Below are 112,589 nucleotides of genomic sequence, written 5' to 3'. Positions count from 1 at the left end.
ATAAAAATAAACTTTTTAGCATGTTTGTATTATGACTAACCAAATCAGTTATACAGAATTGGGAGACAGAGACATGAATATGGTGATTTGGGGTTTTAAAATTCAAGTAATCCGGTGTAAAATGACGTTATTTGCAATAATTAAGAAATAAATGAATCACCCTCTATTGAAATTTCTTTAGAAGTAATGATACAAATCTTAAGAAACTAAAGAACAAACAAACAGCTATTAAACCTAACTTTAATATAAAAAAAACTGTGTTTGTACGATCTATAGATGGCGACATGAGGGATTCACTACTAGGACTCTCCCTAGTTAATCTTTCTTTATAATCATGAGCAGTGTTTGTAACTGTGAATACGCCCTAAATATAATATTTACGACTTTGTAATGGCTTCGCAGTTGACTCCCTACGATACACGGAATTGTTGTCACGCGATTTTTCTGTTATTTATGTTTTTAAAACGATGAAAGATCAAGCCTTAAGTAGTGTAATTACATCAAACCCAGAATATTAAAAGAAATGCTAACACTGTAGTATATTCGGGTTATGAAAATATAAAATCAACGTATAACTTGTGTAGTTGTTTCCAGTACATGGATTATTATCAGTTACGCTAGAATTTCTAGAAAATTCAATTTAAAAGTTGGCAGGAAACTATAAAATGTTGTAAATGTTGCCGGCCACACCCACGCATAACTATGGTGATAAAAATAAACATTAATAGATTCTCTCAGTATTTTAATAAACAATTAAGAAATGGAGAAATCGGAGTCGGTGATGAAATATAAAGTATTACGATTTCATTGCGCAATAGAAAGTAAAAAGTACTCTGGAAATGTATTTAAAAATGATTTGTATAAAAAAATTGAAGAGCAAATGAGAATCTAACGTTTATAGGAAATTTGTTCATACAGAAGGATATGATTGATTGGATGTTTGCTACTACATTTCAGCTCTTGGCTTAACGTAAAGAAGAAAATGTAAAATATACGAATGTGCATGATGAACATTGTATTGTTATTTTCTTAAGCAATATTATCTAGGTGGCTACGAGGTATATCAAGTTACAGCTTAATTGTTATTGTTACTTTTTGAATTAAATGTATGTTAAAAATATTCCAGTTTTAAGAAAGTACCATCGTTTTTAGTTTTCATACAATAGCTTTTTAAGTGTCGGAAGAAAACCTAATTAGAGCAACAGTGTGCTTAGTTTGATATATATTTCATGCCCCTCAAAGTAAGAAATATAATAAAATACTTTGTTTCATTCACTTTGGATAAACCTTAGTTATTTTTCATAACATAAAACGCTACAGAAAAAGTGAATATCCATGTATTTATATCAGAGGTAGTATGTTACTTACTATTTACAATTTGTAAACGAGCAGAGTACATCTAATTTTCACTGCTGGCCAAAAGAAAAAATATGCATTTCGCGTTGTTAGACTCAACCGCTTATTTGAGTAGAGTTTCGAAAGATGAAAATAAGAAAAAAAACAAAAACTTTTAGCATGTTTGTATTATGACGAACCAAATCAGTTATACAGAATTGAGAGACAGGGTGAGTTAAAAATTCTTAATATTTATGAGAGAGAACATAGCTTATGCAGAGTACATTGGATGAACCAGCTGACGAATATTGAGCTTAGCACTGACAATATATCAGGTTCGATTCAAGTTTTCCTGTTTAAAGACGGGCAGTTTCAATCATTTTACTTTTAATACAATTTCTGTTTTTGTTGAAAAAGGACAGCAATGTGATATTTTTCTTACATTGATGATTGCTATGTCGACAAATCTCTTCACAAGCATGAACGAAGCGGCTTGATGTTCATATGCTATGTTATTCAGAGAAATGCTATTAAGTTTTTGTACTAATCTGCATAAGACAAGGTATAATCTGAATATTTAATACTTTAATTCTAAAGAGAATAATTTAGTGTTATGAAATAAAGTTAATTAATGTCTTCCCTCTCATTTCGTTGTCATAGAAATCAAACATATGATTTTCAAGCCTCTCATAGCAGCTTCGTGATGCAAATCGCCATTATATAGAAATATATACTTGTCTATACAGATAATCAGGGACTTAAGCTCGACCTAAAAGGAGCAATCATTGTGAGCACAAATTAATTACACGTTGATATGAAAATTCTCCGAAAAACATTTTTATAATGTTATTTCTCTGCTCTATAAACAACGTTTCTAATTTCTCTACATGTAATAATGTTTTCATAATTTTGTTCCTCTGATCTACAAACGTTTCTAATTTCTCTACATGTAATAATGTTTTCAAAATTTTGTTTCTCTGCTCTACAAACAACGTTTCTAATTTCTCTACATGTAATAATGATTTATAATTTTATTTCTCTGCTCTACAAACAACGTTTCTAATTACTCTACAGGTAATAATATTTTCATAATTTTGTTTCTCTGCTCTACTAACAACGTTTCTAATTTCTCTACGGGATATAATATTTTCATAATTTTGTTTCTCTGCTCTACAAACGTTTTTAATTTCTCTACATGTAATAATGTTTTCATAATTTTGTTTCTCTGCTCTACAAACAACGTTTCTAATTTCTCTACATGTAATAATGTTTTCATAATTTTGTTTCTCTGCTCTACAAATAAAGTTTCTAATTTTTCTACATGTAATAATATTTTCATAATTTTGTTTCTCTTCTCTACAAATAACGTTCTAATTTTTCAACATGTAATAATGTTTTAATAATTTTATTTCTTTGCTCTACAAACGTTTCTAATTTTTCTGCATGTAATAATGTTTCATAATTTTGTTTCTCTGCTCTACAAACGTTTCTAATTTCTCTACATGTAATAATGTTTTCATAATTTTGTTTCTCTGCTCTACAAACAAAGTTTCTAATTTTTCTACATGCTATGTTTTCATAATTTTGTTTCAATTCTCTACAAACGTTTCTAATTTCTCTGCATGTAATAATGTTTCATAATTTTGTTTCTCTGCTCTACAAACGTTTCTAATTTCTTTATATGTAATAATGTTTTCATAATTTTGTTTCTCTGCTCTACAAACGTTTCTAATTTTTTTACATGTAATATTTTCATAATTTTGTTTCTCTGCTCTACAAACGTTTCTAATTTCTCTACATGTAATATTTTCATAATTTTGTTTCTCTGCTCTATACACAACGTTTCTAATTTCTCTACATGTAATAATTATTATTTTGTTTCTCTGCTCTACAAACAACATTTATTATTTGGTTTCCTGTTTTCGTCTTTCTGTTTGTTTTTCTAATAATCCAATCCTTGTCTAACAGAAGCTTTTGCCCAAATATCAGTTTAGCGTGTAATAATTTCATCCACCAATAAACATTTGCTTCGTGTACAAGAAAATTATAAATCCCCTCAAATTGTGCAAAATAAAAAAAATAAAAAAACGTTAGGAAATTATTTCACTCTTAATTCATGTGTGTTTAGTTAAGGATTTTTTGATAAAAGGAGATAAAGACGATGCTTATGTTTGTCATGGCAGATTCATAAATCAAATATTAAACGATTTCATAAAAAGATATATATATAGAATTAGAGGTAGATTAAGTTTTTTAACAGGAGGAACGGTCCACAATGCATCCCAAGAATTTTTATGTTAAAATGGTGATATTTGATGCATTTAATACCTTTCTTTTGTATAACAGAATTTTATTAGAAAATTATAATCTATTTATTGTTGTATGTTCTATGTTTATTCGTGTTTAAAACATTTTTGGCACCTAAAAAAGTAAAAGGAATTAAACCTCATGGTCCTCAATCTTACCAATAACAACAATATTGAAGTTGTTATTGAAAACAATTGAGTGGACGATAAAACAGTCAAACACATTGTTTCTTGTATAAATATCCAATACTTTTAACTTTACTGATAATTTTGGTTTATCCGAGTTCAGTAAATTTAAATGTTTTTAAATTTTTTGATAAATGACTGATTCAGAGCGAAAATTTAATTATTTTTGGTGTTTTCGAAAATGTTTGAAACATCAATTTAAGAGATCGATTTCATTGTTTGTTGTGTAGTTTGATCGAAGGAACTCAGATCTGCGTTATGTGTTCCACATTAGCATTCAGGAATACTGCAACCCATCAATATTACAGAGAATCTATGTTTTTATTGGTAATAAGCTTTGTAAAATCCAGGCGGTCATGAAACAGTTGCTATGGCAACAACATATCGGTCTAGTTTACCTACAGCTCGAGACAGTCTCGTTATCAACACTCGGGATCTTGTTGCTATTGAAAATGGTTCGTGTTTGGATGTCTAGAGGAAGAGCAACTTCCCGTTGACGCAGTGAAGAGAAAGCAGCATCCATCTATCTATGTTTTGAATTAAATCACGAAACTAACTGTAATAAAACTTTACAAGGCAGCACTGGAAGGCGGTTATTGTAATTTCTGAAAAATACGGTTAAAAGTGTTAGTGGAAACTACAGCTTCTCGTAATGCTGGATCATACTTTATAAAAAAAGAAATTTGTTTGTTAAAAATGTTCGCTGAATGTTATTGGATCTGTACTTCCATTAAACTCGTACTGTTACCTTGATTGTGAACCCGAGGATCTTAGGTTCGCTATCTGTTACCATAAAAACGTGATCTGTACTGTGGGACCATAGTATGTTAGAAGAACGACAGTCAAGTCCCACTATTTAATAAGTTTAGATTCGTCCAAGGGCTGCGGTAGGTGCTATCATCTATTTGTAGCCTGTTGGCGAAATTTATGTATCTTTACAAGAAATTCTAAAATAAAGAAACAAACTCACTTTTACTAACAATAACACAATCATATTAGACGAAATGGACCTGGATTAACCAGTAGGAGTTAGTATATGTAGAATTAAACATTAGTTCTAAAGTACCTGATTGTGGTAGATGTATTTGAATGGTAAGCTATTACGACATAATTAAATTCTGTAATTATCAGACTTTAAAACATCTGACAAACAAAGAGGTATTTCGTATCCTATTTATTTTACATGCGGCATTAAAACCAGTTTGTAAGATAGATAAAATGTTTTAATTTATTTAATAAATGAATGAAGGAGTCAGAAAGATCTGTTTATTCTAATTGTACGTGGATTTAAAATACTTTGTAAATAATAAGTTTTAATGCAATTTGTAAATTATTAAATATTATAGATTAATTAGATAAGTGTTTCAGCAGATATGTTGCTGGAAAGATAAGGGATTCAACTTAATAATCCTAATAAGGATATGCCAGTACAACCAGTTGGATTTAACATTTAGAGATTCTCAATTCCTTCTATGCTTAGAACTGTAATAATTAAATCACTCCCCCCAATAGCTCAACGGTAAGTCAAGTGGACAAATAACGTAAAACATCGAGTTTCGATACCAGTGGTGGACAGAGCACAGATAGCCCATTCTTTTGCTTGACAACAAAAACATACACCTCAGCATAACATGATCACAAAAGAAAAGACAACACAACCCCCACAGCTGAAAGAGCGAGCATGTTTGGTGTGACAGAGATTTGAGATAGTAAATGAAAGAAACGACTCATTTATATCTATTATAAGTAACTTATATTCTACTCTTTGTTTAATGTTATATTTATTAGTATAATTATATCTATTATAAGTAACTTATATTCTACTCTTTGTTTATTGTTATATTCATTAGTATAATTGGTTAAACTTTGTAATGTTTGTGTAAATAAATGTATTATTTTTCATTTTTTTATGATATGTACTTTTATAATTAAGATTATATTTTATTTTAATTTTGTATGTGGATCTAGGAACAACCTAAATCTCCTAAAATGGACGAACGTTGTGCGATGCTTTTGAGACTGTGGTCAAAAACTTCGTTAATAGCGAGGATATTGGATTTTTAGTTTTTAGTTCTGATCTATGTAGGTAGATCTATGATCAGAAGTTAATAAAAATACCTTGACAATGAAAATTCACAGGCATGGCGTAGTAGTTAGGGCACTAGACTCGCAATCTGTAGTCGTGGGTTCAAACCCTGTCACCGAACATGCTCGGCCGTTATAAAGTTACAAACAATCCCACTATCCTTTGGTAAAGACTAGTTCAAGTCTTGGCGCTGGGTGGTGTTGACTAGACTAGCTGCCTTCTCTCCAATCTACGAGTCCGAAATTAAGAACGATTAACGCAGATAATCGGAGTATATTCTTGCGCGAAATTAAAGAAACAATAAAAAATGACTTTAATATCAAAAAGATTTCCATTTCAATAACACATACACTTTCCCCATCCCAATAGCAGAGCGATATCTTTAAAGACTTACAACTCTAAAAACCAGGTTTCGATACTCGTGGTGGGCAGAGCACAGATAACATATTATGTAGCTTGGTCCTTAACTTCAAACAACAGTAACGCATTAACAAAAATTGTATCTTGATACGATGGCGGGCTTTGTTTAATATTTTGTCCCATGGATTGTCACGTGATCCTCCCTGCAACAGCCTTCTATAAAGTTTTAAATACAATATTTCCACTGAGACCAACTTACTTCGTTCAAGTTCATCCTTTAATGGTTCTTTTCTTGTCTTTGTTTCCTGAAAATAACAAAAATCGTCGACGACTTAGTGTCTATTGTCAAGAACGCAAACCCGCGTTAGTTATCGATCAAACTGCGTCCTCCTGGAGAACGTAATTAAATAATCAAATATTGTTTTAAAGCTTAAAAAAATCTATAAGAAAGTTTAAATAATTAAAAAAATTATTTTGTTTTACGTATTGTAAAAAAAGAAAGAAAATTACTACCTGGGTTCTTCCATTAGTTAACCTAATAAAACACTTAAACAAGTTTACCTACACAGGCAATAAACGCACAATATAATGTTAATAAGTTTTAATTGACTTGAAGGGGGGAAGAAACGACCTCTACTCCCCAGATAATGATACAAAACTTTTTATTTCAGCCAACGTTTTACCTTTGTTGCTTAATCAGGGCAAATAAAACGCTACAAAATGGACTTTCTGCGCTGCACCCGCCACAGTTAACCACAACCAACTTCTCCTGATATAATTTCGCAGACATAACACTGTTCCACTGTGGTACAGGAAAGCAAGACAACTAGAAAGGACCTGTACAATTAGCCCTAATGAATCCGCAAGAGCAAAACGTTGACGAGTGAAACAAATATTTTTAACTGTTATCTAGACAGTAAAGGTCGTATTTTTCTTTAACTTTATTACCTAAATAAAGTACTAACAGTCCAATTGAAGCCGTAAGAACAAAACTTTAACTAAAACAAAAAGGAAATGTTTATCGTCTGAATAGTATTTTTTCTTTAACTTTGTTGCCAAAAGAAAGTACTCTTAGTCCTAATGAAGACGTAAGAGCAATGAGTTGGCTGAATAAAAAAAAACGTTTATTACTATCTGGTGGGTAAAGGTCCTTTTTTCCCTCTATAATGTTTTGGCTAAAATGAATCTGAATCTTTCCAGTAACAACTAAAAATTCTGAAAACCAAAAAAATACTTCTATATAGTTGGTTCACTTATAAACACTCACACGATTTTTCAAAAATAATTTGCGAATATACATATTTTACATATATACAACTACATATATATATAAGATACTTATATTAACTATTTCTGACCGCAAATGGGCCTGGCATGCACAGGTGGATAAGGCACCCGACTCGCAATCCGAGTGTCGCGGGTTCGAATTCCCGTCACATCAACCATACTCGCTTTTTTAGCCGTGGGTGCGTTATAATGTGACTGCTAAATTAGCAGTGAAAGACTAGAGGGAAGGCACCTACTCATCACCACTCATCGCCAACTCTTGGGCTACTTTTTTACCAACGAATAGTGGGATTGACCGTCACACTATAACACCCCCACAGCTGAAAGGGCGAGCATGTTTGGTACGACGGGGATTCGAACCCGCGACCCTCAGAATACGAGTCAAGTTTTAACCATCTGGCCGTGCCGGGCACTAGGATACAGGATGAAAATTAAAATGGTCGGAGATAAATTTTGAGAAAATCGTTATTTTGTAACAGGATGTTTTATTTTGAAAATTTTCAATTACAAGTTTACAAAGAAAGAAAACGATTAAGTAATAAATATGCTTTGATAACGACAAATAAAAGTATTCTAAACTTACTTCTCTCATTTCATTGGTATGGATTGTACGTATTACTATAATAACTAAAACTGAAGAATTAATTACCAGATAAAACCGTGAGTAAAACAATTGCGGTCCTTTGTTTTTATAACATACAAAACAACGACAGAAACACGGAAATTAAAAGAACAAAAAGTCGATTGTGACATAATACACTTTTACATAAGTTGTGCAAAATGAGACAGAACATTCTTATGTAGAGTTCAAGATACGCTGTTTTCGTCTTTTTAATCTCGTCGAATATTTTTCTATCAGTAAGATGCATGCTTTAACTTTGTTGGTAACTAAATCAAATTTGCCTTTTTTTAGAAAAACAAACAAACAAATTCTTTGACTAAACTTATACTCAGTCCCCTAGTAGCACAGTGGTATGTCTGCGGACTTCTACGGCTAGAACCCTGGTTTCGATAACCGTGATAGGCAGAGCACAGATTGCCCGTTGTGTAGCTTTGTACTTAATATCAAAACAAAGAAACAAAGACTGTACTCAACAAATAGAAGCTAAATACTTTCTTTCTTTTTTTGACGTAACTGAATATTACACACAAATTATTTGTTTCGAATTAAGCACAAAGCTTTACACTGGGCTATCTGTGCTATGCCCGGTTTCTAGCGGCGTGTTTCTGCAGACATACTGCTGTGTCACTGGGAGGCCACGGACAAGTAGAATATTGTATTTGAGCTTATCAGATATTCTACTGGTTGAATAGGGCAAATACAGCAAATTTAATTATACACATACCTATTTCTTTTTATGAGTCCTTCCACATTTTCATACTATAAATAATATCTCTCTTATGACAATTATTATAAAGTAATTTTATTCCTAGTCGTAGAATAAACATTGAATTTCAGTGTGGTTTTGATATTTAAAAAGTTTTATTTACGTATCTTTCTACACTATCATTGTAAAACCTTCACATAATGCGTGATTTATTAGCATAATCTTGCTTACAGGTGAGATTCTATGTTTGAAACATAATTATCTCGCTCACGCAGTTCATTGTACAATGTTGATTAAACATAATTGGAAAATATGATGTTTATGACACTTCAAAAATAAACAATGAACTACTGTTGTAGCGCATTTTGTTTCCGTTGTCTGAAATTGGGTTTTCTATAATCAGGAAACTAGAAAGGGCTGGTCCTCCAGTGGCACTGTGGTGTGTTTCGATATCTGTGGTGAACAGAGCACAGATATTCCTTTGTTTCGCTTTGCGCTTAACAACAAATAACAACAGAAACGAGCTGTATGTTTTCTTTCAATTTTCTTTCATAAAACACACTCGAAAACGTAGTGATCAGTCAGTTTGAAGTTTGAGTAAGTTTTTTTATCATTAGAAACTACAATATATTGATATATGTACAAAAGTTTCTCTAGGATAAGCCAGAGCAAACTGTGGACCATTTGAATAACATTTAACATGTCTGTATGTTCATCCTGTAATTAATCAGTCAAACATAGTTTACAATAAATCTGTAGGCAATACTTGAGTACCAAAGAGAAAAATTACACAATGGGTTAGATGCTATGCATCCATAGTGACGATCTAAACTCGAATTAAAGCTCTATAAATACATAAGTTTACCTCTGAGCTATTTTAGTTTTATGCATGGTAATGGGTACGTCTGTAACGGTTTTAGGTGGGGACATTTAACTCTTTAGAGGGAGCTAAGGAAGAGAATAGTTTAATTGCATGTTTACTCACTTTCCGTTATTAACATTCAATATGGTTAAGTTATAGTAAAATAATTAGTTCTTTTTCCTGAAACCAACACCAAACTTTACATACTCCAAGCACCATATCTATAAATATTTCCAATAGACAAAAACATAGAGTTTAATGGATTCTTACATAAACACATTCTTTCATTTTTTCACTCCATAGCACTTGCCAACATAAGTTTGATTTTGGCTGTAGATATGGATCGTTTCTATGTTGATGGATCTTATTCTCTAAATTGGGTCAAATCATTCAGATTGAAGGCTGTGAAAACTGTAGAAAAAAAGAGACAACTTGATGTTCATTTTCTGCCAAAGGTCTTTTCTATAAGAAGAATACTCAATTATTCTACAAGTATTCTATTTCAAGATTTTGAAAATATTATTTTATGTTTTCTATCACGTAAAGATTTTTGCAAATCGGGGAGAATAAAAACATGAAAATATTTTTACAAATCAAGAAACAATTCTTACTCAGATCAAATTATCATTTCATCTACCACAATGAACATTTTTTATTATTTTGTTTGTTAACAGAAATACAAAGAAACTGAAGAAAATGGAAGGTCATTGATGCCAAACAAATATGCATTCTTATTGATTCTGATTTTGTGTGTGAAGCCTGCATCGTTTAGTCACAAAACTACGTATTGTGCTCTTTCTTTTACGTATTGCGTCTGCAGCATCTCGTTTCAATGATCAGCAGTAGACAGTCATCATGCTGATGTTACACCTTCTTGGATACCTCTTCTCCATTTCCCCTTATTATTCGTTGACGGCATCGAGGATTTTAGGGAAATAGTTAACATGTTAAGAAATGAGCTTTTAAGCTGATACTGTAACCCAACACTTTGAATTTATCGATCATATTATCTACAATATTTTCGTAATTTTGGTCCTTGTTTCCTAAAAAAGCCGGCCCGGCATGACCAAGCGTGTTAAGGCGTGCGATTCGTAATCTGAGGGTCGCGGGTTCGCATCCCTATCGCGCCAAACATGCTCGCCCTTGTTTGTTTGTTTTATAACGCACCCAAAAAGCCGTGGGTGCGTTATAATGTTACTGTCAATCCCACTATTCGTTGGTAAAAGAGTAGCCCAAGAGTTGGCGGTGGGTGGTGATGACTAGCTGCCTTCCCTCTAGTCTTACACTGCTAAATTAGAGACGGCTAGCACAGATAGCCCTCGAGTAGCTTTGTGTGAAATTCAAAAAACAAACAAACAAATCTAAAAAGGTTGTTAATAACATCTTTAGAGGTAATCCACACCCTTTTTTCAATTTTTCTCATTATCCTTTCGAAATGTTCATCCGAAGTCAGTTTTCTACCTTGAGACCCAAAAGAAATCCATTTTTTATGTTTCGCGTCTGAAAGAGCTGGGAATTACTCATATTGATACTTGAAACAATCGCCATCTTTGTCTAAGGCCTTTAAACTGCTTCATCAAGCCCAAGTTTATGTGAAGTGGAGGTAATAGTAATTTATTTTTGTCAACCAAACTTTCCCTTCCAATGGTTTCCGATCTTGTTATAATGCTGACTCTGTCTGGTCATTGCTTCTTTATCCAGTGCTGATTTCGTGCTCTTCCGTCCCATTCACACATACACACAAAACAAACAAACATGGAAACTTTGTACAAGTGGAATGTTGTTTACCCAGCAACATACAAAGGAGTTTTAACTCTCCACAAGGTATTTGATCTTGTTAAAATGAAGTTCGAAACTTTCGCATATATTCCTGTAGAAAGTAAGTCCTTAACCTAAAGTCTAGATTTCAAAATCTCTAAAGAATCCCTTGGAAGGCCGGAATATCTGAATACATTATGAATTTCATCTTGTGTGAAAAGTTGTGGTTCACGAGGCATTTCAGGTTGAAAACAACCCCATCATCATTTCTGTTTCGATCAGTTGAAACTGTATCAAGAGTCTCCGGTGGAGCAGGTACAGGTACATCAAGCCTAAAATTGATTGAACGTAAGAATGAGGAATTCCTTTTTTATTTTGAGTGTTGTGGTCTTGCACGTTACATGAACAAAAATAGCAGTCATCTCTGTGGTTTATAGGTTAACGCCAGACCATTAGAATTCTAAAAAAAGAAAAACAAAGATTTTTTTCTTACGTTTAGTTCATTGTCTTGACTTTTCGACACAAACGATGCAAACATCGTGCAGAGCCTATTATTTGTCTTGGCCCTCAAATTTTATTCCAAAGTATGCGTAATACGCTTTTATAACGACTTCTGTGATGTTTTTCTTGGTTTCTTTACAACAAACTTACTGCAAATGTAACAAAATATGTTTGGGTTTTTTATACAACCTCTTGTTGCCATAGTGACGAATAAATGCTATTGAAAAGAAAAAATAATGATGTCAAAGTGCACGCACAAACAAACATTTTCCGGAAATGACACGTTATGTAGCCTGTTAACCGGTTATGTACTGACGCTGTGTATCTTGCGAGTTCTAGAACGATCGATAAGACTCTCACGTCGCAATTGGTCCAGAAACATCTATAGCCAATAGCTGCAAGTATTTTAAGCATAATAAAATGTGACCCGATATCAATGCAAATGATTCACTTAGGCAAAAGTAGATATGATGTTTTGTGAAAAAATCTGAACTTGATGGGAAAAAAATATTGGATATCATTTATGGATTCAGCGTACAGGAATTACTGTATAACATGTAAAAATTTCAAGACAATAAAACTATCGCAGGTCTATACTATCTCAAAAATTAGATTCGCACTTTGGGGACATTGACGCATACAATAATAGTTTTTGATGATTTAAAATTGTATTATAAACACAAAGTTTTCCGTTTTTGTAATATGGAAAAAAGCTGATGCAAACTCTGCTTCAATAGACTGTTTTTTGTGCAAACATGGTTCATATCCAATCAGGCATTAAAGCAGAAAAAAGCGACAGCAGAGGATGGTGCACTGGTTGATTCATATCTAAAAAAAACCTCAAAGGTTAGCAAAGGCCTCCAAGTTTCGAAAACAGCATTGCCTAACACGTACACTTCCACAGGTACCACAAGATGTTCGTTATCAGGGCTAAATACGTAACAATGGATCTATTTATCATTGCTGTACAACTATTGTAGCAGATGTGATCCTCAACAATTCAATGAATGCAGGATTGCCAATATTTTGCTATGAAATGGGAAAGGTTGTAACAGATTTCATCCTGGTTGACCACAAATCCAAGAGAGTCAGTGGGAAGAAATGACTGTAGCTGCTTTGTCTAGTTTGCGTTAGTGGAGCTAAAGTATAGTCTGGGGAAGATGAAGGATGTGTGAAAATGAAGATAAGTATCTGATAAGCAGCGAAGCAGCCAAGACTGAACTGAACCTTGTTGTGCATCTAGAATTCCAAATAAAAAACAACACTTTGGCTAATTAACACAAATATTTACTCTGGAAAACAGCGATAATCTAGATGTGCATCTTTGACTCTATCTTGGCATCAGTTCTTGCCAAACAGGCAAAACTGTCTTTGATCTTGGTTTAGATTTAGAGATGGATTTACAGCAGAAGTTTTTTGAGACAGTTTTGCTTGTGCAACAAGTGAACTGAATTTTATGGAAATATTATTCAGTGTCAACCAGATTGGGCATAACAATAGTGGAAAACACATAAGCATGTTGGAAAAGAAACCATTTATTTAGTGATAGAACCATCAAATTAAACACTTATTCCAATTCAAAATGGACAATTAAAGTAGAACTTAGATAGGTTTTAACACTTGGAAAAGACTGCAAACTTTACGCCTTACCATTTGCTTTGTTTGATATATTTACTACTATTAAGAAACTGACGGAAGTATTTTATAATTCCAGACTTCAAATATGCTATGGATTGGCAACAAATAGACATACCAGATTAGATGCATGTTGTTGTTGTTGTGATATTCATTATCATGAGAATGCAGTACACTGTGGATGATGTACGATCCCGTTTTGGACAATTGCTGCGATAAACAGACATTTGGTTAAAGTAGTAATACCTCTGGTAACAATATGTAATAACTATGGCATCTACATCCATATGATATCTTTAACACTACTGTGCAATTTCACTTTACCATACTATAAAGTTACTGAGATATGATGCGTTAACATGCATAACTTTCTTTATAATTACCATTTGCTTGTTAAATTTATGACCCTAAAAAAGCTAATTAGGACAAGCACTTACCATAGATCATTATAATTTAACATGCTACTGATCAACAAATGGTTCGTTGCTCACGAAATCTCTTGATGCTTCAATTAGATGTATAAATCCCAATGTATCTCATGTGTGATTTTTTAGGTGTACCATAGTTTCGTGGTTAGGCCTGAATCCAGATATGTATGTATATATCTAACATTATGAATATGGACTAATATTTTATATGTATTTATTTATGCGCATAAACGTGAAATACACAAGAATATAATGGTTTTAGGCAAATAAATAATTTTTTGAATATTAAGGTGTATATGTGTTTGGTAGAAACCACGGTGAATTTCTTAGAACACAAATAGAAAGGAAGGAACACAACACTTTTAATTGATATTACTGAAGGATATGTTAAGTTTAATTCTAAGTGAATTATGTGTAAACACGTACTATTTTTATTAAAGACCTGGTGCGATTTGGTGAGTAGTGCATTAGACTCCCAGTGTGTGAATTGCAGGTTCAAAAACCCATCATTGAACATATTCAACCTTTCACCTATGGGAGTGTTATAGCATGCAATCATTCCCCCTATTCGTTGGTAAACAGTAGCCCAAGAGGTGGTGGCAAATGGTGCCTTCTCTTTATTCTATCATTTCTAAATGAGGAATGCTAGCACAGAAAGCTTTTAAGTAGTTTTAAATGAAATTCAGCAACCAAATAGTTTTGAAAAGTTGTTGGACTATTTATGATTACAGACTTGTTTAGAAAAAAAACATTGTGCACCAAATATTTTCCAGCTGTTTTGGTTTAGAAACATGTTTCATTTCCATAATTGTATTACATGAGGTTTCGTCGTGTCAGAAACCACCAAATGTTGTGATGTAACCTCTCCCATTGTTACCTTGTTTTCTTACTTCTGGTTCTCCTGTTTCTACTTTCTAATTTTTGTATTTAATATTTTTACACTTGTGATATTTAAAGTGTGTTGTTTGAAGTTAAGCACAAAATCGTATAATCGACTATACGTGCTCTTCTCACCACGAGTATGGAATGCGGTTTCTAGCGTTGTACGTCTGCAAACATAACTGAACTTGTATTATTATGTGTTGTGAACAAACGAATTATGAATCTATCAAGGGCAGAAACACTAGTCACTGATCGTAATGAAGTTCTTTTCTTTTCTTCAACCAATATAAGGAATTAAGTTGAAGTTTTTGTTTTTCTTCCTAAACTGGGACCAGAGCTATACCTCAGCAATCAAATAATAATGGGAAACCCTCGTGTATGCGAGATGTCTACACTCACTAACTGGTAAGCTCCTTCTCAGGGGCAACAACTGTCAGGAATCTTCCTAATAACGTATATATTGTGTGTAATTAAAACTTGTCGAATCGAGCATTTACAAATGCCTAAGAAAATATAGTAAAGGAACGAGTGTATTCACCATTCCTATTGTTACGAGTACATATACACAATATCTATGTGAATGACTTTTCCTTAGAAAAAAAAAGTAATAAATTGATTGGTTGCGACATTTAAGCCTACATTGTTAATTGAGCTTTTGACTTATCAAATGTTTGGTTTTACTATAAAAGTTCATGATTCTTAGTCGATGGTTATTTTGATATTAAACACAGTGACCAGTAATGATCTAAGCCTGGGTGTTACTAACCAGGATACGGATGATTTCCTGCAAGAAGAATATGGAGACTCTGATGCTCCCAGTAGCTCTAAGAAACCCTCACCACTTCTAACGCAGAAATATTTCAAAGAGATCAAGTTCAACCATCGATGATTTTAGCAATCAAACTTCTGGGTTCCACTTCCTAAACAAACACAACACACCCAACGCCAATGAACCAGGATAATAATCATACGATGGCGAACCAACTTCTAGTTTAGTAGTCACTCACAGTTTTAGAGGGTGCCACTATCGTGGTATAGTATCACAAGTGGGTAACAGAATGGTGTAGTACCACCAAAATATATTGAGGCAACATTGTCGGGCATTTCAAGATTATTTACTTCAAGAAAGTTTACCCGCCTCTAAAGAAGTCAGGCAGGAGGATGAATTGAAAGACGAAATCAACAGTTAACAATTCACAGTCTATCCAGACATGCCACACTGACTGATTTAACCCCAACACGTTGGTACACCATCTATCAAATAATTTTATTAAGGAATGATGGACGCAGCACAGCCATCTCAAAAAGGCCTGGACATTGTGCCTGTGAAGACTGAACTATTTCGAGGAGATATCCAATCAAAAGACTACTAACTTACGAAATTAGTGCCTGGAAAAAGGCAGCTGAGGCAATAAATGTTCAGAAGACCAAAGAAGTCTTCCAGAAATTAAAAATCAAATGGAAAAGGTCCATACAGTATTTTGATAGTTTTCTACCATTTCGCAAAAAAAATGCATTGTAATTATATACACTGCTGGCTAAAATCTTAAGGCCAATAAACATAAAGAAAAAATATGCATTTTGCGTTGTTAGACTCAACCACTTATTTGAGTAGAGCTTATAAAGATGAAAATAAGAAAAGGGAAAATAAAAAACTTTTTTAGCATTTAATATGGAAAATGTGAACACTAAGAAATTAGCCTAGATACTAGCTCGTCAAAAATTTAAGACAATACTAAAACGAAGCGTTAATCAGTAAACACGTAACGAAATTTCGTCATTTTGTTTAAGCATGAACGTTATTAACATCTCTCACTGACATCTCTTGTGTTACATTGGGTAAAAACATGGCAAAGGCTAAAAAGTTGACAAACAGAAAGTTTGAACGTGGCAGAATTGCCGAGCTGCAAATGCAAGGTCTCTTTCAACGTGCCATCGCTGGTGAGATTGGGCGTAGTAAAACTGCTGTTGCAATTTCTTAAAAGACCCTGAGGGATACGGAACGAGAATTTCAAGTGGGCGGCCCAAGAAAATTTCGCAGGCGTTGAGCAGGAGGATTCGACGGGTTGTCCTGTAAGTCACCAGCCGATCGTCGAACCAGATTAAGGCTCTTACGGACGCAGAATGCAGCTCAAGAACAATAAGACGGCATCTACGAGAGAAAGGCTTTAAAAACCGTAAACGTCTTCAAAGGCTACGCCTCCTTCTACACCACGAAACAGCTCAGTTAAACTTTGCTGAGAAGCACCAAACATGAGACGTAGAAAAGTGGACGAAGGTTTTGTTCTCTGATGAGAAAAAAATTTAACCTAGATGGTCCAGGTAGCTTCCAACGTTACTGGCACGATAAGGATATCCCACCGGAGACATTTTGTACACGACACAGAAGCTTTCTCCTTCCATGGAACAATGGAGCTTCAGGTTATACAGCGGCGTCAAACAGTAGCTGGCTACATTGGAATGTTGGAGAGAGCATTCTTATTAACTGAAGGTCCTCGCTTGTGTAGAAATGACTGGATCTTTCAGCAGGACAACGCTGCAATCCACAATGCTCGCAGGACAAAGGACTTTTTCATGGCGAATAACGTGATTCTTTTGGACCATCTGGCGTGTTCGCCCGAACTGAACCCCATTGTAAATGTTTGGAGGTGGATGGCAAGGGAAGTCTATAGAAATGGACGTCAATTGTAAACAGTGCATGATCTTCGTGAAGCCGTCTTCATCATTTGTAATAACATTCCAGCCAGCCTTCTGCAAACGCTTATATCAACCATGCTAAAGCGAATGTTTGCAGTTATTCGCAATGATGGCCGTGCAACTTATTACTGAGACCTATTGTTGGGCATTTCCTACCCTGTTTAGGACTACTTTTTTGGTATGGTCTTAAACTTTTGGCCAGCTAGTATTTAGACTAATTTCATAGTGTTTACATTTTTCCTATTAAATGCTATTAAAATTTTTATTTTTATTTTCCCTTTTCTTATTTTCATCTTTCGAAGCTCTACTGACATAAGTGGTTGAGTCTAACAACGCAAAATGCATATTTTTTTCTTTATGCTCATTGGTCTTAAGATTTTGACCAGCAGTGTACATGGGTAAGCTGTTTGTTATCTATGATATTTTATAAATCAGTTATTTTCCTTTAATTTTATTATTTACTCTTTGATATGGATATATTATCTGAGTTTCCCACTATTTACTTATTTCATTTTTATACAGGTTTAATTTTAAATTTCGTAATCTGAGGGTTGCAGGTTTGCATCCTAATCGCAGCACACATGCTCGCCCTTTCAGCCGTGGGGGCGTTATAATGTTTTCGTCAATCCCACTATTCGTTGGTAAAAGAGTAGCCCAAGAGTTGGCAGTGGGTGGTGATGACTAGCTGCCTTCCCTCTAGTCTTACACTGCTAAATTAGGGACGGCTAGCGCAGATAGCCCTCGAGTAGCTTTGCGCGAAATTAAAACAAATAAACAAACAAGTTTTAAATTACCAGTACATCTATTTTGTTATCACTCTACGTCTGATTATGATTTCTCTGGTTATTCTTAGAATGTAAAATTAATACATTTACAAACGCATGCATTTATTATGTCTCATATGTATATTTTACCTTGTATTACATATTTGCTTAAATTATGCAAATTACGACTTTTACTACAAGATTAAAAAAAAAAGAAAATTAAAACCTTTGCTAATAGAGATCGTAACAAAAGTAAAGAAACAAGGACACTGTAGGCATTATTTACTCAAACCACAAGTCACTAATTTGGCTTCATACTCTTATCCAGAATTACATTTGTTGGAATCAAATGTGATGATATGGCTGCGGACTTACATTACTAGAAACCGGGTTTCGATACCCTTGATGGGCAGAGCACACGTAGTCCTTTGTGTAGCTTTGTGTTTAATAACAAACAACAAAAACAGGTATTTGGGGTTTGATTTCATTTTCTCATGTATTGCTTGATTTAATTACATCTTTCAAACGGAACGTACTGACTCACAATGTTACAATAACTTTCTGATGACTTATTTTTATATATACACCAATTATTACTTGTGTTAAACAGTACATTTTCTCCCCTTTTTTGTTTTTATTATTTTTTGTTATTTGATATTTTCCATTCTGTCTCTCTACAGTTTGATTCAATTTCCTCTTGCATAGTCCTTCCGTCTATTTTTAGACAAAATATATAAACTTTTAATTTAACTTAATTTCGCGGACATTATGATCGATTTTTGTGTAAAACATGACGCACGAGTCAGTTCACGCCTTTCCTAGCGCGCGCATATAATATAATCTTGTTCTCGTTAGATGATAAGAGCATTAACAGACAAGGACCTCGCATTCCTTGTTGACGATGATGAATAAACTGACATAACTTAATTGTCTTTCTTGTTTGGTTTAATGAAAAGATGCCAAGAGATTACGGTGATTGTATTAAATCATGTGTGTTAAAAGTGTGATAAACAAGAACCTCAAGTTGGCGAAGGCTCACACACACACCAAACTTTCACAAGCTTCTAGCCACATTTTGAAATCAATAGTTGTTTTAGTGAGAAACATGACTGTAAAAACTGGAATTACACCAATCATATTCGACTAGAAATTTGCCAAATGTCTTGTTACAGCTCTGATGTACTGTGATGTCTTTGGTCTATTTAAAACGTGATATTCGAAATGGGTATCCTCGTGCATGGTTATCTCTGTTGAAAGTTTGTCAAGATATTTGGTTTAAGACTGGCTTTGTAAAGTTTGTTAAGATGTGTGGTCTAAGACTGGGTCTGTAAAGTTGGTCAAGATATGTGATCTAAGATTGGCTTTGTAATTTTTGTTAAAATATGTGATCTAAAATCGGCTTTGTAAAGTTTGTCAAGATGTGTGGTCTAAGATTGGCTTTGTAAAATTTGTTAAAATATGTATTGTAAAATTGGCTTTGTAAAGTTTGTCACGATATGTGGTATAAGCTTGACATTGTAAAGTTTGTCAAGATATGTGGTATAAGCTTGGCTTTGCAAAGTTTGTCAAGACATGTGGTATAAGCTCGACATTGTAAAGTTTGTTTGTTTGTTTTGGAATTTCGCACAAAGATACTCGATGGTTATCTGTGCTAGCCGTCCCTAATTTAGCAGTGTAAGACTAGAGGGAAGGCAGCTAGTCATCACCACCCACCGCCAACTCTTGGGCTACTCTTTTACCAACGAATAGCGGGATTGACCGTCACATTATACACCCCCACGGCTGGGAGGGCGAGCATGTTTAGCGCGACGCGGGCGCGAACCCGCGACCCTCGGATTACGAGTCGCACGCCTTACGCGCTTGGCCATGCCAGGCCAGTTTGTCAAGACATGTGGTATAAGCTTGACATTGTAAAGTTTGTCAAGATATGTGGTATAAGCTTGACATCGTAAAGTTTGTCAAGATATGTGGTATAAGCTTGACATTGTAAAGTTTGTCAAGACATGTGGTATAAGCTTGACATTGTAAAGTTTGTCAAGATATGTGGTATAAGCTTGACATCGTAAAGTTTGTCAAGATATGTGGTATAAGCTTGACATTGTAAAGTTTGTCAAGATATGTGGTATAAGCTTGACATCGTAAAGTTTGTCAAGATATGTGGTATAAGCTTGATATTGTAAAGTTTGTCAAGACATGTGGTATAAAATAACATTACTGTTTTTCGTAGAAGCTTGTTACAGATGAAACTGCTGAGTCAAGCAATATTTTGCAGTAATGTGTATCAGATGATAGAGAAAGTAGTTCTCCGGACAGTAAGAAATATGGAACATCTTATTCTATAAGTTTAGATTAATTCCAAGTATAACTATTAAGTGAGTTTAACTCTAATTCATCGGTAGCAGTTCATTATATCCGAAGCCGACAGTGTTGATTCAGTTATTTTAAGAACAGAAATGAACAGGGACCTTGAACGAAAAATAATTGGATTATCAGAGAACATTCTGAATAGTGGTTTTCGACGTTTACTTTTGGAAAATATTTTCGTTTGTTTGTGATAAAAACAAAATACTTTATTTCAATAAAGTTGATTTTTTTCAAGTCAAAGGTCACGTTTCACCAACAGGCCATAACAATGTTATTTAAAATGGAAATTTATCGAGAAAGAGACCAAGTAACAAAACATTCGATATAAATTTATAATAAAAATTGTTCTCCTTCGTAAAATAAGTAACCACAGGCTCGTAAGTTATGCGCCACGATCCACTGGTAATAATAATGTCTGATTTTCATACGAGTTTGCGTATTAAGTTAACCAGTCACTGCGCTACTAGGTAAGGAAACTATTGAATAAAAGAGAAACTATTTCGGGCCAAGCTCTATATCTTCAGTAATCACCACAGGAAAGATACGTTGTGTATTTACGAAGGCGTGGCTTTTCTGCTCTCGCGATCGACGTTTCTCCAACAGTTGTAGTAGTAGTGGTTGTCGCATGCAAGCTGAAGCTCGTAAACCGTCGTTACAGTAGGAAAATCCAGCTACCAATGAATAGCAATCCTTCTTAAACCAGGCTGAGCAGTTATCTTCCACAATGGCACACAGAAACGCAAGTACCTTGTACAAGAGCGAAAGATCTCTTTCAAAATTCTCTTATGTTCGAATCATCCAGAAAGTAGTGTTCGTTTTAATCGCAGTTGGAGTCTCCTGTTTAGTACTTCGTCGGCCACCAGGTAATTCGTTCAGCTCTTGTTAATTTTTTTTAAAAAATATACACATAAGAACTGAGATCTGTCTATCCTTGTAAAACAGATTCACTTCCTTAATGTTTCTAAAAAAAAGAAAGAAATTTGAACTCTGAAAATGGAGTTACGGAAAGTAAAACCTTTTGTAGATTATAAAGATCTTTTTCTTGATGGTCTTGGAGCTTCTGGTCTGTTCATCAGAGGGCACTTTTTATTCTACTTTTATGTTGATTCTTTGTCAAATGAATACTTCTTGGGTCTATAGATGGAACCGACGTTTTGAATCGGACTAAACTATTTTAACAACATACATAAAAACAAACAAAAGCGATGCTGTTTCAGGGAATTTAACCCATGGTTTTCACGATCATCACACCCATGGACACTCGTTACTAAAATTTCATGAACTTACTTCGTTCTGAAGAGGTCAAGCATAAACTGTCAGTTTGCACTATAGTTTCTGTTAAATTTAACCTCCACTTTGAACATTAACCTGAAGTTTCAAAACGTAAGGGCCAGAATCGTTACGTTTCTTAATGAGAGCTAAGTGTGGTCTCGTAAAAAGGTTTTCGAAGATTATTTACTGTAGGTGATAGGCTTTCGTGAATGAAATTCATCGTGTAACTAAAACCCCGCCCAAACTGCTCTTATATACTGAAGTATGTATGAAAACATTATAGCACTCAATATGTCTGGTATAAAATGCGTACATAGTCTGAGTAGGTTAACATTTGTAGCACGTACATATTTAATGTTTTTATTTGGCATATAAATATTATCTCTACATTTTAGAATCAATCCATAAATTATTGATTTATACAGGGTGTATCAAAAGTTATAGGACCGTATGGAACAGGCGTAGAGTTATTGTATTTCTTAAAATAAATCGCTCTGCAGATAAGACACGTAAATGAAAACGGAATAGATCAGTTGGAGGAGTTTCATTTCTTTGTATGAATTGCTCTCGGTGTCACTACAATGATTTAAAATACAAAATATTCATGATTCGTCAGTGTCCTCATACTTTTGAGATACCCTATATATCTTTCTGCTACCTGCAATTAATTTGAATTGATTTGCTTTGAATTTCTCGCAAAGCTACACAAGGACTACCTACGCTAGCCGTCCATAATTTAGCAGTAAAAGACTAGAGGAAAGGCAGTTAGCCATTATTACTCATCGCCAATTCCTGGGCTACTCTTTTACCAACGAATAGTGGGATTGACTGTACGTTATAACGCTTCCACGGAAGAAAGAAGCAAGCATGTTTGGTGGGACAGGAATTAGAACTCGCGACCCTCAGATTGTGAGTCAAGTACCCCACATAATCACCTGACCATGCTAAGCCTACTAATTTGAATAATCCTATTGACTTTTTGGGCATACGTTTTCGTTTTCGTAAAAAGATAAATACCTCGTAAGCGCAGACTCAGAACAATGTCCTGAAAGAGTATTAAAAGGTTGATAATGAAACCAAAACATATTTATTACGCGGAATTCTACCTATCAAATAGAATATAAAATATGAAAGACGAGTCTCTTGATCAAGAAATAATGACAATTCAAGTTCGCTGTGATTTTACAAGTAGCTTAAGTCTTCAGTTAACACACATGGGAAGTGTTCTGAAGACTATTGAATAAATCGTCTGAAGTATAAAAAACAAACGAACAGTTGAGTCTGTAAAACCGAAAATTTATTATTCAAATTATTAGCTCAATGATCTACTGAGCAACGTGCTTTCATAATATTCTTCAAAGAGAAGCACTGATTTATTTGATATTTTAACATAATTAGAGTACGCGTGGTTTATGTGCTGCAATCATCTGTCAACGTATTTGTTGCGCCACAAAATGTACGTCATACTTTGATTGTTCAGTTATACAACGTATATTTGGTATGAATTAGTTTGTTCACATTTCTTTTTCTCTTTTTTCTGCATAAATAAAGGTGCAATATTCATTTTTTACCCAGATAAGGTTAAAACTAGTAATTTCCTATAACTGATATTGTTGTTGTGTGAGCTTTCTAGGGTGGTTTTTCCTGCATTCATAAAGAAAGTCTAGCAAGATTGATGACTAAAATTAAAAATTAGGGTTAGTGTTTAAGCAATATCTCATTGAAATACGTTAGAAAAATTGAGTTTTAAACGCCAGTTTCAGGTCAATGGAATTCAACAAAAACAAAATGGCGGATTTTTACATTTTGTCTGGAGAGGATGTAGGTGTGCTCAAAAGGATTTTGAATCTACAAATAACATAATTCTAGAACTAATTTTATCATGTTTGATCTCTCTAAATAAAGAAAAATTTATGTAGATTATGAAACTAGTAAAATATTTTCATTCCTTTGAGCCCACAACAACAAAATAAAAAATAAAATTCTACCACTGATAATGTAAAAAACAACAACACTAAAACCAATCAGCAAACACGTCGGAATAACAAAGTGGTCATTCGGAGTGACCATTATGATTTCAAAGGTATCCACAGATTAAAGAAACTCATTTCACGCATGATAAAAACACGTAGTAAAAATAAAGCACCTAATAAAACTACTTAAATAGTCTAATACTCACATTTTACATCCACAGTACTAAATCATTTTGACTTATTATACTTACAGAGACGTAGCCAGGGGAGCATTGCTTCTTTGAAAAAAAGTCTAGGCATTCTGATCATTTTTCCAGCTTATTTTACAAACTCGTTTCGTATTATTTAATAAAAAACAAAAAAACTTCTATAAATACTGTTACATTTGATTTGACTTGTTTTAACCAACCTTTTATAAAAAATTAGATCAATTTAAGCTTTCCAATTTATTGTCCCCTTAAAATTATTTTCTGCTTCTCCGCCATGATAAGTAATAAAGTACAGTATAAAGATGTTTTGTATGAAAAACTAGTTCGAATACTCAAAAAATCAAAATATGAAATTGGAACTTTAGTTTACACGACATTATTTTATGGTTAAAGTGGTGAAACTTACTGAAATCGCATTGTTTTGTAACCTTTGGATATTTTGTGCTGACACTATTGACCTGGAGCGGTTATTAAACGCTTTTTTTGTACGTATTTCAATGAAACGCTACTTGAATATTATCTCTGTTATTAAATTTCGGTTTCTTATCCTGCTTGTCTTCTATTGAAAAACTCGCCATTATTTTTTAGTATTGTTTGTCTGTTGTTAAGCGCAAAGTTATACAATGGGTTATCAGCTCTGCCAGTCGCAGGTATCTTAACCCTATTTTTAGTATTACTGTGGAGTCACTAGGGAGCTCATTTCTTTGCATTTCCTATTCAATTATAGTGTCAACACTTATAAAATCGAGTAGCGCGAGTATTAGTGGTTCATGGGAGTTAAAGAGTAAAATAACTGTCATTATTTATATCACAAACTTTGTTAGAGACGTTTCAAAGATAGCTTGGTGCTGATACGTCAGATCACTTGTGTTAGAGGCCCTTTTATTTTAAAAAATGTGCTACATTCTGCTGCTTGCTCATCGATGAACATTTTTACCTAATGAAGTTCGAAAATCCAGATATGAAAAAGAAAATTAAATGCATGTTCCAGGTCAACAAAAAAGTTTGGAAGGTGGCACTAAATATAGTACTAACACGTAAGCTTCTGATCGATGTGATAGCCGACATATTAGACGGGCTTACCAAATCAATCGATATCCGCCCTAGTTTATAAAGAAGAAAGAGTCTACAAATTCAGCTGAAGGCTTTGATAGAAATGTTACACCATAGGCTTAGCGTGACTGGACGACCAGAAGACGCCATAGCGTTATTCGATCGAAATATCTCTTAATGTGGAGGCGCATGAAAGTTTCTTGTGCTTTATGGTTTTTATTTTAATGTAAAACATTTTGAAAGAGTCTGAGTACTCTAGTTGTTAAATATATTCATGCGACACTTTTTATATAATTTTTTGTGAATGCACAAAATTCTAATTTAACTACTAGAGCACTGAGACTCTGTCACAAAATATGTATTCAAAGTTAAAAACCGTTCTCAATGTCTAGACGTGTATTTAAATTTTTTCTTAAATCAATTTTTATTGCTTTTAAAGTAATTTTGAGGAACAAAGTAGGAAGCGAAAAGGAATGGTTAAAACCGTACCTACTAATATTTAAATGTTGACCAATAGATTCTTATTCATGTCACTCCCAAGTTATAATTTTAATGTTTTTTTCCTAATCGCTTATAACAACAAAATAATTTCCGTTGATAAATTACGAAAATGACTAATTTCATCATTAAAAACACTATTATAAGGTTTGTTTGTTTAGAATTAAGCACAAAGCTATTCAATGGGCTATCTGTGCTCTGCCCACCACAGGTATCGAAACCCGGTTTTTAGTGTGCAAGTCCGCAGTGTGCCGTACAGTATTATAAGGATACGTAAGGAACAATGATCCTGTCACAGATATAGAACAACGACAATTAATAAGAGAAAGAAAAAGGCTACACTCAGTAACGTTTTCAGTAAACTCAACCGTAATACACAATAATCAGATTTTAAAACTTATCAATAGACAAAGTGTTAAGACACTGCACTGGAACTTAACTTCCAATAATCCCTCTAGTGAAAAACAAGAACAAAAACTGTAAGCCACTGTACTGAAAATAAAATATCAACTAATAACCATGTCAATAAATATAAGATCAACTAATAACCATGTCAATAAATATAAGATCAACTAATAACCATGTCAATAAACAAAACATTAAAGTATCTCAACGTAAATAACACCTACTTATTTCATAAATAAATTAATTACGCAGATACTAATTGAAAAGCAACCAAAAAATGTAAAAATGCCCACCTCCTGAACCAATAAATGAAAAATACAACATAACAATCATTAATTATGATAGTAAATGAAATGTACAACGTAACTATCATTAATCATGATAGTAAATGAAATGTACAACGTAACTATCATTAATCATGATAGTAAATGAAATGTACAACGTAACTATCATTACATATATGTATTACAAATTTTTTTTCAAAGGCACAATTGAAAAGAAAATCTCTGACGTGTTTCACTTTATTGACCACGCCCTCTGTTGTGGACTTAAGTTTCGCTTATTGAAGAATTATCATTACAGCTTTGGCTGACAAATCAAAAACATACAGTCAAGTCTCGTATAACGGTGATTTGTATTGAACATTAATTGAATTTCTAAGTATTTCCAATCACCAATAATAAACAAGGTGTAAAATTCAGTTTGTATAAAGTGAATGTTTTAGTGCAAATGTAGGAGTGAATTATTTACTATTAATGATGTAAGACGAAACAAGTAGTGCACACACACTAAATATTTCGTTACCCCTTCTTTAAATTTTGTCCCCAGTGGCGCAGCGGCATGGTGGGCAGAGCAGAGATAGCCCATTGTATAGCTTTGTGCTTAATTATGAACAAAGCAAACCTTAAGTTTTACCGCAATATAGAATTGTTAACACATTTTAATACGGGTTTTAAAAATATTTTTATTTGTAAAGTGCCTTTTATGCTGACTAAGGCGTTGAGGAGGTAGAAGCAACAAAGATGTATAATGACTAGATATGTGCTGATGAAACAGTTGAGTTATCTATGCACGAAGCGTACAGAGGGCGGATTCATTCTCGTTTGGTTATTAGTTCCATTATACATCACCTAGTCACGCAATTAGAATTTAAAACGCACGATAATGATGACAGTTAGGTGAGTAGACAGACAAATAAAGAGACCAAAATGTATAAGGACTTTACATTTTATCTGATAGTTGAAAATAACTGTTAGCTAGAGGGAAGGCAGCTAGAGGACGATAGTTTAAAATAACACTACAGAGGACACTGCATAAAGATGGTTACTGTAATTCAAACAGATACAATAGTCTTGACATGTAGTTGTGATATTGTCTTATGATTTTCATTTTTTATCTGTCCTGTCGATTCCGTCATATGAACTTAGCTGAAAGTAAGAAAATGTCTTATTATCAAGTAGGGAACCGTGAATTAATTTTTTTACTGGCTAACTTCTTATTCCACCAAAACAGCACATTATATTATTATTGTTCGGTAAGTATTCGAATATATACGGACTTGCAACATCAAAGTCCAAGATTAGATTCCACACAGTGGATACATCAGATCGCTCAATGCGGATTTGTTCTGAAACAAACAAAGAATTGTTTTTTTTTTCTTATTTAACAATAACATTTCTGCAGTCTATGACTTGTAACAATTAAGTAACTGTTTTTAGGATTCGGGTTCAGTTAATACTTCTGGTTTGTTTGCTTGTTTTCGAATTTCGCGCAAAGCTACACGAGGGCTATCTGCACTAGCTGTCCATAATTTAGCAGTGTAAGACTAAAGGAAAGACAGCTAGTAGTCACCACCCACCGAGAACTCTCGGGGTACTCTTTTACTAACAAATAGTGGGATTGACCGTACATTATAACGCCCCCACGGCTGAAAGGGCAAGCATATTTGGTATGACGGGGATTCGAGCTCGCAACCCTCAGCTTACGAGTCGAGCGCCCTAACCACCAGGAACGCTTTCAGAACTTCAGTTTTACTACAAGGGGTTTTTGAACATTCTCCTTAATTATGTGAATTACATGTACATCAGAAGTTCTGTCTAAGAAGCTCATACAAAAATAATATTTTGTAAAAAAAATCTATTTAATATACAGCTGTGTATAAGAAACAAAGACCATGGTTCACAGAAATTTCATTTTCAAATTATTGTACTATGTATTAAGTTACACATCACGTGATTAGTGATAATGGTACCATCACAACAAACACCAGAACGAACTAATATTATTTTACTTTAGGCCGACACAATGAGACGTCGTCTACTTTACATAACCCTTAATAGCAAATAGTTGTTCGACGTTGGTTTGCAACAGTCTTACGAGATGCAGGAAAAAATATATTCTTTCAACGAAACTATCAGTTAATCGAATAATTAATTTCTTTAACTCGTAGGTGACTTTCTTAGTTTTGTATCCATTATGATTCAAAAGTTATTGGTTATACTTGCACCTTGAAAACCAATACATCTTTACTGTATCGCAACCTTTTGTTTTTAGCAGTTCTCATAAAAACTTGGCTTGAGATATTTTAATAAGAATTTCATGTTTGGACTGATAATGCATTCATAGCAGTAACTTCAATGTCTTTATGAGTAGTAGGTGGCTTTTCACTGTAATAATCATCAGCCGCATACGTTGCACCACATATATGTCTTACGTTTGACGACTCTAGGCAAATTACGTGAGAATTCCAGATTCATTTATCTGCAAGTCAGTCACTGTAAAAAACGGAAACTCCAGAAAATGACTGACTGGGAAACTTTCAATTGACCGAAATATAAATTAGCGTTGCACGTTTCCATGATATAATAATACGTGGAAAGAAACCTTCTACATCGTCTGAAAATAAAAAACAACAACAACAATTTAATAAGTTGTACTAATTTTTGCTTTATTGCACTTTTCTTTATTCAGTATTGAAGAAAATGGATTGAAACTGGGTAGAAAATACATGTAAAATCTCAAAAACGGGAGATGCTCGTTATTGCGTTTAATTTCCCCGAAAGATGGCCAAAGGCTGCCTGGACGAGTGACCTGTTTCAACCAGTCGCACAACTATACAGTAATGTGTTTTTCTGTTAGTCAGTCAGTAGATACTAAAATGACGTTACATAAGGGATGCTTAACGTTGAAATATGTACTGTCAAGACGTCAGTAAAGTGTGCGCATGCCGTGTATTATGAGAATTATGCACTCTTTAGGCAAGAACACAGCATGACATACGAACTTCAAAAGAAAGAAATAAGAATATTTGTTGCTCTTAATTTCGATTTTATTTGTTCTTAAAACAATACTTTCAGGGACCTTTCGGGAGTACGTTCTCTTCAAGCTATGAGAGGGAGTAAACGAAACGGCCAAAGGCAAACTTCTTAACTTATAAATACGACTCTTTTTTTATTTTCTAAACTTTGAAAACAAAACATCGTACGATTCTTTATACCCAGTAAAAGTTTAAACTATTAGACGAAGAGTAAACTAAGAAAAAAATGCACAAACATTTAAATATCGTTGAAAAGCAATCAGTAATGAATGTTGAAAGATTATACACACGCGCGCGCACAAACACACGCGTATAACAAATTAAAAGTTAGTTAAACAACAAAATAGACAGTAAAAAACTTCTAAAAACTAAACATTTAGGTGAACTTAGAAACGAACGTGATACTTAATTCACTAGTAGTGAATTATGTGACGAGCGCTTAACAAACATTCCAAAAAAGTAAAATAAATGTCAAATCTTAGCATACTTTTGCTGAGTAATACGTAAACAAAGCATTTTCATACCAAGACCATTTAAATAGCAAATATGTAAATTGGAGGCGTTTTATATGGGAGAAACAAAAACTTACCACATAATAAATAAGGCGTAAGTTTGTATATGTTTCTCTACTTTATATTAATTTTTATGTTAAATATAATAAATTCAATATGTATTTCAGTTGTTTACAATATTAGTTTTAAATTATCATAATAACTACATTGACCAAGTGTTGTGTGCATGGTACACGACACTTTACATGTGAAAATTTTGCTTCGGTGCTTAATGATTTGCTAAGTAGGCCTAATTTCGTCGGATGTTCTTGGGTCAACGGCCGAAAACACCGCTAGCAGTGAGGGTACGCAACTGATGATCTAAGGGAGAGTGATCGAAAAGGTTTCTTTGTAGTTTGTCTATTACTTGTAATTAAGATTATTTGATATTGAGTATTTTAGTTTTTTAGCATTTCTTATGGTAGAAATTATTATATAATCTAAATCTTAAATTTTCCGTTTGATCAATGTGAAAATTTCTGCAATTTACACGAACTTAATCCGCTCGTTACGTCGCAACAAAAGGTAGAATTGATACAAGAACATTATAAATAACATCTGGTTCTAAGACATATTTCATTCTGATTTTTCTGGGTATTTCCATGTTTAAATTTTTAATGGATAAAGAAATGGCTATGTTTGTATTATAATGCAGATTCAAGAACAAAAGGCCCGGCATGGCCAGGTGGTTAAGACGTTCTACTCGTAATCCGCGGGTTCGAATCCCCGTCACACCAAACCTGCTCACCCTTTCAGCCGTGCGGACATTATAATGTGATGGTCAATCCCTTTATTCGTTGGTAAAAGAGTAGTCCAAAGAGTTGGCGGTGGGTGGTGATGACTAGCTGCCTTTCCTCTAGTCTTACACTGCTAGATTAGGGACAGCTGGCGCAGATAGCCCTCGAGTAGCTTTGCGCGAAATTCAAAACAAACAAACCAAACCAAGAACAGAATGATAATATATACAAGTGAGACAGCTCGACAGAGATCTGTAATATAGTTTTTTTTCAGAGTAATCTATTTTCACATTAAGGTAATGATCATTTCAATAAGCTAACCAGAACAAACATAACAATCAAAGCATTGAAAAGAGAAATGTAGGTCATGGCACTATATATCTGTTATTATAGGATATTTTGTTTATACGTGTGTGGTTTATAGGATGCAAAATAGCTTTAGTTGTTAACCCTGTTGGCGAAAACATTCATTATTACTGGTTTCAATAGTAGCAACAAATGTGGAAATAATGTATATTTACTATTTACTAAATTGTGATGAAGCAAATAAAACATAAATTTTATTATAAAATTATACTAAAATTTATCTTTTGAAATATAAGAACTGTTTTTTACAATATTTGATGGAATATTAAACACATGTTTTGGTCATTGTTTGAGGTTTCTGTTCACATTAGTTATTTCACCCCTGTGCCCCCCCTCTAGAACTCTGCTAGAGGCATATATACGTCTCTTTAAACCTCTGCTATAAGCACATTTATATATGTCTATAACACTACAATGAGCACGAATACATCCATTTATATGTCACTGCTATATATATATATATATATATATATGGGACGCATTATATGGTATTTGTTTTAGCCTTGAAAAGTGTTATATCAATCACATATGAATTGGGAATTTTGTACTGCTAACATGAACATTGTTCTTCGTATATCCCAGATGTTATCGTTTTCAAGTTTGAGATATGAATAATGAAATATTATAACACGTGTTTTTTTTCAGTACTTAAAAAAAATAAACATGTCAGTAAGAAATTGGAATAAAGTGTGAAACCTTCAAGTTACAAAATTAATTTTAACGCTGCAAGGTTTTAGAAACATTTTTATAACTGTTTATATGTCTTGCTGTTTTTATAAATCACTTCTTCATCAGGTGGAACACAAGAAGTGAAAAAATTCCATGTTGTTTCGGGACGTCACATCTTATCCTTAACTTTAAGAGAAGATGAGTCTAATACCACATCTGCTAATGAACCAACAATGTCTTCTAGCGGTAATGAAACCTGGAACAGTACAACGGCACCTACGGAAGAGAAATGCACTCCAGCAGGTAGATATAGAATTTATTTAAGTAAGCATCCAATGGCAATAATTTCGTCAGGAGATGGATATCAATATATAAACTCAGTTGAAAAAAAATTTTCAAATAGATTTTATATGTTTTTAGGACTATAATATTGTGTTTTTTTCTAGGAGTCACAAGATACCATCTAGTTTTAAAAGTTAGTTGTAATTATTGCTGCCCTACACTGCAGTTTAACCTTGGTTAAAAATCCGTGATGACGAGAAAACCCACTTGTAGAGAAAATTGTATATGTAAAAACGGTTGGTATGGGTAGAGAAAGCACTATGTAGAGGAGCGAACAATGTTTCGACCTTCTTCGGTCATCATCAAGTTCACAAAGAAAGAAAAAGGTAGCTGACCGATAGCTAACCACATGTTTGAAGGCAGCTGTGTAATTGAGTGTAGGAATGTAGAGGGCATGCTTAGATGTTGGATATATTAATATAGGTATGAAGGTGTTGCTTTTTATTGATTTATTTTGGGCTTGAGTTGTGTAAGGCTTCTATAATTTTGCGTTTGTTTATGTTTGTTTCTTTATTTAGTATTTGGGTCTTTTCTATGGTTATGTTGTGTTTATTTGATTTGCAGTGTTCGAAAACGTGTGAAGGCGACTTCTTGTGTTCTTTGAATCTGGCTTTGATTTTTCTACTTGTTCCTCCAATATAAAAGTCGTGGCAGTTATCACATTGTATTTTATAAATAATGTTGGTGTGGTGTTTGTCAGTGTAGTTTTTACATAGTATAGACCATAGTTTTGTGCCTGGTTTTTGAATAAATTTGGCATTAACTGGAATATTATATTTTGTTGCTAGTTTTTGCCAAATGTTGGTTATTTTTCTGCTGATGTCAGGAATATATGGTATGCAGCAGTATATTGTTTTGTGACTTTTTAAACCGTGGGGTATGCTTACTTTTGTTGGTTGATTCTGCTTTCTGTCTAGGTGTGTGTGTGTATAAATATATCCAACATCTAAGCACGCTCTCTACATTCCTACACTCAATTACACAATCATCTTCAAACATGTGGTCAGCTATCGGTCAGTTACCTTATTTCTTTGTGAGCCTGACGATGACCGAAGAAGGTCGACACGTTGTTCGCTCTTCTACATAGTGCCTTCTCTACCCATATCAGCCGTTTTCACATACATAACGTTGGTTAAAGTTTGTTTTTTTTCGAATAGTCGTGCAAAGCTATTTACTGCCTCTGTGTTATCCGTCCCTAATGAGTTCATTAGCTAGAAATAAGATAGTTAGTCAAGAGCACCCACAGTTACCCTTATAATACACCCACGGCCCTAAAGTGGTTAGTGTACCCAGGTTTGACACGCTAGTATCTGAGTTACTGAGTAGAAAGAGAACATCTACACACACACACACACACACACACACACACACATATCAATACACTATGTAACACAAATTTTGTTCCTGGATGTTATGTGTTATTTCTTAATTGCTTATGTTGTAAAAGTACAGAAAATGACCATTATTTCCTTCAAACTTTGCTTTTGTGACCTGGATAACGAAATTTATAAATTAATCTATTTTCTATGTAAAAACGGGCAAATTTGAACATTTTTATTTACATAAGGTCTGAATGAAACAATATATAAATCAAGATTTACATGTATTCATGCTAAAGTTATACAAAAATGAACAAAAATGTTTATAGAAGTGAGTAGTGTTTCGAGATTTGCGACCGTAATGTAAATCACTTTCACGTATCAGCCCCCAAATAGTCTCTCAGCATGTTTTCATTATATGCTCCCAGGTCACAAAAGCAAAGTTTGAACAGAAAAACAGGTCTTTTACTTTAGGCATAAGCAATTGGGAAATAACACTTTCTGCCCAGGAACAAGAAAAAGTAAAACATATTTTACATAGTGTTGTCTTTTATCTTGAATAGCAACAAACCAGCAAGCTGGAATAACACAATGTTAACTGGCAAAAATAAAATAATTTAATGTGATAGAAAATTATCTGTAAGTTAAGAAGAGGTGTTTCTTTTAGACTGGCGTTCTTATCAAGGGAGAAGTCGCTGTGTAGACGATATTAGGAACTATAGAAGGCATCCTTACCAAAACCAACATTGATTACTGGAAAACTTATTCAGATATGATAATATACATTGAAACGTTACGTATAGTTTTACTTTGTATTTTTAATTATAAGAATAAACATAAATAAATTAGAAGACATTATTAATGCATATATATGTATATATACATAGTGAAAATAATTACATTTTAATGAAGTTAAATAGTAAAATAAGTAAAATCATAAGGAAGGACTGCGTTAAAAATAGCAAATCAAGACCTCTGACTAGTTATATTAGTTTGTTACTTTAACTCAAAAACGTCAACTGAAAAGATCCCAAGGTACAAGATACAATGTGGGATAATAAAATGTATTCTAGGTTTTGGAGTTGATGCAGCGTTTTTGTTTAATTTGTTCTTGTTTCGGCTTGTTTTTGAGTTAAAATAACAATTTACACACACACACACACACACACACACACACACACACACACACACACACACACACACACTTATAAGAGAGGTTTACAGATACTTAAAGTATATTTCAAATTTTCGAATGGTTTCAAGCAGTTAGAAAATAATCTGGAATTAACTAATTATTCACTAAGCGTTTAATAAATTCATGTTATTTATTTATATACTTCACATTTGATAGCTCGTTATATCTAAAAAAAACAACAACACTTCCAGCGGTTCAGCAATAATTTTGATGGTCCTCTATAATAATATGGTTCGATCCCTGCAGTGCGCAAAGGACATGTAGTCTATTGTGCAGCGTGCGCTTAAAGCTAACTTTAAAGCTTTACACCTATAAAAATAAACACTAGTACTAATTTATTCGAATGTGTTAAGACATTTATTGTGGGTTGATTGTTAAGCGCGAAGCTACTCAATGAGTTATCTTTGCTCTATCCACCACGGATACCGAAAACTAATTTCTAAACAATTATTAAATCTGGAGACTGCTTTGCAATCGATATCAGTGGCTAGTTACCAGTGCAGTTGTATCCTTTATTTCTTTATAGGGTCTAATGGAAACTGTTAATATTTTGTTTTATCAAATTTCAAGCTTAGAGTGATTTGGAGCGTGTAAGCATTGCTTTATATGATTAGGAATTTTATCCATAAACTCTTTCGATGGTAACCCTGTTAAAACGCTAAAAACTGGGTGGGCGTAACACAGATAGCCCATGCGTAGTCCTGTGCTTCACAAGAAACAAACAAACATTTATCAACAATATTCTTATAACACATTTCAGGTACTTTTCAGAAATATACTTGAGCGTTTACAATGCTAAATTCTGAGATCGATCTCTGTTGAGGGTGCAGCTGACAAAGCCCATCGTGTAGTTTTGCATTTAAAACAAAAAAAGGACAGTTAGCCCATTGAGTAGGTTTGCGCTTAAAACAGCCAAGGAAGCAAGTATTTTGGAGTTAGGATTGCTGTATGGCCTACACTGATTATAAGAATAATGTGAGACATGGCTTTAATTCACAGTGTTTAGTAAGCAACTAAACTCTACTCTTTTTGTGCTTAACTAATTAGATCATAAGAACCGAAGCTTTTCTACAAAGTGCCCTCATCATTCCATGATTCTTAACCTCGCTTGAAACGCCTTGTTATCTGTTACTTTTTTGCAATTTATTTGTGGTTGGGTTCAGGTGAGGTATTTATATCTTTACTGCTACTTGCGAAAAGAAAAATCAAGTCTCGGAAAATTTAAATGACGAACATGTAAAGTAGTCACGAGAACATCGACCACAAACAAAAACAACGAAAACAAATACCACAAATGAGCAACTAAAACAAAAACTTTGTTTACAATGGAATGTGTCAGCATTTGGCAACAATAATCAAGGGTTGAACAAAATTGTGGAAACTCCCATTAATTTCAACGTTTTGTTTATTTATCAATATGGAGTTTGTCCACCAGGAGTTGACAATGCGGCATTATACACGACGAGGAGTTGATAAAACATAGCGTTATCAATAAAACAATATTTTTAACCATTCGTTGGCTAAAGCTTCGTGTAATTATTTATGTCGTGTGGCTCGAGAAAATTTGCTTCAAAACTTCTTCCCCGTCACAACAAACATGCTCGCCTTTTCATCCATGGGGACGTTATTATGTGACGATTAATTCTACAATTTGTTTGTAAAAGAGTAGTCCAAGAGTTACTGATAAGTGGTGATGACTTTCATCTATTCTTACACTGCTAAATTAAGGACGGCTAGCGCAGATAGCCTTTGTGTAGCTTTGCGCGAAATTCAAAACAAACAAACAAGCAAAACTTGTTTCAAGAACTGACGATAATATCACAGTGATACCGTTAATCAGATTATGAGGTCTATTGGAGTAGGATCATGGTGATACCGTTAATCAGGTCATGAGGTCTATCGGAGTAGGATCATGGTGATACTGAAACTATACAGAATAAATATTAATACCAACAAAATTAAACTTTAGACTTCAGAACTTAAATTCGACCACGATAATACTATGGCAATCTTTCAAGTTGGAGCTATAATTATAGGAAAAATGGACTTATTAACTAATGCATAGTTAAGTTAATAAATTCAATTGAGTTTAACATTTGTTTATTAGCTTGAGTTGCCAATTTTTGTAATTGTTCTCCGAGAATGAAAGATGATTCATCGTTTTGTAAACTTATCATCTTTTTATAACTACAACGAACGTTACTAATTTCTGTGTCTTGTAACAATTACATTAGCGTTTAATCTGCAAAACCTCATTTTCTATTGCTATGTGAGGAGAAGTTGGTTTATTTTAAAGTTTTAGCCTAATAATTATTGTTTTGCTTTTGAAAGGTAAAGTCGAAGCATTGTGTGAAGGGAAATATTCGATAAATTCGTTTTTCTGAGCTTAAGGTCAAAGCTCAGCTCAGTGACACAAAATCCGTTCATCACCAGTTAGGCTAAATTTAAATCTTAATATGTGGTGTGTCCTCTATAGCTCAACGGTTAGTCTGCAGGATTACGGCGCTAAAAATCAGTTTTCTATATTCGTGGGGGTGGGCAGAACACAGATAGTCCATTGTTCAACTTTGTGTTTAACAACAACCGAATCTATATCTCGTGAACAGTGTTTTATACTGAGAAACTAAGTTCATTACATGAGATATATTGAGATAGATATTTGTGCACTAAATCGATACTTATAATTTATAAAGTAGGTTGAAATTGTATAGCCTTGCTTACATAATGAATCAAAAATTTTATCGTAAGCATCAGCGATATTTAACATAATATTTAACGTTAACAAATAACGGTTTCATAAATTAATTAACCACGTTAGTAACGTTACTATAATATATAAACTTGAAATATGATATAAGGACCTTGTTTGTTGATTCTAGATATGTTTGAAGGGACAAACGCATCTAGATATCTACCACATGGACATAAGTAAACAGTACACATAAATCAGATATTATTACGAACTTGAAGCAACTTATTATCCATATGAATTTTAAACTATGACCCATGTCAGAAGACGACGCTCGACTGATCTCCACAGGATTAGTGTTGGTGCGTGTGTTAAACGAACCGCTAACTTTTTGTTTGCGAGTAATTTATTAAACAATTTAATTATTTTATATCAAAATGGTTCAATAGTAAACCCGCAAAATTTGTTTTTAATTTTTTAAAACTACGATATTAGTTGCTTATGTATCGATACAAAAAGTTATACTGGTCAGATATCATAATGATCAGATAAAGGTCCAGTCTCCAATGTTTTACACTTGTATTTCAAGGTGAATCAAAAATGCTCTGCAAAAAATTATCACCAGGGATGTCCTAACGGATGTACCCCGCTGGAACAGCGGTAAGTCTACGGATTTACGACGCTAAAATCAGGGATTCGATTCCTCTCGGGGGACTCCGAAGATAACCAATGTGGGTTTGGTATAATAAAAACACACACACACACACACACTAACGAAAGCTACTTATTTGACCAAACAGAACACAGTAAGTGTCGCTATTTTATTTCACTTAGGTTAAATAATAATATGAAAAACAAACGTGTTTTTGAAAACTTTACACTTTTGATTGGATTTTTTCCTCAGCAAGTGAGTGATTAATTTAGAAATCTATTTAACAAAGCATATTATCAGTTCTACGGTATGATCCTTGGCTGTTCGTATCTCCACTGAAAAAACGTGATTGTTTAGTAAGTTTGAATATGTTGTGGTTATACTAAGGATAATGTTTCCGTTGTTAAGGCTCAAGTAGACATGGCAGCAGGAGGCTCATTTGCATACGTTTTTAGTAGCATAGTGGAATGTCTCTGGACTTACAACAGTAGAAATCGGATTTCGATACCTGTGGTGGGTAGAGCACAGATAGTCGTTTGTATAGATTTGTGCTTAACTACAAACAACAATAACATCATTCGCCACACACACTCCCCCTGACGACGTATGTGCAAGGAAGAATATCACATACGTCACGTGATGGGACACTTAGGAAATTAGAATACGTTTTTTTCCTGCTGAAAATAAACCGTTTAGTTTCTGAGAATAATGCAACGGAAGAATGATTCTAATTTCAATCATTGCAATTACGTTTTGTGTTTCACTTTGAAGATAAAACCCTTGGAGAAAACCATGTACAGCAAAGATGAGAAAGTGCGTACATATATATGTATTTCAGTCAGAAAAAAGTTTCCTTTATTAATTTGTTTTAAAACGAATGTGACAGGATATACCAAACATCATCTGGTATGCTCGTGTTCTGATTAATTTCATACGTGATTAATTTTCTGATCGACTTCGTACATGTCTGGACTTGATTTTGGCTGATATTTTCCGTTCATTTTGTAAGACCAAATCAAGTTATGTGCCTACTCGGAGAAAATCTAACTTGAATACTGTTACTGATTAGAAGAAAACTAATCAAAATTCGCTTGCTCAGTGCGTCTTCATAACATGGTTTCATTCTTGATGCGCAGTGCTTGTTACTTTTAACTTAACTCAAGATTATTCGAGGTCTACCTGCGCTAGTCGTTTCTATTTTTTTGAGTGATACGTTGGTAGAGTGAAAGTTTGTTTATTTTGAATTTCACGCAAAGCTACTTGAGGGCTATCTGCACTAGTCGTCCCTAATTTAGCAGTGTAAGACTAGAGGGAGGCAGCTAGTCATCACTACTCACCGCCAACTCTTGGGCTACTCCTTTACCAACGAATAGTGGGATTGACCGTCACATTATAACGCCCCCACGGCTTAAAAGGTGAGCATGTTAGTGTCTTTGTAACTTATAATAATCTTATAATATGCATGTTTGGTGTGACGGCGATTCGAACCCGCAACCCTCAGGTTACGAGTTGAGTGCCTTAACCACCTGGCCATGCCGGGCCGTAGAGTGAAGGAAGATAGTTAACGCCAATCGATGCCAGTACTAGGGTTATTTTAACCAGATGGTGATATTTAACCTTTAAATGTATTTACAGGTAGTGAGTGGTGAGTGAACCATACTGTTAGCTCTGTCTTCATTTTCACACGTAATTCAATATTAGCTGGAATTAAATTTCGTATAATTATATTTACCCTCATTGGTTTTGTATAGAATCTATTGAATTGGTGCAATATACATCTTACGTACGCGTAGTTGTTACAACAAAAAAGTACACGCATATATACATATAAAAATGAATATATATATATATATACACACACACTAGTTTCTTATAAACAAAAACAAGCCGAAACAAAAATAAATAAAAAACAAAAATCGTTGCACTAATTGAAAGAATCTCAGGGTACATGATATAAAATGTACCTTAGGTTTCGGAGGTGACTGAAAAAGAAGGATCCACATTGCGGTGGGGATACACCGTCTACCAGTCTTAACCTCCATTCACGAGTCTCATATAAAGAGATAAATAAAGTGAAGGAATATAAATAGAAATAATAGATATAGAAATTTGAAGAGCGAGATGTGAGTGCTCAAGGCCACTCTTATACCGCCCTTTACTGTCCACAGACAGTTGTAGGAAGGTGACTGCAGTCCCAAGTGAAGAAGAAAAAATTAATTGAAAAATAAAAATAGGAACTACAATCTGGAGGTAAGTAAGTTAAATAAAAACTTACCTCTTGCAGTTAGCATTCCAGCCTCCATTATTGCAGAAAGGCACTAATTGATAGCCCAGTAACCGAATTATACTACTGTGAAGGGTCCCATCCAGTTATCTAAATTAACTAGTATAACTCCCAATCGATACCCATTTTGTTCACTTAAAACTAACATTTAATATTCTGCATTTTAGGTTATTTCCTGTCATTTCACTCCAATTACCCGTCGCTGAATATTCAGGTTTATAACAGAAGTGTGCACACTGCAGGCTCGTTAAGAAAATGGACAACTTGTTTCGAGTTCTCAGACTTCTCTTCCCCTGCAATCGTAATTCTCAAAGAGAATATCTATCTGCCATTATGCGAATAAATGTAACTTCAAACAAGGCGAGCTTAGGTAATTTAGGACATTCGGCCCTTTAGTTTTTCGAACTTGTTTGGTGATATTTGAGGTACATTTTAGTTTCAGCAGATTTGAATTTTCTGAGAACTTTCATAAAAACTTCGTTGTTGCTATTGTTTTGACATTTCTGTTGAGTTTTAAATAAATAGTCCGAATCTATTTTGTCGATTTGTAAATTGTCAGACTTTTTATTACTATTCTGTCTTGTTTTGTCCAAAGCATTAAGAAAAACCAATCTACTTACACAAACCAAGCGTTACTCACGTGCAGTGTAATGTGGAAGTACACAGGGTTGGTAATGTTATATGAAAACAGTTTTAAATATAAAGATCAGCAAGTCATGCAAAAATACATTTGGTATAAAACCGCAGCGAAACAGCATGTATTAGAACTACATTTTCTCATTGTTTGACTTTGCGTAGGTAATATGATGTTACCAAAAGTGATTGGTTTTGGAGAAGGTATTTAACAGTCTTTTCCGATGTAAATATACACACACTTGTATCATAAAGATGTGTCCATATAAGGAGTTTATAATTCCTAAGAATTCCTTTGAACCTAATGGCATTGGAAAACAAACGAATATGGATCAGTGCGAGGCGCCAAGTACCATACAGAAGAAGACCTCTAAAGTCGTAACGTAATCGTGATAAGTAAAGCGTGGCGTCTTGTAACAACTTAAAAATCGTGACACACATCTTATTAGCAAATGTAATTTTGTAATCTAATAAACAATATGCAATATGACCAAGAAGGATTTCCACCTGTAAAAGCGACACAAGTCATATGTACACAGTTACTTGGGTTAAGCTATCATATACTTTTAAGCAACTGAAAAATGAAGCGGGTATTCGGATATTTCATACAAAAACATGCAGGTCAAGTAACTAGGTGTAAACACTATACTATCGCATTGTTTAAACGAGAACTGAAAGCCGTCGTCGTTGCTTACTATATCGATTATGGAAAGTAGGCTTAAAATAACGATGACGTTGTCTAACCGCTTTCTTTTAATAAACATAGAGTAAAATAAAACCCAACTGAATATTTTAATATTTGTAATTGTCACCAAAGGGGCTGAACCTCTGGGTACATTCATAGTTTGAGTATTTCCAGACTGGTGAGAAAGAAAACTTCTTCAATAAGCACGAGATTTTAAAGAATCGTAAAATGAGGAAGTGCGAGATTTAAAAACGTAGTGCTTGTTAGTAGCATGAAGCCATAGCCCGCCAACAGAAGTTAACGATAAGCTTTAGACGAGTATTATAAGCATAATAAAATGTGACCCGATTCACTTAGGCAAAAGTAGATATGACGTTTTGTGAAAAAATCTGTACCTGATGGGAAAAAAATTGGATATGATTTATGGATTCAGCGTACAGGAATAACTGTATAACATGTAAACATTTCAAGACGATAAAACTATCGCAGGTTTATACTATCTCAAAAATTAGATTCGCACTTTGGGGACATTGACGCATACAATAATAGATTTTGATGATTTAAAACTGTATTATAAACACAAAGTTTTCCGTTTTTGTGATATGAAAAAAGCTGATGCAAACTCTGCTCCAATAGACTGTTTTTTTTGTGCAAACATGGTTCATATCCAATCAGGCATTAGAGCAGAAAAAAGCAACAGCAGAGGATGGTGCACTTGTTGATTCATATCTAAAAAAAACTTTCAAAGGTTAACAAAGGCTTCCAAGTTTCGAAAACAGCATTGCCTAACACGTACACTTCCACAGGTACCACAAGATGTTCGTTATCATGGCTAAATACGTAACAATGGATCTATTCATCATTGCTGTACAACTATTGTAGCAGATGTGATCCTCAACAATTCAATGAATGCAGGATTGCCAATATTTTGCTATGAAATGGGAAAGGTTGTAACAGATTTCATCCTGGTTGACCACAAATCCAAGAGAGTCAGTGGGAAGAAATGACTGTAGCTGCTTTGTCTAGTTTGCGTTAGTGGAGCTAAAGTATAGTCTGGGGGAAGATGAAGGATGTGTGAAAATAAAGATAAGTATCTGATAAGCAGCGAAGCACCCAAGACTGAACTGAACCTTGTTGTGCATCTATAATTCCAAATAAAAAACAACACTTTGGCTAATTAACACAAATATTTACTCTGGAAAACAGCGATAATCTAGATGTGCATCTCAAACTTTATCTTGGCATTAGTTCTTGCCAAACAGGCAAAACTGTCTTTGATTTTGGTTTAGGTTTAGAGATGGATTTACAGCAAAGCGGGGGCGTTATAATGTTACGGTCAATCCCACTATTCGTTGGTAAAAGAGTAGCCCAAAAGTTGGCGGTGGATGGTGATGACTAGCTGCCTTCCCTCTAGTCTTACACTACTAAATTAGGGACGGCTAGCACAGGTAGCCCTCGTGTAGCTTTGCGCGAAATTCAAGAACAAACAAACAAAGCTTTAATCAAGATCGCTGCTTGGCTTCAACGACACCTGACTTTCATACACGATCATCCAGAGATATACAAATAAAATTGAGAAATAAGCAGTAATAAAGTAGCAAACATTGATTTGTAAGCATTATGTTTATTAGTCACTGTTTGCCAATTTATTATTATATTAGTATAATATGTTTCTTTAATAAATTAAATTATACAGTGGTGTAATTTGGCCTCAAAGGGTTTTCATGTCCTTTCCTCATTGAAACTTGCTCCCCGCTAGTACAGCTGTAAGTCTACGGATTTACAACGCTAAAATCAGCGGTTTGATCCCACTGGGTGAGCTCAGTAGATAGCCCGAGGTGGCTTTACTATAATAAAACAAATATACATTAAAACTTCTTCCTTTTATTTTTGTTTCAGAATGCTTCCTCTTGATTCCAATATTAAACATTTCAAATACATGACCAGCATGGACCTTGGAGCTGCTGTCTCGCCTGTCAGCGCCTCTGATGCATTTCTATATTTTTACTTTCATTGACTTCGTACTGTTTTCTTAAACAATAAAACTATTTTGATAAACTATAAGAAAAAAACGACCTTTACACTCTTGATAAATATAAGAGTATATTTTTATTTTAAACAATGTTTCGCTTTTGCGGCTTCTTCAGGGTTAATATACATAACTGTTGTCCCTTTAATGTGCACTACAAATTTTTGAAAGACAGTAAAACTATTTACATCTTGTTGTTTCCAAATTTTCTACCCCAATCGTCTCAAAAGATAATATTTTTCTTTAAAGCAGCTTTTACGTGAAAATCGGCGCATGAGAAAGTTTGAAAGCAACTTTTGGCTGGAGCTAGAATTATTAAGAGACGTCATTTGAAAAAATACACTAGTTCATGAACAAACTGACACTCAATATTAATGAAATAGTTCGTATCAAAAATTACTGGAAACGAGTGTAGCAAATAAACGTTTTGTTTGTTTACTTGTCATGGACCCCAAAGCTACACAATGATATATAGGTACTGTGTATACACAGGTATTGAAATATCCGGTTTCTAGTGTTATTACACTTCTAATTTTTCATTGAGATTATGGGGAGAGAGACAGGAATTAAAGGTATTTAATAATGTAAATATATCAAACGTCTTGGGTTTATATACATGTATAAACAATGAAAATGTTCCGTCAGTTCTTGTGCTACAGAGCGAACAGAGAGTCTTGATAAATAAAACTTTAATACGTCCAACTATTATCAGTGTTTTTATTTTTGATGTCCATGTTCCAGCGATTAAAAGGTCGTGTTTTGTTTAAGCGCAAAGCTTGTTTAATTTCTGAGAAATGACATTATGCTTATGTTCAGAAGTTCCTTCACTGCTTTCCTTTTGGGAAAATTTCATGACATCACGCACACATGTAATTCTTCTAAAGATGTCAAATAAAACGTGTAACAGAGAAATGACAAACCAGCGTTATGTGGCATACTTTTTAGCAACCAGTTTCAATATTTATGTTTTTTGGAAATATAATATTTTTATGTGATTTTATTGTAAATATATTTCTAAAACTATTCTGTATAAATGTTCATTTACGTCACTATTACGTATAAGCAACATATTGAAAAAAAATATGTGGCCTGTGTTAAGACAAATATTGTTTGTTTAGGTTTAAACACAATGCTACACAATGGGTTTTTTGTGCTCTGCCCACCACGGGTATCTAATCCCAATTTTCAGAAGTGTGAGTCCGCAGACATACCGTTGTGCCACTGGGGTCCGAGAAATATCGACATATGCGCCTCACCTAAGGAAAATATAGTGAAGTAAAATGCATCATATGTGAAGTCAATATATTTAGAAAATATCTTAATCTACCATTCTAAAACATTATTTTATAAATTATTTACCTACCTTAAACACACGACTTGTATTACAACAATTTTGGATATAAAATAGACTTGCGAAAGTGTATTATTTCAGAAATTTTTAATAAAACCTTCCATTAAAACTGATGAGCTGTTTTGTTAACCCATAAAATGCTACGACATACTTTGAGATAAACCCTTTGGTAAGTGCCTCGTTCTTAGTTTCCGTGTCCGGTTTCCATGGAAACATTGTGTGTTTAAATAAACAAACCCCGAGAGGGTTTGCATTACTAAATATATTTAATCTTTTACAGAACAAAGAAACCTCAATACTCCGATGCTTTCCTTTTAGGTATACTTGATGAAACCTTGCGTAACTTTGATATCAGTTAACGATATCAAAGAAAACGCGTAACAGGGAAAACATATCGCAATACTTCCAGAAACTTATCTTCCACTAGAGTTCTAGTGTTTTTTGGTGTTATAAGCTATGATGCATTTTTTATTGGAAAAAATCACTCTTATTTTAGTTTGTTTACACTTTATTTTTTCAGTTTAGTGGACAATTAAAAACTGGAATATTAGCACATTAAAAAGTGTTGTGAAACGTACTGTAGATCTGACCCTATAGTACTGAGAAAAAACACTCATGAATGTATTATCCAAAAACATTATTGTCTGAAACGTTCTGTGTAACTGACACTGTGCAGTGTTAATAAAAATAATTATACTCATATTAAGCATTACTCAAAAAACAAAATTAGCACCTCAGTACTACAGCGATACGTTGGCGGACACACACCGCTAGAAACCAGGTTTCGATACCAGCGGGGGCAGAGCATAGACAGTCCATTATGCAGCTTTGTGCTTATTTCTAAACATACAAACAAACAAACATTACTGCTTGAGTAACGTTCTGTATAACTGACACTGTGCAGTGCCAAGATAAAATAATTGTACTCACAATTAATGTATTTTTCAAAACCATTAGGCCCGGCATGGCCAGGTGGTTTAAGACGTTCGACTCGTAATCCAAGGGTGGCTAGTTCGAATCCTTGTCGCACCAAACATGCTCGCCCTTTCAGCTGTGGGAGTGTTATAATGTGACGATCAATCCCACTATTCGTTGGTAAAGAGTAGCCCAAGAGTTGGCGGAGGGTGGTGATGACTAGCTGCCTTCCCTCTAGTCTTACACTGCTAAATTAGGGACGGCTAGCACAGATAGCCCTCGAGTAGCTTTGCGGGAAATTTCAAAGAAACAAACAATCAAAACCATTAGTGATGGAATAACGTTCTGAAGACACAATAATATCATAGTCGTGTTGTTAAATATTTATACACATATTCAAATATTAATACAACTTCTTAGAACCACTGAAAATAACAAACAAAAGACAATGGCTAGTTAACATGTCGATCGATATGTTTGAAAAATGTTACGCTCTTTGAGGCATTTATAGTCACGTTTGTCAGTCTGTCTAAGATCTAAAATATATTAGATTATAGTAACGCACCAACTGAGCTGAAACGAATAGTTCTTATCAGCTATTAAGTCACCAACTCAAAAGTCTCTACCATTATTAATCTTTCCCGTGTCATGCATATCATGTTATATGATCGCGTGAGCTTTATATTACAAGAATACTCGACACATTTTTAAATGTATACCATCCAACGCTAGGGTATTATCTTATTAGAATGTTAATTAAAAAAAGGTTTTTTGATAGGCAAACATTGACTACAAATTACTCAGTGAAGGCCAGTACGTTTTACTATAATGGATGTTTTTATTTGTACGAATGATAATACATCCTAAATTAAACTACTTATTATAGTAACAAGGATATATCAGTTTTGGTTCCTACTACATGGACTTGACAATTTCTATATTTTGGGCCTAGAGATTTCAATGGTATATGATATGAGCTAAACAGAGTGAAACTTAACACGTTTGACAGCATGAATTTTCACCCCTGACTCTCTATAGGGTAAATTTGTGATTATACTTTATCATTGTTTGTGAAGAGCCTGTAAGATATGTGTGCGATTATACTTTAACATTGTTTGTAAAGAGTTTGTAAGCTAAATTTGTGATTGTACTCTATCATTGTTTATTAAGAATCTATAAGATAAGTTGATGATTACACTTTTACATTATTTGTGAACAACTTGTAAGCTAAGTTTGTGATTACACTTTATTATTGTTTGTGAAGAACCTGTAAGGTAAGTTTAGGATTACACTTTATCATTGTTTGTTAAGAACCTGTAAGGTAAGTTTGTACCAATATTGATACACACACACACATACACAGATATATATATATATATATATATATATAAAACCTATCTTGGTTATAAATCAACTTCGGGTAACCTCATTATAACCATTTCTTTCTGAAGTATCTATCTGTTCTAATCAAGAACAACCTAATTTTCACGGAAACTGAAGTATCCATCTTTGTTTTACTCTATTCGTATCAGGATAGTTATGAAGTTACCATACGATTTCTCACTTCATCATCTTACTTCCAGGAAGATTATACTGTTGCCAAAGTAACCAATAAAACTCGTAATCCGATAAAATCATTTATAATGTGACGGTCAATCCCACTATTCGTTGGTAAAGAGTAGCCCAAGAGTTGGCGGTGGGTGGTGATGACTAGCTGCCTTCCCTCTAGTCTTACACTGCTAAGTACCACAGATATAGTAGCTGTGCGACAAACAAACAAGCCAAAGTAACCAATAAAAATATAAAATCATTTTCTTTGAACTTATAAAGTACCTGATATAACGTGACTAAGCTATGGCCTAATTTTGTTGCTTTTCACATACGAATGTTGTTTTTCCCTTTTGCTAAGATCTTGAAATAATTTGGACTACGTAGCATTACCTGTGGCATGCTCCAATGCACTTGATTTATTAGCGATAATAAATTTGCATATTCTTTTACTCTCGTCAGCAGATTTTATTATCGATGTAACCTGCTTGCCAGAAAATTATAAATCGATAAACTGCATCTGAGGCTTTTCATTCAAGAATACGATCTTTATATACGAAGAAATGCTTTAAATGACATTTAAGTTTAGAAATGAATCACAGATTTACATGTGGATACACTACAAAGTAGGGCGCGTAGTAGTTTTGAAGTGACAAAGAATAATTTCCAATACATAACAATATTAAGTAAACTGGACAATTAGGCACTTCATTCGTAAGAAATGTTCCAGAGTTTTATTTGTTGAAATAATCACGAATTATTCGATTTTTCACACGTATATGAAAGTGGTTTTGAATAGAAAATTGTCAGTGCTATAAACCACTTTATGTAAATATTAATAAACGCCTGAGACCGTATACGCACTAGTTGTTTTTTAATACAGTAGCTATAAAAATCGTGTAAATAAAAGGTTAAGGTTAGGAAATGTTTGATTATAGTAAACTTCAAGTTTCAAGTAACCATTCGAATTGGGCAATAATATACACAGGAACAGGGGCGTAGATGGTGGGGAGATGGGGGTATACATCCTCCCCTTCATTTTAGGTGAGGGGTATGGTGCATACAATCATCTCCCCCTACAGTTTGGTCTGTTGAATTGTTTTATTGCAACACAGGCCTACAAGTTGTGTGTTTGCTCTTAAAATTCTCGTGTTCTTACTAATCGAATTACATAATTAGGCCTTAATGTAGGCTTTTTTAGTAGCCGAAATGTACATCTTTAATATAGGCGTGCTTCTAAGTTTTTCGATCTAAGCGATAGTTCGTAAGTATCAGTCAGTAGGCCTAAGTATACATGCAAGTATCGTGGCAACAAGATTACTGTGTGACTGCATGTTTACAGCTTACAGGTTCACGTAATCAGAGATTACCAATTTGCAAATTGAACAGTCCACATAAGTGGTTGCAAAAATCTCCCCCCTCCCATTGGTGTAAAAAAATCTACGCCCCTGCACAGGAAATATAAGTTTATGACCCTGCTGATTGAAGCTTAGCAATACATTTAATACATTTGTATTTACTACTTGAATGGTTAAACTGTGGTACAGTATTTTGTAAAGACTGATTTGCATTGGTTTGCATTGAAACATAGAAAAATACTTTCCGATATTTTACTTCCCCTTATTGTAACCAAGGTTACATCGATGCTACAAAATAAAGTGAGACCAATAAAAGAACATATAAGTTGAAGATTACCAAATGAATCGACTTTATTGGAGCTTGAATAGGCGAGTGCGACTTAATCGTACATTCAAATTATTTCAATATCTTAGGAAGGGCTAACAATAAACACAGCCTATAAACAGAGGGAAAAACTCCAGTCAAGCTAGTTCGATATGTAAACTGTCACTTATCTTTCATGCTGAAACACCAGTCACATCTTTCGTTTTATTAGCTTACTTCCAGCAAGTAAGTCGTTGCTAAATTAATTATTTATGGTTTTAATGTCTTACTTCCAAATGGCAAGTAGTTGCTAAACTAATTATTTATGGTTTTATTTTATTATTTCCCACAGGTATGTCTTGTTTATTTGTTTTTAGTTAAGCAGAAAGATAAACAAAGAGATATCTATGCCCTCCCCACTACGGGTATTGAAACTCGGTTTCTAACGTTGTAAGTCTGTAGACGACAGATAAGACATTGCTAAATTAATTACTTATTAATTTACCATCTCGTATTTAATACATAATTCTCGCTAAATTAATAATCTATAATTTTATAATCTTGCTTCCAACAGATTAGTCTTTGCTAAACTACTCGTCTGTGGCTTTATTATCTTGCTTCAAAAAGACAAGTTGTTGCTAATCTAATACTTTTTAAGTCTTTGGTAATGTGACAGCCTTTGAGACTGCCAAAGCTGTAACTCGAGTCTCGTATCAGTTGTTTTGATCTTATAAGTGGAGATTTGTACAAAAAACGTATTGCTGTAATGTTCTATTGATACCGAGTAGTATATTGTTATAAATAATTCCCAAGAAACAAGTGGAATTACAAGCTATAGAAAATACTATACACTTGCGTGTTACTTCTTTCTGTGTTATACAAATACATATTTTCATATTACAACGAGAGAGTGACATTTGAAGCTTTATAATTTCCACTCCTGCCCACATACACGATTCTGTGTGGAAAATAAATATTAATGTATCATAATCAGATCTCTCCTGGGAGTTTTATTGTCGTTTATAAATAGTACTAAAGTGTTGTAACTCGCGTTACCACTAAATGACGTTTACAATTGTGTTACTGACATTCACATATCTATTGTGCGTAAAGATAATTAAATAGCAATACCATTAAAGACTATCATGTATAACTACTTAAAATAGAACCTATTCATATATCTAAATTATGAATAAAGGTATATAACGACCACCAAGTAAATGGATAGGCATGACAAACCTTACAAAAGAAAAAGGATATTTATTATGGGCTATTATCGACTCTCTTAGATGAAAATTTTCCAAGGGTTAGGATGAGATGTCTATAATTTCTGTGTCTTCTATTTATAATATGCCATTGTATTAGACCAAGTAATCTTAAATGTTATATTTATATATATATATATTTGTGTATTATTCTTTACATGAACAAAGCACATGTCGTTCATGACTTATAAAGATACTCATTTTTTTTTACAAATTATGGGATTTTAATAAAAATAAAAACATTGTTAGGGTATCAAATTAACGACGTCTTAGCTTCTATTGAAATAGACACAGGAGGATAAAATAAAAATATAACGAAATTTAACATTTGAGTAACGCTAGGGGGCTAAATCGTCACCAGAAACAATTCTATTTATGTGAAAAAAAAGTAGGTTGCTAAGAGATATTTTGAAGCAGATACACTGCACCAAACAAAACGCACGTACATTCGTATTTACATAAAGATCTGTATCTCTAAACAGTCTGGAGGATTTGCATTTATGACATTAAGATATTTGAACATACTGTCTTGCATCAGAACTGGAACGAACATGACAACAACTACTTGTTTTGTTCATACGTATAAACTAATTCGTTTATATCTCTATTGCAAAAGTTATTTTTGATATGTATACCAAAAATAAATAGCTGTTGATAAATACCTACTTATAGGTCCTGTGTGACCAAAGAAGGTTCATTCGTGACCTGTACTCGGCTTGGAATATCTGTTATTGTGCGTCTTCTTACGGTTAAAGAACAGAATACAAGTCTGGCGTTTTAATGGCTACATTACAAGTTCAAGTTAAAATAACACAATTAATATGGGCTAAAAAAAATACAAAAAGGCATTGGCTATAACAAATTCTTTGTGTTGAGTTTTACACAATATTTATGCAAAATATAATGTTAATATATTAAATCATTTCGTATCATAAGATTTAAATAATGCATAAAAATATTTTAAAAATTGCCTCAAAGAAAGTGAAATTCACTTTCATCATGTGCTACGTCTGAACGTGTCATAATCTGTGACTTCATAACACAACAGTATATAAGTGAACACTAAATCTGTTATTCATGACACAATAGTATTTAAATAAACACAAATAAACCTGTGACTTTATGAAACAGAAGTATTTAAATAAACATGCGACTTCATGAAATGACAGTATTTAAATAAATACAACTTTTCATAAAAATGCAGTTCTTTTATATTGTTAGAAAACACAGAAGTTTCTGTGTTTACATTACCAAAACACACAATTGTGTTATAAATCAGAAAAGTCTATGTTCGGAGAAAAAAAAAATATGTTGCTGTGAAATAACACTAGGCTTATGTTTACATACAAACAACGCTGTTGTATTTACCTGGTTTATGGTATGTTGGCACAATGTAATGTGGCAACTTTCTGGACTTATCTTCTCTACCCCCCCCCGCGGTTTTCATTTGTAGCAACATAGAAAAAATATATTCACAATTCACAAAAGGAATAGTCTATCAACCAGCCTTTTTCATTATCCCCAGTTACCTCTATAACTACCCAAAGGGGCTGTTGTACTACTCCAGATTCCGTTAAGACACTCCCCATGGAATTTGAACATGTATGGTTTCGCTAATTTGTAACTGGGGTGAGTCAGCGATCATGGAACCTTTTCTCAGACCTCTGTCATGACTGGTTGACCCTACCAAGTGTGATTTTTCTAGATCCAGTACTTCTTGTAGGGGGAGCTATGAACATCATAGTAAGGAACAAGTTGAATTAGGATAGGGTGACAGCCCTACACAAAAGAAAAACAAACAAAAACAACCGTGGGTCTAGCACAGTACCATGATTAAAGTGTATATTCATGTGTTTTGTTTTTTTCCTTTTCACAAAGCAAATTTTTCTCAGTAGATTTTTTTCTTTGTCAGCTGAATACAATGATTTAAGTTTGATCATTAGATTAGTTATAACAACTAATCAAAATTTCAATGTTTATTATAGAGACAAATGAAGTTCTATAAGCACTTGTAAAACTAGAGGGGAGGGCACTCAGTAGAATACACACCTTCACTACGCGGCGTTGATCATATACTGCCCTCGAAACATTACGAAAATGTGTCCGTATGTCCATCGTTATTAATGTACACTGGCCATTTTTGCCAGAACAGTGAGAAATAACATTCTTCATGTGTTCACCAAGTTTGTCAAGATCCGATCATGTTTCACTAAGCTATAGAGCAAAAATAGCGTAACAAATTGATCGCCATTTTAACAGATTAGAGTTTTCAGAACAGTTGGTATGGAAATGAAGATGACCCAGGAAGGTGGAAACGTTGTTCTCTGCTTTATTAGTAGAAGTGTTAATACTCATACCAACCATTATGAGATACATTTTTATTTCAAGTGGGTTTCTCAGCAAGAGATAGGGATTTTTTGTGACCTTATTGTGGCCTTGATTCCCTAAAAAATAATAACTTCTAAGGTGGGTCGTAGTTCAAATGCATATCAACTTTTGTCACCATTCGGTATCGGAAGTAAAAAAACACATCAGTACTTAAAGGTTTTGTAGAGTTTTTTATGGTTATTATATTGCAAATTCACAGGGTCTGAAGGCTGAACTCTAGATATGTCAACGTGTGTAGATTAACCTTACAGAAATATATATTCACGGATCAAAAGTACACAAAAGTAATGTGTTTACAACTAGATCAAGAACTGTAAACAAGATGCAGATATCGGGTATCGCATCCCGATTTATAACGTTATAAGCCAGCAGATATACCGCTGCCACTGGGGCTTAGATTCAGCTTTATAAGCTGTCAGCGAGGGCTTGATTTTCAAGAAAATAATAGGGCTTTACTTGCAACCTTATTTTGTCGTCCGTTAAATTATTCAAATTAAGTACTCTTCAGTGGCATAACGATATTTCTGCCGACTCATACCGCTAGAAACCGGGTTTCGATACCTTTGGTGGGCAGATAGCCCATTGTGTTGTTTTGTGCTTAATTCCAAACAATCAATTAATCAATCAAACTAAGGTTTTGAAACAATAAATCTCTCATTATTTATACGTCCATTATATTATGTTCCCCGCTGGTACAACAGTAAGTCTAGGGACTTACAACGCTAAAATCGGCGGTTCGATTGTTCTCGATGGACTCAGCGTGTAGACCAATGTAGTTTTGCTATAAGATTATACACATGCACCCATTAAGCTATACAAATTAATTATTTTAAAACAATGAAAATATTATTGTTGTTACATCCAGTAAACTATACAAATAAAGGTTTTGAAACAGTAAATGTATCATTATTGTTTCGTCCGTTAAATTATACAAGTTAAGTGTTTTGAAATAATTATCATTATACTTTTTTCTGTTTTTGAAAGAGGAGTGCACAGGTTGTATCAAAATTTCTTTTTTAAGGTTCTTTAATATCAAAAGCATTTGATAAAAGAAGCGTCTATATTAAGTCAATTATAAATTGAATAATTGTTTGCTTCAAGTAACTATTCAATTGTAGTGGTGTTGTACGTATTCTTTTCTTTCCTAGCTTATAACGAGTTTCCTCCTGACCTGTTCACCAATCAACAGCGTGCACGAGGTGCCGTCATCGTTCACGTGCTCGTCACACTGTATATGTTCTACGCACTTGCTGTTGTGTGCGACGATTTCTTCATCGCTTCTTTAGAAGAATGTTGTGAAGTATGTAAGGCAGCTTCCTCGATGTTTCTCTATTTGATCATTTACTAAATAATTAACTCTTTCTTTTAGCATACATTTATACACACACACATGTCTATATAGAGATATGTTTATCTCAATACTTAAAATTTCAGGGAAAAAACAATTTAAAAGATTCAAACAGCTAGTACGACGACAGCAGACACACACACTCTCTCTCGGGATTTGGGTAATCATATCTACCATGGAGAGTCAGGTGCTCTTTGGCCTCTTCCTCCTTCCTTTACTAATGTGGTCATGCAGTGTTGGTTTGTATAGTTATTGTTTTAGGGTCAAAGTGGGCTGAATTTTTCCGACCCTTTTCAGGGCAATGTCCAGGTACTGGTTTCATACATTTATTGATGTTATTTGCCCACTCAGTAAAAAGTCTAGTTTGATGGTGGCCTTTTTTTCCCCTCCATATATAAATAATATTATTATATTATTTATTTATTTTTATGTTTAAAATATATATTGATCGGGGAGAGATGTTGTAGGACTAACTTTATCATGTATGAGGTACCTGTCTAGTTCGCATAATAATTCATTTTTCATCCAATTTTTATCAAAATACGTTATTGTACTATACAGGAGTCTATCTGGTATCGTTGGCATATTGGAATATTTGTGTATGAATTTAGATGATGTTGTTCTGGGAACTCTATATGATGTTGTGAGAAATGTGTTTTGTACTGTTTGTAGCTTGGTTTTAATTGTTTTGTCACTTACAGTTATCCAAGCTGAAGCTGCAGAGTCAATTACTAGTATAATATATGTTTTGTAAATGTTTAGTATATTGTCTGTTGATGCTTCACTGTTCTTGCCAGTTAGACTCCTAGCATAGTTGGTTCTTCACCAGATTTTACTTTAGACTGTCACACCGGCAAAATTTCTCGGTCTAGCCTATGACTCAAATTTAACATGGATTAACCATGTAAATGAAAATAAAAGTATTTGTTCCATTCATATATATTTCAGGTTGTAGTTTTTGTGTTTTGTCAGTTTTGTAAAGACGACAATCGTGTTTTTACTGTATTTATTTTTACTCTGTATTTTTAACAGTATTCGTTTATTCTATTTAGTTGTGGTTGTATGTTTTCGGTTGCTATTGTTGGTGTTTTAACACTTTTCCAGAGTGCCACGTCATTAGCGAACTGTGAGGAGAATATGTGACTAGGACACTTCAATGGCAAATTGTTTACATACATAACGAAGAGTATAGGGCTAACCACCCCTCCCTGAAGGACGCTAGTTTCTAGAGTAAAGTACTCAGAAAAGGTTCCCTCTACATTTTCTGTTTTCGATAAAGTCAGATAACCAGCGAATAATTCCATGCAGTAGTCCCATTTCATTCATACGGAACCTTAGACCATTGTGCTATACAGTGTCGAATGCTTTCTCAACGTCAAGAAAGCAGGCGAGAGTGCATTGTTTTTTGTTAAAGCTATATATTATCTCTTCAGTTAGTCTGACTAAGTGGTCATTGTTTGTCCAAACTTTCTGAATCCATTTCGTTCTTCTGGTAATTTTGATGTTATCTCCAAGAATGTGGAGAGTCTTTTACTGATTATTCTTTCAAGAATTTTGGCTACACAGTCGGTCAGGTTGATTGGCCGGTAGCTATTAGGTTTATTTGCTGGCTTTTCTTCCTTATGGAACATTAATATACTAGCATGCTTCCAAGAAACTGGTATGTATCTAAAGGATAGTGATAAGTTAAAAAGCAGACACTATAGCGAATTTGTTGATAAAATTTCGCGCGTAGCTGCTACTCGAGGACTATTTGCGTTAGGCATTTCTAGTTCAGAACCGACAGACTACAGGGAAGGTCGCTGATCAACAATATCCATCGCCATCTCTTGAGCTACTCTTTACCAATGAAACAATGGGACTATATAGCGAGAAAAATTAAGCTATGTCCAATGGTTTTATTTCCATTCCTAGGGATGCGAACTCATTTTGAACTCCATTGTCTTTCCATTACTTTTCGTGTAAAATTTCATTTATAATATAAGACGGTGCGAATAAGTTAGTAAAACTACCGTTTTAGACATACTTGTAAAACACGTCTTGGGAAATACAACTAAGCTCTACTTGTAGGCATCCTACGCCTTCTATATTCGAATACCCTGTGCTATATCGGTCACCAACTGCCAAATAAATCGCCCCTTTCAGGAAGAACTTTGGTAGAAATCCCCTGTATGTTGTAACATAGCACAACAGATGAATGAGGTCGAATGCCCGCGACAAATGAATACAGAATATTAGGTAATTAAGGATGGCAGAGCCATCTAGCCAAATAGCACTTGCAAGTAACATAGATGTTATGAATAAGCTTTCTTATTCAACTGGAAAATGTTGAAAAATAATTCTTTACCCCCAAGTATGGTTTATACAGTTCTTGAAAATATAACTACTGAAAAACTTGTGCCAAACATCTAACACTTGGACAACATTCTGTCATATTTTTTCCACCTTGATGAAAGTGACTACTGTGTTTCACACGTGATTCTCCTTACCAGATTATATTGTACCTAAAATTAAAATGCAAAGAGCAATCAAAACAAAAGGTTTTCCCTTAAGCTGCCTTTTTTCAATGAATATTTTAGCTGTTAACTTTATTTATCATCCATTCTAAAAATACAAATATGAAACCCATCACTGAAATGGACACCACCTCTGTATATTAACAAAGACAGGCATAGAAATTGATACAGTCTCCTTCACATTTTTACAGTAAATCCAGCTATAGCAATCTAATAAGAATAGTTATTTTATATTAGACAACTTTCATATATCATAAATGTAATCTTTTATTGTAATGTGGTATTATAATGAGAAGTCAAAGCATACGAGTTTAAATAAAATGGCGAGCTCCTTTACCCATTCTGTGAACATCTTTATGTGGATCTTATCATATCCCCAATTATCTGTTTTTATAAATATACCTCTAATTATCACTCAGAGATTTAGCTTTGTAACTTATCAGTTGATTGTTAGTTATACGGTTAAAGAAATACACACCTGTTATGTAATTACACTTTGAAGGACTTTTTCTTGGAGGAAAATGAGTTGGTTTGTGACTAATATATTTCAAATCCACCCTATCCTAATCATCTACATATGATGGAAACAAAATATGGCAGGAAAAGCATTACATGCTATATATATATATTACCCTTTGAAGCAAAACTGAAATAAAGGACTTCATGCAATTTCATGTTCAGTGATTTTTACTGAATAATACAATTTACTCTCACCCTTTGGACACTTAAGAAAGCCTGGCCCATAAATGCTGCATAGTATCAAAAAGACGTCAGAGTAGATTAATCTATAACCTAATGGACGCTTTAAAATTTAATCTATTTATTCTAGAGTATTCCAGAAACTTGAATGTGTAGGAAAGATGACAATTCTATAAAATTTGACAATGACAAAGGATGGTATACTTATTGTTTGTGGAAATTGGTGTTGTAAAGTGGTGAGAAGAAATCTCGCAGTAATTTGTGTGCACATAATAAGGTGTTGTCATTCAATAATTTACTAATAATAACTGTAATGAAACAACACAAACACAACTGGGGTAAGGATTATTTAAGGCTATGTTGTTTACTAGCTGGAGTACTCGTACCCTAGACAGAAATATTACAGATCCATGATTAAAAAGAGACTGGTTTAGAACATAAAAATGTTGCTTCTCTTTTTTGTAATTGGTAAAGAAAAAAAATCAAAACGCTCATAACAGCTGCAAAACACAGAATGCGAAACTGAAGGTTTGTATGGTTCTCCCCATGGACGCAATAAACTTCCATATTAACTTTGGTGAAGATCCATCCATTCCACACCTTGCGAAGTAGTTAGATGAACAGGCAACAGGCAGTATTATTATTATATATAGATTTATTTCCGTTTTCTATATTATTGATTACTGTTATTTTCTCGAATTATTTGGAGAGAACTACCTTTTTTGATCCCAGAGAGCGTCACGGGAACACGACGATGACAAAAAAAAAACCCCACAAAAAACAAACTACGTTAGTAATTACAAATAATAACTGAGTGGAAGTAAAGAGGCATCCATACATAATATGCAAGTCAGTCACACTATAGCTGCTGATAAAACCTTTCGCCTAAAAATATAGTTCTTCAGGCTAGCATCAATGCACTCGGAAATATTTGTTTGTTTTGTTATAAATGGAATCTCCTATGTTATTTTTCTCTCTCCTGAAATCTTTGCTGGTAGTCAAGGTAACACTAAAACTAATAATCAAAATGATATCGGTGAGAACTAACAAAATGCCCCACGGTTGGTTTCTTTATCTTGGCTGAAAGATAACGTAATCTGATAGTCCGGTAGGGAAAGAATGAATTATTCAATCTGAGAAGTCATTCGTTTTGTACCTTGTCGAGAAGGAAAAATCTTGTAGCGAAATGGAGTTTCACAAATAATTAGAGTCTAGAATTGACAAAATAACGACATCAAGTATTACAAACCAACAAGAGTTCTCGTTCTTGTGTGCTTGAGATAAACGATAGACGCAGTGACAGACAAACAGACGCTCTTAAAACTAGAAATGCAAAATATATTCTTCCAAGGTTTTTCGTTCAATTCAAATCTACTTAATCTTACATTCTACTTAACCAATGGGAACAATTTAGTAGCATAATGAATGTTCAGTCTAGCCTTATCTGTCCCTTGAGCCGTGTGTTGGGAACATTCTCAACCACTTGTTTAACCCTAGCGCTGCTTAGATACTTTAAAGTGAAAAGCGATGCAACTAAAGTACTGCTTTACAGAAATTATAAGCTTGACGACGGTGAAGAGAGGCTTGTATTAGGATACGCAAGTTTTTTTTCGAATGTAAATATTAATGTTAAGGGTAGGCTTGTGTATTCCAAATCGAGGAGGGGCATAGCTTTTATCTACGCTTAGGGCTATATATGTAAAGTGGTTAAATAAAGTATGGTGAAATATGCTCTGTGAGAAAAACTTGGTGATTTTAATTTCCCTGGATCTCCTAAATTTAAGAATACACGATACAAATAAATATGTAAATCTGTTTAGGAATATATTCTGTGAAACAATAAATATTGAGTATATGAATAACTTAAAATTTAAATTATTAATATATATTGAGATTGGTCATATATTATACAAGTTATGCGTACATGATTTTACCACTTACATGTTTTCAGATAATAAGACACGGAAACCCTAAAAATTAGTGTATATTCTTTACGAAATCCCACAAACCAACATTTATACTACTAGTCCAGTCAGGGCTAACTACCATGGCAAACTAAATCCAATTGTATGGCCTTTAAATTGCATGTTTAAACAGAAGTTAATAATATAAGACGCATAAAAAGAACATATTGCTATGATGTGTCTATGAATTATAAACTTGAGGTCACGTCAATATTTTTAGGCTTAACTAACAGAAAAGCGTGCTTTACATGAAGCAATAAATTGATAAATCCCAAAGACGCGTTTTTGCCTTGTTTCAGAAAAAACAAAATCACTCAGTATACTGTTGCCAGTAAATTATGCATATGACGTCTTAAAATCAGGCTTTAAGTAAGGAGAAAATATCTTGATAGATAAATTGTTACTTAAATTCTACATTGTATGTTACCTGAACCTTTACCTACGTGTTTTCCGTTTGCCTATAATCCGAAAGTGAAATTTAAAATAAAAAAAAATCTTTATCTGATTTTACTTTGCAAACGAGTGTAAGACTAATGTATGTGTCTCTCGACATTTTTGTGTTTATTTCAGCGTCTCAACTTGAGTGAAGACGTTGCTGGAGCAACTTTCATGGCAGCCGGAAGCTCTGCACCGGAACTCTTTACAGCCATTCTTGGTAAGTACAATAATGAAGAACGTTTAACTTTGTAGTGTAGATATGTGTTGTATAGACAACCTTCAATGGAGCATCTAGAACGTTATAAAGTTCCCCTGTCTCTTACAAAAACACTGTCAATCTCATATGAAAAAAAAAAAAAACGTTTTCTAAGGACTTAATATGTAGGAATTACGATGTTAACGAATTAAGAGTAAATAACATTATAAGAAATACACATGCTTTCCCTCTCGTGCCACGAGTGACACAGCATCTGTACAAAAATTCAGCATGGTAAACGAAATTGAGTTTCGAAAATTTTATCTACATGTGGAAAGCATTGTTGTTGTTTTGAATTAAGCACAAAGCTACACAATGGGCTATTTGTGCTCTGCACACTACGGGTATCGAAACCCGGTTTCTACCGTTGAAAGTCCGCAGACATACCGCTGAGTCACTGGGGGCATGGAAAGTAGTAGGTAAAACATTAGTTTATCTACATGTGAAAAGTATTAGGTAAAACAGTTTATCTACATGTGGAAAGTATAAGGTAAAACAGTTTATCTACATGTGGAAAGTATTAGGTAAAACATTAGTTTATCTAGATGTGGAAAGTATTAGGTAGAACATTAGTTTATCTACATGTGGAAAGTATTATGTAAAACATTAGTTTATCTACATGTGGAAAGTATTATGTAAAACATTAGTTTATCTACATGTGGAAAGTATTAAGTAAAACATTAGTTTATCTACATGTGGAAAGTATTAGGTAAAATATTAGTTTATTTACATGTGGAAAGTATTAAGTAAAACATTAGTTTATCTACACGTGGAAAGTATTAAGTAAAACATTAGTTTACCTACATGTGGAAAGTATTAAGTAAAACATTAGTTTACCTACATGTGGAAAGTATTAAGTAAAACATTAGTTTATCTACATATGGAAAGTATTAGGTAGAACATTAGTTTATCTACATGTGGAAAGTATTAAGTAAAACATTAGTTTACCTACATGTGGAAAGTATTAAGTAAAACATTAGTTTATCTACATGTGGAAAGTATTAGGTAAAACATTAGTTTATCTACATGTGAAAAGTATTAGGTAAAACATTAGTTTATCTACATGTGAAAAGTATTAGGTAAAACATTTTTTTAATATGTATGTTTTTCGGTCTATTTATATTTAGATTTAATTGACTTCTCCCGTTACTAAGGTATCAAACACATACATATGGTCAATATGGCGTCTGTATGCTTCTTTTAATATTCTAAAATGTATATGCGAAAAAAATTAGCTTAATGATATAATTTTGATTATTAGTTAAATTAAAGTGATCCGTGTTAGGGAAAAGTGAGAAGTATCTAACCAATATAAAATTCAGTACGTGTCACGTTGCACTTGATTTATCGAGATAGGAAGAGTCATAAAAGCCAAAATGGATTTATCCAGACAGAATAGTTTGATTAATGCTTACTTATTACAATTTAATGACGGGAGGTTTCAGAAAAACCCTATAAGTGTAGTGAGTGCTGTTATAGTAAGCTTAAAGGAAAGACGTAGTGTGGGATCATCTGACCTAGAACCAAGTGCATAAAAATTACCATGAAGTAAAAATATCGATTCAGTTTTAAACTTAAATTGTTTCTGAATTAAGTTATTTCTGTTATATTATCAAAGTTTTTAATCAAATCAAATATGTTTAACCAATTGAGACTTTAGATTAAGAAATCAACAAATGTTTCCAATTTTATTATCTGTTCATGTCATCTTATATAATCAACTATTAGGTTATACTTTTGTTGATAAGTAACAAGACATAAAAGCCTTTGTTGAAACGTAGTGTTACCAAAACGAATTAGTTGTCCCACATATTAGTTGTTAATCTAACTGATTTTTACCAATAGTCTTCTATGAATACGACACAAATTCATTTTATGGATAATCTTAATTTTGACTGACTCACAAAGGAATTTGTCGACGTTTGACTGCTTTGTCTGCACTTTTCGGTCTGTTGTTATTGGTCAAACTTGATTTCACAATATTTTTTTATTTCAGTAAGTTATGAAATGTGAGGTTAGGGTATACCATGGGTTGGGGGTGGTAGTACTTTCCCCGTCAGTTTTCACGGACTATACGCTATATGATAGATAATGTAACTCAAAACGATTAAAACTTTTATATATAGTAAATTACTAAACTGGATAACTACAACTCTCGTGTAGGTGATATAAAAAAAAACACAAACAAATTTGAGAAGCTTAAAGCAGGGAAAAAAAGAAAATAAAAACACGTTTTCCCACCTAATTATAGTCTGAGATTTTGATTTCATATCTAATTTTTGTGTGTTGATTAACACTCCTACGAAAAGTGGGGCCTAATAGGCCCCAGAGCAACTTGAAAGGTTATTAATATTAGGCTAATAATTTTGTATTTAAATGAAATTGCCATTTAAATCCATTAATGAATGGATTAACAAGATTCCAACTGTCCCTATCTACTATCTAGCGAAACCACAGCCAGGGTAACGGGCTTGGAGAAATCAGGACTAGAAACGTCTTTTCGTAGGAGTGTTAAAGTATTTCGATTTTAATCAGGGAGTAGAGCACACGACCGATTAATTATTGTGATAAGGTTGTCTATTGTTCCTAAGCCTAGAATGTACACCCTTGTGCAAATTAATTGAAACAAATGGTCATTTTACAATATTTTCAGCATGGCGGGCGGTGTAGGCTCGCTGGACCTGCTGATTTCCTTTAATAGTCTTTTTTTCACACAGACGGCATCGTTAGCTGTTTTTTGCAGTACGGTCTATCTATTTTTGGGATATATGACGAAAATTTGAGGAATATTACGTCATTCGAAATTGCATTATAATGGCAAGGAGACCAGTCATAAAACAACTTCTTACCAACTCAATGAAGAAAACACGGTATCAATGGGGTCTTAAATACAAGAACTGGACGCAAGAACAATGGAGGAAGGTGTTATTCAGTGACGAAACTCATTTCTTCGTACAAGGTCAAAGAAGTCTGCATGTTCGCAAATCTCTAGGTGAGAAACTTCGAGTATCTCACATCATTCAGTTCGTAAAACATCCCTTGAAGAAGATGTTTTGGGGCTTTTTCAGCTACTATGGCATCGGAGGCTTACATATCGTAGAAGATATGATGCGAGGACCACAGTACATCGAAGTTTTGCAGAGAAGAGCCGTTCCAGAATTGAAAAAGAGATTTCCAGATGGATCTGGCATTTTTCAGCAAGCTCAGGTTCCGTGCCACACATCGAAACTTTTAAAGGATTTTACAACTACAACGCAAATAAAGGTGCTGGACTGGCCTGCAAACTCTCAGACTTAAAACCTATTGAAAATCTTTGGGCGGTTTGTAAAGAAAGACTTCGGGGAAAAGACTATACTACAAAAGATAAGCTAATTGAGGCCATAATTGAGGTGTGGTACCGCGATTTAAAAATTAGTAAAGACTGCAGTTAACTCGTGAACTCGATGCCAAAGCGGATTAATGATCTTCTGAAAAATAAAGGCGGTCATATCATGTATTAATTTGTGAGTAATTATTGAATTTTCAGAAATAAAACGCAAAAAATTGAAAAATCATAATTTTCCGTCTTGTTTCAATTTGCACAAGTGTGTAGTCTAATTGTACGTATTTTCTTTAATACTGCGTGTTTATCTTAACATAAGTCTAACGCATTATATCTAAAGGAACAACATGAGAATGACTGCCACATATTTATACATTTCAATAATATTTGGTAGAGGTTGATAAGCCAGCGGTATCACAGTTTATATCTTATCTTTGTTTGTAAGACCATTCCAAACTGACAGTCCTGTTTGGTAACACAGTTCTATGATTTCTCCATATACTAGGTACTAAAATCCCCTTTAATTTATACACTTATTCTGTAGAAATGAATATCGTAATAGTATTGATATGTTGATGTTTTAAATTCTATAGGTTTGAAATAGCATGGAGTCTTAACTTGTTAGATTCATCGTTTCTTTTCTTTAACTTTTAATCTCTGATTATGTGCTGTATGTCAATCTAAGAAGCTTATTTTAGACAGGACAAGTTTTGATTGAAACTTTAACACAACTTGTTTTACGTGTGATCTTGTATTACAGCGTGCTCAGTTATATGCTAAAGATGATAATTCTAAAGATTAATTATTTGTGGTCCACTGAGACATAAGGATTATTTATTAATTTCCCAAATTATTATAATTTTTCTCCTCCCTCTCTCCCTCCAATGGCATAGCGGCATGTCTGCGGACTTACAATGCTAGAAACTGGGATTCGATACCCGCGGTGGACATAGAACAGATAGCACAGACAAAATAAATACTCTTTTATTTTAATTGTAATTAGTCAAGGGATGACCACTGAAGTTCCGAAACATGTTAAAGATGCCAAAGAAATATAAGAAAACCTGAAGACATGTTTAAAAAAACACCTTTTCACACTCTTAACTGGTCCGGCATGGCCAGGTGGATTAAAGCGTTCGACTCATAATCTGAGGGGCGCGGGTTCGAATCCCCATCACACTAAACATGCTCGCCCTTTCAGCCGTGTGAGCGTTATAATGTCACGGTCAATTCCACTATTCGTTAGTAAAAGAGTAGCCCAAATGTTGGCGGTGGGTGGTGATGACTAGCTGCATTCTCTCCAGTCTTACACTGGTAAATTAGGGACGGCTAGCGCAGATAGCCCTCGTGTAGCTTTGAACGAAATTGAAAAACAAACAAACAATCTCGACTGAATGGAGTTAATTTCGGAGTGAGTATTGTTTTTTTTTTAACTGAAGACAACTGACAACATCCAGTGAACATTTATAATACAGATTTATTTTTACAAATCACAATCCAGCAATAGGAAAAGTTACAATTTCTTCTGATAAATTACAATAACCGCCTTCCAGTGCTGCCTTGTAAAGTTTTATTACAATTAGTTTCATGATCTATTTCAAAACATAGATAGATCGATGCTGCTTTCTCTTCACTGCGTCAACAGGATGTTGATCTTCCTCTAGGCATCCAAACACGAACCATTTTCAATAGCAACAAGATCCCGAGTCTTGATAACGAGTCTGTCTCGAGCTGTAGGTAAACTAGACCAAAAAGTCGTTGCCATAGCAACTGTTTCACGACTGCCAGGATTTTACAAATCTTATTACCAATCAAGATTGTATATTATCTTCGGTATTAATTGATTAAAATACTAATTGATCGGTTTTATGGGACACATTACACAGCCCAACTCTTGGGGTACCCTTGTATGATCGATTAATGAAATTTAACTATCACTCTTATTAAGCACCCATGACCACAAAGTTTCAAATACATTTTGCGGTAACGGAACGCAAACTATGATTCCTCGAATCTACACATTGTCACCTTAACCTCTCAGCTACCGTTTGTTGGTTTGTTTGTTTTTTGAATTTTGCGCAAAGCTACTCGAGGGCTACCTGCGCTAGCCGTCCCTAATTTAGCAGAGTAAGACTAGAGGGAAGGCAGCTAGTCATCACCACCCACCGCCAACTCTTGGGCTACTCTTTTACCAACGAATAACGAGATTGGCCGTCACATTTTAACGTCCCCACAGCTGAAAGGACGGTATGTTTGGTGTGACGGGGATTTAACCCGCGACCCTCAGATTATGAGTAGAACACCTTGAGTTGGTGGTGGGTGGTGATGACTAGCTGCCTTCCCTCTAGTCTTACACTACTAAATTAGGGACGGCTAGCACAGATAGCCCTCGAGTACCTTTGTGCGAAATTCAAAAAAAACAAACAAACAAATACTCGTATATGTATATCAAATGTCACGAAAATACATGTAATTGCTGTACAAACGTCAATACTACATCTTTATTAAATATAGGCCTTTATAATGAGAAAAAAGCAAACTTTACTATGATAAAGTTCATTTAATATCTGCTAATTGTTGTTTAATAAATCCTGACAGTGACTTTACAAAATCTCTGTCAAACGACTTACAATCGTTTCCGAGAAAAACTAAGCCTTTTTCACACCATAATTTTGGAATATTCAGTCTAGACTAACTTAAAATTATCAACAACACTATGTAACACAAATTTTGTTCCTGGATAGTATTATTTCTTAATTGCTTGTGTTGTAAAAGTACAGAAAATGGTCATTATTCCCTTTAAACTTTGTTTGTGACCTCGATAATAAAGTTTAGAAATTAATTTAATTTCCATGTAAAAACGGGCAAATTTCCACATTTTCATTTACATGAGGTGAGTAAAACAACAAATACGAATCAAGATTTACATGTATTTATACTAAAGTTATACAAAAATGTTTATAGAAGTGAGTAGTTTTTCGAGATTTGCGACTGTAATATAAATCCCTTTCACGTATCACGTAGCGGCGTTCAAAATCCAGTATATTTTGGTGGAAGCGCTCGCCTTGCTCCTCTGAGTATGTTCCCATGTTCTCTTTGAATGTATCAAGATGAGCGTCAATGATATGGACGTTCAGGGACATCCTGCACCCCATTTTGCCGTAGTTTTTTACCAGAGCCTCAACCAGTTCCACATAATTTTCGACCTTATGGTTGCCCAAGAAGCCTCGAACCACTGCGACAAAGCTGTCACAAACTTTTTCCTTCCTACTGAACTTCTTGGGGAATACTGTGCACTCCAGGATCTTCTTTATTTGTGGTCCAACGAAAACACCAGCTTTACCTTTGCCTCAGACAGTTTAGGGAAGAAGTCTCGAAGGTACTTGAAATCTGCAGACTTTTATCAAGAGTTGTGACAAATTGTTTCATAAGACCCAATTTTATGTGCAATGGTGGGAACAGCACTTCCTGGAGGTTCACTGGTGTTTCACACTTGACATTGTGTCTCTCCACAGAGAACTCGGTCCATTGTGGTCATTGCTTCCTGTTGTAGAGCGCTGCGGTGTCACTGCTGTCCCAAAGGCAAAGATAACAGGGAAACTTGGTAAAGCCTCCTTGGACAGGTCTATGCGTTCACTTAAGCAGCTAAAACTAAAGTGAAGTAGTGAGTGGTGAGCCCCTGTATATATATATTACTATGGAAAGTTCTAGGAAATTCTAAAAGGTTCTTGAAAATTATCGTAAGTTCTAGAACATTCTAGAAAATTATTGTAAGCTCTACAATATTCTGGAAAGTTCTTAAAAATTCTTGTAAACTCTACAACATTCTAGAAAGTTCTTAAAATTTTTGTGAGTTCGAGAAAATTCTCTGTCAACTACTCAGTACTGAATCTACCTAGAATGTTCTGGAAAATGGGTAAATTTAAAAATTTCATTACTCAGGTCACAAAAGCAAAGTTTGAAGAGAAAAACAGGTATCTTCCATTTAATTTGGGCATAAGCAATTGGGAAATAACACTTTCTGCCCAGAAATAAGAAAAAGTAAAAATTTTGTTACATAGTGATATATGACTCTTATTTTGTACTCATAGTAGGATTTCCAACTGTCGGCAAATTTACGGATAATCAGTGAAAAAGGTCGTATTTTAATAGGTCTGTAAAATCATAAATAGCATAAATATATTTTTATGATGTTGACAAAAATACAGTGTAAGTTAGAAAAAAAAACACTGTTCATGGCAGTAAAAACGGAAATGTAAAGTTAGTAATCGTGTTTCACACTAATCAAAACAATCTCAGAATTCATAGTTATATGAGGTTGCCAGTTTTTATCTCAAACTACCAAACTAACATTTTACACCAACAGAAAGAATTACTAATTGGATCTGAAAACATTATTTAGTTTTACACATTGTTATTATTAACTGCAGAGGGAGACACTGTTTTCTGTTTTTTCTTCTTCTTTCAAACACTACAGCCAATCACTATTCCTTCATTTCTCAACAGACTGATTTGACACTGAGTAGAGTTATGTCTTGGTCCAACATTTAACCTTTTATTTAGACTTTTTTTAAGAACTTTATAAGGCCAAAGATGAAAGAACGACGAACTAAATAATTTGGGCTAATGTGCAGCTATATTTACAACAAGCAAGATGAAAAGCGGCACAATTATAAATTTTCCTGCACCCAAAACATTGACTTAAAACAACACCAATAACATCAACATTAGTTATAAAATACAATGTAACAACTGCCACGACTTCTATATTGGAAACAAGTAGCAGCCCCCCGCTAGTGCAGCGGTATGTCAACGGATTTACAACGCTAAAGTCAGGGGTTCAATTCCCCTCGGTGGGCTCAGCCGATAGCGCGATGGGGCTTTGGTATCAGAAAACACACACAAACATTTGACATTACACTATGCTTTTCTAAAATTAAAAATATAAAATCACTGTAAGAAGTCAGTTTAATCATTGTGAATTAAAATATGCTTAAACACGCACATTTAAGAAAAACACACACAACAAAGAGTAGAAAAATGAGAATCAGACTCAACACACACACACAAAACAACTTTCGCACGTTTTTGAACACTGCAAATCAAACAAGCACAACATAACCAACAGAGAAACAAACGCAAAATCAAAGAAGCCCTAATTATACAAAACTAAAACCAAAACTTGACGAATATAAACGAACATCTTTATACCTATACTAATTAACATCTAACGTCTTTACAGTTTCATACCCGTTCACACTCTCGTTCTTGAGATATGCGCCAAGCAACAGTCACGTGCAAACTTTCTTTGTTGACCTGAAGATGATCTAAGAATGTCAAAACGTAGTTCTGTAGTTTATTTTAATTAAAGTTTTAATACCCATAGTAGTCGTCTTTAGAATACATTAAAATAAAAAAAGTTGAATTTGGCAATTTTTATCTCATTTGGGGAAGTAGAACTCGCAAAAAAAGCATCACTTTTGGGATTTTGTCAGTTACATTTGTACTTACTTCAGAATGATTGCATATAGCTAGACAACTGCAACACTTTTGCCATTATAGTCAGACACATATTTAACCATGCTGGATTGTTATTTCTGCACACTGACAATCCGCGTCTCCACGTTTTAGTGATCTCTTTTTCATGCACTTTACGCCAATGATTTTCTTAATGTTACCGGTACAGCTGAGAACTGCATGCAGAGTCTTCTTCATTCGAGACCAAGCAAGACAATAAATCCTCACATAAATCACGCAGTGGTTTCACATTTAAACTCAAAGCTATTTAGGTCATGGGATTACAGATTGCGAACAATCAATGAGTAGAGAAAAAAAGAAAAATGGTTGTTGTTATGCTATTTTATCTGTTTTATAACACTCTTCGTGTCATTTGTTGTTGCACGTACCTATATTTGTTTGCCTTTATAAAAAAAAAATAACTTTTGTGCACAATGAAACATACAGATCATTTTGACTTTTGTGTCTATGCTTGCCAGACAAGCGACTCGCAATCTGTGGGTTCCATTCTTGACCTTTCAGTCACGAACCAATAGCCGTTGGTAAAAGAGTAACCCAAGAGTTGGTGGTTGGTGTTGATGACTAACTGCCGTCTCTCTAGTCTTACACTGTTAAATTGTGGACGGCTAGAGAAATGTGTTTGTGAAATTTTCCACCAAATATCAGTCCATATAAAAAATAGTTATTTGAAAACAAAAAACATTTATTATTTCTCCATGCATCACACAAAAAAAAAGAAAAGGAAAACATCCATTTCTTGTAAATTTTAAAGCCAATTGTATAACTTTTAGCACAATTTTATTTTAATTCACGTAAAAGAAAGCGTGACTGATTTTATGTTCTACCGTCTATGACAATTGAAGGAAACATAACTCAGACCAATGCTATACGGTCAGGCATGGCCAGGTAGTTAGGGTAATCTGACAGTCTCTGATTCGAATCTCAGTCACATCAAACTGCTAGCCTTTTCAGTCGTAGGAACGTTATATATGTGACGGTTAATCACTCTATTTATTGGTAAAATTGTTGCCCAAGAATTGGCGATGGGTGGTAATGACTAGCTGTCTTCCCTCAAGTCTTACACTGAATTAGGGACAGCTACCGCAGATAGCCCTCGTGAAGTTTTACAAGAAATTCAAAAACAAACACACGTATTATCTGCTTTGTTCTGGTTTTAGGCGTTTTCATCGCGAAAGGAGATGTTGGAACAGGTACAATTGTGGGTTCTGCCGTTTTTAACATTCTATTCGTCATTGGGATTTGTGGTCTTCTAGCAGGAAGGGTGAGTTACGAGTTTTATTTATGTCATTTTTTATTCAAGCCTTTTTTTTAATTCTTTCACTTGTTATTATGTAGTAAATTCTAATTTCTCTAAAACGTGAAACGCAGTTAATAATTTGATGATATCCAAGTGTTTTCGTGAATTCAGTCTCGTTGTTTTGTTATTAAATGACGGACAATAAAACAATTTTTTTTCAATTCGCTTTAATTACAGCATTTCTCATTATTTAATTTAGAAATCTTAAGTGAAACTGGACTGAAAGAGAATTAAAATATAATATATAAGAAAAGTTAAATTATTTGCAAAATGTATGGTGGAAGAAAAACTTTCATATACAACAACAAAACCCATTTTTCTTGCTTCTGTCTCCTCTCCCTATGGATTGGGTTGTTTATAGTTATGGAATTCCACTGTAATTATGTACATTCACTTTCCTTATAATAACTTACAACAATAGTTGGAAAATCCAATAATGAAGTAACAGACAATCGATGAATGTCAGGCCCACGTATTAGCATTACAGTTGCTTATGGATTTTATGTTAATACATCCACATCAATAGCCACTCTAAGTAGATGTGTTTACTTTGGGGCACTCATATAATGGAACTCTAGTAAGCTGCCAATTCATTTTACTGTCAGGTATCGTATATGCCTTTGTTTTCTTAACCAGTTTCTCACAAACAAATTTTAAAACCACTGCATTCTTGGTTGACATAGCTCAATCATTTTTAAACTAACTTCCTTTCCGTTAGATCCAGAAATACCTGGTTTAAATCGTTTACATTTCAGGTTTGATTTTATCGTTTATATATGCACTTAGCTGAATTGGATAAGATGGTATAAACGTCCTTGATGTAGTCAAGAACTTAGAGATAAATCTCTTGATTTTCGTTATGAACACATTTATATTATCATTCTCGTAAACATTGATTTTGTATACAATTTATTTATTTAATGAAATTTGTGGATTTCCCCTATATGTGTAGGTGGATTGTTCCTGTTTCTTCTCTATCTCAAATAGTACTGTTATAAACACTTTATTTCTCTAAATGTGGGGATTTTTTCGATGTTTCACAAACGCGCACGATCATTACTGTTACTTCTGTTTAATCTATTAATTCATGTGTGAATTTTTAATACATGATTGCGTATTGTTTTTGTGACTTCTATTTCTTAAACAGAACTGTTATGTACTGTTTATTTCTGTACGTACGTGGAACTTTTTTATAAACGTGTACAACCATTCCTGTTACGTCAGTTTAATCAAGTATGAATTTTTCAATACAGATGTGTATAATATTCTTGTGACTTGTTTTATGTTAAATGTTCACTGCTGCATAGTTCACACTCGCGTGAATGTCAGATTTTGTCGAGTGTAAACTATTTTCGTCACCACTGTTTGTAAGTTGCAAAGTTACGAATTGTTTTTTTTTTTATATTTCTCTAGATGATTGTTTTATCCTGTTGGCCACTGTTCCGCGATTCTATTTGTTACAGTTTGTCTGTAATCATCTTATTCATTGTAAGTATGAAATAGTTTACGATTTGTAAGTATAATTTGTTTTATATGTATATATTTACCAAACTAGATTTAAATGCAGTTTTATAACACATCAATAAATGATACATTATAAGTAATGACAAATTGTTCTATTTCTCCATAACTGTGTAATATTACCTAATGTTTGAGCTAAGCAGAGTTTATTTTCCTCTTATTTATTGAAACTTTTCAAGAATTACAACGTCTGAGAAAGATCCAGAAGCACACTAACACCAGAGGACTCTCGTTCTCATTAGAATGTGTGTTTTTCTTATAGCAAAGCCACATCGGGCTATCTGCTGGGGAATCGAACCCTTGATTTTACCGTTGTAAATACTAGCGGGTTCTCATTAGAGCTACGTGAATGGATTATAGGAACGAAAATGACCTGATGAAGGGAGGAAGGACATATATTTTTTATTATTAATGAATATTCGTTTTTAATTTTTCACTACTAAAGCTACATGAATAAAGAAAAAATAAAGAAATAGGCAATGCATCAGCTAAGTATACAAAAATTGAATTTATTGCTTCATACTTCTACTTGCGAGATTAATATATATATAGCAAAGCCTGCGAGAGAAAAAGCAAGGATCCACTGGCTGTGGTAACTAGGTGCTCACGTTGCAAGCGCCTAGTAGAATGTTCACTGTTGCACATGGCATTCCTCCTTTTTTGGAGTTGAAATACAGTTTGTTTTGAAAGCTATTTTAAGGCAAGTTTTACGTTTTTGACTATCTAACTTTGAAAATATCATGCACGCTGAACTTTCCTCTTCATATTCATACTATTATGAAAGAGAATATTTATGACAATTTTTTAATTATTAGAAAAAGAGTGGGAATGCTGTAAACTTTTAAAATTACAGAAAACGTTACGTGGCTCTAGAATCACAAGTAGGCATGGATGGCTCGTGAACAAAATTTTACAGAAGTGTTCTAGAGGTGCGTATTTAATTATGGAGAAGAGTGTAAGTACGCATGTTTTGTATATACTTACCGAGTAAATTATGTAAAATAAAATATTACAGTAGTTTTGTTTCTTCCTTTCCCTTTCTATTATTGCTACAAAATTACTATTTTAAAATTGTGATAAAAATCGGATAAAGTGTAGATATTTTACTTCTGGTAATTTATCCATTTGGGATTCAAAAATCATAAACGTGTAAAACAATAACGCTTAAGATTTATATTTTGTCCCCCATAAGTTAATGCCTAAGAGGTCTTTTTTTTTTTTAAATATTAGAACTCGTCAGTTGGACTGGACGATAAGAAACAAACGAGTCTCTGAAACGCAATTTCACAGTTACAGTTTAGTTTATGTATATTAAACGACACTAGTTTTAAAGAGCTTCATAAAAGATTTAATATGATAAGCTGATACATATTTGGGACCTTCATTGGCTGTTTCCTATACAATTTCTGCGACAAATTCAGTTGCATATTTCTAAGGTCATCGTTACCGTTTTGTTTGTTTTTAATTTCACGCAAAGCTACACGAGGGCTATCTGCGCTAGCCGTACCTAATTTAGCAGTGTAAGGCTAGAGGGAAGGCAACTAGTCATCACCACCCACCGCCAGCTCTTGGGCTACTCTTTAACTAATGAATAGTGAGATGAACCGCACATTATAACGCCGACATGGCCAGGTGTGTTAAGGCGTTCGACTCATAATCTCCATCGCACTAAATATGCTCGCCCTTTCAGCTGTGGGGGCGTTATAATGTGCGGTTCATTTCACTATTCATTAGTAAAAGAGTAGCCCAAGAGCTGGCGGTGGGTGGTGATGACTAGTTGCCTTCCCTCTAGCCTTACACTGTCCAACTGACTATACTTATTTAAACAGGTTGTACTGATATACAGCTTTAAAATTTATATACTGTTCGAAATATAACGTTTCAATGAGTCAGAAGTAAGTATATAGAATTAGGATGGTAACATTCGGAACTCAATTCCCTGAGGTGGACAGAATGCAGATAGTCGGTTATATTACTTAGTTCTAAAACACCAACATTGAAACACAAATTTCTTTTTACACACAGTACATATTACATACAAACCTTAAAGTACTCGTTATTGATAAAAATTAAATTATAAGTTGTCGTCTACAGAATCAAAAGGTTGAGGTCACAACATTAAACAGTTTTAATAATGAACGGATAAGACCAGAAGTTAAATTACTTTTACTGCAAAATGTACGAATAAGGACATAAATGAAAATGGTCTTACTGACTATAAAGTGTGGATAAAGCTATACGTTAAAGTAGTTTTACTGCATAAAGTGAAGATAAGGCCATAAGTTAAAACTGTTTACTGATTATAAAGTTACATTTTGAATATTATATTCTATAAATCCACATTAACTTCTTTGAATTAAACAACAAAAGAGCAGGTTTTAAAAAGGTGAAGTACAACAAATGGAAAAATGAGTTGAATTTTATATTTAAATATTGTACTTAACATAATAATAGGCGTTAAGAAAACAAGAGGGAATTCTCAATACTCGCGTCTGTAATTAGATCCCAGATCAATCAAGGAACTGAGCTATGAGAAAAAGGTTTCTACCAAGAAACTGATGTGTTCAACCAGCCGCTATGCCGCGGCTGAAAATTCACAAAACATTGTAATCATGTATTAATGTGTTCAGAGTTTAATTATAATTTTTCTTCTCTCTAAAATCGTTGGTTAAAGTGAAGAAATGATAGAATTTGCTGTTGTAAATACAAACAATAAAAATATAATAGGTTTTAATGAATTTTGCTTATTTTTCTCGAGAATGTTTTGTATTTACAAGTGGAAGTGGAAGTCCGGATGTTGAAAACATTTCATAAATTTGAATCAAGCCACTCATAAGCATGTAGGACTTTCCTTGGTGGATAATATATATATGTTTGGTCTTATGTGTAATGTTGAAAAAAAAGAATATTAAATTCTTATGAAAATCTTTGACTAGAAAATAAACCTAATAACATAGCGTTTCAGTTACTGGCAGTTTGACTTGACAAGCCATTCAATAAGTTTGCAAAACAGATTCCTAGGTTCTATATTCGTGGCTTCGATCAAAAGTTGTTTTTTAATGTCACAGGTTTTCTGGTTTCACAGCACATTTAGTGAAAACAAGTTGTCTGAATAAAAAAGAATCCAGACAGCTCAAGCATTGAGCAAATTATTCGAAGCTGTCTCCATACAATGAACACGATAATCAACCGGAAACATTTTCGGTGTCTTTTCATCCAGCATTATTTAAAGTAGGAAAGAATAAAACGTGTAAACTGAAAACCCAATGGCTCAGTTCCAGCTGTAGCCTTATCAGCGATTTTCAGGTTGAATAAGTTATTACACATAAATCGTAAAAGTTTGGCTTTAGCAAATCCAACTGTTCTGATATTTTTAATAATAAAATGTTAGCGACACCTAAGAAGAAGCGTAACACTATACTTTTATTTTGACAGTGAAAGACTGTAATTAGTCATGCGCCTAACAATCGCTTTTCAAATTCAGCTTATTTAGTAGTTTGTTTGTTTTAATTTCGCGCAAAGCTACTTGAGAACTGATTATCTTTAATTTAGCAGTGTAAGACTCGAGGGAAGGCAGCTAGTCATCACCACCCACCGCCAACGCTTGGGCTACTCTTTCACCAACGAATAGTGGGATTGACCAAAACATTATAATGCCCCCACAGCTGAAAGTGCAAGCATGTTTGGTGCGACCGGGATTCCAACCCGCGACCTTCAGATTACAAGTCGAACGCCTTAACCCACCTGGCCATACTAGGCCTCATTATTTGGTAGGGTAATATTACTAATTGTTTGTGCTCATTGAGATAAGAACCCTTTATTGTTGCTTCACTCGCTAACAAAACAAAACATAATGACACAAAGTGTAATCCGAGGGTCGCGAGTTCCAATCCCTGTCACATGCTCGCCTTTTCAGCTGTAGTGGCGTTATAATTTTTCAGTAAATCCCACTATTCGTTGGTAAAAAAGTAGCCCAAGAGTTGGCGGCGGTGGGTGGTGATGACTAGCTGCCTTCCCTCTAGTCTTACACTACTAAATTAGGGACGGATAGCACAGATAGCCCTTGTGTAGCTTTGCTCGAAATTCAAAAAACAAAACAAACAAACAACTTTCTAAATGTCTCTGGTACTTTTTGTCGTTAAGTCCCTTGATATGTATTCCTAAAAGCCTATTTGACTACCCCAACGACATCATCTTTAATTCAGATAATATGCAAATTAATGTTAATACCTCTAGGTTATTAAAATATATTTACATCATAAAGTATAGAGATCGACTGACCTGTCTAAATGTGGGCTAAATTAGGTACGATAACAGCAATTGTTCAGTGGGCAAGTTTTGATTTTAATAATTACAATATTTCAACCTATAGTATCGGTCATCATCATGTAAGAAACACGTCAGCAGATGATGACTCGATATTATTGGCTGAAATGCTATAAGTATTATTAATTATTCAGTTCGGAAGGTTTCTTCGAATGGTAACTTTTTACTGTATGAGTACAATACTTCTTAATATATTTTTAGAAATTTACGAACATGTACCATATGAATAAATTGCAAATTTATATAACGATATTACGGAAAAATTATTACAATTTGCTGGGATGTAACGGAATTGTGCCGGTTTTTTTCACTAAACATGAATTCAGTACGGTTGAAATTAATTTTAAAACTTAAAGCTCTTATGTCTAATCTCTGCCTTGCCAAAGTTTGGATGCATTTTAGTTTAATAACATTCTGGATCAATAGTATGTCGTCCTTGATTAAGAAAATAACCAGTTTTATGTATAACGTTATTTTTGGAACAGATTATCTACGACAAGACAGTGACGTGGTATGAATCGCTGATTATGTTGATAGGATACGTTTTGTACATCCTCTTGATGAAGTAAGTAATGCTGAAAGCGTTTTTAACCTCATAATTATAAACAGTTACATTACTATGTTATTTACATATTTTGGTAATTTATGTTGATGTGACTGTGAACGTGGTCCTTCAGTTTCTAACCGTGGAAGAACGTGACAGTAGTCCAACGTATAGTCGTATAGTATTGTATTTATAGCATAGTTGCTGAGGTTGCTTCCTGTTGACTATAGGGAAGGCAGCTAGTTATCAGCAACTTAATACGCTAGGAATTTACTGTCGCTCTTATAACGCACCCATAGTTTAAGTGCAGTGAATATTTTGTGGTATCACACAGATTCAAATATTGCCCAACAGATCTGAAATCCAAAGTGCTTATTTTGAATAAGTACATGAAAATATGCTGAGAAAGATACATTATTTTTCTTTCTTTAAGTTCTACTCTTGTTCATTCATAATGAAAAGGCGTAGATTTTACGTTTTTTTAGCTAACACTGAAAATATCTATCATTAACTATTCTGTAAATTTCTGAAAATATTATTAACAGTGAGGCTCCCTAAGTGATAGAACAATATATTCTAATCTTTATAAGCAATAACGTAAGAAAAAAATATATATCCATCAGCCTATGACACATTTCCGAATAGATCTGGGATTACAAACTTCCTTTGGTATTGTTAAAAGAACAACAAAAAACGAACGTTGAACTAAAGAAAAATATTTAGCGAATACAACACCAATAAATAGATATAAATATGTATATAAATAAATAGATATTAATAACTAATAATAATATTCGCTACTCTCTTGTTATTTATAATCAACGTTCTTATAAAAATTATGAGGTCGATTTTCCCTTGTCTCGTAACCGTTCTATATTAACTGTATCAAGAATGAGGGGAACAAAAGTTGCATTTAACTCCAAACTGATAAACATTTTAAATCAAATTTACTTCCACTATTTTGTTATAAATGTTTTTATAACTCTCGGTTGTGACCATGTTCGGTCCACTGAGGGCGAAGACGAAACTTTTAAATGGGATTAGGGGTAGCAATTTTTTTTCGCCACTACCTCCAGCTGTATGCCCTTGTTCTGGGAAAGGGAACGTTTAGTTCACATGAAATACAGCCAGTAGCTGAAAATTACTTATAGAAGACAGAAATTTATTTTCGCTTGAAGTTTCATTTGAAAATATTTACAAATAAGTGCGGATAAAATGTCTTATATATACATGGCAGTGTGATATTAATATTCCATACAAGCTAAAGTAACCAGTCCGAAGGACGGGTAAAACAAAAACTTGTTTGTAACAAATAACAGGAAACTGTTTTTCTTTCTTCTTAAGTTAATAAATATTAAAAATACATAAAGGTACCAATACTGAAACGAAAGGCGTACAGTTGTCAAGAGTTCCAACAATAGTGGTTACGTGGTTCGTTCTAATGCTGATAGATATACAACGTTGGTAGTTTAAAATTAGATGTAAAGTTAGAGGGTTTAGTTTAAAGTTAGATGTAAAGTTAGAGGGTTTCGAGTACAACATGACTTTCCTCATGTTATCCTCTATCACTCTGTCAAGTTTGTCGCTGATTGATCAAGGAAAATAGAGAGGTGTGAAGAGTAGATAACAGAAACACACACATAGTGATGTTTAGTTATAGATAAAACGAAAAATTTTCAATGGTTGGATTGACTGCAAATTTTAATGCTTGCTTGGACCTATTTAATGTGACCACTATGTTAAAATAATTTCATTCTCTAGTACAGGCGCTTTAATTAAAAGCAATTACGCTGCAAATAGTCTCGAAGTACACACGTCACGAGCTGAAGCTATTATGGGAAATAAAATTTCTTTGCAACAGTGTGAAAAATCGAGATCACTGGTGCTGCCGCCTAACGTTGTTATGACGTAACTTTTCTAAAGTCACTCGTTGTCTCACCTATATATGTATTATATATATTTAAGGCCTGATCGAAACAAAACAATCGAGCAGTTCTTACTTTATAAAATGATCTCTTTGACGTATATTAATTATATCTTTATTTTAAAGTAATTAATCTGTAATATGCTATTTTGAGGCTTTCCAATATTAAGCATTTTGGTCCTTTCACAGTGTAAACTACTTAGTTGTTATTTTTATGATATTAGGATAAGATAAAATATTTTTCTTTTATTCTAATTTTCAATTTTCTTTTGGCTCAGGTTCAACAGAAATATCTATGGATGGATGTCCAAAAGACTAGGGCTCATTGAAGAAGATTCAACTGCTCTAAGCATTCTGTCTCATGGCAACGACAAGAAATGTTACAGTTCTTACGGTAAGTCGGCAAAATAGCTAAGTTAGCAGTCCTATGTGCTTATATTATGTTGTTTTTGTTTCTTTTTACAGATTCCAAAACATGAAGAATGTGGAAACTAAACTAACATAGAAACTAAACTAACATAGAGCCTAAACTAACATAGAAGATAAACTAACATAGAACCTAAACTAACATAAAAGATAAATACAGAAATCCTAATTTTGTTTAAGAAGTCTAGTTCCCCTGTTTATTAATTTATATTATTCATCGTATAATAAAGTTGCAATGTTATGAAATAAACCTGTCAAATAGCTTAAATATCGTGTGTGTGTGTGTGTGTGTGTGTGTGAAACACGAAAATTTGTCTTACTTTTCATACTTACGACACTACAAACTACAATGATCGTTCCTGATACCCCTGGCTTACCAAAAGTTGATTACTGACTCATAATTCGTGAACTTAAATACTGGGAAGGGATTTTTTTTCCTTCAAGGACGTGGTAAGAAATCAGTATGCAAAGCTTTGAGTTGCTTTTCAAAGTTGACTACAGCTTTCATTGAACTAGGAATGCACTAAAAGCAATAAGCGGGGACACCTTTGCGATTTGTAGTTCTATATGACAGGATAAGTGATCTATTCGATGTCAATGGTGCTAACTTAGGTCCCTAAACACAAAATCTGCCTTTTTGTTTTGCAACATGTGCATATTAACTGAATAACTGCTGAGTTCAGAGTCTACTATTTCAACCGAAAATGCTAAGTTCAAATGATTAAAGGTGAACGAAGACCAAAAATGGGTGGGAACCTCTTGGGCAACACTGTCTGATTCAGCCAGGACTTGTCCTAAATTCATTGTAATTAATGAGAAGAGTTGATTAACACAAAAATAGAGATGCACAAAAGCTGTCACGCAGTGCATAGCCTCATGAACAACGTTCTGAATGATGCACCAGTCGTGTTTGTTTCATAATGTCCCAACTTTCATGCCGTATTATACACAGTTCACACATTTCACTTGGAAACCTTTATTTTGAATTATAAGTAACTGCATCAGTATAACAGCTTTGCAATGTAAGTTAAGAATAACTACATTTTCTTACGTAAACGCTAAGTTAGTTTGGTTTGGTTTTAGTTTGTTTTGAATTTCGCGCAAAGCTACACGAGGGCTGTCTGCGCTAGCCGTCCCTAATTTAGCAGTGTGAGACTAGAGGGAAGGCAACTAGTCATCACCTCCAACCACCATCTTTTGGACTACTCTTTTACCAACGAATAGTAGGATTGACTATAACATTATAACGCCCCCACGGCTGAAAGGGCGAAACATGTTTGGTGTGACGCTAAGTTAGACAAGTATATTTATTTATACTGTGATGTCAGACTCTCTTCAATTAACGCTTTGTTCAAAAGGAAGGTTAAAATAGAATTTTACTAAAGTTAATGCGGGAGTACTTTACTAATTGAGACTTCTATTGATATTTTTATTGTGCATGATTAAAGCAGTTTTACACTATAAACAATTATTTTCTAAAGTTTCTGAACCATATATATCTAATCTTGACAACTTCTAATAAGATTATATGTTAAAAAACGCTTTGTATGTGTCGTTGGTCACCTAAGTTATGGTTTTCCAAATATTTTTTACTTGTCGACCCCTTGACGAATTTATGAAGTTGTTATCAACCCCCCAGTTAATATTTTTAAGAATCATAATATAAAACAATTAACTAGATTAAAATTTATTTTCAAAATATCTATTTTTTCATGACTGTGTAAATGTATACACTGTGGAATATTTGAGAAACGGAACGAACGTCATTCGCTCGCCTTTGTTACTAGGCCAATCGCACTTTAGGGATCCAAGGAGGTAGATACCAACCACTTTGGAAAACCATGATTTCAGTGAATAAATGCAATTCTATAAAATTTAACTGTTGGTTTGGAGGAAATTTTCAATACATTTTGCGGAATATACAGAATTATCTGAAATAGTGCTATTTTTGGTCACTAGAGGTTTTTGTCGAATCCATATCTGAAAATATTTAGTATGTCCTAAAGTCTAAATATGCCTTTATCACTTTTTACACAATTATTTTGGTTTGACTACTATCGCATGTACACAAATATTTCCAAATCAGCTACATAAAGAAATATAATTAATTAATTTCCAGTTGAATACAAGAGAAATACAATAAAAGATGTCCATGAGTGTTCCAGTCGCATTATCAAAAGTAACTAAAATATTAACACTTATTTAATATACATATATTTTTAACTGTAAGTCTTTTTAACTCAAAGTTCCCTTCAACGACGAGATTGACGACTTTGCTCAGACATCAGTGACATCACAACCTGTAATACCTGCAGACGAGGCTATACGTGATAGTCAAAAACGGTAGGGCAAATAAAAAAGATTAAAACAAAAAAATTATTTAAAGTTATATTAACTTTTAAGGTTTTCACTGTCTTTCCAAATAGAAATGTTGTTTATTTTTAATGTGGTTTACAAGGGAGCCTTCACAAATTGTTTTTAATATTTGAATTAAAAATAAAACTATTTTTCTGAAACTTAAATGTGCAGGTAAATGATTAAAGTATACTATGAAGTATTTTAGTTTCCTAAATTAAAAATAATATTAATAATACGATTCCAGTTTTCAGATTTTGTTTATTCATTGAAAGATGTGTTTAAAATATTCGTTAATTTTTAGTGTCACACTTTACGAAGCTGCCCTAATGATGCTAATGACACGTCACTTTCGCCCGTATATCCGTTTCCGGAGTGCTGCACAGCGGATAATTCTTGAGGTAAATTTATAACACCATATTAGTTCTCTGAGAAGTTTCTTTACACATTTGAAAACATGATTATATATTGTTGTTGTTTTTTTCAAAAGAATATACGTGAAAAACAAGGAATGTAGTACTTACCTTTGACTTCTTGTGTTTTTTCACTTCCGGTTGTCGATGAACTTTAAACCTACTTTTTATTCTAATGGTATTAGTACAATAAATAATTTTTATTTACTTAAATAATGCACCACATTATACAGAAAATTAACACACACAAAGCAGTCAAAGTCCTGTAAATATTATAATTTAATTAGTTTCTAACTATGGCATAAGGGCCTTAAATTAATTCCCTTACTTGGTCGATTTCATCACCACGTGATCAACTTTCAAACTAATTACGAAATTGACAATACTCTCAACTGAACACAACACAGCATTAAATTCTTTCGATATATAGATTAAAACTTTGGTTATAAACGACATAGTATAAAACATAGGAAAGAATTATTGGCAATTTGGGAAAGAGAGGATGCAGCAAGTGCATCAAATATTATAGTTTATGACTCCGTAAACAAATAAAAGTAAAGGCTTCAAAATTAGACTTTCCTTAGTAATATTTATATTTTAATATGTAATTTACGTTAAATTTCGTAATTCAGAGGAAGTGGTGGTGATGGTAAGTAAATTAGAGAAGACGAAAACCTGGAAATCAAGTGTCAGGATTTTCATAGTAGGAAGGACTGAGGATTGGCCAGGTAGTTAGGGAGCTCTACTTGTATTCTTCGGATCGTGGGTCCGAATATCCCTCTCACCAAACATCCTTGTCCTTTCATCCATAGGTATGTTATAATGTGACGGTCAACCCCACTATTCGTTGGTAATAGAGTAGCCCAACAGTTTGCTGTGGGTGGTGATGACTAGCAGCCTTCCCTCTGCTCTTACACTACTAAATCAGGGACGGCTAGCGCAGATAGCCCTCGTGTAGATTTGCGCGAAATTTAAAAGCAAACCGAACACTGAGACTTTTTCTAGACATTTCTTTATAAAGTTGAGACCTCAAAACACATATGATATTAATATTTGGTTTAATAACTACGTCCTGGTACCAATTTTATTTGTATACATTGATGATAAAATAGTTTTATAAGTTATGAGTGTAACTCTTTGAAAGGTAGTGACATGCGCACCTTGGCTTAAATAAGTAGTCTTTCGTAACTGCCATTTTGTTATAGTGGTAAAACACTTTCACTAACCTGACGTTTTCTGACGTAACTTCTTAATTCGTGACTTTTGCTGGTTAACACGGTTATATCCAGAGTTAATAACTGTCTCCTGTTTTTTCGTTAAAAGTCCACATAGACTGGTTCATTTATTTAGAGCCCAATTGGCAAGACAAATTATTTTCTCTATCGCTGTTGCCAGGCATGGCCAAGCGTGTTAAGGTGTTTGACTCGTAATCCGAAGGTCGCGGGTTCAAATCCCCGTCGCACCAAATATTCTCGCCCTTTCAGCCATATATCAGCTTGCTACAACGATTACAGCTTCTGCTTCTTCCAAATAATAGACATCACGTGATCTGTAGCTGTCTACGTAACCCTTTAATGTGACAGTGAGCTAGAATTATTATAAGATTGAGGGCCCGGCATGGCCAGGTGGTTAAAGCACTCGACTCATAATCCGAGGGTCGCGAGTTCGAATCCCCGTCACACCAAACATGCTCGCACTTTCAGCCGTGGGAGCCTTATAATGTGGTGATCAATCCCACTATTTGTTGGTAAAAGTAGCCCAAAGTTGGCGGTGAGTGGTGATGACTAGCTGCCTTCCTTCTAGTCTTACACTGCTAAATTAGGGACGGCTAGCGCAGATAGCCCTCGAGTAGCTTTGCGCGAAATTCAAAACAAACAATACAGCTGTGAAACACACCAAGAAACCACCCTTTAAGGCTAGTCACTCACATGTCGGCTAGCTTCACCTTTTCTTTCACTAACTAATTTTTTTTCTGACTGAACTTCACTTTTTCGGACTTGCGCTCGCTTGGTCACTTACTTATATATATATACATTGAAAAACTGAGGTCTGTAACGTTTTACAAACTAGGAAATGCTACGATGTAACAATACTCTTATAGCGAGAAAAACTCGGTTGTTTCGAGACACCAACAATTGAACAATTTGTTCCCCAGTGGCACAGCGGTACGTCTGCAGACTTACATCACTAGAAATTGGGTTTCGATACCCCTGGTGGACAGAGAACAGATAGACTATTATGTAGCTTTGTGCTTAATTCCAAACAAACAGTTTTAAATTAACTACTTTTAAACTGTGTTGATATGGAAACTAAATAACCATTAAATATTATATCACTAAATAATAAATTTTACATTAAACATTATATCTAACAAGGTGTGTGTGTGAATAATATTATGGCATTGCGTCTAATTTAATTCTGTGAAAGAAAATGGTTTAGTTTGTTTTGAATTTCGCGCAAAGCTACACGTGAACTATCTGCCGTCCCTAATTTAGCAGTGTAAGACTAGAGGGAAGGCAGCTAGTCATCACCACCCACCATCAACTTTTGGCTTATTCTTTTACCAACGAATAGTGGGATTGACCGTAACATTATAACATCCCCACGGCTGAAAGGGTGAGCATGTTTAGTGTGACTGGGATTCGAACACTCGACCCTCGAATTACGAGTGGAGTGCCTTAACCATCTGGCCATGCTGGGCCGAAAGAGAATGGATTATAGTATTTCAAGATAGAGAAAACTGAAAAAACACAACGATATATCCAGTTTAATACAGACATATTTAAAAACGGGTGATAATAAGTTATCTAAGACTATATTATTACAATACTTAAGACTTTTTGAAAAGGCTCCCCCCCAGAATAAGTCATAGTTGGTTGACATTGAGAGAACAAATACATTATAAAGTAATTTAATATATAATTTTTACGGCTATGGTTGTAATCAATGCGTACAAATGTATCTATCTGTGCTAAATATAATATAGAACAACCAAATTATACGCACCTTAACCAATCAAATACCACACAGTACCTGTAGTTATGATTGCCAACATATGTGAAAAGCTCTCCAATAAGTTAATGATCTAGAATTACCTTAGGTTACTTTATTTTCTGTATTTACCTTTCGACTTTTACAGTAGGTTTAACTTTCTATTGCTCACTCCACGTGCTTTTGTTAAGTCACAGAGGTTAATTAAAATATTATTAGTTGTATTAGGCACACCTCATATTGTGTTTTCTCTCTCTCTCTTTATATATATATATTTAAATTAAGTTTAACGTTGTTACATGTTAATTAGAGCACCGTTTTTCGTGTTGGAATATCGGTAGGTTTACTGACTTACATCGTTCAAGTCCGAGGTTCAATACCCCGAGGTGCACTTAGCATATAGCCCAATGTGACTTTACTCTAAAAAAAACAAATTATGGTGCCCACATTCTAGTTAATTATCGTACGATTCAGGTATTTATTTAATTTCTTGTCTATTATTTAGTATTTTAACGCATAGTACTTCTTCGCTACACTGTTTTTACTTTCGTAAGAATTTACCTCAATTATCACACTGCTCTAAAGTTAAATTGTCAGAGCCTATTGGTTTTCAGTAGCCACAAGATGTTTTCAGGTATATTATCTAAAGCTTTGCTTATACACGATTATCAGGATGCCACGTTGTTCAACAAATGTTAAAATCGCAATAGTACTTGAAGTTAATAACTATTATTTGTTCCGTGACTGAGTTATGCTCAAATAACACTGCACAACAAAGTTTTTGCTTCTTGAACACTGTTGGGTGTTCCTTATAGATTGTTGGCTGCTGATCACAAAATTCACATCCAAATTTACCCATCGTGTACCGTTTCATTGAAATCTTCAGTTTTGTCATGTTTATTTCTAATATATGTGTCCAAAAATTTTCGTTTCTGTAAAATATCTATGAACAATGTTTTGTGCAGTCTGGGCATGTCCAGTCAGGAAATCAGGCCAGGTTGGAAGCTGTTTTGTGGAAGTATCCGGGCCGGGTATGCCTGGGCATGCCGGAGCTAGCTTGACACTGTCTCAGCAGGCTATAAAAGTGGCTTGCATACACAGATGCTGCTCATTGGATTAATACAGATCTTATAGTGTGTACGTATTGTTTCAGAATATACCATTGCCTCAGTTGCACTGTAACAAGTAATTTAGATGTTATAAACAATTTACAGGACGATTGGTGACGATCAGCATGTCTCCTCAATGTCTTAACAGCCGCGATACATTCTGCTATATTTGTGACGAGTATACACTTGTTCATCAGAGACGCTCAATGACTGATCCTGTGAAGAAAGTATATCATCTGTACTTTGGGTGTAAAATTGATGATCAAGACCAGGAATGGGCGCCTCACATTTGTTGTGCGACATGTGCTGTCTGCCTGAGAGCTTGGCTCAGAGGCACTCGAAAGACAATGCCCTTTGCTGTTCCGATGATATGGCGAGAACAGAAAGACCATGTGACGGACTGTTACTTCTGCTTGACTAATATGTCTGGTTTCTCTGCCAAAAACAAGAAGCCAATTGAATACCCTAATTTGCCTTCAGCAATGAGACCCGTGCCACATGACAACAGATTTCCAATTCCGAAACCACCAGAGGAATGGACCTTAGATGAACCAGGTGAAGAAACTGCAATGCAGGGAACTGGCAGTGACATTGATCCGAAATTTGAACCGTGCTTTTCAGGCGATCCACGTCTCATAAAATAGTCAGAATTAAACGATCTGGTCAGAGATTTGGGTTTGTCAAAAGCAAAAGTCGAATTGCTGAGTTCGAGACTGCAAGAATGGTGTTTGCTGTCACCAGGTTCGAAAATTTATGTTTTTCGAAGACGCCAAGATGATATAACCAAATTCTTTGCACAAGTTGACAGTCTCTGTTTCTGTGTTGACATCGAAGGATTGTTCTCTGCTTTGGGTTGTAACCATGACCCACAAGAGTGACTTCTCTTTATTGATTCATCAATGTTAAGTTTCAAAGCTGTTCTGTTACACAATGACAACGTTCACCCTTCAATACCTGTTGCTTATGCAGCACACATGAAAGAAACTTACGAGAACATGGAAATGTTGCTGAAGCACATCCAGTACAGCAAGTACAACTGGAATACGTGTTGAGATGTGAGAGTCGTTGCTCTGTTACTGGGACTGCAGCTCGGCTATACAAAGTACTGTTGTTTCATCTGCAAATGGGACAGTCGTGCCAAAGAGTCACATTATTCTAGACAGAGCTGGCCACTCCGTAAAAAGTTAGTTCCAGGACAGAAAAATGTAGCGCATGAACCGCTTGTCGACCCGGCAAAGATTTTTTTGCCTTCTCTTCACATGAAATTGGGACTTATGAAGAATTTCGTGAAAGCAATGAACAAAGAAGGCGAAGGTTTTCGTTATGTAAGACAGATGTTCCCAAGAATAACTGCGACTAAGAACAAGGAGGGCATTTTTGTTGACCCTCGGATCAGACATGTTGTGAGTGAGAAACGGTTCGAAGATCTGTTAGTTGGGCCGGAAAAGATTGCCTGGAAAGCCTTCAAAGACGTTGTTGACAATTGTCTTGGCTATTACAGAGTCCCACAATACATTCAGCTGGTAGACAAACTTCTCAAGGCATAGAAAACAATAAAGTGCAACATGTCACTCAAGATTCATTTCCTCCACTCACACTTGAACTTCTTCCCCGCAAATTTCGGTGCTGTCAATGACGAACGCGGTGAAAGGTTTCACGAGGACAATGCTACAATGGAAAAACGATATCAGGGCAACTGGAATCCGTCAATGCTTGCTGACTACTGTTGGACACTGCAACGTGATGCACCAGACATTGAATACAAACGAAAATCAGGAGCAAAACACTTTTAATTATGTTGAACTTAATAGCGTATTAGAAAAATAAACGCAATTAAATACGTTATTGCCAGTAAACAGTTAACTGCCTATTTCTCAGAGTTCCTACGTGATGAAGCAAAACCAAAACCATATTTGTGCATACCCACCATGTACCTGTCACAATCAGCAAAAACATTTCAGGAAGCAAAACTTAAAAAAAAAAAAAAATGTACAGTGTAGTGTTTAACGTTAGTTCATGGACACTCTTGGTTAGAATGTTTTATATACATCGTTTTATTATTGTTACTTTATCAACATTATAATTTTATTATAGAGATAGCTTTGTATTATTAGCTTAGTACATGGATTAAGGACTAACCTAAATATCCTAAACTGATCGAACATCTTGGGTTTATGGCCAAAAATACTGTTAACAGCGAAGGTAGCTAAACGGTGAAGAAACACATTCTGATCATTTTAAGTGAGAATGTAAGGAAATTATAGTTAATTTGTTATACTCATTATAAGATCGATTTCTAATGTTGTTCTACGTAGATAGCTTGCTTTGATCGGGAAGTTACTGTTAATTAACCAACTTCTTAATTAAAATTTGCCAGCTTGTGTTAATTCTTTACTATATTTCTATTTAAAAAAGATATTGCTATTGAATTTACAGATAAGAAGACAAAGAGGACGTCTAACTAAGCTACAATCTCAATCTTCTGTTGATCCAACAGAATTTTTACGTCGCAGAAGAAGCGTGAGGTATGTTTTATGATTAAAGTTTCTTTATATGTTTGAAAAACATGGTGATCCTCTTTACGTTAGATTTCTTGAGATGTCTTGCTATGTTTTATGTTAATAAGGAGCTGAGAATTACTCTACTAAAACACATCGTGATTAAACGTTCAGTGGTTGGTTAAAACGATGTGCTTCACTTAAATCTAAGCACGATTCTAACCGTGATACACGGTTCTAACAGAACACACAAAGACGAAATAAACTTCTTGAGCTTTTGGTTTGAGCATTAGGTTTCACTCGAACCTAAGCACGGTATAATACATCATGACGAAACAGAATACATCGTTACGAAATGAAATCGTTCAGTTGTTAGTTAGTATGTTGTGTTTCACTTGAACATGAGCACGATACAAACGATGACGAAATAATAAAAAGAAATGTTTTCAAGCAGTGCATAAAAAGAACATGTTAAGGTACCACTCACTGACTGTGAACTTAATACCAAAATCACCAAACCCAGCATTAAGAATGTTTTAAACTGGTGCATATAAATGACATTTATGGATACAAATAATGGCGTGTCTTTAAGTAAAAGGTTAATACGTTACATTTGTAAATATATATTGAATAATACGTGTAGTGGTTTGTATTAAAATCCTTTAGCTCAACGGAATATATTTAAATTGTGTTGACGCTGTGTGGAGCCTTTCCACGCACTTCCAAGTGTTGCTAGCAAATCTTAATGTCTCTGTCTTGTCTTTCTCTAAAGCATGAGCATCAGTTGGACAGCTGATGCACCCTGGAGGAGATTACCAAAATTAGGTAAATATTCATTTAAAAAGTGACTATTCGTTTATTTACGTAGATATATAAACAGTTGTAATGAAGTGTCAGGAACTTAGTAACAAAGATCAGGTGTGTGCTTAATGATCGAATCATTTTAACCCTCTAACGAATTATAGTAAAACTTCACAAACTGGGCTAAAATATAAACGATGTATTTGTTGGTTTAATATAGTTAAAAGAAACACGTTTCATTGAGTGATGATTTTCTCACAGAGGACGGAGCTTTGAATGTTTGTAAGTGGTTCGTCAGAATTCCGGTTTTGGCAACTCTGCATTATACTATACCTGATTGCAAGAAGAACGAGTGGAGGAACTGGTTCTTGGTAGCCTTCTTTATGTCCATAACCTGGACTGCTGTGTTCTCGTACATTATGGTGTGGATGGTAAGTTTAATTCAGTGCACATCATTTCTACAGGCCTATCATTGCCTAGTGGTTAGGGTATTGAGCTCGCAATTTGTGGGTTACGAGTTCGAATCACAATAAACACTGTTACAGTTGATATTTAAAGTTCTGAAAATCTAAACCTTCAGCTTCCTTGATTTTTACAGATACTTAGACATCTCTAAACATTACAGAACGACATTACGTAAAATATGTCAATTATTTATAAAAGTTCGTATTGGTTATTTGAATTCATTAAAAAGTATTTGGTGCCATGACATTTTTGAAATGTGCTAATGTCATGGTTGATACATTGTTACAGTTTTATTTTTTACGTTTTCTATATATGAAAAGAAAATCATATTTTTATTTCTTTCGGTTTTCTTGTAATCATTTTATATTAATATGTTTTCTGTGATCTATAAATTTTATCTGTGTTCTAACTGGAGGATTAATACTTTTGCTCTGTTGAGAACTTTATTTACAGGAAATTCTCTATAATGCAAGAAATCAGAAATTATTAGACTTTTTTAATCAGTGTTGTATCAGCATATATGTCTTCGAAAATAGCTAGTTCTTAATTTCTGCTACAGGTGACATTGATAGGATTTACAATGGGGATTCCAGACACTATCATGGGAATCACTTTATTGGCCGCTGGAACCAGTGTTCCTGATGCGTTCGCGAGTTTGATTGTCGTTAAACAAGGTATGTAATTAGTGCAAAAGTCTTGTTAACTCTTGAACATTGTCAGTGTTACGAGCTATAAGTCTCGGGAATATTCTATTTCGTCTCGTTAGATTTCGTTATTTGAATGTACTGTGGTTACACGTGTTCCAGAATGTCATCGCTTCATCTTACACCATAACAGCTGTTACCGAGCAGTTTACCAACATAAATACTACCTCAACTACTGCGTTTGTCTCAATAATTCTGGTATTGAGAGAAAGTCTAGTTGACACTCGACATAGAAGATAAAGATGACATTTTATTTACCGTACACTTTTTTTAATTTTCACTCGAAAGTCCACGTTAATAAATTCCATACTTTTTAAAAGGGTAACTCCTTTCTTGTTCTAATAAACCATTTGTCTCCTACAAAAAGAAATAATTTATCTGCATTACGTCTGCAAACACTAGTATAATTTTCTTCATAAATATGCATAAGGCTAAGTATTATAAGTACAAAATATTCTAGTGGGGGAGAGCTGCGTTTATGGAATCATGCATTAGCTTCGCACTGGGTGAAAAAATACCCGTGTGTGTGAATATATAATAAAGAATATGTACGTTTTAAGAAAAGTTCATTCTTTCGTTATTCAATAACAACCTTCTTAAACAAGTTACTTCGCTGCTTAACATTCACCAGTTTAAAGTCAAACCCAATAATAGAGTTAATCGCCCACCTTTGCCAGGGCCTGTCCTTACAATTTAGGGAATATAAAGCTATTCTCGAGTTAACAGCACCTTTCCTTGCGCCATTCAAGCCGAAATATGAAGAATAATAAAAAAAACGACAATTCTATTCTGGCTTCTTAAAACAATATATATATATATAAATATTTTATTATTTTTTTTAGAATTAAGCACAAAGCTACACAATGAGTTATCTGTTGGAGTTCTAAGAAGAATCGTTAAGGAATTCGGTGGAGTGCTGGTAATAGTTGATGGTTGACTAAATTATCAATTTTACCATATTACCTCTTTAACTTTCTGTACGTTGATAATGAAGCAGGAGAAATGTATATTGGCATTTGTATCATGGTTGAAGATAATTACTCTGTAGTATGTATCTTCTCCTGGAATAGCGAGATTTATTACAATACGTGGCCCGACATGTCCAAGTGTGTTAAGGCGTTCGACTCGTAATCCGAGGGTCGCGGGTTCGAATCCCGGTCGCACCAAACATGCTCGCCATTTCAGCCGTTATAATATGACGGTCAATCCCACTATTCGTTTGTAAAAGAGTAGCCCAAGAGCTGGCGGTGGGTAGTGACGACTAGCTGCCTTCCCTCTAGCCTTACCCTGCTAAATTAGGGACGGATAGTGCAGATAGCCCTCGAGTAGCTTTGTGCAAAATTCAAAACAAACAAACAAACACATTACAATACGTATGAGAGAAATATGTTTTATAATTTCATTTAGAGTTAATTATGCTACACATTGGAGTTTGTGTCAGTAGTAACGTATTTTATTATTTAGAACAAATATATATATGGACAGCAGATATTATGTACAGTTGTGAAGTTATTTGATTAACATTCAAATCTGGTTTCAGTCGTTAAATTACGAGAGTTTCTATAATATGTTGTGCGGTACAAAATTCTGAAATCAGAACTCAGTGGTGGATAGGGTACATGTATACTAGTGTACATCTTCGACGTGGGATATTCCTTAACACGTACTATAAGTCAGAAGACTGTCGATTCGATGCAGTCTCGTCTAAAGCGAAGATAAAGGAAACCATAAGCAACATATGAGCGTTGAAGTGTAGAGGTAATATATTTTGTCACTAATGAAAGTTTTCAAGCATAGGTGCAGTGTATACATAAGTCTGAATGGCTCTTGTGGAGTAATATCAGCTTTTCTGTTTTACTGGAAACCACGAGCCTCGCAAACAACAGCATGAAGTAAGAAACACGAGAAGTTCCAGACGCGTCAGTTTGTATCATTGAATAAATGTCAAGTCTGTGTAAGTACTTCCTGACAACTCTGTTAATGAGATGAATTGGAAAGATATTTCTTGAAAAATGTAATTATAATGGAAAGTTCTTTAAGAAATTCATGGAAGTCACTGACTGAAGGCCCGGCGTGACGAGGTAGTTAAGGCACTCGACTCGTAATCCGAGGGTCGCGGGTTCGAATTCCCGTCACACCAAATATGCTCGCCTTTTCAGCTGTGGGGGCGTTATAATGTTACGGTCAATTCCACTATTTGTTGGTAAAAGAATAGTCCAAGAGTTGGCGGTGGGTGGTGATGACTAGTTGCCTTTCCTCTAGTCTTACACTGTTAAGTTAGGGACGGCAGTGCAGATAGTCTTCGTGTAGCTTTGCGCGAAAATCAAAACAAATCAAACCACTGACTAAATTGTACGAAAGTAAGTGAGTATCTTTGTACAAATTTATTGTACAACAATTTCTTAAAATAGAAAAGTATAAAACTGCTAAAGCGAAAAGAGGAGAAAAAGAGCAGCAAAACTGATTTGGTGATAAGCAAAAACATAAACAAGAGAATGGGTCAATTTTTAGTATTTAAAATCCAAATGGGGGAAAAAGAAATATTTGTGTTCCTTCACTCAACATGAACGTAATATTTGAGTTTTCAGTTTTTAGTAAATAAGCGAGTAATCTCTTGTAATCACATTTGTTTGTAAACCACAGTTTAAAATTATCTTGTGAGCCACAACCTTTACTGTAACTTTGTTGTTTAAATCCTTCATTCCATATATATATATATGCTCTTTAGAGAATAAACATATTCCATTACAGTTGGGCCCAGCATGGCTATGTGGGTTAAGGCATTCGACTCGTAATCTGAGGGTTGCGGGTTCGAATCCCCGTCACACCAAACATGCTCGCCCTTTCAGCCGTGGCCGTGGGAGCGTTATAATGTGACGGTCAATCCCACTATTCGTTGATAAAAGAGTAGCCCAAGAGTTGGCGGTGGGTGCTGATAACTAGTTGCCTTTTCTCTAGTCTTACACTGTTAAATTAGGTACGGCTAGTGCAGATAGCCCTCGAGTAGCTTTGCGCTATATTCAAAACAAACCAAACCGAACCATTACAGCTGCTAATATTTGGACTGAAGAGAAACAAAACTGGAGAGATACATCTGGAATTGATAGATTGTCGAATTCATAAATGTTTATATGTAATTTTAGTCATTTTAAACTTTCTTCAAGAAAGTGGTCACGACAGTCGCAATACATACACTATGGATGATACAGTCATGGGCTCAACTTTTCTTAACTAGAGGTTTGGGAGGAATGAGAATATAATAGGACCAAATATATATAAAACAAAAGTTCTAAAATTAATGTCTTGGGAGTGCTAACGACATTTCCAGTGGGCTGATCCCCCTAGTTTTGGCCCTGGGATGTCGGAAATTCTTATTGTCACTTTTATAAGTGGAAGAAATTAAATGAATACGATATTAGTATGGATAGTCCATAACTTGCTTAATCGTCTTGAGAAGTGTTGTTTTAGATTTTTACCAACTATATTTTTTGTTTTCAGGACAAGGAGATATGGCCGTTTCCAATAGTATTGGTAGTAACGTCTTTGATATTCTGGTGGGACTAGCCTTACCTTGGTTCATACAGACTTCCATGGTGGAACCCGGCTCCTTGGTAAGATAAAGAACTCCTCTCGAGTAACTGTAGAGCAGTGCTGAATAATCTGGTTGGACTTGCAGAAAGGGAACCGAAAACATAATGGCAGATTTTGTAACTGATCATTAAATATTCTATAGAAATTACTAAATATGATGGATTTTGAACTTATGAAACATTATTCCTACTAGTTTAAAATAGTTTTACTGAAGAATTGACTGTTATTGATTTTGTAACTACATAAGCAACTCGAAAGCATGTAGTTATTAACTTTTGATCTAATTAAAATATTTTTTGTCAAGGTGTATCCATGTACGAAGAATAGAACAATTATGTGTTTCTTTTGAAAAATTTATTTTAAGTAGTGAATGAAACTTTATTTGAAAAAAGGCCTTACGAAGAAGTGAAAAAATAAAGCTTTTATCAGATTAATGGATGGTTTTGGCTTCGGTGTGCCAACGAGAAATCAAGGGATCTTACCCCTCGAGCGTTGGCCCTGGAATAAAAAAATTCCTATTGTGACTTTTGTAAATGGAAGTGATTAAATGAATTTATTATAAGCTGAGAAAGGAAGTGCATAAACAGTAGAAAAAGTAAATATAGATAACGTAGATATAGATGTAGATTATCTATTTAAGTAGACATTATGACGATGGTTGCACGCAAACCAATGTATAAGTTGCCTAATTTTAATCAACCAGAACTCAATATTTTTAAAATAACATGCATTTAGAAACATATAATCCTTCCTAACTAGACCCTTAGTGACTCAGCTGCAAATCTGAAAGCGCATAACATTAAAAACCAGGTTTCAATATCCATGGTGGGCACAGCAGAGATAACTTATTGCGGCTTTTTGCTTAACAACAAACAAACCCCCCAAAAAATAATAATTGGAAACCCCATCTCTTGTCACTGTCGTTAGTATAATTATTAAGATGAATACACATAGCTTATATTGAATTTGTTTTTATTATCATACGATAATTATGTGATTTAAATCATTTGATAATGCGAGCTAGTTATAGTACTAGTCCCCCACTGGTACAACGGTAAAGCTACTGATTTACGGCGTTAAAATTAGGGAGTTCGATTCCCTTCGGTGGACTCAGCAGATAGCCCGATGTGGATTGCTGTAAGAAAACACAAACATTTATAGTAGTTAACATATCAAATTTACAAAAGTGTGATTTAGATATTGACAACACAGCATGAAAACATTATTGAAATTTATCTACGGTCGAAGAACAAGTAAAGCAAGTTGAATAGTTGATCTACTTCATAATAACTCGAAATTATAGAGTTTGCACACGAAACTTACAAATATACGCATATTACTGCTTTATTTTTTTCTACATGGTTCGGGCATGGCATAGAAAATTCTATTATTTATTATATTTTGAGCACTGAAGTGATATTTTGAAGGTATCTATTGCCTCTTCTCATATTCGTAGTAGTAAAACTAAAAGATAGAGTAATTTATTGTTTTTATTATTCATTGTTGTAGAATGTATTGTAGATTTGTAACGAAATATCAATTTAAAATTCTGGATATTGTATTACTCGCGTGGTACTTATTTAACATAGAATTTTTATAGAGTTTCTTGGTGTGTTCGAACGTCAGTGTAATTAATGTTACGTGTTTTATAACAATGATTCTTGTTGGGTATATCAATAATTTGGTAATCACAAATGGTCTCTAGAGGTTGTTACATAGGCTAAAAATGGTCACTATTCGTATTAATGGTAGCCTGCATCTTTAGGGTGAATGATGAACAGCTAAACAAAGCTTTTCTGTCATATTTCCTAATTATATTGCGATACTTCTCGCTACTGCATGGCCAGTGAGACAAGCCTATCTCATGTTGGGTATAGCCACATGGCCTCACCAGCATTACAATAGTGGTGTATAAGAAAAATTTTAACGTGTAACGAGACTTTGCTATGTGGCATCTGAATATGAATGCTTATGTTTTTTTATTACATTTACTGAATTCTGATGAGGAAAAAGACATTTTGCAGACACTGCATATGCAACAATGAACATTATAGACGCCATCTGGTGGCATAAGCATTAGCACTTATTAATTCAAAGTGATAATGGGAGAACCTGATATATATACATACGTACACACACACGTAGAAGTGCACACTATACACACTGCTGGCAAAACCTTAAGGGCAATGAACATGAAGAAAAAATATCCATTTTACCTTTTTAGACTCAACCACTTATTTGAGTAGAGTTTCGAATGATGAAAATAAGAAAAGGGAAAATAAAAAAATAAAACTTTGCAGCATTTAATAAGGAAAATGTGAACACTATGAAATTAGCCTCAATACTAGGTGGTCAAAAATTTAAGACCATGCTGAAACGAAGCGTTAATCGGTAAACACGTAACGAAATTTAGTCATTTGTGTTCAAGCATTAGCGTTGTCAACATCTCCCACTGACATCTCCTGTGTTACATTGTCAACCTTTTAGCCTTTGCCATGTTTTTATCCAGAGTTTGAACGTGGTAGAATTGTCTAGCTGCAAGAGCAAGGTCTCTCTCTCCTTCCATGGAACAAAGGAACTTCAGATTAAACAGGGGCGTCAAACAGCAGCTGGCTACATTGACATGTTGGCAACAGCATCTTTATTGACTGAAGGCTCTCGCTTGTGTAGAAATGACTGGATCTTTCAGCAGGACAACGCTACAATCCACAATGCTCGCAGGACAAAGGACTTTTTCATGGCGAATAACGTGATTCTTTTGGACCATCCAGCGTGTTTGCCCGAACTGAACCTTATTGAAAATGTTTGGGGGTGGATTGCAAGGGAAGTCTATGGAAGTGGACGTCAATTCCAAACAGTGCATGATCTTCGTGAAGCCATCTTTATTACATGGAATAACATTCCAGCCAGCCTTCTGCAAACGCTTATATCGACCATGCCAAAGCGAATGTTTGCAGTTATTCGCAATGACATCTGTGCAACTAACTACTGAGACCTATTGTTGGGCATTTCCTACCCAATGTAACACAGGAGATGTCAGTGGGAGATGTTGACAACGCTAATGCTTGAGCACAAATAACTAAATTTCATTACGTGTTTACCAATTGATGCTTCGTTTCAGTATGGTCTTAAACTTTTGACTAGTTAGTATTTAGGCTAATTTCATAGTGTTCACATTTTCCCTATTAAATGCTATAAAAGTTTTTATTTTTATTTTCCCTTTTCTTATTTTCATCTTTCGAAGCTCAACTCAAATAAGTGGTTGAGTCTAACAACTCAAAATGCATATTTTTTCTTTATGTTCATTGGCCTTAAGGTTTTTGCCAGCAGTGTGTATAGTGTGCACTTCTACGTGTGTGTGTACGTATGTATATATATCAGGTTCTCCCATTATCACTTTGAATTAATAAGTGCTAATGCTTATGTCTTGGAAAAAGTACAGCGATTCGGAAATTTTTATTAAGTGGTTTTGAATTTTAGAAAAAATAACTTTTGTTTTAGAATCTAAAATCTTTGAACCAAAGTAGTTTTGAAACTCCCCATCCATCCAACCGACAATATCAAAGTTTATCGTTTATAAAGTGTGTCTCTTGTGTGTTTTCCTTATTAATAATCTAAGACATCATAAAGTAAGAACTGTAACAGTTACACGTCTATGTCAATGCCTTTTCCTGGTTATTTTGATTTGTTTAGAAGTTTAAAACACTTAACCGTGTAATTAATACTAAGTTTGTGAGAGAGTAATACATGTTGTTTTTGCCTTCTCTCTAGGCTACAATCAACAGTCAAGGCATGGTGTACTCTGTCATTATTCTCTTCTTAATTATCGTACTCACAGTAAGTATATCTTTCCAGCTATGTTATATAACAAATTTTAACATAACATATAACATAACGTCTTGTGTTTATTTATGCTGCTAATTTTATCGCAAAGTCATTGAATGCTGAAGTGTTTCTGTAAAAAAACTAGCTTGATTGCACAGTCCTGGTGCCTTATTTCAAAGAATTGTAACAGATAAAAACTGAACACAGTTTTGCGTTATACTTTAGTAGGTAAGTTAACTTCTTAACGCTGTTACCAATTTTTAAAAAAAATAAGATTTCTTACATGAGGTTGTTAATTATTCTGTATGAACATTTCAATTGACATCTTTCATTTCTTTTATTTCTCTCTACATGTTTCTCAGTTTTTGATATCCCAGATTCTGAGCGAAACTAATTGTAGTCCTTTTACAACAGCAGACTGTATCTGAGAACTCTAAGATTAATTCCTTTTTTTAAATATTTTCTGAAAGCTTTTATAAATCAATCAATCTTGCCTAGCCAATATTAACATTAAGCAATTCGAGTTAACCTAAAGCAAATGTATTGTATGTTGACTGAAGAACAGTCTGTTATTTGTCTGTTATGAAGTTACTGTGATTCGAATCTGATCCAGGATAGTAAGTCATCTTTTGTAAGAAATCACATAGGTCGGGTTTAATTTACAACTGTAATTAACCTTTAGATGACATAATGTCTCCTAATAATACTGAAAGTAATTCTTCTTAATTTCAAGTCAACCTTGACATTTGAAGTAATTCATCATAACTGCAAGACATTATTGACATTTGACTCAGTGCATCACAATTCTAAGTTACCTTTGACATTTTAAGTAGTGCTATAGAAATGAAACTAGCGTTTTAACTTATTCCTGGAATGAATAAAAAACCTTTTTGAAACTATCTTTATATTGAAGAAGTTCTTTTACCACGAGGACATTTAAATATTGATCAAACGTTTTTCACACTAAATTGGATAAATCCGTGCGATATTCAATCTGATGTTAGCTTATCATCTGCATATGCGATATTAAAACGATTGTGGAGCTTCACCATGCGTTACAATCCACGCTGTCACGTCTGGTCATGCTCTGTCTGACAACCTTATGCTTGACAATGTACCCACAGCATAATTTTCATTGCAGCCAAGAGGCTTTTTTGTAAGGCTTTCTTCTCCAAAACACTCCTTCATGCATGGTCTGCAAAATTTATGTATGACACAAAGACAGCGTTTCACCAATGCCTATTCCAACATTACAATTGCATAATAATCCGTTGGTACTAATTTCACCTAGTTGAGAAATACAACAGTTGAACTTATACTTCGTGGAAGCAGTATGTATACACGTGACTTGCGTCACTTTTTGATTGCGTTCTGTTGCACGTGGATATTGCTTTTGATTTTTGTACTCATGGATTCTTACCTGTTACGAGAGACTACACTTTGTTTACTACGACTGTGGATGCGACTTGTTGCAGATCTATTTCCCAGTGTCGTTACATATAAAGAATATTTCCGTCTTAAACATTCTAAATCCCAAAAATGAGCACATCTTTATTATCAAAGTGTATGAATGATTCGCATATGAAAAATACTGTTAAATATCCTTCTCAAAAGCGTTCAGTTTTCGCTGATGTCACACGACCTACAGAGTGTAAAACACTGTCAAAATGTAATTCTGATAGATTTACGTTCCACCGTAACTTTATACTGGTTGCGATTATTACCTGATTTGTTCACTTGCACATTCAAAATTGTTTTAATATAACATATTCAACCATTTCAGCCCTTCGCATTGACAATCAGATAATTTTCGTGAGCATTTTTCAAGGTCTTTGTTTGTTTGTTCGTTTTGAAATTCGTGCAAAGCTATTCAATGGCTATCTGCGTTAGCCGTCCCTAATTTAGCAGTGTAAGACTAGAGGGAAGGCAGCTAGTCATCACCACCCACAGCCAACGCTTGGGCTACTCTTTTACCAACGAATAGTGGGATTGATCGCCACATTATAAGGCCCCCAAGGCTGAAAGTGCGAGTATGTTTGGTGTGACGGGGATTCGAACCCGCGACCCTCGGATTATGAGTCGAGTGCTTTAACCACCTGGCCATGCCGGGCCCTCAATCTTATAATAGTTCTAGCTTACTGTCACGTTAAAGGGTTACGTAGACAGCTACAAATCACGTGATGTCTATTTGGAACAAGCAGAAGCTGTAATTGTTGTAGCAAGCTAATATATGGAAAGTGTTTATGAATGATTTGTATAATGCTTGTAAACTATTTAAAACATTTTTCTGTTCATGCAAGGTTGAGGATTAAAACAAAGTGATAAAAACCAGAGTAGCCACGAACATGGACATGTCAGTGAATTTTTTGAAAAGGTAAACAGTCCAGTTAGAACTGAAAAATTATTCTGAAACTTAGAAATGCCAGGGAAAATTATATCATGCAATTTTTATTTCAGAAATAGCATCTGGGTACAATCAATGCTGACATAGCTATCATGGTTAAGGTTTTAGACCAACAATATATGGATTCGACTCCTTTCACTAAATCTGTTCATCTTTACAGATGTATGGGATTTTATAATGTGAAAGTCAATCCCACTAGTCGTTGGTAAAGAATAGCCCAAGTGTTGGCTGTGAGTAGTGTTGACAAGCTGCCTGTCCTTGCAGTCTATCCCTTTAAAATTAGAAACGGCTAATGCAGATAGCTCTCGAATAGCTGTGCGCGAAATTCAACGTTTAAAAAAAAACAACAAAACGTAATCTTATTGTGTTACCCTGTTACCTAATAGTCGAAAAAAATCATAATGATTGCGTTTGATGTTATAATAGATAAAATATTCTTGCGTAAACGAAGATGTAACATTTTATTGTTTACATTCAAGCTGAAATTTCTTTTCTTAGAGAATAAACTAGTGGTTAAATGTATTTGTTGTTTTGTTGAATTTCGCGCACAAAGCTACACGATAATTATTTGCGCTAGCCGTCCATGACGTAGCAGTCTAAGTCTAGAGGGAAAGCTTTGTTTGCTTATCTGGATTTAAGCACAAAGCTGCACAATGAGCTATCTGTGCTCTGCCACCAGAACTGTCGAAACCCGGTTTTTAGCGGTGTGAGTCCGCAGACATACCGCTGTGCCTCTGGGAGGAGCAGGGCAGAGGGAAGGCACGTTGTCACTGATAGGGCCTGGATTTTGATATGTTACCAAATAACTTAAGAACTGTGAAGTTTTTTGTATTACTTGTGAAGAGTGCAAATAGATATAGTTAGATCTGTAGTTGTCGTGATATAACGTTTTTTGATATCCTGTAAGAAGTCGAATTTCAACAAACTGTACACTTGGTTTTACGTATATTTGGCAAGTACGTGAAGATATTCAAGCTATCTTAACACTTTAAAGTGTGTATCTCAACTAATCTCTGAGAAATAAGATTATAAGTCATTAAAAATTGTTTGTTTTTGAATTTCGCGCAAAGCTACACGAGGACTATCTGCGCTAGCCGTCCCTAATTTAGCAATGTAAGACTAGAGGAAAGGCAGCTAATCATCATCACCCACCGCCAATTTTTGGGCTACATTTTTACTAACGAATAGTTGGGTTTACCGTCACATTATGACGCTCTCACGGTTGAAAAGGCGAGCAAGTTTGGTGTAACGGGGATTCGAACCCGCGACTCTCAGATTACGAGTCGACCACCCTAATCACCTGGCTATGCCGCGCTATGTGATGTTAAATAAGATACATTATAAGGTAAAATTAAAATGACGTTGTGCTGTGCGCGCGTGCAAGTCTAGAAAGTTAAGGGAAAATGGAAAAAATAAAAGTGATCTCTCATTATACGTACCCATGTACAACACCGTAGTAAAAAAATATATGTTTATAAACATATTTTTCTCTTTGCAGATTTACGCTATCTACCGATCTAACTGGCAGTTAACCAAAAAGCTTGGAATATTTTTGTTAGCAACATATTTTGTTTTCCTAGTAATATTTAGTCTTCTAGAGTTCAACATTGTCGGGAACCTTAACCCACCGATGTGTCCAGAGTGACGACAACTTCCGGAGAAATGACGTCGAAAGAACTGATTAGAAAGCATTAGAAATAATTTATCTCTTATTTCAGCAAGTAATTCTGATCCTGTAAAGATAGAATATCGTTATGCCTTTTGTTTGTATGTACAACGAAACCGATAATTAAATGGACAGTAATATCTGTGAAACCTTTACGTCCGTGTTTCCAAACTTACTCTCAGCAGTAGCGAAAAAAAGAAAACTGAATGTTTTCAGAAAGGGTTAGAAGATTCATTGGACAAATGTTACCCGAATTCCATGTTATTCTAGTTTGAATTAATAGTTTAGTTGACACTTTCGTAAGATGTGGGGTGTATTTTGAACAATATGGATGACGAGATATTTAAACTACTAAATTTTTTTTCACACAACATTTTGTTGAAATAAGATACTACAAAATCTCACATTATATACAATTTTCGCTATTGCTTTAGAGTTATAATTCTTCTCTCATCGATATCTTACAACACAACTCAGCATTCCTTTTAGGATTACTATAACGTGTATCGTGTGATTAGGTGTTAAATCCCTTTAGTCGTTGTTGAACTGTTCAAGGTCTATGAAGAAAATATAGTTGTTCAAGTTCTATAGTAAATTCATTGTTGTTCAGTTTCTTTATTGAACACATTGTTGTTCAGTTTCTTTATTGAACACATTGCTGTTCAAGTTCTATAGTGAATTCATTGTTGTTAAGTTTCTATATTGAACGCATTGTTGTTCAGTTTCTTTATTGAACGCATTGTTGTTCACTTTCTATATTGAACACGTTGTTCAGTTTCTTTATTGAACACATTGTTGTTCAGTTTCTTTATTGAACACATTGCTGTTCAAGTTCTATAGTGAATTCATTGTTGTTAAGTTTCTATATTGAACGCATTGTTGTTCAGTTTCTTTATTGAACGCATTGTTGTTCAGTTACTATATTGAATACGTTGTTCAGTTTCTTTATTGAACACATTGTTGTTCAGTTTATTGAACACATTGTTGTTCAAGTTCTTTGTTGAACACATTGTTGTTCAATTTCTATAACGAATTCATTATTGTTAAGTTTCTATATTGAACACATTGTTATTCAGTTTCTATATTGAACACATTGTTGTTCAGTTTCTATATTGAACATATTGTTGTTCGGTTTCTTTATTGAACACGTTGTTTAGTTGATTAAACACATTGTCGTTCAGTTTCTTTATTGAACATATTGTCGTTCAGTTTCTTTATTGAACACGTTGTTGTTCAGTTTCTATATTGAACACGTTGTTCAGTTTTTATATTGAACACGTTGTTGTTCAGTTTCTTTATTCAACGCATTGTTGTTCAGTTTCTTTATTGAACACGTTGTTCAGTTTCTATATTGAACGCATTGTTGTTCAGTTTCTTTATTGAACGCATTGTCGTTCAGTTTCTATATTGAACACATTGTTGTTCAGCTTCTTTATTGAACACATTGTTGTTCAGTTTATTGAACACATTGTTCTTCAAGTTATATAGTGAATTTATTGTTGTTAAGTTTCTATATTGAACACATAGTTGTTCAGTTTCTTCATTGAACATATTGTTGTTCAATTTCTATAGTGAATTCATTGTTGTTAAGTTTCAATATTGAACATATTGTTGTTCAGTTTCTTTATTGAACACGTTGTTGTTCAGTTTCTATATTGAACACGTTGTTGTTCAGTTTCTATATTGAACACGTTGTTGTTCAGTTTCTATATTGAACACGTTGTTGTTCAGTTTGTATATTGAACGCATTGTTGTTCAGTTTCTATATTGAACTCACTGTTGTTCAGTTTCTGTATTGAACACATTGTTCCGTTTATTGAACATATTATCATTCAGTTTCTTTACTGAACACATTGTTTTCCGGTGATGTGTATGCTCAAATTAAATCTCAACGTGTTTTAAGCTAGCAAACCATAAGCTGATAAGAAGTCAGTCCGTAACTTAGAGCATTATTCAGTATAAAGTGAACTTCGTTAATCAGACACTTCACTTGCACAGTAGGCATCAGAATAACACATTTTGTTAAGTGAGTTATATTAGTGTCTTACTCTAATATTTAGATTGTAAATAAATACATGCTCAAACCATGTGTATTTGCATGCTTCGTTCACTGTTAATAAAAGTGCACAGACCAGTCGGGGGACGGGGGGGGCAGTGCCACATCAGTAAACGTTATGGTTATAGCTCGGATTCCTTGACACTCTAGATAACCGCTTTATGAATTGTTGAGGGTTATTTTATGGTTTGAATATCAGGAAGCTTTGGGAATACCTTTAGCTTAGTAAACGTTGTAACACAGTCAGAATAAAAAGTAAAATGAAATTTATGAAATGTAATAAGATTTTATAATAGGCTTAGGTACATCAATCATGTTATAGGTGGTTTTGTGTGGATTATATCGGAATAAAATAGCAAATATCTTGAAAATTTCAGTCTATATTTAGAAATTTGACAAATAATAATTACCAAAAATATCTAAAGAACTTAAAATTTACATATACACATATATATGTATGTTTATAACGCATGTCTCTTTGACTCAACTGAGCTAAGTAAAAACAAAGAATAAAGGAAATAAATAACGAAAGCTAATAGATGAGTAATATATTAATAATAATTAGTAATTTATTAATAATAATTAGTTATTTATTAATAATAATTAGTAACATATTAATAGAAAATTCACGGACTAAAATATTTAAAGGAAAACTAAACAAATATAAAGAGTAACTGAATAAGAGATATATTTCTGTGACTCGAATGAGTTAAGAACAGAAATAAAGTAAAAGTCGTAGTTGGATTTTATATATGAAAACTAATACAATAAAATATATTTCATATTAGAAATAAGTTTTTTTATTAAATTCGTTCAAATCAGTGATGAGAAAAGCTTACACACACACACATAAATAAATATGCTTTACATGCCATTATTTGAACCGACGTATAATACAAACTAAAAATATTAAAACTTACGATTATTCTGTTAAGGAGAAATAACCCGCAAGTGTGAAGATTTTTTTTTTAAGTTAAGCACAAAGCTACGCAATGAACTAACTATCTGTACTCTCCTCACCACGAGTATCTAAACCCGCTTTTTAGCATTGTAAGTCCGCAGTCATGTTGCTGTGCCGCAAGGGGAAAGAGCGTAGAAAAACGTTCCTAAAATATCACTCATCTGTTTCGTACAGTCCAATCATTTTCCATGGTTGAACATAATTTAGTTTACCAAAAGAAAATTAAAATTAAAAGAGTGCTTATAGACTGGCCAAGTCCTCTGTGGTTGACTGTTAAAGAGAAGGTCGGAGTATTTTTTGGTTTTTTTGTTTTTAAGCACGAAACTGCACAATGGACTCTCTGTGCTATACTCACTACGAATATCGAAATCCATTGTTTAGTATTATAAGTCTGCAGACCTCCACTGTGCCACTGGGATCAACTTTTAACCTTGTATTGTGATTTAAATATCTATTTATTCAATAATAAGCAAAACATTTGAATGTATGAAACTAATATTTGATGTTTGGTTATTTGTAACAGTGCACTTCATAATTTACTCACATGATTATCCATTCACACACTAGTTTACTTACAATCGACGTAGAGTATTGCTTTGTTTCTCAACTTCAAACATTCTAACTCTAGAATTTATATAAAATAAAAATACTAAAGTTGTATTTCCAAGTTAAGATATGCAGTGCAATTGTGTATTAAATTCATTATCGTCTATCAGTAACGAACAAAATGTTGGATAAGTAAAGTGGATATTTTGTGTTATCGAATTTTGTTACAGTTTGATTATTCGTGTAACGTGACCCCTGATTTATTCATAAGATGACACAACCTACGTCGTCTAGAAAAGAGCAGTTTTCCTTATAAATTTACGCAATAAATCATTCACGTTATAAATATTTATTCTATTTACTAGTTTAATCTATGGCCTATGTAGTTCTAAAAGTACTATTTCATATTAATCCATACATAAAATGTTCAAACCCTACATATTTTCGCATGGTTCATATCAACCCTAATTGGACACGAGAGTAGCCCTCTGGTGTTAAGAGAAAATTTTCATATAGAATTTCATAATTTAAAGAAAAATAGCAATCTTAACCGTACTTCAATAATTTTTTTCTCGAAAATATTTTACAACTAGTATTTTGTGGCCTTAAACAAAATATTTATTTAGTATAATTTGCAAAAAAACCTCAAAAAATGGTTTAACTGTAATCTCTAGGCAGCTCCAAGGGATATCATTTCTAAATAACACTTTTACATATCTCCTAACATTTTTTCTATCCATCCAAGAGTATAGGTTTATTTTCACTCTAAACCTGAAATCCTTCAAAAATAGATTTTATAGAGCTACATACTAGTCAAATGTGTCGTTTTTCATCTTCTGTTATCAGACCTTCCACAGTGAAAGAAAACCTTCACATCCGGGAATCCAATAAAATTATAGCCTATCGTAAACTGTTACAAAAGGAAAGAACTAGAAACAACTTTAAACGTTTTAATATATAATTTTTCACGTTTTATTTACTCCAGGTCTGCAGTTTTAACACAACATGTGGTCAAGAAAAATGTTAGGTTCAAATTGTTTTCTCTATCTTTGTTCCTTTGTTATTCTCTTGAGATAATACCGTTCTTTCCAATAGATTTATTGTTGTAACACTGCAATAATATAAACAACAGCAGCGTCCTTCACTGCTAAGGCAGGTGATGTCTCAAGATCACTATCTCTACTATGCTGAATGAGAATGACCAGTCACATGTGTATCGTTAATTGCTATGAGTATATCTCACATTTATCATTCATTAAGAAATATTATATTTAAACAGTTTGAATAGAATCTCTAGTTGGGTGACAGGAAATACTCTTCAGGGAAGAGAATATGTTAACCAGTTCAAGAGTCCACTAGAAGGTCAACATTATTGACGGTGTCTAAATACAATTACACACATTTTGTTTTATCTTTGAATTTATGAACAATGTTATACATTAAAACCATTATGTTTATCTCATTGCTTAAACTCAGTTTCAGCTAAAATGAGCATTATGTTGAAATTTGTCTTTCCCGATACTCCCACCATATAATGGACTTACCTAATACTATTTGAGGAAAACAGTTTAACCTGAAAATACTACAGAGTAGCTGGGAAAGAACAAATTAAATGTCGTGACAACAGGGTGTGACTGGGGAATTTCTGTTGTTTCTTTTCAAGATCTGTTTTGTCTTTGTTTGATTTATCTTCTTTTCATACTTTTCTGAAATCTCTTTCACCTAGAATACTCTTAAATGCAATTACTACACTTCATAAATTTTAGAAAAAATAATTTGAAAATTTCTAAACAATAAGTTGTTAATAATAACCAAAATGATAACTGCTTCTAAATGCCTTATCCACTTCTGTATGTCATATCTTGATAAACAAAGCCCCATTACTAGAAGCATACTCATATGTATTATAAAAAAAAAGATATTTGCTCTCATGTTAATAAGAAAATAATTTTCAAACCTTCTTTTCTATCAAAAGCCTTTTTCTACCATATAATTTGCTTTTGTTATAATCCCTCATTATTCGTGGTCCATATATTTTATATATGTGTAGAGACTGTAAGGCAACCTATGTTAAAAAAACTAAAGCATCATATAAAAATAAGAGCACGTGAACATATGAGATGATTGGTAAATATCGATATATTAATAAACATTTTTTGTTTCTCCATTGTATAAAAAACTACAGGGCATGAAATCATCCTCTCAAACATCACATTCTTAACAACAGTCAAATCACAAAGATAATTCTTGAAAGAAACTTCTTGTATTAAACAACACGTATCTTTACTGAAAAAACTAGTGTTCTTCCGGATTGTATTTATTTTAAAGCAGGAATTATGTATACTTTTACAGCGCATATCAACGTTAACTGCTATAAAATACACATTTTTGCTTAATGCAGTTATGTTAGTCTATTTTAAATGAATGATGGTTTTACAGGTTTGAACAATTCCATTTTTTATAAATGTTTAATAACATTGCACGCTAAGCTTATTTTTATTATTTCTCTGGAACAAAACTATCTTTTTCTGTATAATATTAGTTTAATTAAAGAACCATTGTAATAAATCTGATGTTGATCTAATTAAGCCAAAATTTTATAGTTTACTATTAAATTTTAAACGTATCAAAATACGTGTTACATTATTTTCATTTTTCAATATATACTTGAACTCTAATAACGTACGAGTTTAATAGAATTCTTTTGACTTTGGAAAGTACATTTTCTGACAGAAGAAGCACTCATAATATAGAAAGATATATCTGCTACCAGATGGCAGCTGTATAAAACAGGTGTTGATTTTCGGAGAAGTTGTCTCTTTGACATCATACTTCACCAATGATGCAAAATCATGATTTCAATCTCTCTGCAGCCACAAGACCGGGACAATAATTAGCTCGAAAAGTAGATTTGGCTTCGCTCTTGCGGATTGATCTCAGACCAAGAGAAACATGAGTGACTGAGATTTATGGAGATGGGATGTGCATTTGGCAAATCCGAGACTAGATGAAGCAGGCTTCAAAGGACTTTCAGGCAATTATCAGTTTGAGTAATACAAGCCTAGCACTGTCAAGACCATCGAAAAAGGATTGAAAAAAGTTAAACCATGGGACAGAAGAAAGCCTATCTAAGTCAGAAGATATCACAGAAGACTGTGGATTGCAAATAAACTTGAGATCAACAGAACATCTAGATGATTTACCATGAGCATCTACCGCTCTGTTGCCCTAGAGCAGAGACTAACTACTTGTCTAAGAGTTACACTCTGCTCACTATATTAAAAGCATCTAATCCAGGCAATGGTCGAGAATTCACAAAAGAAAGACTTTGGCCTCTAGCACATGTCTCTATGAGTGAATACAAGTAAATTTGGTCCTAACATTCAAAAGTGGACCAAAATAATATTTGGACCATTTTCTTAGATACTTTACTGTTTAGAATGGCTTGCTCTCAGAAACAAACAACCAATGTCTAATCCTGAGTTTAATCCAACCGTAGACTTTATCGAGCACTTAAATAGAAAGCAACTGGACAACTGGGATATAGCTTTCGCTGAGTTGCACAAATTGTTTAGTTCAGTGGAGTATTGAGTACCCTATTGGGCTAAGTTGAAGGCTTGGAAGAGAACAATTAAAAACTAGTTGCTTACAAGTACTATTTGTACTGTCTGCATAATAAAAAGTATCCTGTTGTGGTTTCGGTCATCCTTATGGACAAGTTTGCCGAGAGATTTTCCGGTGAAACAATGAAATGTCACCTGCGTATGAAGGAAACATCACCCTAACAAAAGCAGTTGCTTAACAAAAAGGTATGAAGTGATAACTTCAAGCTGATTATTGGTGAGAAAGAATTCTGTATTGTTAGATACTATAGCTATGCCTAAGATGGACCATCTTACTTAGGCACATCTATTTCAAAAGCGGTAGATTAATAATAATAATGGCATTATAATAGTACAAACTGAAAGATTGGGTTTTAAAACTGTCATAAGAAAGTATTTTTCTACATAAACATAAATTCATTCATTAAATGAAATAAACAATATCAAGTTATTATAATAATTAACAAATAATAGTAATATTGCGTAAAATATCTTACTGAATATGACAAGAAGAACTGAAATCGATTGAAAAAAGGGGCAAATCCCAACCCTTAGTTGAAAACGTAAATGTAACACAAGTTATACTTACCAACTTGTTATTATTTCGGTCGTTGTGTTTGTTTGGTCAAATTATTGTTGTTTTATTGGGTAGGAATGTTTTCGAAACAAGAAGATGTGGAAAGTCAACGCTATGTAGTTTCATGTTACAAAAATGTAAGACGTAAAACAAAAAGCCAATTACATTTCATGGCCTATCAAAGAGTTACTGAAATAGTATATTGGATATTACATTTATAACTTTAAAAGTTATTTAAAATACCGCATAATGGCATTAGTAAAAATTCTCATGTTATCACGAAGTATGTGCCACATAGAATTCACTACTAAAAATAACAACAACAACAAAGAAACTAAAAATCGAATATTTGTAAGCTAGTAACCAAAGCCTAATCATTCTTAAAGTTATGAGAGTTGCATCAATAAATCTTGCTAACGTTAGCCTTATAATGTGATACCACGCACATATGCAAAGGGCAGAAGTTCGAGGGATTTCAGCAAAACCCCTTATTTTTGTGACGTGAAAAAATTATATTTATAGCGCAGGTGCTTATAGTATTTAACGTTTTCAAGATAAGCTACACTATTCTACGCAGATGAGTATTTTTTGACTTGGTATAGTCACATGTTCCTCCCTACCCCAGAGCTACTTAGCATTAGCATACTTTTGCAGGCTGGTTGTGCTTCACACAATATTTGTCCGAAGATCGTGGGTTCGAGTTCCCGTCGCACTAAACTTGCTCGCCCTTTGAACAGTGGGGGTGTTATAATGTGATATTCAGTCCCACTATTCGTTAGCAAAAGAGTTGCCCAAGAGTTGACGATGGATGGTAATGACTAGTTGCTTTTCCTCTTGTCTTACACTGCTAAATTAAGGACAACTAGCGCAGATAGCCCTCATGTAGCTTTGCGCGAAATTCAAAACAAACCGAACCACAATATTTGCTGACTTTTGATCCCACAAATTAGAACCCCCTCTTAAATCTTCTGCGCACGGGTTCGGATATCGACTGAAATACTTGTAAACAGAGACGTCGTTAGGCACTGGCACAAGGGTCTCATGTCCCGGTTCTATTCGGTGTTTTGAAGAAAGAAGAAGAGAAAAATCCACGATCGACATCTCACTGAAACACCGAAAATTTCGACGCTCGTGAGCCCGAGTCACGAATCTTTTAAGTACCTAGCGATACCTTTGTTTTAAAGAGATATTTGCAAATGGTTTTGTAAGTTTAGTGGCTTGCGTCCAAAGGAACTTAGAGATAAAAAATTCAAGTACCAAAACAAGTTGACTAAACATTGCAACTAGGACTGTGCAAGCAGATAAATTATATACGAGAGAACAAATTCAAACAAAGAGAAGGTTTAAAAATACGTAAAAATATTACTACTATTAAGTAATATAGTAACAACAGTAAGCATAGGAAAATAACATGCAGATTATATGTACAAATAAGCTGGAGTGAGGTCTGCGTCAACGTGGGGTTTGCAAAAAACAACAACAAAAAACAAACAAGTAGAGGTTAGTTCCACGTTGAGAAGTAAATAGAATAAAAAACTATACAGCCGAAATGTTATATATTATACAGCCGAAATGTTATATATTATACAGCCGAAACGTTATATATTTCGCCCTCTTTCTTCTTACTTTTCATTTCCCATACACATAATTGGTTGTGTATTCGAACACCAACGCTACCGAACTGAAGAAACAATACCTTCCAACCTTTCTAAGTTGAAACGTAACTAAAGTATCAATATTTACTTAGCGATACTGATGACTTGATTGATTTTGTGCTTCGCCCTAACTACATAGCTTTTTGTACTGATTTTCATTGTTGAAGAGCTTTATATCAACGTTTTAATTAAAATTTTCAATTTCGTGTAAATTAGTTTTAGAGTGATTTATTAAATTCTTACGGACTTACAACACTAGAAACTGGGTTTCGATACTCATGGTAGGCAGAGCACAGATAGCCCATTGTTTAGCTTTATGCTTCCTTAACTTCAAACAAACAAACAAATTCATTTCTTCAAACCATAGGAAGAAATTATGTGCTTAATGAAGATATATCATTTAAAATACTTATCCATTCTTCTGACAAGTTTGTTTGTTTGATAATAAAACCACATTGGGTTATCTGTTGTGTCCACCGCAGGGAAAGAACCCAGGATTTCAGGATTGTAAGTTGGTAGGCGTACCTCTGCCACACAATGTGACCTTTCTAAAATCTGTCATTACTAAACAGACCTAGGTAAACAGTACCACTATCCGTCAATGTATTAAGGAAATTCTGATTAAGTGATTTCGGTGCCATTGTGCATGCGCTGCTTTACTGGTGTTGTTCTTTATCAATTTACATATAATTCTGAAACGACTTCATAAACAACTATGGATGAAATGAGTGGGTTTTATTTAGAAACTCGGAACTAACATGTGCCTTTTAGGAAGCTAGTAATAAAGATGTGCAATATTCGTAATAAAAGTTGTTCCAGTAATTATAGACCAATTACTCTTACATCAGTTATGAGAAGAGTTTTGGAAAGTCTTTTAAAAAATGTTTTGCAAAGCCATTTAACAAAGTTTAGAATTTTATTGAATAATCAACATGGTTTAAAAGAGCAAATCTTGCGTTACAAATCTTTTGACGTTCTTTTAAAAGGTTACTTCTTATGTAGATGAGGGTACGGGTGTATATTTGATGTATCTAGATTTTCAGAAAGTATTAGATAAGGTGTAGCATAAGGTGTTTGTAAAAGATATCTCTTCAGGCTTGAGGGATAAGTTAGCAACTTGAACAGAAGAATGGCTGGATGGAAGAAAGCTGAAGGTTGTTACAAACGAAGTTCAGTTAAACGTGGATCAATGTCACAAGTGAAGTACCTCAGGGCTCAGTCATAGAATTATTATAGACGAAAGAATGGTCAATAACGTACTTAAATTTTCAGATGATTTTAATTTCTTGGGTGTTGCTAGCTGTGAAGAGAATGTTGCTGGTTTAAAAAAAAATAGATAATTTAGTGAGTTGAGCAAACAAATGATAAATGCGTATGGTTTATGATAATTTGAATTACAAGTATAATTTAAATGAGAATAGCTTTAACATTTCATAAAAGTAAGAGATCTTGGTGTAATAATTGAT

General features: G+C 34.0%; 1 protein-coding gene across 2 annotated transcripts; it reads left to right on the top strand.

Annotated features, from left to right (window-relative positions):
- Positions 1-21,290: 21,290 nt before the first annotated feature.
- Positions 21,291-101,881, top strand: LOC143252300 (sodium/potassium/calcium exchanger 4-like). 2 transcript variants are annotated; one of them, XM_076504213.1, is made up of 17 exons: positions 21,291-21,642; positions 31,955-32,131; positions 53,934-54,085; positions 59,883-59,967; positions 70,024-70,127; positions 71,577-71,651; positions 76,496-76,575; positions 78,757-78,872; positions 81,151-81,247; positions 81,564-81,660; positions 88,209-88,297; positions 89,043-89,095; positions 89,333-89,502; positions 90,096-90,210; positions 93,739-93,851; positions 97,603-97,668; positions 101,559-101,881. In XM_076504213.1, exons 1-17 carry the CDS (start codon positions 21,504-21,506, stop codon positions 101,703-101,705), a joined length of 1,875 nt encoding a protein of 624 aa, XP_076360328.1. In that variant the 5' UTR covers positions 21,291-21,503; the 3' UTR covers positions 101,706-101,881. The 2 variants fall into 2 exon arrangements, with proteins under 2 accessions (XP_076360328.1, XP_076360329.1); XM_076504214.1 differs by lacking the exon at positions 53,934-54,085 and having other exon boundaries at positions 21,505-21,642.
- Positions 101,882-112,589: the final 10,708 nt, after the last annotated feature.

The sequence above is a fragment of the Tachypleus tridentatus genome, chromosome 6 (assembly GCF_004210375.1).
Source record: "Tachypleus tridentatus isolate NWPU-2018 chromosome 6, ASM421037v1, whole genome shotgun sequence".
NCBI classification, from domain to species: domain Eukaryota; kingdom Metazoa; phylum Arthropoda; class Merostomata; order Xiphosura; family Limulidae; genus Tachypleus; species Tachypleus tridentatus.
The sequence above is the reverse complement of the archived record's forward strand: the minus strand, read 5'-3'. Positions and strand labels throughout refer to the sequence as shown.

Bases quoted from the DNA above. Each gene is read 5' to 3' on its own strand.
- LOC143252300 (XM_076504213.1), top strand. From the start codon at position 21,504: ATGGCACACAGAAACGCAAGTACCTTGTACAAGAGCGAAAGATCTCTT. The intron at 59,968-70,023 runs GTAAGTACAATA...TTCTGGTTTTAG, and splicing joins ACTCTTTACAGCCATTCTTG to GCGTTTTCATCGCGAAAGGA. The intron at 81,248-81,563 runs GTAGGGCAAATA...GTTAATTTTTAG, and splicing joins ATACGTGATAGTCAAAAACG to TGTCACACTTTACGAAGCTG.